General features: G+C 40.6%; 5 protein-coding genes and 9 pseudogenes across 5 annotated transcripts; 9 read left to right on the top strand and 5 right to left on the bottom strand.

Annotated features, from left to right (window-relative positions):
• Nucleotides 1-7,284: 7,284 nt before the first annotated feature.
• On the bottom strand, nucleotides 7,285-8,229 carry LOC110136017 (olfactory receptor 52B4-like). Its single transcript, XM_020891443.2, has one exon. The coding sequence runs from the start codon at nucleotides 8,227-8,229 to the stop codon at nucleotides 7,285-7,287; it is 945 nt and encodes a 314-aa protein (XP_020747102.1).
• Nucleotides 8,230-11,698: 3,469 nt separating this feature from the next.
• On the top strand, nucleotides 11,699-12,280 carry LOC110136018 (RNA polymerase II subunit A C-terminal domain phosphatase SSU72 like protein 5-like; annotated as a pseudogene).
• Nucleotides 12,281-33,542: 21,262 nt separating this feature from the next.
• Nucleotides 33,543-34,600, top strand: LOC110122569 (olfactory receptor 52B4-like; annotated as a pseudogene).
• Nucleotides 34,601-42,036: 7,436 nt separating this feature from the next.
• Nucleotides 42,037-42,621, bottom strand: LOC110122573 (RNA polymerase II subunit A C-terminal domain phosphatase SSU72 like protein 3-like). Its single transcript, XM_070464590.1, has one exon. The coding sequence runs from the start codon at nucleotides 42,619-42,621 to the stop codon at nucleotides 42,037-42,039; it is 585 nt and encodes a 194-aa protein (XP_070320691.1).
• A 4,002-nt stretch (nucleotides 42,622-46,623) lies between these two features.
• On the bottom strand, nucleotides 46,624-47,208 carry LOC110122571 (RNA polymerase II subunit A C-terminal domain phosphatase SSU72 like protein 3-like). Its single transcript, XM_070464588.1, has one exon. The coding sequence runs from the start codon at nucleotides 47,206-47,208 to the stop codon at nucleotides 46,624-46,626; it is 585 nt and encodes a 194-aa protein (XP_070320689.1).
• A 7,052-nt stretch (nucleotides 47,209-54,260) lies between these two features.
• LOC110122570 (uncharacterized protein C4orf19 pseudogene) lies at nucleotides 54,261-55,573 on the bottom strand (annotated as a pseudogene).
• A 10,328-nt stretch (nucleotides 55,574-65,901) lies between these two features.
• On the top strand, nucleotides 65,902-66,846 carry LOC110122567 (olfactory receptor 52B4-like; annotated as a pseudogene).
• Nucleotides 66,847-76,933: 10,087 nt separating this feature from the next.
• Nucleotides 76,934-77,518, top strand: LOC110124641 (RNA polymerase II subunit A C-terminal domain phosphatase SSU72 like protein 3-like). The gene has a single exon (XM_070464591.1). It carries the CDS (start codon nucleotides 76,934-76,936, stop codon nucleotides 77,516-77,518), a length of 585 nt encoding a protein of 194 aa, XP_070320692.1.
• A 6,223-nt stretch (nucleotides 77,519-83,741) lies between these two features.
• LOC139034161 (RNA polymerase II subunit A C-terminal domain phosphatase SSU72 like protein 3-like) lies at nucleotides 83,742-84,321 on the top strand (annotated as a pseudogene).
• A 6,823-nt stretch (nucleotides 84,322-91,144) lies between these two features.
• Nucleotides 91,145-92,089, top strand: LOC110124640 (olfactory receptor 52B4-like). The gene has a single exon (XM_020873257.2). The coding sequence runs from the start codon at nucleotides 91,145-91,147 to the stop codon at nucleotides 92,087-92,089; it is 945 nt and encodes a 314-aa protein (XP_020728916.2).
• An 11,285-nt stretch (nucleotides 92,090-103,374) lies between these two features.
• On the top strand, nucleotides 103,375-104,302 carry LOC110131861 (olfactory receptor 52B4-like; annotated as a pseudogene).
• An 11,458-nt stretch (nucleotides 104,303-115,760) lies between these two features.
• LOC139034162 (olfactory receptor 52B4-like) lies at nucleotides 115,761-116,676 on the top strand (annotated as a pseudogene).
• A 12,861-nt stretch (nucleotides 116,677-129,537) lies between these two features.
• Nucleotides 129,538-130,088, top strand: LOC139034159 (RNA polymerase II subunit A C-terminal domain phosphatase SSU72 like protein 3-like; annotated as a pseudogene).
• Nucleotides 130,089-137,239: 7,151 nt separating this feature from the next.
• Nucleotides 137,240-139,165, bottom strand: LOC139034155 (olfactory receptor 52B4-like; annotated as a pseudogene).
• Between the last annotated feature and the right edge of the window lie 5,014 nt (nucleotides 139,166-144,179).

Genomic DNA, 144,179 nt, shown 5'->3' with positions numbered 1-144,179 from the left:
GCTCTTTGTAATTGGTGATCTTTAGGTTTCAATTTCATAAACTTGAAGCAGTTACAAACCTAGATTTTGATTTGCTTGCCTAGGCTACCACAGCAACTAGCAAGGATTCTGCCATGTGACCCAGCAATCCCACTTCTGGGCATACACACCAAGGAAACCAGATCTGAAAGAGAAACGTGCACCCCAAAGTTCATCGCAGCAATGTTTATAATAGCCAGGACATGGAAGCAACCTAGATGCCCATCAGCAGTAGAATGGATAAGGGAGCTGTGGTACATATACACCATAGAATATTACTCAGCCATTAAAAAGAATTCATTTGAATCAGTTCTAATGAGATGGATGAAACTGGAGCCCATTATACAGAGTAAGCCAGAAAGATAAAGACCATTACGGTATACTAACACATATATATGGAATTTAGAAAGATGGTAATGATAACCCTATATGCAAAACAGAGAATTCCAGGCTTTATCTGTGGGTTCAATGTGCAGAGACAAGAATCTGTGATCTGAAAAGGTTTGTTTTACAAAAACTGGTTTCCACAGTGGGATAGACATAATTAGGCAGATGAGAAAAATAAATAAATAAATATATATATCGTGCCATTTTCTTCTGGTTTGTAGAGTTTCTGTTGGAAATCATATTTACTTTTTGTGCTATAATAAATGAAATGGTTTATAATTTTGCTTTAAACTATTTGCTACTAGTATTTAAAAATATAGTTTGTTTTTTAAACTTTTATTCTATAACCTTGCTAATCTGTCTCAGTGTTGTATGAATTGTTAGCATTTTCTACATACTCAATCATTTCATCTGTTAATAATCTATTAATAAATCATCATTTATTAATAGTGAGCACCAAAGGAGTGTTTCTTTTGAACGGTGGTGTTGGAGAAGACTCTTGAGAGTCCCTTGAACTGCAGGGAGATCCAACCAGTCCATCCTAAAGAAATCAATCCTGAATATTCATTGGAAAGACTGATGCTGAAGCTGAAACTCCAATACTTTGGCCACCTGATGCGAAGAACTGACTCATTTGAAAAGACCCTGATGCTGGGAAAGATTGAAGGCAGGAGGAGAAGGGGATGACAGAGGATGAGATGGTTGAATGGCATCACTGACTCAATGGACATGAGTTTGAGTAAACTCTGGGAGTTGGTGATAGACAGGGAGGCCTGGCGTGTTGCAGTCCATGGGGTCACAAAGCGTTGGACACAACTGAGCGGCTGAACTGAACTGAAATAGTGGTTTAAGTGTCCCTTTCCAACCTGAATATCTTTTATGTCATTTTTAATTGTGTATTTTTCCATTCACTCGGTGAAGGACACCTTGATTGCTTCCAGGTTTTGGCAATTATAACTAAAGCTGCTATAAATGACCATGCACCAGTTTTTGTGTGGATATACATTTTTAGTTCATGTGGGTGAATACCAAGATGTGCAACTGCTGGACTGTTTGGTAAGAGTATGTTTAGTTTTGTAAGAAGCTGCTTGTCTTCCTAAGTGGCTGTACCATTTTGAATTCCCACCAGCAATGAATGAGAACTCCTGTTACTATACATCCATGCCGGCATTTGCTGCTCTCAATGTTTTGGATTTTCTCCATCTCATTAGGTGTGCAATGGCATCTCATTGTTGTTTTAATTTTCAGTTCTACAGTGATTATAATATCATTTTATCCCAAAAGTTACTACCAAATCCAATGTCATCTGGATTTTCTCTTCTGTTGTCCTTTAGGAGTTTTAGAATTTTGCATTTTCTATATAATTTTTATAAGAGGCTCCCCTAAAAAACCTATCAATGAATTTAGTAAAGTTGCAGGATACAAAGTCAACATATAAAAGACAGTTGCATTTTTATACACTAACAATGAACTATTTGAAAAAGAAATAAAACAATCATGCTCACAATAGAAAAATGGTAAAATGCTTAGGAATAGATCTCTCCAAGGATGTGAATATTTCTACACTGAAAACTCCAAAACTGTGGTAAAATAAATTGAAGGAGACAAACAAATGGAAAGCTATCCTTGTTCATGGACCAGAAGGACTGATATAGTTAAAATGTCCATACTGTATAATGCCATCCACAGTTTCTTTTCAATGCATTGAAATATTCCAATCACATTTTCCATGGAAACAGAAAAAAGCTCTAGAATTTGTATAAAACAAACAAACCCAAAAAAAAGACACAACATTGTGAAACAGTTATTAACCAATTAAAAAAATAAGTTTAAAGAAAGATAATACCAGGAAAAAAAGGTTGCTGACTACCCATAGCAACCCTGAGGGGGAAAAAAAGACAAATAATTGTGGTAAGTCAATTCAATGGGGGAAACAATAGTCCTTTATCATGTACTGTGCTGGGAAAACTAGATAGCCACAGACAAAAGAAGAGAAACCTCTACTTTTCACTATATACAAAATTTTGGTCAAAATGGATCAAAAACATAAACATAAGAGTTAAACCTATAAAAATCTTACAAGAAAGCAGTTATAAATCTGTTATCAAATCCTAGCTCACTCTACTTGCTGCACAACAATCCAATAAATCTAAGAAATTTGTTGAGGCAAGGAATAAACTTTATTCAGAAAGCCAGAAGACTGAGAAGATGGCAGACTAATATCTCAAAATAATCATCTTATTTGGGGTCTGGATGCCAGGTTCTTTTATAAAACAGAGCAAGGGAGGAGCTTAGGAAGTAAAGTAAAAAGGCCATTTTCCTTGCAACTGTCTCCTGGAATAGTCAGCCTCCATTAAGGGATGGTGTTCAGGCAGAGGGGCAGGGTTCCTTGAGGCAGGCCATTATGTGTAAACAGTATCCTTTTAGTAAACAAAAGCAATGGGAAGCAAAGTAAAAAAATTAGGTATGATACCAAAGCACAAACAACACAACATAAAATTAGATAAATTCAACTTTATTAAAAGTGAAAACTTTTGTACTTAAAAGGACATTATTGAGAAAGTGAAGAGACAGTCCCTTGAATAGGAGAAAATATTTTCAAATTACATATCTGCTAAAGGTCTAGTATCTAAAATATATTAATAACCATTATAATTCAACAACTAAAGCAAATAGCTCAGTTAAAAACTATATGATTCCATTCGTGGGGCATTTTGGAAAAGGCAAAATGTAAGCATAGAAAACAGATAAAAGGCTCCCAGGGTTAGTGGGAATAGTTGACTAGGAAGGGGAACCTGGGTGTGTTTTGGTAGGATGATGGAACTGAATGTCTTAACTGCTAAGTCGCTTCAGTTGTGTGTGACTCTTTGTGATCCTATGGGCCATAGTTCACCAGGCTCCTCTGTCCATGGGATTCTCCAGGCAAGAATACTGTAGTAGTTTGCTGTGCCCTCCTCCAGGAGATCTTCCCGACCCAGGAATCAAACCTGGTCTCCTGTATTGGCAGGCAGGTTCTTGACCACTAGCACCACCTGGGAAGCCCCTCGCACAGCTGAGGTGCATATCAAAGGAATGATTTCAGTAAGCCCAGACTTTTGCATCTTCCCTTACATAGAAGAGCACTAAATTCCTTACCTCGAGGTACCTTTTTTTTTTTTTTTTAATCAACAGTAATCTTTTGACGTTCCTGACTACCTACCCTTAGTTACAAAACTTCTATATACCCTGGCTCCTCCCTTCGCTTCCTTGGAGGAGTTTCTCAGAACTATCTGGAAACCTGACTCCTGAGTTGCAGTCCTCATTTTGCCTCAAATAAAGCTTAACTCCAAACATTGTACAAATATTTTTCAAAATTTAAAGCCAATAAAAATATAATTTAATTGAAAATGGTATCTTACCTTTGCACATTGCTATTGGATTTTATTCAATTTATGTAAATGATGAATTATCTTACAATTTATAAATTGTATATTTAAAATTTTTTTGTGCATTAAAAAAAAAATTCAACCTGACTGCAATCCAGTTGCTCATATATGCAGTAAAAATTTTCAGAATCTGTTTTTATTTTACAGTGTACATCAGGGACACAAAATATAGCAGATGTTTATTAATGCTTATGTTCATAACAATTTTATATTTATATTTATACTTTATATTATATATATATATAATAAATATATTTATATTTATACTGTCAGTTACACAGATGTAAATATTCACAAAGAATCCACTAGTTTGCTAGAACACAGTATGCCATGTAGCAGTATATTATACAAAGATTTATATAAACCTTAACATTTAAAATTCAAAACATTCAAAAATTTTTTGGGCTCCAAAATCACTGCAGATGGTGACTGCAGCCATGAAATTAAAAGATGCTTACTCTTTGGAAGAAAAGTTATGACCAACCTAGACAGCATATTAAAAAGTAGAGACATTACTTTGCCAACAAAGGTCCATCTAGTCAAAGCTATGGTTTTTCCAGTAGTCATGTATGGATGTGAGAGTTGGACTATAAAGAAAGCTGAGCACCAAAGAATTTGTGCTTTTGAACTATGATGTTGGAGAAGACTCTTGAGAGTCCCTTGGACTGCAAGGAGATCCAGCCAGTCCATCCTAAAGGAGATCAGTCCTGGGTGTTCATTGGAAGGACTGATGCTGAAACTGAAACTCCAATACTTTGGCCACCTCATGTGAAGAGTTGACTCATTGGAAAAGACCCTGATGCTGGGAAAGATTGAGGGCAGGAGGAGAAGGGGACGACAGAGGATGAGATGGTTGGATAGTATCACTGACTCTGTGGACATGTATTTTGGTGGACTCCGGGAGCTGGTGATGGACAAGGAGGCCTGGTGTGCTGTGGTTCATGGGGTCGCAAAGAGTTGGACACGACTGAGCGACTGAACTGAACTTAACTGAAAGTGATCTTTGTTATTTTGTCTTTTAAAATCAGCAGACGTTTTAAAAGCACTGACCATAATTATTCAAATGCTAAATTAAGTAGAAACCAAACATTAAAATAATGTTAGTTTTGTTTGATTTTTAAACACTTTAAGGCACACTAGGAAAACAATGGGAAAAGAAAAATCAAAGGAAAAAAGTCATATTTCAACCACTTAAGGAAGCATGTGTAAACTAAAAATAGTGGATAGGAAAAATGAGGAAATGGATAGGAAAATGTTTTAATAAGCATTACTTTCTCAGACAACTGAAAAATTTGAAATATACTGCAAGTTAATAAAAGTCAAATGGCTAGGTGAATTATGGTTCTTCCATGAACTGATTTATTTTATAACCAGCTAAAATTATGTTAAAACTATATTATAAATAATTATAAGTATATGTATGTAAAATATAAACAGATTTCACATAGATTTTTTGTAGTCTATATGAAATATAGTTTTGGATATGTAAGTCCACTCAGTTGTGTCTGACTCTGCGACCCTGTGGACTGCAGCATGCCAGGCTTCCCTGTCCATCTTATCTTTTTGCTTTTTCATACTGTTCATGGGGTTCTCAAGGCAAGAATACTGAAGTGGTTTGCCATTCCCTTCTCCAGTGTTTTGTCAGAACTCTCCACCATGACCTGTCCATCTTGGGTGGCCATACATGGCATGGCTCATAGTTTCATTGAGTTAGACGCATAAAAATATGTGTAAAAATCAAAGAAAAAAAGGTCAACCACAGTGGCTAATGCAATATGTGTAACTTCTTTATGTATTTCATTATCTACGATCACTTATCTATCTCAGATGATATAATGGACACTTAGGAAGTTATATTTAGAGAATGCTGAGCCTGCTCTTGATTGGGAAATAAAAAATTACATATGAGAAACGCTTTTTGAAAAGAGTATAGCTTTTAAAAATGCTTTTTGACAAGATTACTGGCTAAATTATAGTACATCTTTGTATAAAAACAATGGAAGGATGATCAAAATGCCTGCAGAAGTACATAGTTGGGTTTTTTTTTTACTTTTATTTTTTACAGTTGGTTTTTAAAGAATTTTTTTGAGAGTTTTATTTATTTGGCAGGAACTTTTAGGACTTCAAGCCTGAGGAGGCAGTGTGTCAAATAACCCTGAGAGAACTGCTCTGAGGAGGCAAGGTTGAAGGAAGCCAGGTCCTTGCAACCAAGGACAGGTGGTCTGAATGACAAAAGATTATTGCTAATTAAAGAAAACCAGATATCCCAAGTTAAGGAATTTAGTGCTTTTCTATGTATGGGAAGATGCAAGAGTCTGGGCTCACTGAAATCATTCCTTTGATATGCACCTCAGTTATCTGGGGCCAGTATCCTGTGTTTTCATATCCTGAGTTTTCTCAGGGCTCATCAGCTCACCATCCCTGGTTGCAATTGCTAATGACTAGAGGTGTACAATTTAGCATGGGCATATGTCTACATTACTTTGCTAAGTGAGAAAGGTACATTCTGGAATAGTAGGTGGAATATAGTCCAAATTAAAAAAAATTATTTACCTGCACACAAATACACCATAGAAAACATATAGCAATCTTTTGTAAAATATTAGCAGTTAATATCTCCATTTTATAAGAAATAAGTAATTTTATACAGTTTTTATTTCTAATATATTGTCTGATGTGGGATGAGGGAGAATTTTCAAGAATGAGAGCTGTTTGGCTGTGTGATATATTTCTTATTTATCATGTAGAATGAATATTGACCATTGAATTTGGCAGGGTAGAGATCACTGTAACATGCATGCAATATGAAAGGCAAATGATTGGTATGAGATTAAAAAAATAGAAAAGTATCTAAACCTGAATATATAGAGAGAGCTCTTTCAGGTGTTTTTCTGTGATGGAAACAGAGAAAGAAGAAGGAGAAGGAAAGGGGGAAGAGGAAAAGGAGACAAGAAAGAGGAGGAGGAGCAAGAGGAGGAAAAGAAGGGATACAGAGGAAAAACAATGGGGAAATATATGGATGCCAGAGGTTTTTGCATGCTTCTTCCCCTCCTTCCCTCCCTCTGAAACTTTCCTTTCCTTCCTCTCTTCCTTCTCTGTCCTTTCTCCCTCCCTCCTCCGAACCTCGCTTCCTCCCTCCCTTCCTTCTGATAGAACAAGTAACAGAATGAATGTGGGTAGAGGTGAGCCTGTGAAAATTAAAACCTTGTGAGAGAGCAGACAGAGGGAAGAATATATACAGCCATGCCCCAAAGTAGATAAGAGAAATAAGAACTGCATCATTATGTCAAGGCATGCAACAAACCACGAATGTATAATCTAGCGATTATCCATAATTTATCTTTTTCCAAATACCTATCTAGAGTCAGAATGAAGTAAGAAGGTGAGCTGGTTCATTTTTCAGACTCTGAGTGAGAAATGTTGAGAAAACAGTATTTTGCTTCCATTTCCAAAGTCATATCTTTTTTTGACACAAAACCTGAGATACCTGGTCCCGGATCTGTTTAGTTTTGATCCCATAAATGATGGGATTCAACATAGTAGGAGCCAGAATGCAGACATTGGCCAGTAAGATATGGACATGGGGTAAGATATGATGTGCAAATCGAGGCGTGAAAGCTGAGAAAATCCCAGGTCCATAAAAGAGTATGATGACACAGACATGGGAGCCACATGTATTGAGAGTTTTGTGGCGAGCATCTCGAGAAGGGATGCGGAAGACAGCACGGAGAATAAGCATATATGATACAAATATTAGCACAACATCTAAGGTCACTGTTGACAATAGGACAAAAAATCCATACCAGAAGTTTACTCGTATGTCATCACAGGAAAATTTGGCCACGGCGATGTGCTCACAAACAGTGGTTGGAAAAATATTACTTTTACAAAAAGTTAGCCTTTTCAGAAGAAATATTATTGGGAAAATTGTACCATAACTTCTCAAAAAGATAGTCACACCGATTTTCCCTATCAGTGTATGTGTAAGAATAGTGGTGTATCTCAGTGGGTAGCATATGGCAATGTAGCGGTCAAATGCCATCACCAGCAAGATCCCTGACTCTGAGATGAAGGTGGAATGGATGAAGAAGAGTTGAGTGATGCAGCGATCCAGGGAGATCTCCCTTGCATTGAACCAGAAGATGGCCAAAGCCTGAGGGACTGTGCATGTGGAGAGGACAAGGTCTGCTCCAGACAGCATGCAGAGGAAGAGGTACATGGGCTCATGGAGGCTGCGCTTTGTGAGGATAATGAAGATGAGCAGGCTGTTCCCAAGCAGGGCGATGACATAGGACATGAAGAAGGGGATGGAAATCCACACATGCTGGTCCTCAAGGCCAGGGATGCCCACAAAGTAGAAGACTGTGTGGCTAACAACGGTATGGTTAAAGGAAGTCATACCTGGAGCAGAGTACTGGGACCTCACCCCCTGTTAACAGACACAATCAAGATTTCAGACTGTACTCAGAGTTCATAGCGTCTATCTGATTCTTTTCCACAGTGAGTGAGCCAGGAACAATATAGGATGGGAAGATGAACAAGATATTATCTGTAAATGAGGTAATAATCTCACAGAGAAATGAATGTTTATATAGTTAAAGAAAACTATATGATAAAGAAAGATAACAGTGATACGAAGAAAAAATACTAGGGGAACCAGATGGAATGAATAATTCAGTCTATTTGGCTATGGGATGTCATTGGATGGAGGTCAATTAGGTGGGGAATGACATGAAGTCTTTTGGGAGTTTAAGGATAAGCTTCTGTCGTAGAAATATTTAATGCATTTAAATATTTTTAACTCATTGAATATTTTAAACAGTTTGCCACCCTGTATGGTTGTGTGATCACATCTATATTCAATGGTAAAAAGATAGAAGCAAAAGTATTTCGGCTGTGATTACAAGTTAAGGAGCTTGGATGCTATCCTGGAAGAAGTTTATTATTATGAGTTTCTAAATTGGAGAATATTAGATATCAGTCTGCTTACTTAACACCAAACAAAGGTCTTAATATTTTCAAATGTCTGATTTGGTTCCCCTAAACAGATTAGTCTTGATGCTGTAATTTTCTTACCTTCCCCAAAGTTTATACCATATCAGTAAATAACTTACTTACGTGCTTCAAATGCAGTCTTCATAGAATACAATGTGATGAATCAAGGAGGACTCTGAGAGTTGGACATCAGGGAGCAGAGATTTTTATGCATTTGCCTGAAGACTCCAGGGGAGGCTGTTACTCCAAGGAACCCAGATTTAGAGCTGTATTTCTAACACCCTTTCCATTGTATCCACATGAGTAAAGTTATTATGGTTCTCTGCATCTGTCAAAACCAACCCCTTCTCCACAACTTTTCATCCTTGAATTGTGTGTGAACATATATTATTTTCAATAAATAAGACATTTATGTCATTATGAAGTAGAGCAGGACCATATGGTCCTTGCCCCCCTCCCATGTCCTCTGTCTTCCTTTTGCCTGCAGAAAACTTTAATCAAAGAATAAGTTTAATCAGAGAAGTGAGAAATGCTAAAACAAAGGAAAACAGTCTAAGGAGACTAATAATAATGTAGTCATCAAGCATAGTCAAGGACCTTCAGTTCTTTCTCAAGGGCTGTAGATAATATTCTGAGCCATATCCTGTGAGCTGTCTTATAGATACTAAAACCTGAGGTAGAGAAATTACCTACATATTGAGCAGAATGTACCCAGGACATGAGCTTCCACAATTCTGAGAACTGATCACAAAGAACTTGGAACAAATGGACCCTGTAACTGAAGATTAGCTATACCTAAAACATTCAAGATGATTCTGGTCAGACCATTGTGACTATGCTATTTCTGCATGTAGTGCCACACCCCCACACCCCCATCACCTGTGCCTGCCTGTCTATAAATTCTCTCACCCTCTGCTTGTCAGTGGGGGCAGTTGGTCTTTGGACAGATGTCTGCCACCCCTCTCCCCTGGTTGCAGGCATCTGAAATAAAGCAACTTTCCTTTCCACCAATCTGGCCTGTTTACTGGCTTTTGAGCAATGAGCAGCCAGACCCCACAGCACCAGTCCTTCCAACAAATATTCAGAGTTGATTTCCTTCAGGATTGACTGGTTTGACCTCCTTGCTGTCCAAGGGACTCTCAAGAGTCTTCTCCAGCACCACAGTTTGAAAGCATCAGTCCTTCGGTGATCAGCCTTGTATATGGTCAAAATTATTAAAACACATAAAAGTTACATTAATAAATTATAAATTCCCATAAAACTTTCATTTAGATTCAGCCACTATTAATATTTGGCCACATTTCCCTAACTCCTTGCCTCCTTCCTGTACCCCCGCCCCCTCTGCCCCTGGCCCTGTCTCTCTCTCATTCTTAGTCTGTTTTTTTGTTGTGCTATTTAGCAAAATATGCAGTGTCATGACCCTCAGTCTCCAAATATTTAGCAGTGACTTCTTAAGGATAATCTCATAGCAGTGCAATGACCAAATCACATTATTTCACATTGATACAACACTATAATCCAAAATATAGAACATAGTCAAAATTCACCAATTGTCCACAAATTCTTCTTCAGAGTGATTATTATTTTTCTTATCAGATTTATATATTATATCAAATTGTCACATACTTACTTTCCTTCCCGAGGAAGGAGAGTCCAGTCAAGTGACATCCCAGGGACGGTCAATGTCCAGTCAAGTTTCAGAAACCTCTGCTATGAGTCAGTCTTTGGTGGACATCACACCATCTGAAGGGCTTTGTATGTCACAGATCTCTGGGCTCAACTCCCAGATTTTCTCATTTTGTGGTGTGGAGTCCAAAGTTGCCTTTTTCACATATTCCAGGTTGATGTTAATGCTCTGGGTCTGGGATTCACACTTTGAAAAGGCTGAGTGTGTTTACTGAGATTGCAATGTGACAATCACTATGTTGATGGAGGCACAGGGATATAAAATCTTTGGCTTTCTGAGTGGATGTTTTTCCTGCACCATTTTGAAGGGACGGACTGTCTCTCCTTACTGTTTCGTGTCTTATTTATAACTTTAATGTCTATAATCTTTGCTAGGTCAACGGTGCAAAGTAACAAAAGAAATGGAACAAAAAAATTGCTATATTTCAGCATAGAGTGGTCAGACAGAGCTCTCCTTGAAGACATGGGAAAGACAGTGGAGGCTACTCCAGTTCTTGGAGAATCATCATGAATACAAGAAAATCAAATGGAGGATGTGCAGTGTTGTAACTCCTGCAAACATTATCAGGAGGGATGTTTTCTAGGAATCACTTTTTACACTGGTGAATCATTTTATTACTTACAGGTAAAACTATCTGTATCCTCTCCTGATCGACAGTTAAAATTCTACAGTATCAATTATAGGAAAGAAATAGAAAACAACGCTTGTAATTTTATGCATAATTGAATTAAGTGTAAGCTTGGACATTTCAAACATGTTTCTCACATGCATGTTCTCAGGTCACTGGATGGAGCTGGTAACAAGCTTGGGAGTAGTCCAGGTATTTTGCCTAATATCAATAGTAGCCCCACCCACAATTGAACCCAAGGGCTAAGTGGAGATTTCAAAACACAACCATGGGGTAGCCACACTCTTTTGGAAAATTACATTTTTAGGTGATAATCACCAGAGTGTTCTGATGCCTGGACTGATCCTCTAGTCAGAGCCCACTATTCAAATCCAATTACTCAAGAGTTAACCCAGTTATCAATCAAAATTCTCCTCCTACCTGGGGTAGGTGACAATCTGTTCTTTGACACTAGATTAGTCTGAAGAACTTGACCTAGGCTGACTTCTCCCCGGCTTCTGAGTCCTTTAAGAGACTCTAAGCCCACCCATCAGCCTGTAGTTCCAAGTGGCAAACATAATGTCATCCTCCACACTCAGGGTGGCTGTGGTCTGTATGAGCAACATGAAGAGGAGCATGGAAGCCCACAGCATTCTCAAGAAGAAGGGATTCAACGTCAGGTCTTTTGGAGTGGGATCCTGTCTGACACTGCCAGGACTGGCACCCAACCACCCTGTGGTATATGATTTCTCCACCACATATGAGCAGATGCACAAGGACCTTCTCTGCAAAAACAGAATGCACTACAGGAGCAATGGTGTGTTACAGATCTTGGAAAGAAATGAGAGAATCAAACCTGGCCCTGAAAGATTTCAAGAGTGCAGAGATCCCTTTGATGTCATCTTCACCTGTGCTGAGAGAGTATAGAAAATGGTGGTGAAAGATCCGTGTGCTAGAGAACAGAAGACCTGGCAGCCTGTGCATGTGATCAACGTGGAAATAGAGGACAACCTGGAGGCAGCCACACTTGGAGCTCTGATCATCTGTGACCTCTGCCAGGGTCTCCAGCAGGAGGATGATATGCAAAGCAGTCTGCCTAAGCTGCTTCAGGCAGCGAAGAAGAAAACAGGCAAGAGCTTTCTGCACACTATCTTCTACTGAAGATCTTGGCTGGATTCAGTTCCTTTGTTGGTAAGAACTTGTGCCTGGACTTTTGGGCTAGCTGGTATTTTCTATGAGAAGAGTCTTCTAAGCCCTTTCAACTCAAAACCATCTGCATGATTTTTTTCAGGTATACCCCACCCAGGGAAGGAAGTGGAAGAGAACATCTTTGCATGGCACAGGAAACGTGGAATACCAGCAGACATCTGAATGCTTTCAATTGGATAGATGATGGTGTGGGTACTCAATCTGGAAGCTCACATGGTTCTGCAAGGAATTTAACCTTGAGGGCTCCCTTTCCCAATGGACAAACCAAGGCTGATGACGCAGTGCCAGACAAGTGATGGTTTGGATATTCCAGTAATACAAAACAAACAAAAAACATTTTCTACTCCATTTATTTATAGTGATAAAAATTTCCTTTTGCTCTTCTGGAGTGGTATACAAATGTGAATTCCCTTTTTTTTTTTTTTTTTTTTTTTTTGAGTGAGATAGGATTGCATTGAATGTTTGAACTTAGAAATATGTTGTTTTTAGATTGAATGTTCTTTCACTAATGCTGACTTCCATAGAAACTCAGGATAGATAATTGGTGGCTTTTATTAGTAAAATCCTGGCATGATCTGTTCAATTAAATAACTCATTAAGTGAAATAAAGTGAAATAAGACCTCTAATTTGGTTTTTTGAAAAAATAAACAAAATTGACAAACCGTTAGCAAGACTCACTAAGAAACAAAGAGAGAAGAACCAAATTAACAAAAATTAGAAATGAAAATGGAGAGATCACGACAGACAACACTGAAATACAAAGGATCATAAGAGACTACTACCAGCAGCTCTATGCCAATAAAATGGACAACTTGGAAGAAATGGACAAATTCTTAGAAAAGTATAACTTTCCAAAACTGAACCAGAAAGAAATAGAAGATCTTAACAGACCCATCACAAGCAAGGAAATTGAAACTGTAATCAGAAATCTTCCAGCAAACAAAAGCCCAGGACCAGATGGCTTCACAGCTGAATTCTACAAAAAAATTTAGAGAAGAGCTAACACCTATCTTACTCAACTCTTCCAGAAAATTGCAGAAGAAGATAAACTTCCAAACTCATTCTATGAGGCCAACATCACCCTAATTCCAAAACCAGAAAAAGACACCACAAAAAAAGAAAACTACAGGCCAATATCACTGATGAACATAGATTCAAAAATCCTTAACAAAATTCTAGCAAACAGAATCCAACAATATATTTAAAAAATCATACATCATGACCAAGTGGGCTTTATCCCAGGAATGCAAGGATTCTTTAATATCCACAAATCAATCAATGTAATACACCACATTAACAAATTGAAAGATAAAAACCATATGATTATCTCAATAGATACAGAAAAAGCCTTTGACAGAATTCAACATCCATCCATGATTAAAACTCTCCAGAAAGCAGGAATAGAAGGAACATACCTCAACATAATAAAAGCTATATATATATATGACAAACCCACAGCAAGCATTACCCTCAGTGGTGAAAAATTGAAAGTATTTCCCCTAAAATCTGGAACAAGACAAAGATGCCCACTCTCACCACTTCTATTCAACATAGTTTTGAAAGTTTTGGCCACAGCAATCAGAGCAGAAAAAGAAGTAAAAGGAATCCAGATAGGAAAGAAGAAGTGAAACTCTCACTGTTTGCAGATGACATGATCCTCTACATAGAAAACCCTAAAGACTCTACCAGAAAATTACTAGAGCTAATCAACGAATATAGTAAAGTTGCAGAATATAAAATTAACACACAGAAATCCCTTGCATTCCTATACACTAACAATGAGAAAACAGAAAGAGAAATTAAGGAAACAATACCATTCACCATTGCAACAAAAAGAATAAAATACTTAAGAGTATATCTACCTAAAGAAACAAAAGACCTATACATAGAAAACTATAAAACACTGATGAAAGAAATCAAAAAGGACACAAGCAGATGGAGAAATATACCGTGTTCATGGATTGGAAGAATCAATATTGTCAAAATGGCTATACTACCCAAAGCAATCTATAGATTCAATGCACTCCCTATCAAGCTACCAATGGTATTTTTCACAGAACTAGAACAAATAATTTCACAATTTGTATGGAAATACAAAAAACCTCAAATAGCCAAAGTAATCTTGAGAAAGAAGAATGGAACTGGCAAGAATCAACCTGCCTGACTTCAGTCTCTACTACAAAGCCACAGTCATCAAGACAGTATGGTACTGGCACAAAGACAGAAATATAGATCAATGGAACAGAATAGAAAGCCCAGAGATAAATCCATGAACCTATGGTCACCTTATCTTCGACAAAGGAGGCAAGAATATACAATGGAGAAAAGACAACCTCTTTAACAAGTGGTGTTAGGAAAATCGGTCAACCACTTGTAAAAGAATGAAACTAGAACACTTTCTAACACCATACACAAAAATAAACTCAAAATGGATTAAAGATCTAAATGTAAGACCAGAAACTATAAAACTCCTAAAGGAGAACATAGGCAAAACACTCTCCAACATAAATCACAGCAAGATCCTCTATGACCCACCTCCCAGAATATTGGAAATAAAAGCAAAAATAAACAAATGGAACCTAATTAAACTTAAAACCTTTTGCACAACAAAGGAAACTATAAGCAAGGTGAAAAGACAGCCCTCAGAATGGGAGAAAATAATAGCAAACGAAGCAACAGACAAAGGATTAATCTCAAAAATATACAAGCAACTCTTGCAGCTCAATTCCAGAAAAATAAATGACCCGATAAAAAAATGGGCCAAAGAACTAAACAGACATTTCTCCAAAGAAGACATACAGATGGCTAACAAACACATGCAAAGATGCTCAACATCACTCATTATCAGAGAAATGCAAATCAAAAACACAATGAGGTACCATTACACTCCAGTCAGGATGGCTGCTATCCAAAAGTCTACAAGCAATAAATGCTGGAGAGGGTGTGGAGAAAAGGGAACCCTCTTACACTGTTGGTGGGAATGCAAACTAGTACAGCCGCTATGGAGAACAGTGTGGAGATTTCTTAAAAAGCTGGAAATAGAACTGCCATATGACCCAGCAATCCCACTTCTGGGCATACACATCGAGGAAACCAGATCTGAAAGGGACACATGCACCCCAATGTTCATCACAGCACTGTTTATAATAGCCAGCACATGGAAGCAACCTAGATGCCCATCAGCAGACGAATGGATAAGGAAGCTGTGGTACATATACACCATGGAATATTACTCAGCCATTAAAAAGAATTCATTTGAATCAGTTCTAATGAGATGGATGAAACTGGAGCCCATTATACAGAGCAAAGTAAGCCAGAAAGATAAAGACCAATACAGCATACTAACACATATATATGGAATTTAGAAAGATGGTAACGATAACCCTATATGCAAAACAGAAAAAGAGACACAGATGTACAGAACAGACTTTTGGACTCTGTGGGAGAAGGCAAGGGTGGGATGTTTTGAGAGAACAGCATCAAAACATGTATATTATCAAGGGTGAAACAGATCACCAGCCCAGGTTGGATGCATGAGACAAGTGCTCGGGGCTGGTGCACTGGGAAGGCCCAGAGGGATTGGGTGGGGAGGGAGGTGGGAGGGAGGATCAGGATGGGGAATACATGTAAATCCATGGCTGATTCATTTCAATGTATGGCAAAAACCACTACAATATTGTAAAGTAATTAGCCTCCAACTAATAAAAATAAATGGAAAAAAAATTTTTAAATAAATAAAATAATTAGACCCTCATATTTTTTAAAAAAATAAAGAAAATGTACCTTCTCATTTGTGATAGGGGATGGATCTTACCAACTGAGGCCTTTGGTTTCTTATTGTTTAAGCTGTGTAAATTCCACAGTGTATATTCCACCACATATAATATGAATATTCCACAAGATATAGGTCATCTGAGTTAAATTCACCTATTCCAATCCATTTTAGTTCTTTGGTTCCTAAAATGTTGATCTTCATTCTTGCCATCTCCTGTTTGACAACTTCTAATTTACCTTGATTCATGGACCTAATATTCCAGGTTCCTATGCAACACTGTTCTTTAAAGCATTGGACTTTACTTCCATCACCAGTCACATCCACCACCAGGCGCTGTTTTCACTTTGGCTACGTCTTTTCATTCTTTTGGAGAAGGAAATGGCAACCCACTCCAGTATTCTTGCCTAGAGAATCCCATGGACAGAGGAGCCTGGTGGGCTGCTGTCCATAGGGTTGCACAGAGTTGGACATGACTGAAGCGACTTAGCATGCATGCATGCACTGGAGAAGGAAATGGCAACCCACTCCAGTATTCTTGCCTGGAGAATCCCAGGGACAGAGGAGCCTGGTGGGCTGCCATCTATGGGGTCACACAGAGTCAGACACAACTGAAGTGACTTAGCAGCAGCAGCAGCAGCAGTTTCATTGATTTAGACAAGGCTGTAGTCCATGTGATCAGTTTGATTAGTTTTCTGTGACTGTGGTTTCCATTCTGTCTGCCCTCTGATGAAGAAGGATAAGAGGTTTATGGAAACTTCCTGTTGCTGACTGTGGGGGAAACTGGGTCTTGTTCTGATGGGTAAGGCCATGCTCAGTAAATCTTTAATCCAATTTTCTGTTGATGGGTGGGGCTGTGTTCCCTCCCTGTTGTTTGACCTGAGACCAAACTATGGTGGAGGTAATGAAGATAATGGCAACCTCCTTCAAAAGGTCCTGTGCACACACTGCCACACTCAGTGCTCCTGACTCTGCAGAGGGCCACAACTGATCCATTCCTCACGCAGAGACTCCTGGACACTCACAGGCAAGTCAGGGTGGGTCTCTGTGGGGTCACAGCTCCTTTCTCCTGGGTCCCAGTGCACACAAGGTTTGTTTGTGCCCTCCAAGAGTCTGTTTCCCCAGTCCTGTGTAAGTTCTTGGTGGCTCTATGGTGGGGTTAATGGCAACCTCCTCCAAGAGGGCTTATGCCATACCCAGGTCTGCTGCACCCAGAGCCCCTGCCCCTGTGGCAGGCCACTGCAGGAGACACTCAAACACTCAAAGGCAGGTCTGGCTCAGTTTCTGTGGGTTCTCCTGTTTGCACAAGGTTTTGTTTGAGCCCTCCAAGCATCTCTGGTGGGTATGGGGTTTGATTCTAAATGCGATTTTGCCCCTCCTACTGTCTTGTTGGGGCTTCTCCTTTGCCCTTGGATGTGGGGTATCTTTTTTTGGTGGGATCCAACATTCTCCTGTCAATGGTTGTTCAGCAGCAGTTAATTTTGGAGTTCTCACAGGAGAAGATGAGTGCAAGTGGGCCCAAAAGCTCATAGTCAACGAAAGAGTCTGAAATGCAGTACCTGGATGCATCTCAAAAATGACAGTGTGATCTCTGTTTGTTTCCAAAGCAAACCATTCAATATCACAGTGATCCAAGTCTATGACCCCAACCAGTAATGCTGAAGAAGCTGAAGTTGAACGGCTCTATGAAGACCTACAAGACCTTCTAGAACTAACACCCCAAAAAGATGTCCTTTTCATTATAGGGGACTGGAATGCAAAAGTAGGAAGTCAAGAGATACCTGGAGTAACAGACAAATTTGGCCTTGGAGTACAAAATGAAGCAGGGCAAAGGTTAATAGAGTTTTGCCAAGATAACACACTGAACATAGCAAACACCTTCTTCCAACAACACAAGAGAAGACTCTACACATGGACATCACCAGATGGTCAATACTGAAATCAGATTGATTGTATTCTTCACAGCCGATTTGGGGGAAGCTCTATACAGTCGGCAAAAACAAGACTGGGAGTGGACTGTGGCTCAGATCATGAACTCCTTATTGCAAAATTCAGATTTAAATTGAAGAAAGTAGGGAAAACCACTAGACCATTCAGGTATGACCTAAATCAAATCCCTTATGATTATACAGTGGAAGTGACAAATAGATTCAAGGGATTAGATCTGATAGAGTGCCTGAAGAACTATGGACAGAGGTTTGTGACATTGTACAGGAGGCAGTGATCAAGACCATTCCCAAGAAAAAAGAAATGCAAAAGGGCAAAATGGTTGTCTGAGGAAGCCCTACAAATAACTCAGAAAAGAAGAGAAGTTAAAGGCAAAGGAAAAAAGGAAAGATATACCCATTTGAATGCAGAGTTACAAAGAATAGCAAGGAGAGATAAGAAAGCCTTCCTCAGTGATCAATGCAAAGAAATAGAGGAAAACAATAAAATGGGAAAGACTAGAGATCTCTTCAAGAAAATTAAGATACCAAGGGAACATTTCATGCAAAGATGGGCACAATAAAGGACAGAAATGGCATGAACCTAACAGAAGCAGAAGATATTAAGAAGACGTGGCAAGAATACACAGAAGAACTATGCAAAAAAGAACTTCACAACCCAGATAATGAAAATTAAATAGAAAATGCGAAATTCTAAAACTCCTAAAGGACAACAGAAGAGAAAATCCAGATGACATTGAATTTGGTAGTAACTTTTGGGATAAAATGATATCATAATCACTGTAGAACTGAAAATTAAAACAATGAGATGCCATTGAACACCTAATGAGATGGAGAAAATCCAAAATGTTGACAGCACCAAATGCCGGCATGGATGTATAGTAACAGGAATTCTCATTCATTGCTGGTGGGAATTCAAAATGGTACAGCCACTTAAGAAGACAAGCAGCTTCTTACAAAACTAAACATACTCTTGCCAAACAGTCCAGCAGTTGCACATCTTGGTATTTACCACATGAACTAAAAATGTATATCCACACAAAAACTGGTACACAGTCATTTATAGCAGCTTTAGTTATAATTGCTTGGAAGCAATCAAGGTGTCCTTCACCGAGTGAATGGAAAATACACAATTAAAAATGAAATAAAAGATATTCAGTTTGGAAAAGGACACTTATACCACTATTTCAGTTCAGTTGCTCAGTCACGTCTGACTCTTTGCAACCCCATAGACTACAGCACACCAGACCTCCCTGTCCATCACCAACTCCTGGAGTTTACTCAAACTCATGTCCATTGAGTCAATGATGCCATTCAACCATCTCATCCTCTGTCGTCCCCTTCTCCTCGTGCCTTCAATCTTTCCCAGCATCAGGGTCTTCTTAAGTGAGTCAGTTCTTCACATCAGGTGGCCAAAGTATTGGAGTTCTAGCTTCAGCATCAGTCCTTCCAATGAATACCCAGGACTGATCTCCTTTAGGATGGACTGGTTGGATCTCCTTGCAGTCCAAAGGACCTTCAAGAGTCTTCTCCAACACCACAGTTCAAAAGCATTACTTCTTTGATGCTAACTATTAATAAGCCACTATTTATTAATAGATTATTAACAGATGGAATGATTGAGTATATAGAAAATGCTGACAATCCATACAACACTGAAACAGATTTAGTAAGGTTATAGAATAAAAGTTTAAAAAACAAACTATATTTTTAAATACTAGTAGCAGACAGTTTAAAGCAAAATTATAAACCATTTCATTTATTATAGCACAAAAAGTAAATATTATTTCCAACAAAAACTCTACAAGCCAGAAAACAACAGCATGATATGTTTAAAGTGAAGAAAGGGAAGAACTACAATCAAGAATACTCTACCTGGCAAGACTCACATTCAGGTTTGGTGGAGAAATTAAAATCTTTCCAGACAAGCAAAAGTTAAGAGAATTCAGCAACACCCAACCAGCTTTACAACAAGTACTAAAGGAACTTCTCTAGTCAGGAAACACAAGAGAAGGAGAAGACCTACACCAAATAAACCCAAAGCAATTAAGAAAATGGTAGTGGGATTATGCATATTGGTAATCACCTTAATTGTAAATGGATTAAAGCACTAACCAAAGGACAGATTGGCTGGGCAGATAAAAACAAGTGCATGTATGCATTTCCACACACCACATTACTCTACTTCACCCCCAAAACTGTATGTAATTATTTTATATTGTTAGATTAATCATGTTTCCATTATGGCTTGCAATTGTAATTATCTTTTATTTTTTTTTTCTCTGGCTATTGATTGTGAAAACTGATAAACATCTTTTACTATTGTGATTATGTAACTATTATTCACTTAATACCATTGTATCATGATTGGTCAACAGAAAATAATAGAATTCTATATCACTAAAACTACCATTTAATAGAAAAACTTGTAATCACTTTTTAAAATCACATCAGGATTATCTGGTGTTTTGTAGAAGAGCAGCAGTACCTGGACATTTGTATTTTTCAAAATATTTCAAGGATTATCTTGAAATATTTTGAAAAATACAAATGTCCAGGTACTGCTACTCTTCTACAAAACACCAGATGTGTTTCTAATAAGCAAGCATGTTTAAAACAAATGGACTATATGACGATCTTTTACTTTTATCTAGTTTGTTTCACTTTTTCTATTTCATATTCAGTGCTCCCATTTTATTTAGTTTGTTTTTCAATTTCTCTGTCTCTTTTTGATGTTGTTGTTCTTTCTTAAGCCTTTAACAAGCATAGTAAGGAAGTTTTTATATACATACATATATCCATAGCATGTGTAGCATGTGTAATACATATATTTTAGAAAATTTATGAATTTTTGCCTAACTAAAAAAATTTATGACATTTTGATTCCACTTGTTTGATTTAGTATGACAAGAATGTTAGACTTCTAATTTATATTCATTCAAAGCTTTATACTCCCATGTATTTTGGCATCTAGTATTACTGTTAACTTTCTAGACAATTTATTATCTTAGTGATTTTAAAAAAAACAAACTTGAATGAGGCTTGAAAATTCTAATCCAATTTTGAGAATATAAAGAAATACTTTGCTGTTAAAAAAAAACCCAGGAAATAAACAAGTGATACAGTATTATTAACTGAAGTTCACCAAATTTTGTACATCTTCCCTCATAGCTCAGTCGGTAAAGAGTCTGCCTGCAATGCAGGAGACCTGGGTTTGATTCCTGGGTTGGGAAGATCCTCTGGAGAAGGAAATGGCAATCCACTCCAGTATTCTTGCCTGGAAAATCCCATGGACAGAGGAGCCTGGCAGGCTACAGTCCATGGGGTTGCAAGAGTCGGACATGACTTAGTGACTAAACCACCACCACCACCACAGATTTTGTTCAGTTTTCACAAAATTTTATGATACTCTCCATTATTTATTTTCATACCTTATTCAAGACCCCATATTGTATTTAATTGTACTGAGCAGCTTCGCCTCATGAAACAAATTCTGTCAAATTCTGTTTTCACTTTTATTCTATTACAAATAATTTCTAATTTTCCTTGTTATGGCCCTCTCAGATACATCCATCATTTAAAAGTGGACATTTAATTTCTAAATACAAGGGATTTTATTTAAGGTATCTTTAATATTAATTTCTCATTTTGATTCTAATTTCTCTCTCTTTTTTTTTTACTCTAATTTCTCATTTAAATGCTTTCTTCATTGCAATCAACCTTGGTGCTTTTTTCAGTCTAACTTATTGAGGCTTTTGATGGCTAAATTGAAGATCTCTCTTGGTAAGTGTCACATTACACTTGAAAATATGTGTGTTATTTTCAAATATCTTTTAATGTTTATTTCTAACATAATTTCACAGTGATAAGAAAACAGATTCTGTATGATTTCAATAGTTTTAGACCATGAAATTTTTCACCTTGCTTTATGTCCCTAGATATATTCCAGGGTCTCCAAGTTTACAGTCTATAGGGACTTGAATAGAATTTGTATGCTACTGTAATGTGTGAAAATTGTATAAATTTCAATTATGTTGAATTGGTTCACAGTGCTTTTCAGGTCTACTATATCCTTCTACTTCTCTGTATATTCATTCTATTAATTTTTGAGAGTTTGATATTGAAACTCCAACTAAAAATCTTAATTTATCTACTTAAAAAAATAATTGTAATATATAGTGGAACTATGTAACTTTGTTCTGTATTTTCCAAGTCTCCTGTAAATGTGTTATCATACTTTCATAATTTAAAAAAATAAAAAAAATTTAAAATAAATAAATTGCAGTAAAGTCATTTTAAAAGGTAGACATGATAAATTACCCAAAAACTGATACAACTTAATAGCTGTATGTGGTCAAGAAAAGGGACATGATCCAGTTGGAAGGGGGGGTCAATTGAGCAGAAAGCAGCTTTGAAAGAGCAGAGTCTAATGACCCTGAAGAGCACTGGGAAGTGTTAATAGATGTGGGGTACTTCTGCAGCCTGTCAGTGAGTCTCAGGGATTGCTAACAGAAAGTTTACAAAACCTACTGAGTTCTATGGTTTTTCCGGTAGTCATGTACGGATGGGAGAGTCAGACCATAAAGAAGGCTGAGCACCGAAGAATTGATGCTTTTGAACCGTGGTGCCAGAGGAGACTCTTGAGTGTCCCTTGGACAGCAAGGAAATCAGTCAATCCTAAAAGAAATCAACCCTGAATATTCGTGGAAGGATTGATGCTGAAGCTGAAGCTCCAATACTTTGGCCACTTGATCTGAAGAGCCGACTCATTGGCAAAGACTCTGATGCTGGGAAGGATGGAGGGCAGGAGGAGAAGGGGGCGACAGAGGTTGAGATGGTTGGATGGCATCACTGACACAATGGACAGGGGTTTGAGCAAATCCGGGAAATAGTAAAGGATAGGGAAGACTGTAATGGCGCAGTCCATGGGGCCACAAAGAGCTGGACATGACTTAGCAACTGAACAACACAACAATCTTAAATTCAAGTGTATTTTAATAACTTTGCATTCTTCCCCACACACACACACATTCATTTACTATTTGACAGCATATTTTGCATCTTTTTGTTTTATTTATTCCCTAATAACTTATTTGGATATACAAAATTTTACTCCTTTGGTCTTTTATTTTCTTTGCTTGCACTGGGTCTTTGTTGCTGCTAATGGACTTTCCTTAATTGTGGAGAGCAGGAACTACTCTTCATTTTAGTATTAGGGCTTCTAATTGCCGCAGCTTCTCTTGCTGAAGAGCATGCACTCTAGAGTGTGTGTGGGCTTCAGTAATTAGTGGTTCACAGGCTTAGTTGACCTGCAACATGTGGTATTTTCCCAGACCAAGGATCCACTCTATGTCCCAGCATTGGTGGGCAGATTCACAATCACTGGACCACCAGGAAGTCTTTTCTTTTCCTTTTCTCTTTTTAACCTTCCTGTTAGCTATAAACACCTCTGTATGTGATGTACCATTCAGATTTTTCCCTTTGTAATATTCACATTTTTAATTGCAATATTTTCTTTTCTACTTAAAGAAGTCCTTTTAACTTTTATTATAAAGCTGGTTTGCTGGAGCTGAACCTCTTTAGTTTTTGCTTGTCTCTAAAACTCTCTATGTCATCTTCAAACATGAAAATAGCCTTGCCAGGTACAGTATTTTGGTTTTTTCCATTCATTACTTTGAATATTATTATGCCACACTCTCTTCTGATCTGCAAAGGCTCTGCTGAAGAGTCACCTGATGGTGTCATGGGAGTTCCCTTGTATGTAGCTCTGAATAGTTGTCTTTATCTTGCTGCTTTTAAGACTCTCTCTTTCTCTTTAATTTTTTCCATTTTAATTAAAATGTACCTGGATGTGGATGTCTTTGGGTGCATCTTGTTTGGAACTCTGTGCTTCAGGGACCTGGATGTTTGTTTCCTTCCCCAGGTTAGGAAAGTTTTCAGCTATTATTTCTTCAAATAAGTTTTTCCCCTCATTATCTCTCTTCTGATTTTGAGACTCCTATAATGCAAATGTTAGTGTACTTGAGATTGTCCTAGAGGTCACTTAAAACTTCATTTTATTTAATGCTTTTTTTTCTTCATCTAAAGTGCTTTCCACTACTGTGTCTTCCAGTTCACTGATTACTTCCTTTTTTCCAGTTCAGTTCAGTCACTCAGTCGTGTCCCACTCTTGCAACCCCATGAACCACAGCACTCCAGGCCTCCCTGCTCCATCACCAACTCCCGGAGTTTACTCAAACTCATGTCCATTGAGTCGGTGATGTCATCCAACCATCTCATCCTCTGTCATCCCCTTCTCCTCCTGCCCTCAGTCTTTCCCAGCATCAGGGTCTTTTCAAATGAGTCAGCTCTTTGCATCAGGTGGCCAAAATATTGGAGTTTCAGTTTCAGCATCAGTCCTTCCAATGAACACCCAGGACTGATCTCCTTTAGGATGGACTGGTTGGATCTCCTCACAGTCCAAGGGACTCTCAAGAGTCTTCTCCAACACCACAGTTCAAAAGCATTAATTCTTCGGTGCTCAGCTTTCTTTATAGTCCAACTCTCATATCCATACATGACTACTGGAAAAACCATAGCCTTGACTACATGGACCTTTGTTGGCAAAGTAATGTCTCTGCTTTTTAATATGCTGTCTAAGTTGGTCATAACTTTCCTTCCAAGGAGTAAGCATCTTTTAATTTCATGGCTGCAGTCACCATCTGCAGTGTGATTTTGGAGCCCAAAAAAATAAAGTCAGCCACTGTTTCCACTGTTTCCCCATCTATTTCCCATGAAGTGATGGGACCAGATGCCATGATCTTCGTTTTCTGAATGTTGAGCTTTAAGCCAACTTTTTCACTTCTCCTCTTTCACTTTCATCAAGAGATTCTTTAGTTCTTCTTCACTTTCTGCCATAAGGGTGGTGTCATCTGCATATCTGAGGTGATTGATAATTCTCCCGGCAATCACGATTCCAGTTTGTGCTTCATCCAGATTACTTCCTATGTATCATCTAAGCTACCGTTTATTCTTCTAGTGTATTTTTAATTTGTTATTATATTCTTCAGCTCTCTTTGCTTCTTCTTTATATGTTCTCTTTATTAAACTTATCACTGTGTTCATCCATTCTTCTTCCTTTGAGCATCTTTAGATCATTACTCTAAACTCTTGATTGTGTAAATTCTTATCTCCACTCGGCTTAGTTCTTCTTCTGGAGCTTTTCTTGTTCCCTGTCAGTAACATTCTTCTCTCTTCTCATTTTGCCTAATTCGTTTTGTTTATTTCTATATAGCAGGTAGGTCAGCTGTGTTTCTTGATACTGGAGAAGTAGCGTTATGAAGATGTCCTAATGGACCTAGCAGCACACCACCCTCCAGTCACCAGAGCTATTAATATGTGTTCTGTGGGTGTCCCACATGTGAACTGCTTGGGCCCTTTTATTGTGGCAGGATTAAATATCGTGGATGTGTTCATAGGCAGGTCCGGCCCCCAGCATGATTGACTTCCAGGCCCTGCCTCCTGTGATGGCTTGCAGCCCATTGGTATGTGGAACAAAGTTCTGTTGCTGCTGGCTGCAGGGCCTGAGAGGCCCTGGGGTTGGAGCTGGCTCACTGGTGGGTTGTTGGTCCTTTAATGGACCAGAACCTGGTGGTCCAGAGTCGACGATGAGAAAGTGAAAGAAGGAAAGAGGCTAATATTCCCTGGGTTACACAGCCGGCTTTCGCGTTCCCAGGGAATCAGCCAGAAATAGAGAGATAAAGAGAAAGAGAGGAAGAGAAAAAAGAAAGAAAGACACGGGGACCAAAGCTCTGATGGAGCAAAGGTGTTTTAATCAACATGGCGTGGGCATATATACTGTCTTACAAGGTAGTTATTCTCAGCAAAGATAAAGATTAAAATTCCAGACTTACAAAACACAAGGCGATCCCTATTAAAGAGAGAAGAGGGTACTTATCACCATAATGAGAAACTAACAAAGGAAATGCCTGGATTCCTCAGCCCCAGGAAAGGAGGGAAAGGCATGCCTCTCCTCTTAGTTCCTGAATATTCAGGAATTAATAAGGGTCAGAGGATTCCTGACAGTGGGCAGGGTCATATTTCATAGGGCCATTGGCTGTATGGGCTGGCTGTGGGGAGCTGAAAGGGGTGCCATCCTACTGGTACATGGGCCTGGGTCTCAGGGTTGCTGGTTTGGGGACCAGGGAGGCCCAAAGCTTGTGCCAGCTCACTGGTGGGCAGGTAAGCCCTCGATGATAATAGACGAGAGTGAGGACTCTAAAATGGTATTTGCCAGAAGCAGTGTCCTCATGGTAGAATGAGCTCCCCAAAATGACTGCCATCAGCATCTATGTCCCCAGGAAAATTTCCAGTTGCCTCCCGCTTCTCCAGGAGGTTCTCCAAGATCAGCAAATGGGACTGATTAAGCCTGCTTTCACATTCCTGCCTCTGTGCTTGAGATTTTACACACAACCTTTAAGGCAAAATTTTTGTTTTTTACAGCCCTCTGGCTTTCCTGTATGTGAGCCCTGCTGGCCTTCAGGCCAGACGTTCTAAGGATTTATCTTCCCAGTGAGAAGCCCCAGGCTAGAAAGCCCAATGCAGGATTCAAACAACTTTCTCCTTGAGGAGAATTTCTGCAATTGTTATTATCCTCTCATTTTCAGGGCACCTACCTGGTGGTGTGATCTTGACTATGCATTCTGTCACTCCTATTGGTCTTTTTATATTTAGTTGTGGAAAGATCTTTTCTCCTAGTCCTCAGGTCTTTCCCATCAATATTTCCTCAGTAAATGGTTATAATCTTGATGTGGTCATGGAGGAGGTGGTGAGCTCAGGGTCTTCCTATTCCATCATCGTGGCCACCAACACAGTACAAATTTAATTCAAGTCTGTTTAAATTACAAAGAAATGCCTTTGTGTAATGTGTTTTTAAAATAATTAACATGTAAATCTTTTGATTGTGCTGATTGAAAACAGGATTGATATTTATTAATGCCATAAAAATAGAAACAGGAATATTTGGAGTAGAGCAGCCTAGAGGAGCCACCCCATGCCCAAGGTCAGGGGCTGTGGCCAAGAGGAGCAATCCCACGTCCAAAGAGCAGCAGCTGCACGGGTGCAGGAGGACCGAGAGGAGCTACTCCACATTCAAGGTCAGGAGGGGCGGCCTGAGGAGATACCCCTCGTCCAAGGTAAGGAGCAGTCGCTGCGCTTTGCTGGAGCAGCTGTGAAGAGATACCCCATATACAAGGTAAGAGAAACCCAAGTAAGACGGTAGGTGTTGTGAGAAGGCATCAGAGGGCAGGCACACTGAAACCATAATCACAGAAAACTAGCCAATCTGATCACACGGACCACAGCTTGTCTAACTCAATGAAACTAAACCATGCCGTGTGGGGCCACCCAAGACTGATGGGTCATGGTGGAGAGGTCTGACAGAATGTGGTCCACTGGAGAAGGGAATGGCAAACCACTTCAGTATTCTTGCCTTGAGAACCCCATGAACAGTATGAAAAGGCAAAATGATAGGATACTGAAAGAGGAACTCCCCAGGTCAGTAGGTGCCCAATATGCTACTGGAGATCAGTGGAGAAATAACTCCAGAAAGAATGAAGGGATGGAGCCAAAGCAAAAACAATACCCAGTTGTGGATGTGACTGGTGATAGAAGCAAGGTCTGATGCTGAAAAGAGCGATATTGCATAGGAACCTGGAATGTTAGGTCCATGAATCAAGAAAAATTGGAAGTGGTCAAACAGGAGATGGCAAGAGTGAACATTGACATTCTAGGAATCAGCGAACTAAGATGGACTGGAATGGGTGAATTTAACTCAGATGACCATTATATCTACTACTGTGGGCAGGAATCCCTTAGAAGAAATGGAGTAGCCATCATAGTCAACAAAAGAGTCCAAAATGCAGTACTTGGATGCAATCTCAAAAATGACAGAATGATCTCTGTTCGTTTCCAAGGCAAACCATTCAATATCACAGTAATCCAAGTCTATGCCCCAACCAGTAATGCTGAAGAAGCTGAACAGTTCTATGAAGACCTATAAGACCTTTTAGAACTAACACCCCAAAAAGATGTTCTTTTCATTATAGGGGACTGGAATGCAAAAGTAGGAAGTCAAGAAACACCTGGAGTAACAGGCAAATTTGGCCTAAGAGCACGGAATGAAGAAGGTCAAAGGCTAATAGAATTTTGCCAAGAGAATGCACTGGTCATAGCAAACACCCTCTTCCAACAACACAAGAGAAGACTCTACACATGGACATCACCAGATGGTCAACACCAAAATCAGATTGATTATATTCTTTGCAGCCAAAGATGGAGAAACTCTATACAGTCAGCAAAACAAGACTGGGAGCTGACTGTGGCTCAGATCATGAACTCCTTATTGCCAAATTCAGACTTAAATTGAAGAAAGTAGGGAAAACCACTAGATCATTCAGGTATGACCTAAATCAAATCCCTTATGATTATACAGTGAAAGTGAGAAATAGATTTAAGGGACTAGATCTGATAGACAGAGTGCCTGATGAACTATGGACGGAGGTTCATGACACTGTACAGGAGACAAGGATTAAGACCATCCCCATGGAAAAGAAATGCAAAAAAGCAAAATGGCTGTCTGAGGAGGCCTTACAAATAGCTGTGAAAAGAAGAGAAGCAAAAAGCAAAGGAGAAAAGGAAAGACATTCCCATTTGAATGCAGAGTTCCAAAGAATAGCAAGGAGAGATAAGAAAGCCTTCCTCAGCGATCAATGCAAAGAAATAGAGGAAAACAACAGAATGGGAAAGACTAGAGATCTCTTCAAGAAAATTAGAGATGCCAAGGGAACATTTCATGCAAAGATGGGTTTGATAAAGGACAGAAATCATATGGACCTAACAGAAGCAGAAGATACTAAGAAGAGGTGGCAACAACACACAGAAGAGCTGTACAAAAAAGATCTTCATGACCCAGATAATCACGATGGTGTGCTCCCTCACCTACAGTCAGACATCCTGGAATGCAAAGTCAAGTGGGCCTTAGGAAGCATCACTATGAACAAAGCTAGTGGAGGTGATGGAATTCCAGTTGAGCTATTTCAAATCCTGGAAGATGATGCTGTGAAAGTGCTGCACTCAATATGCCAGCAAATTTGGAAAACTCAGCAGTGGCCACAGGACTGGAAAAGGTCAGTTTTCATTCCAATCCCAAAAAAGGCAATGCCAAAGAATGCTCAAACTGCTGCACAATTGCACTCATCTCACATGCTAGTAAAGTAACGCTCAAAATTCTCCAAGCCAGGCTTCAGCAATACATGAACCATGAACTTCAGATGTTCAAGCTGGTTTCAGAAAAGGCAGAGGAATTGCCAACATCCACTGGATCATCAAAAAAGCAAAAGAGTTCCAGAAAAACATCTATTTCTGCTTTATTGACTATGCCAAAGCCTTTGACTGTGTGGATCACAATAAACTGTGGAAAATTCTGAAAGAGATGGGAATACCAGACCACCTGACCTGCCTCTTGAGAAACCTATATGCAGGTCAGGAAGCAACAGTTAGAACTGGATATGGAACAACAGACTGGTTCCAAATAGGAAAAGGAGTAGGTCAAGGCTGTATATTGTCACCCTGCTTATTTAAATTATATGCAGAGTACATCATGAGAAACGCTGGGCTGGATGAAGCACAAGTTGGAATCAAGATTCCCAGGAGAAATATCAATAACCTCAGATATGCAGATGATATCACTCTTATGGCAGAAAGTGAAGAGGAACTAAAAAGCCTCTTGATGAAAGTGAAAGAGGAGAGTGAAAAAGTTGGCTTAAAGCTCAACATTCAGAAAACTAAGATCATGACATCTGGTCCCATCACTTCATGGGAAATAGATGGGGAAACAGTGGAAACAGTGGCTGACTTTATTTTCTTGGGCTCCAAAATCACTGCAGATGGTGACTGCAGCCATGAAATTAAAAGATGCTTGCTCCTTGGAAGGAAAGTTATGACCAACCTAGATAGCATATTAAAAAGCAGAGACATTACTTTGCCAACAAAGGTCCATGTAGTCAAGGCTATGGTTTTTCCAGTGGTCATGTATGGATGTGAGAGTTGGACTGTGAAGAAAGCTGAACATCAAAGAATTGATACTTTTGAACTGTGGTGTTAGAGAAGACTCCTGAGAGTCCCTTGGACTGCAAGGAAATCCAACCAGTCCACCCTAAAGGAGATCAGTCCTGGGTGTTCATTGGAAGGACTGATGCTGAAACTGAAACTCCAATACTTTGGCCACCTGATGCAAAGAGCTGACTCATTGGAAAAGACTCTGGTGCTGGGAGGGATTGGGGGCAGGAGGAGAAGGGGCCGACAGAGGATGAGATGGCTGGATGGCATCACCGACTCGATGGACATGAGTTTGAGTAATCTCCAGGAGTTGGTGATGGACAGGGAGTCCTGGCATGCTGCAATTCATGGGGTCGCAAAGAGTCGGACACGACTGAGCAACTAAACTGAACTGAACTGAATACTAACAACTGATTTATTAGAAATAAGCATGTGAGCACAGCTGATCAAGGGATGTATAGATAAAAATAGTGGAAAACGAAGGCTTAAAGAGACCTAAAGACATGATCCACATATGTGGGATAAAGCGATGTTGTTGAAAAGGCAACTCGAAATCTGGTCTCCCTAGGGTGATAGCTGCCCCTGAGGCTTTCAGGCAAATACATAAAAGCTCAGTTCCTGGCACCCATCACTCTGAGAACCCTATTGTGACTTAACCCATTCTAACCCATGTGAATTCTATTTGAAGCAGGTGACATTTATTATTGCTGTGGAGTGATATTTCAGGCAATAAGACCATTACAAGACTAGATGTTATGCAGCCTAAAGAAAGTGGTTGAAAATATTGGGACCATTGTCTAGAGTAAAGGAAACAGATTTAGAAAGACAAAAGCAGTTGTGTGCTGGATCCACTTGTACCTGCCCCTTTGCCCATTCCATGCAAACTCCACACTCAGTGATATCACCTTGTACCATGAAATACACCATGGGGGAGTAGATACACAGAATTTGGCAAGCTCTGCAAATCAGGAGTATCTATTCATTTACTTATTTATCTACATACTATGTAGATATACATGCATTTGAGCTGGGTTACCAGCACACCATTGAACCACTGTCATATATATGTGCTGTCCCAGTAGAATGGAAACTGCTGTCTGGGAAAGGAGAGTGTAAAGAACTGGGAATCATCATTAGCTCTCACTGTGCCAAGGATCCCTAAGATCTTCCAGAGAAGGTTCTATGTTGGTCCCAGATCCTCACTGATACAAATATCTGAGGCATTAAAGAGGGTTATTCACGGCTACCCTGAACTGATCATTCAGCACACCTACCTGATATTTTTCATTTGTTTGCTTTGTTAAACATTTTGAGAAGTTACACTTTGCCTTGATATGCTGAGGTCTAGAACTGCCAAAGGAAAAAGACAATTCCCAGACCACAGAAAGTTTAAAATCAATAGGAGAAACACTGTCAGGTAATCAAATTTTCTCCTAATCTTGAGATATGCGTTTTGATGATTAAATCCCTTGTGAAATCAGAGGAAATAAATGACATATGGGGAGAAGACTTTCATAAGCACATTGCTGATATAGTGGGCAGATGGTGAAGAGTATCCTGAACAGGGTTAGCTCTCTCAGGAACACAGCAGGGAGAAGCAAGTAAATTCTCCATGATACTGAAGCTCTCTGGATCCAGCCTTGGGGGACCGGCATGGGGCCGGTTTTGAGACATTGCTTTAGATTTTATTCAGTAAACAAATAGCTATCAAGTACTCACAATGTAGCCATAGACCACACCACAAACATTGAGCTCCTCAGCATCTCTCCTCTGGCTCCTAGAAGAAAAATTCCTCTTTACTCCCAAATATCCAGTGTCTGTCATCATCTCTAAGCTGGTCCTCATTGGGCTCCTCTTTATAATCACCTAACATTTATGTTTCTTGATTTTCCTAACCTTATCTTGCTACAACCTTCTCAGCGTATGGCTCACACATTATCCCCACACCCCACAATGGCATTTTCATGTCTATTTTGATGTCTTCCATCTCCTTCAGGAGGATGGCCTTTCTCAGGGCACAATCTATTCTCAAAATGGCTGTTCGGTCATAGAAGGACCTGGCCTTAGTAGCTGCCCACAACAGGAACATCTTCACACCGTTCTACTGGGTTTCTGTTCCACGATTCTATTTTTAGGACAATTTTAGTCATTACTTAGAAGGTAACAGGAATAAAAATAAGAGAGGAATTTCCCAATCTGGTAAATAAATTCAGAGGTGAGGAGTATCAATTCTGGAAGGGCAGAGAACAATGATTGTGACTTACTTTGTTGCTGGATCTTAAGTTATGCCCTGTTAAAAATGCAGATCTTGAAAGTTGTTGATCAGTATACTTCATTATTTCATGGATTCCTGAATTTGCAACTACCTGAGTTTTGCACCAAGCTCCTCCCTTGAGAACACAGATGGACGTGGGAGTCAACTTGTCATAGTCAGAGAGGGCATAGAAAAGAGTAAGCCCTTGAGTTTGGCTTTCACAGAATAAAATCACTCCTTTTGCAAATAGCAATTTTAGATATTGATTCAGGGGGAAAAGAGACCTCTGTCCACTAAACCACCTGTGTTTCTTCTAGAAACTGAAACAACTGAACCTTTCTTTCTTCTTCTCCATTAGCTCTTAGAATTTGGGCCCACTGCTCCTCCTTCCATGTGACCTCCCAACTCCTCTTTCTTACATAGTACAATAGATAACAGGACTATATTATGAACTTCTCAGCCTTCAGCTGGCCTGGATACACGGTGCACAAGTGTTTTAGGTCTTTACCAGAATTTTATCACTGTTACCTAAGAAGAAATTGACAAGTGACACATTAAATATTGACGAGGTTTCAAAAACAATTTCAAAACTCATGTTATACTATCCTACTCTTTATTCTGTAGTCAAAACAATAGGACATAGCTACCTGCTCAAGGAATACCTTTGTTCTGTTCCTCCCATGCTTTGCAACCCATAGTCACAAAACTATTTTCAAAGGTAAGTTCAAAAATAACTCATTCTTAAAAAAATAAATAAATAAAAGTTTGGCAGAATTCACTAAAAATAAATAAATAAATAACTCATTCTTAAAATCAACACAAATACAGAGTAAATTATTCTTTCCATTCTGTTTGTGTATTAGCTTAATTTTGGACAAGATGTTAATCATTACCATACTCATTTAATTTTCTCTAATGCTCCATGGGTCTATCTTGTTCATGAAATTAAGGCTTCATTCAGAAAACAAGTCATACCTTACTTATCTTTATTTGTATATGTATCCAAAATTCCTGACATCATCAGAATGGAGTGGGATGAAGTAGAAACCAAAATCAAGTGATAATAGAAAGAAATGTTTGCATATAATTTGGATTTTCCTCTGTCTCCATGAATAGGCATGAGATTCCTGAAGAACTTCCCACGTATGAGGACCTTAAACCACACTGGTGTTAGCCACACAGTCTTCTGCCTGCTAGGCATCCCTGGCCTTGAAGACCACTACATGTAGATTTCCATCCCCTTTGTTATTACCTATGCCGCTGCCTTGCTTGGGAACAGCCTGCTCATCTTCATTATCCTCACCAAGCTCAGCCTTCATGAACCCATGTCCTCTTCCTCTGCATGCTGTGCGGAGCAGACCTTGTCCTCTCCATGTGTATAGTACCTCAGGCCTTGGCGATCCTCTGGTTCCATGCTGGAGAGCTCTCCCTGGATCGCTGCATTTCTCAGGTGTTCTTCCTCTCTTCCGCTTTCATTTACTAGTCTGGGATCTTGCAGGTGATGGCGTGTGACCGCTACATTGCCGTATGCTGCCCTCTGAGATACACCACTGTTCTCACACATACACTGATAGGGAAAATTGGTATATCCATCTTCCTAAGAAGTTATCATATAGTTTATCATGTAATGTTTCTTCTGAAAAGACTGACTTTTTATAAAACTAGCATCCTCCCAAACACTGCTTGTAAGCATGTTGTCCTGGCAAAAATTTCCTGCAATGATATCCAGCGAAACGCTGGAGAAGGAAATGGCTACCACTCCAGTATTCTGGCCTGGAGAATTCCATGGACTGCATAGTCCATGAGGTCACGAAGAGTCAGTCACAACTGAGCGATTTTCACACAGAACATCTGGTTTGATTTTTTTGTGCCTAATGTCGACCTTGGTCTTAGATGTTGTGCTAATCTTTGTTTCATATATGCCTATTCTCCGTGCTGTCTTCCACATCCCTTCCCAAGATGCTCCTCACAAAGCTCTCAGCACATGTGGCTCCCATACCTGTGTCATCATCCTCTTTTATGGACCTGGGATCTTCTCAGTTCTCATCAGTGGTTTGGATACCACATTCCACTCCATATTTACATTCTGTCGGCCAATGTCTATATTCTCATTCCACCTACACTAAATCCCACAGTTTATGGGATTAAGACCAAGCAGATTCGGAACCTGGTAGTTCATTTGCTGTTTCCAAAGCAGATATGACTACAATAATGGAAACTACCCTTGTGCTTTCCTCAATAATGCTCATCATGCTTTAGGTTAGCTTTTGTATCAAGATGTGGAGGGGTACAGTGGAAATACTAATCAAATAACTCTGTATCTTGTTGTCATAGAGCAAGTTTATCAGGAATGGGTTTGTAAATGTTTCTTGCAAAGTCTTTCATAAATCATTAGATATCACTGCCTTTGGGGTCTTAGTTCACTTTCTTATACATGGAATTCATAACTAGATTAGTTCACCTCCCTACTCCTAGGCTGGAGGTTAGATTGCAATGACCTGGAAACCGACCTTTCCTGGGTAATTGTTACACTCTTATATACTAGGGTATTCTATGCTTTGAATGGCTGCACCTTTTTTATTCCTCTCATTCAGACATTATCCTGCCATTTGCTCCCTACGTTGTAGCTTTCATCATATTTTTGCTTTTTAGACAATTATAAAATTCATATATATCTTAAAATTCATATGTATTCACCATTAACATAATACCATAAATAATGAGTGTATGTGTAAGTAAATCTTTATCTTTTTGAAACATTAAACAGAGCAAATGTTTACTAATTCTTATATTACCAACTGTTAGGAAGAAAATATTCAGCATGAGAGCAAATACAGCACAAACATGTAAGAGCACACTGAGGAAGCATACATAGAAGCACACTGACATGTGTAGAAGTGTAGCCACGTGGCAGAGTCAGAGGACCCTAAGCTCAGCTGCTTCCATGGGCAATCCAAAATTGCAACCATTGACAGAACAGCTATCAATGAAAATGACCCTAAGACAAGCAGAACAGCATCTCCACAACTAAAGATGGAAAGAAAGAACCACAACAAGTTGGTAGTGATGTCCTGTGTCTCCTGCATTGCGGGCGGATTCTTTACCATTGAGCAACCAGGAAAGCCCAGGAGAAGGAGAGGGTAGGACAAATTGAAAGAGTAGCGTTGACACACGTGCACCACCGTTTGTAAAGTAGATAGCTAGTGGGGTGTGCTGTATGACAGAGGGAGTTCAGCGTGGTGCCCTGTGACAACCTAGAGGAGTGGGACAGGGAGGAGGTGGGAGGGAGGCTTAAGAGGGAAGGGACATGTGTATACTTACGGCTGATTCACCTTCTCATATGGCAGAAACCAACAAAACATTGTAAGCAATTATCCTCCAATTAAAAATATATTTTTTAAAAAAGGTCTCTCTATTTTTCTGTATTTTCTCTCTTCTCCAGTTGGATAACTCTATTGAAAGACCTATGGTCTCTTTGTGCAAGTGGGGGTACCTTGGTCCAGGGGTAAATGCATTTGTAGTTTTGTCCCAGTGGAAAGATTCCCTTTGTACAGGCTATACTATTTTTCACTACTCCCAGCAATATTTGAGAGTAACTTAGTCCTCACAACGATGCCTGCAGAGTATATTGTCAAGCTTTCAGACATTTTCAACTGGATAGTGTTTCCGATAATGCTGACTATCTGCACAAATGCATGCCAATAATCCTTCCCCACCCAACCCCTCCACTGTCCACACATGCCAATTCCTCCTTCTCGAGGTGCAGTCTGCTCCCCACTCCCTTGTGCCTGTGACCACCTCATGACTTGCTTTGGCTAGTGGAATAATGTGGAAGTATTATATCCTCTGCCCTGTGGGTTTAGAGTGAAGTGAAGCAGGAACAACAGTCAGAGGGGGATATAAAATCAAGAAACAACACAGGGGCAGTTTGGTCTTGGGAAATGAGGGGTTTTAAATAAATTAATTATGAATGAAGCTACTGACACACTTCTATTGACAGGCTGTTGGCTCTTGGACTATAAAGTGTTTCTGTCATTTGGGGATTTTTTAAAATTGTTATTGTAAACACACACACAAATACAGAAAACAAAACAAATGCACAGCCTAACAAATTCTTGTAAGGCAAATATCACCCAGATCAAGAAATACAACTTGCTCTGACATACCCATTGCCATGTCCAGGTGCCCCGTCAGAGTCCCAAAGCTATCACTGGCATACTTAACATATCTAATTACATGGACATTCCCGTCTTTCAGCAATTTGCATTCAAATGCTGCCATTTCACCTACAACAACCATCTGAATATTTCATTTGCCTCTGTGTCATAACTGGAATTATGTTTGTCTAGTGAAGAAACCACTGTATGTCCAGTAGCACATCTAAATCTTTATTTTTCCATTTCTCACACTTCAGTTCAGTTCAGTTCAGTCGCTCAGTTGTGTCCGACTCTTTGCGACCCCATGAATCACAGCACGCCAGGCCTCCCTGTCCATCACCAACTCCTGGAGTTTACTCAAACTCATGTCCATTGAGTCGGTGATGCCATCCAGCCATCTCATCCTCTGTCGTCCCCTTCTCCTCCTGCCCCCAATCCCTCCCAGCATCAGGGTCTTTTCCAATGAGTCAGCTCTTCGCATGAGGTGGCCAAAGTATTGGAGTTTCAGTTTCAGCATCAGTGCTTCCAATGAACACCCAGGACTGATCTCCTTTAGGATGGACTGGTTGGATCTCCTTGCATCCAAAACATTTTATTGTTAGTTATCATTAAAAATGACAACTATAATTTCCCCTCCTTTTAGCAAAACCAGCAACACCAGTGGTGTTACTATCACCTGGAAATGATTCTCTCACCGTATTTAACAACACCTGTTCTAGTACCATCCTCCCAATTCCGGGTTTTTTTTTTAATGGAGTGCCAGGAGACCTGCAGAGAATTTAGCAGCACTCTGGTCCAAACTCTGGCTGATTTTGGTGGATCTGAAGCTGAAAAGAACCTGCCACAGTGAGGAGCATCCTAACAGGCTGGTAAAAGGATCATCCAATGATGAAGATCAGGACTCAGCATCCTGGGACTGCAATCACCTAGAAGAAGTCTGGAAAATACCTTTGGAATGCTGCTGGCAGTTCATGAGTGTGTGCATGCTACATCACTTCAGTCATGTCTGACTCTGTGCGACCCTGTGGACTGTAGCCTACCAGGCTCCTCTGTCCATGGGATTCTCCAGGCAGGAACAGTGGAGTGGGTTGCTATGCCCTTATCCAACCAGAAGTTCATAGTCCTGGCTAAATTCTGTAGGTAACATCCACCGCTCCACGTAAATGATCTCTGGGTTCCCATCACCCTCTCTAATCTGACTCCAACTCTCCACACAGGGAAGCCCCAGGTGCTGCGGGTTTTAGGAGGAAACCTGAGCCCAGACAGCCTCCCAGGCAACTTTTACTCACCTTCTGTTCTCATTCACAGAAACTCTAGCAACCAAAAGTTCACCCACTCAATGCCCACAATGTTCAGGGTTTTGACAACTTCCTCATCTGCATTTTTCTACCTCTATAAGAGACACCAGATTCTATAGTTTCACAAGAAATCTACCACTAGATCAAAATGTGAAACACTAAATTCACCAACCTTAAAGTTCTAACTCCTGAAACATTTTTATATTTTTATGACCTTTAAGGCGACTTAGACAAACCAGGTTCCACAATCTACTTTATCCCCCATCCCATTCGTTTTAATTTATTCATAGACACATTGGATGTTTTTAAGTAAATTAAAAAGAAAATTTTGTGGTCTATAGTTGATTTAGAATGTTAGTTTAGTTTCTACTGTACAAGAAAGTGAATCAGTTATACACACACACACATATATATCCCCTGTTTTCAACCTTCTTTATCCATATATATCTATATAGGTCACTACAGAGTGGAGAAGAGTTCCTTGTGTCATAGTAAAGGTCCTTCAGCACGTGCATGCTCCATCGCTCATTATATCAGACTCTTTGCAACCCCATGGACTGTAGCCCACTAGGCTCCTCTGTCCATGGGATTATCCAGGCAAGAATACTGGAGTGGGTTGCCATGCCCTCCTCCAGGGATCTTCCTGACCCAAGGATCAAACCTGATCTCTTATGTCTCCTGCATTGGCAACTGGGTTCTTTACCTCTAGCACCACCTGGGAAGCACAGAAAAGGTCCTTATTAGTTATCTGTCTTATATACACTTTATATTTTGTAATTAATCACTGTGATCTCTCCATTGTAGTACCTGAAAGAAAGTTGCATGGCTCAAGGTAGCCTGGAGTTAAAACCCCCCTCCAGGTCCTCCCCACCATTCTAGGCAAAACAAAGAACTCTCTCACCCGAAGAAAAATAGACATTAGGTTGATTACACCCAGCTCCAAGCCGGCCCAGCCTCTGGCTGATCTCCAGAACTCCTTGCCCCAGCCGTTTAAGAGATAACTACTCCCAGCAACCTTGGAGAAGAACAGGCGCCCTTAAGACAGTAGCTTTCTACATACATGCCTATATATACCTACTCTTTTCTTAGATAAGCCCAGCAGCTCGCTAATCTGACTGCTGCCCCTTCTCCCCTCATTAAAGGTGATCTGTTCCTGTAGAGTGCCAGTCTCGTTCTTTTCCTGAACCTCGCCTACTCTACCTCCAGACCTTACAGTACCTGCAGCATTTTACTCGTCTTGTCATTTTTGCCATCCCTTGCTCAAACAGATAGGAACTCAACTAGCATGAAGAAAGAACTTCTTAGGAAAGAATGCTTTTTCTCCATGGAATTCACATGGATTGAACAATAAGAAACCAGAGGGCTCACTTTGTAAGAACCCTGCACTACCACAAACAAGAGGACACTTTTTCTATAATTGAGAGGGTTTTATTTCATTTTACTTAATGTCATGAGCTCTTTAATTGAAAAAATCATGCGGGGATCTTAGTAAATTCCGCCCATAATCTACACTGTTTGTCTTAAGATTGGCATTAGTAAAAGACATACAATCTAAATATAAATAAATTTCTAAGTAAAAACAATTCACTAGAATGACATCTCAATAAAAATTTATATATTTATATAAAACTACAAAAGAGCAAAAGGATATTGTTTTAAAATGATGCAAAAGACAAGTTTCTATCCTGATTATACTGAACAAAACACGTCCACTGCTCCATTATAAGCCTTCGTTAGCTGATCTGGAAAACAGAGTCCTTCACGGTCACTTCCTTCCAGAGCCATGTGAGCACTGAACATTTCCCTCCAAGTCAAGTCCCCACACCATCATCCCTCACACTGGAAAGTTTTTGATGGCTCCTGGTGATTCAAGTTGCATTATCCATGTAACGCTTTTCTCCTGCATTTCCTTGCTTGGTTGGGGTGCACCTGAAAAAAAATCATAAGGATGGCTTTTAGCAAAAAGGGCTATGAGATCCTTGCACAGCAAATACCGTCCAGCCCAATGTCCAGGCACAAGTTTTTACCAACTAAGAAGCTGAAGCCAGACAAGATCTTCAGTAGAAGCAGACCATGTGCAGAAAGCTCTTGCCTGTTTTCCACTGGGCTGCCAGGAGCACCTCAACCAGAGAGTCCTCCAGGTAGTCCACCTGCTGGAGGCATTTGCAGAGCTCACAGATGATAAAAGACCCAAGGGTGGCATCCTCTGGGTCATTGTCCATATGTCAATGAGAGGGTTCCTATTCTCCTGATAATTCTTTATGTGAAGTCACTAGACACAGGTCCCAGTCTTAGCAAACCCAACCAGCACAAAGATCACCCATTCAATACTGAAGATATTCAGTGCTGCTACTTTTGCCCAACTGCTTTTGTCTACACCCTCCCCTGAGACAGCAACTTCCCAAGTTCCATCCAGATCTCTGCACTACATCTAAATCTGAAGCAGGACACTCATCAACCTTCAACTTTCAACCCTCCAATCTCTTGTTATTTTTTCAGCTCTAAGGACTCTTAGACAAACCATGTCTCGCCATCCATTTCATCCAGTCTCATTCCCTTTAACTTTTCCACGGACATTTTCTCTGTTGAGTTTCATCACTGGAGTCACTCCTTTGGAACACCAGCCCCACTTTTATATGCTTTATCATATTTGCCTCCTCCATATCTCTACAGACAGGAAATCAACCAACAATATTTTCTCATTTCCTTCCAGTGGATGTTCTGACAAAAGTTAAGATCTCCTGGACAGATCATTTCTCTCTCTCTTGTAAAGGGCCCCCAGAATTCCCTATTTCCATTTTGTGTTCCCATCATTGGAGATGATCATTTCAACACAGTATCCAATCCCTTTCCCATTCCTGCCCTGACTGCCTCAACATCAGATGAAAGACTGACCTTGAAGCTCATTGAATCTACCTGAGAAAGAAACCCTCACCTCCCTACCGCCAGCACTGCCCCATGTGGATAGATACACCCCGTCACCAGTGTGGAAAGACAGAAAATTGACATTGCTTCTAAATTTTTCCCTCTCTCTCCTCTTCAGTATGTCCTGTCCTTTCAACTCCACCATCTTCCTATGAACCCACAGATTCTCCCCCTGTCCAAAGCTTCCACCTTACTGCTCAATCTACAGCTCTACTCAGGAACTCCTCTACTAGCTCATACCATGGCCCCAGGTCCACCCTTGCTCCATCCTGCCTTTGCTCTCTAAATAAAGTCCACATGAACCTTCTGACGTAGCAAGATACCTCATTCAACAAGGCCAACTCCCCCTTCCTTTTATTTTCTCTTATAAGTTACACAAACCTAGGTGCCACTTCTGGTCAGACCCAAGAGGATTCACTTCCCTATAGGTAGGATCCACTTTTAGAGGAGTTCAGGACTCAATGAACCTTTTATGCACGAAGAAATCCGCTTGAGGAAAGAGTGCCTTACCCTGTGGAATTCATTCAGCCTGAACAGTAAGAAACCAAGGTGTTCCTTTTGTAAGATCCAACCCCTACCAAAATTTAGGAGATACATTTTCTATAAACTAGAAGCTTTTATTTCATTTCATGAATATTGAATTGAACAGATCATGCTAAAATTTTAGCAATCAATGCCTACTGTTATCGAACCTGAGTTTCTATGAAAGTTGCAGTTACCAACACATACAATCTAAAAACAGATTTCTAAAGTTCAAACATTAAAGATAATCCTATCTCACTAAAAAGAAAAATGCATTTATACTGATGCATAATACCAAAATGAAAAAAGGATATTGTATTAAAATGATGAAGTAAAAAAAAATGATGGAATGGAAATTGGGTGGGGTTTGTTTATTCTTTCCCCCTGAATATCCTTCAACGCATCACTTGTTCATTGTAAACCTCGGTATCTTGATGTGGATAATGGAGTCCTCGAGGTTAACTTCCTCGCAGAGCCCTGTGTTCCTTCCAGGTCAAGAATCCATTCCGTAGTCCTCCACCAAGGAAGGGTTTGGATGCCTCCAGGGCGTTCATGTTACTTTGGCAGAAAATGATTTCCTTCTCCACTTCCTTCTCTGGGTGGAGTGTACATGAAAAAAGACGTGTAGATGGCTTTTAGCAGAAAGGCCTTGGAAGCCGCTTCGGACAGAAAATACCACCTAGCCCAACGTCCAGACACAAGTTCTTACCCAGAGGAGCTGAAACCAGACAAGATCCTCAGTAGAAGCAGACCGTGTGCAGAAAGCTCTTGCCAGTTTTGCGCTCGGCTGCCAGGAGCACCTCGACCAGAGAGTCGTCCAGGTCGTCTGCCTGCTGGAGGCGTTCGCAGAGCTCGCAGATGAGAAACGCCCCCAGGGTGGCGTCCTCCGTGTCGTCGTCCATGTCCACGTTGATCACGTGCACAGGCTGGCAGGTCTCCTGCTCTCGGACCCACAGCTCCTCCACCACCCTGTCGTAGACGCTCTCCTCGCAGGTGAAGATGACATCAAAGCGATCTCTGCACTCTTGAAATCTTTCCGGGCGAGGCTTGATTCTCTCGTTTCTTCCCAAGATATGTAAGATGCCGTTGCTGTTATAGCGTTCTCGGTCTTTGCGCGCAAGGTCCTTGCGCATCTCCTCATAGGTGGTGGAGAAATCGTAAACCATCTGGAGGTTGCGTGCCGTTCCTGGGAGCCTGACTCGAGATCCAGCTCCGAAGGACCTGACTCGGAATCCTTTCCTCCTGAGGATGCGGTGGGCCTCCATGCTCCTGTTCATGTTGCTCATGCAGACCACAGCCACACTGAGCGGATACGAGGGCATGGTGGCGGCCACTGGGACTCCAGCCAGACGCGGGGACTTCAGGGGCTGAGGGGACTCTGAAGGCCAGGGGATGACCGGCTGGGTCCAGCTCTTCCAAGGAGTGAGAGTCAACGAAGAAAGAAGGCGTTTATATGGAGGCACTTGTCCTGAGTGGGAGGAGAAATCTTGATGGATGATTGGCTTAACTCTCGAGTGATTGGATTTGAATGGTGGGCTGGGAGCAGAGAACCCAGTGCTGTTTTCAGGACAATCCCCTGATGCAATCACCCAACCTCAAGGCCACTATGTGCCCACCCAACCCCCACCCCGCTCCTGAGCGGTTTGCCATATCCAGTTAACCCTATCTGTGCCTGTGTGTATGTGGCAGAATTGGTATCAGGAAAAACAAGTAGACTACTCACTGGCTTCTCACCAGCCGTCCAAAGAGCTGAAGACATGCATGTGGAAAAGGTCTTTGAAATTCCTGAGCCTCCTAATCCAAGGAGCAAAGAATCACAGTGGTTGTTCCCCAGATTTTCATGTTAGAGTTGATACTCCAATAGAGCAGTTGTGCTAAATCCTAGGAAGGCATTCATGGCTCTTCCTATAAGTCAGGAAAAATGTGCACCAGTGTCAAAAGCAACCTCTGGAAAATATGACTGCCATTTGATAGCATTTCACAAGTTGCAAGAACACCACATTTTCTCCTTTCACTTTTCCTCAATTCATCAGAATTCTGGAGTGAACTGAGCAGATCCTCCTCCCTTATCTTGTCTCCAAAAGCAGCTCAGTCTGAGCATTCCATACACAACATAGAAGCCTTTTCATTGCTTTTCTCCATTTGCATAGCAGATGAAGCAACGGTACAGATATTAAAGTTGGGATCAGGACATTGACCACTAAGGAGACTTAATGCTGTCACTTCAAAATGGTGAGGGCAAAGATCTCTTCACAGAGCCACAGACTGAATGTTCTGTCCATTGCAGTGATTCTCCGAGTGCAAAAAGTCCTATGTCAGCAAACAGCCCAAGTGTACTCAAAGTGTGACCCCCAGAGCATCAGCATGAACTGAAGGGGAGTGTGTTTAACCTGGGAACTGGACTCCCAGACCACTGAATTGGATCGCAGGGAAGGGCGCTAAAGATTGAGAGCAAGTTGACTAATAGCAGAGATTTCAGAAACTTGACTGGACCTCGGAAGTCCCTGAGAAGCACTGCCTCTAGATGGGAGGTTGAATATTCTGAAGAGAAAAGCCAGATTAGAGAAAAGGTCACGCATACCTGCAAAGGTAGTCAGCTCTTAAATATGATGTGAAAATGTTTTTTAACAGTCACTGCCTGAGACCTAACTCATCCTGCCAGGAACAACAGAGAGAGAGAGAGAGAGAGAGAAGAAGGATCTCAGAGCCCAACTGCAATCATGATACGACAGGAGGAAGTTATCTCATCATGGTCCTTTCTCTTCATAGGATGGCTCTAGAGTCACACAGTGGCGGAAACCCCTACTTCTGGTCTGTTTGTGTGCCCCTGAGTTTATCTGTGAGACTCAGGGTGGGGAGGCGGCTCTTGTTCGGCATGCCAGCACTGTGGCAGCCAAGCTGAGCTCTTAGTGCTAGAGCCGTGTCGCTGTGTCACCCCATAAGCCTCCCTGACGTCTGCAGTGCTGGTAGAGGAGACCTTACAGGGCAGGCTTTCCTTCACTTTCTGCCAATTCTGAGCACCATTTAAGTGGACACCGTCCCTCTTTTTTCACCTTGAGATAACCTTCAATATGTTTTCATTTATATGAAGGTTGACTTCCTTTAGAGTCAGTCCTCTTTAGAATGATGTCAGTATCTTTTTTATGATTACTATCTCTTTTATTTTTAATCAATCCTGTAGACAAAATCTCTTTTCCTCAAAGTTATCTTCTGTCTTTCTGGATTTACCACTCTGAGGAAGCCCATATTCTGTCAGTTCTGGATGTAAAATCAATAGATACAGGTCAAATACTTAACAAACCCTACAAGTGCAGACATCACCCATTCAACACCAACAAAATTTGGTATTGTCACTTCTTCCCCAACTGCCTTTTTCTGCACACTCCCCTGTGACAGCAGCTCCCATACTTCCACCCAGATCTCTGCCACTACATCAAAATCTGAAGCAGGATATTCACCAACCTTCAACCACCCACCTTCCAAACTTTTGTTTATTTTTTTCAGCTCTAATAGCTCTTAGGCAAACTATGCTTCAGCATCCATTTCACCCAGTTCCATTCCCTTTATTTTCCCATGGATACCTGCTATTTTAAGTGGCATTACTATAGTCGCTCCTGTGTAACGTCTACAGCACTTTGAACCAGTTGCACTTTCTCATATTTGCCTCCTGCATATCCCTACAGACAGGAATTCAACCAACAGCCTTTACTGCATGTGGATTTTCTGGCCAAATACATTCACCTGGACAGATCATTTCTCTTTCTTTCAAAGGGCTCCTAAATCTCCCTACTTCAATTTTGTGGTCCCATCTTGGAAAAGATCATCTCAACCGACTCTCCCACTTCGTTTCCATTCCTGACCATGACTGTCCACCATCAGATGAGAGGTTGATCTTGAATACCACTGACTCTACCAGGAAAGAAAACCGTCACCTCCCTACCACTGCCCCCTTCAGATAGAGATGCACCTGCTCACATGTGGGGAAAGACAGAAAGTTGAGAGTGCTTCTATACCATCCCTCTCTCTTCTCTTCATCAAGTCTTGTCTTTTCACCTCCAGCACCTCCCTCTGCTCCCACACTTCTCCCCCTGTGCAGAGCCGCCTCCCTCCTCCTCAGTGCAGTCCTCGCCTCAGCATTTGCTGTACTTGCTGATCGCTCCAGATCCATGGCACTCCATCCCACCTACACGGATAACAAAGTCCACACTTCCTTTCTGATAGTGAGTAAACTAACTTCACCATCCCCACTGTCTCTCCATAATTTTCTCCTGTAAGCCACACAGGACTTGGTGACACAGCTGGTCAGAACCAAGGATGTTTCATTTCCGAACAACGAGGATCCATTTTCGGAGGAGCACAAAAAACAACGAATGTTTGAAGGAGAAGTAAATTCTCAAGAAAAGAGAATGCTTTTCTACATGGGATTTATAGGCTTTGAAAAACAGGAAATCAAGACACCCAGTTGGTAAGATCCATCCCCTACCGCAAATGAGAAGACACCTTTTCTTAAATTAAAGAGTTTTATTTTGATTTATTTCATTTTATTTAAATAAGGTACATAGTTCAACAGATAGGGCTTATATTTTAGGGATAAATGCAACCACAGACTACATTGGTTTATAATTTTACTTCATAAATATGCTATTTGATTAAAGAAATCATGCTTGGGTTTTGCCCAAAAAAGCCTCCAATGATCTATCCAGAACTTATAATCAAGTAGATAATTGTCAAAGACATACAATTTAAAAGCAGAAATATTTCCAATTCAATATAATTTCCATTCAGTGTATTCCCATCCCACTTCAGAAAAAACAACCTGTCTTTTGATACACCACACCGAAAGGACAAAAGGAAATTAGTATCCATATAGATCAATAAAATAGACACTGTTTCATTTTCTCAGAATATCCTTCAGTGCATTGCTTGTCCCGGGCTCCGTGATCAGCCTTGATTGTCCATCCTGCAGAGAGAGTCCTCGAGATTAACCTCCTTGCAGGAGCCTGTGAGCACTGAGTTCTTCCTTCCAGGTCCAGTTCCACACCATCGTTCCCCACGTTGGAAGGGTTGGCATGTCTCCCGGTGTTCCATGTTCCCTGGGCCATTCGATGCTCTCCTCCTCCACCTCCTTCACTGGGTGGGGTGTTCAGTTCAGTTCAGTCGCTCAGTCATGTCCGACTCTTTGCATACCTGACAACAAATCAAACATAGACCGCCTTTAGCAGAAATGACTTTGAAGAAGCCTCTCCCAGAAAATGCCCAGTAGCCCAAGAGTCCAGGCATGAGTTCTTACCGACAAAGCAGCTGAAAGCAGCCAAGATGCTTCCTCAGTAGAAGCAGACCGTGTGCAGAAAGCTCCTTCCTGTTTTCTCCTTCGCTGCCTGGAGCAGCTCGGCCAGACGACTTTGCGTGTCATCTGCCTGCTGGAGACCCTGGCAGAGCTCACAGATGATCGAGGCTCCAAGGCTGGCTGCCTCCAGGGTGTCGTCTATGTCCACGTTGACGACCGGCACAGGCTGCCAGGTCTCCTGATCCCTGGCGCACAGGTCGGCCACCACCCGGTTATAGGCTCTCTGCCCACAGGTGAAGATGACATCAAAGGGATCTGGGCACTCTTGAAACCTTTCTGGGCCAGGCTTGATTCTCTCATTTCTCTTCAGGATGTGTAAGACTCCATTCCTTTTGTAGTGCTTTTGGTCTTTCGAGGAGAGGTCGCTGTGCATCTTCTTATAGGACGTGGAGAAGTCATAGAGCACGGGTGGGTGGCGTGCCCCTCCTGGGAGCCTCACATGGGATCCGGCTCCAAAAGACCTGACATGGAACCCGTTCTTCCTGAGGACGCGGTGGGCTTCCATGCTCCTGTTGACGTTGCTCATGCAGACCACAGCCACCCTGAGCGGGGAGGAGGGCATGGCGGCAGCCTCTTGGGACTCCAGCTGGACAGGAGGACTTCAGGGTCTGAGGGGGACTCTGAAGGCCAGGGAGATGACCGGCTGGGTCCAGTTTTGTAATGAGCATTTGAACCAGAGAAGAGAGAAGGCCTTTATATAGAGGCATGGGCCCAAGGTGGGCGGAGACCTCTTGATTGGTGATTGGCTTAACTCTTGAGTGATTGGATTTAGATAGTGGACCCAATGAGGTGACCAGAACAATCCGGTGATCCAATCACCCAATTTGATGGCCAGGAGGTGCCCATCCGGTTCCCTTGCCACCCCAGAGTCCTTTGCCAGGTACAGTTAACCCTGTATGTGCCTGTGTATATGAGGCTAAGTTTGGTAATTCAGTCACCTGAATGTCTGCTCTCCACCCTCGTCTGGCTCCTGAGTAGGAGTGTTTTGTAGTCTCCGCTTCATCCTCTGGGTCACATTTGCAAGGGGCTACTAAGCATATTAGACTTGTCCAGACTACTTTAATTTTGTCATCATTCTCTCTAGTGACCTGAGAACAAGCATGTGGAAAGTATGTTTGAAGTTTTCAAACTTACAGTTAATTCATTATATATATAATTGTGATAGTTTTTTCATATTTATTTCCCTCAGTTGATAATCTAGGATTGTAATTTTGTTAAATTACAGGAGAAACACATAACTTTGGCCATAAATAATAACAAGATTCACCAGTGTACCAAGCAAATGTTTGGAAAACATCCCTCCTGTTAGTATGGCAGGAGTTTCAAGACCTCACACATCCTGCATTTGATTTTCTTGAGTTCATGATGTTTCTCCAGGGACTGGAGCCGCCTCCATGGCTTTCCCATGTTTTCAAGTACAGCTCTGTCTAAACACTCTATACTGAAATATAGTCATTTTAAATTCTGTTTCTTTTGTCAGTTTGCAGAGGTGACCCTCCAAAGATATAGACTTAAAAATTATGAACCATACACCAAACAGTAAGGAGAAACAGTCTTGTCCCTTCAAAATGGTTCAGGAGAAGCATCCATTTAGAAACTCACAGATTTTATGTCTCTGCCTCTGTCAATTGTAATGATTGTCACATTGAAGGAATTCTACCTCTGTGAACACACTTGATCTTCTCCAAGTATGAGTCCCAAAGCCAGGACATTAACATTAACCCAGAATGTGGGGTAAGGTAATTTGGATCCCAGCCCACCAAATTGGAAAATCTGGGTGTGACGCCCAGAGATCTGGGATGTACAAAGCCCTTCAGATGATCACAATGTATACCAAGGTTTGAAAGCCAACTGACTCAAATCAGGGATTTCTTAGCCTCAATTGGAACTTGGAAGCTGTAATAATTTGTTCAAAGCAGGGCATCAAGAATACAAGGGAAGCAGGACATTCAAAAGAGAAAAATCCTGTCAAAGAAACACCAGGCATAAATGAAGAGGTAGTCAGAAGCTACATACAGCATGAAATTTTATTAGAGTAGCGATCCAAACCTGAAGGGGTCTAATAAACCTTTTATAGCAAGAATTTTGGCTCAAAGTGAAACAGAACAGGACCTTATGGTCTTTCCCCACTATGTCTTCTGCCTGCCTTTGTCTGTGAAAATATTAGCTAAAGGATAAGCTTAATCAGTGAAGCGAGAGAATGCAGAAATAAAGGAAAACAGTCCATCTAACAAGACTAAATAAAAATAGTTTAATCATTAAGCATCAAAATATCTACTGCTTCATTGACTACAGTAAAGCCTTTGACTGTGTGGATCATAACAAACTGTGGAAAATTCTTCAAGAGATGGGAATACCAGACCACCTTACTGCCTCCTGAGAAACCTGTATGCAGGTCAAGAAGCAACAGTTAGAACCAGACACGGAACAAGAGACTGGTTCCAAATTGGGAAAGGAGTATGTCAAGACTGTATAGTGTCACCCTACCTATTTAGTGTCTATGAAGAGTACATCCTGTGAAATGCCAAGCTGGATCAAACACAAGCTGGAATCTAGATTGCCTGGAGAAATATCAATACCCTCAGATATACTGATAACACCACCCTTAGGGCAGAAAGCAAAGAGGAATTAAAGAGCCTCTTGATGAAGGTGAAAGAGGAGAGTGAAAAAGCTGGCTTACGATTCAGCATTCAAAAAACTATGGTCATGGCATCTGGTCCTATCACTCCATGGCAAATAGATGGGGAAACAATGAAAACAGTGAGAGTTTTATTTTCTTGGGCTGCAGAATTACTGCAGATGGTGACTGCAGCCATGAAATTAAAACATGCTTGCTCCTAGGGGAAAAAAAATGGACAAACTTAGACAGCATATCAAAAAGCAGAGACATTACTTTGCCAACAAAGATCTGCCTACTCAAACTATGGTTTTTCCAGTAGTCATGTATGAATGTGAGAGTTGGACCATAAAGAAGGCTGAGTGCCGAAGAATTGATGCTTTTGAACTGTGGTGTTGGAGAAGACTCTTGAGAGTCCCTTAGACAGCAAGGAGATCCAACCAGCCAATTCTGAAGGAAATAAGTCTTGGATATTCATTGGAAGGAGTGATGCTGAAGCTGATACTCCAATTCTTTGGCCTCCTGATGCAAAGAACTGACTCATTTGAAAAGACCCTGATGCTGGGAAAGATTGAAGGTGGGAGGAGAAGGGGACAACAGAGGATGAGATGGTTGGATGGCATCACCAACTCAATGGACATGAGTTTGAGTAAGCTCCAGGAGTTGGTGATGGACAAGGAAGTCCTGCACAAGGCGTGTTGCATACCATGGGGTTGCAAAAAGTTGGATACGACTATGCTAGTGAACTAAACTGAACTGATATAAATTCCCAGGAGAAAAGCATTCTTTCCTCAAGAGAATTTTGTTCATGCTTAAGATTCATTGTTTTGAGTATTATATTCCTCTGAAAGTACATCCTCACTATTGGGAAATGAAATATTCTTGGTTGTGATCAGCAGTAACACCAAGGCCTGTGTATCTTAAAGGAGAAATGAAAGGAGAGGGAGTTCGCATGATTGAATTAGGTTCTTTGCTATGTCACCAAGTGGATGTTGACTTTCTCTACACATTGTAGGCATATTGGAGTGAAGGGTGGACCTGGAGGTGTACCAGCTAGTACAGTAATTCCTGAGGTAAAGAGTGGACCCAGGAGTAGGGTTGTGGCTCTGGACAGGTGGAGTAGATGTGGGATCAAAAGAGATGTCGAAGTGAAATAAGAGGACTTGCTGAAGAGGAGAGAGGGGTAGTAATTTAGAAACACTCAATTTTCTCTCACCACAGGTGATTATGTGTGTAAATCTGCATGTGGCAGTGCTGGTGGTAGGAACGTGAGGGTTTCTTTCCTGGTAGATTCCTTGGGCTTTATGATTTGTCTTTCTGCTGCTGGTGGGTACTCAGGTCAGGCCTGGTGACTGGAGGGGATAATCTGTTGAGTCTATCATTTCATGTGATGGGAACACCAAATTGAAGTAGGTTTTTAGGTAGTGTTGGATGTTCTTCTGAAGATAGAAATGTGTTATCCAGCTGATATTATTTTTGCCAGAATATACATTTTGAGGAAAACATAATATGTTTCTGAGTTCCTCTCTGTTTGGACACAGGCAAGGCAAATATGGCAGAGGATTAAAATGCTGCAGGTGCTTAGATGGAGAGATTATAGTAATGAATTACAAAATATAAAGTACATATAAAATGGACAGCTAATAAGGACTTACTCTAGCACAAGCAACTTACAATAAACTGTGGAAAATTCTGAAAGAGATGGGAATACCAGACCACCTGACCTGCCTCTTGAGAAACTTGTATGCAGGTCAGGAAGCAACAGTTAGAACTGGACATGGAACAACAGACTGGTTCCAAATAGGAAAAGGAGTACGTCAAGGCTGTATATTGTCACCCTGCTTATTTAACTTATATGCAGAGTACATCATGAGAAACGCTGGGCTGGATGAAGCACAAGCTGGAATCAAGATTGCCAGGAGAAATATCAATAACCTCAGATATGCAGATGACACCACCCTTATGGCAGAAAGTGAAGAGGAACTAAAAAGCCTCTTGATGAAAGTGAAAGAGGAGAGTGAAAAAGTTGGCTTAAAGCTTAACATTCAGAAAACTAAGATCATGGCATCTGGTCCCATCACCTCATGGGAAATAGATGGGGAGACAGTGGAAATAGTGTCAGACTATTTTTTTGGACTCCAAAATCACTTCAGATGGTGATTTCAGCCATGAAATTAAAAGACGCTTACTCCTTGGAAGGAAAGTGATGACCAACCTAGATAGCATATTAAAAAGCAGAGACATTATTTTGCCAACAAAGGTCCATCTGGTCAAGGCTATGGTTTTTCCAGTGGTCATGTATGGATGTGAAAGTTGGACTGTAAAGAAAGCTGAGTGCCGAAAAATTGATGCTTTTGAACTATGGTGTTGGAGAAGACTCTTGAGAGTCCCTTGGACTGCAAGGAGATCCAACCAGTCCATCCTAAAGGAGATCAGTCTTGGGTGTTCATTGGAAGGACTGATGCTGAAGCTGAAACTCCAATACTTTGGCCACCTCATGTCGAAGAGTTGACTCATTGGAAAAGACCCTGATGCTGGGAGGGATTGGGGGCAGGAGGAGAAGGGGATGACAGAGGATGAGATGGCTGGATGGCATCACTGACTCGATGGGCATGAGTTTGAGTAAACTCTGGGAGTTGGTGATGGACAGGGAGGCCTGGTGTGCTGTGATTCATGGGGTCACAAAGAGTCGGACACGACTGAGCGACTGAACTGAACTGAACTGAATGACCTAAATGGGAAAAGAATCCTAAAAAAGTGAATATATATATGTGTGTGTGTTTGTGTATAACTGATTTAGTTTGTAGTACAGTAGAAGCTAATACAACATTGTAAATCAACTGCAGTGCAAAAAAAAATTAAAAACAGAATTCATTTATTTAAAAAATATAAAATGTACTTGAATAAATTAAAACGAATGTTACTGAATTAAAAAGGTTTTGGAACATCTTTTAAGAGTCCCCTCTGTTGTTTAGTCGCTGAGTTGTTTATGACTCTTTTGCAGCCCTGTGTACTGTAGCAATGGCACCCCACTCCAGTACTCTTGCCTGGAGAATCCCTTGGACGGAGGAGCCTGGTAGGCTACAGTCCATGGGGTCTCGAAGAGTCGGACAGGACTGAATGACTTCACTTTCACTTTTCACTTTCATGCACTGGAGAAGGAAATGGCAGCCCACACCAGTATTCTTGCCTGGAAAATCCCAAGGACGGGAGCCTGGTGGGCTGCCGTCCATGTGGTCACACAGAGTTGAACATGACTGATGTGACTTAGCAGCAGCAGCGGTACTGTAGTTGGCCCAGTTCCTCTCTCCATGGGATTTCCCCAGCAAGAATACTGGAGTGGGTCGCCATTCCTTCTCCAGGGTATCTTCCCAATCCAGGTGTCAAACCCACATCTCTTGCATTGGCAGGTGGATCTTTTACCACCGAGCCACCAGGGAAGCCCTACAGGTTATAAAAATATAAAAAAGATTGGAAAGTTAGAACTTTAATGGTGGTGATTTATTGTTTATAGTTTGATCTAGTGGTATACTTCTCAATGGAACTGTAGAAGTTGATGTCTATTGTAGAGTTAGAAAAAAGCAATTGAGGGACTTCCCTGGTTGTCCAGTGGTTGGGACTTCACCTTTCAATGTAGGGGGTGCAGGTTTCAGCCCTGCTTAAGGAGCTAAGATCCCATATCCCTCAAAGCCAAAAAGCCAAAAAAACAAAACAAAACAAAACAGAAGCAGTATTGCAACAAATTCAGTAGTCTTAAAATGTTCCACATTAAAAAAATCTTAAAAAAATATACTTGAGGAAGACATCAAACCCTGAACATTGTGGGCGTTGAGAGGGAAATGTTTTGGTTGCTGGAGTTGCTTAGTGTGAGGATAGTACATGAGTAAAAGGTTGCTTGGGAGGCTGCCTGGGCCAACCTTTCATCCGGAACCCTGGGGCACGTAGGGCTTCCTTGCCTGGAAAGTCAGAGGCAGGTTAGAGGAGGCAATCAGAACTCAGAGATCATTTAAATGGAGCTGTGGATGTTACCAATAGAATTTAGTCAGGACTGAGAACTGCTGGTGGCATTCCGAAGGCATTTTCAGGTTTTACTTGTGGTGTGTGGGGTCCCAGGATGCTGAGTTCTGATCGCCATCATTGGACATTCCTTTTACCAGTATCTTAGGATGCTTTTCATTGTGGAAAGGTCTTTCCAGCTTTAGATCCACAAAAACCAGCCAGAGTTTGGACCAGAAGACTGCTAAATTATCTGTGGTCCTCCAGGTGTGCTCTTAAAAGATGTTGAGGCGTGGGGAGGATGGGGCTAGATCAGGTGTTAGTTAAATACTGTGGGAGGATAGTTCCCAAGTGGCATGAACACCACTGCTGTTGGTAGTTTTGATAAAGGGAGGGGAAGTTATTTTTTTTTTTTCATTATTGTTTAATCACAATCAGACATTACATGGCACAAAACACTCCGTCTATCTCTTTGCTGTTCCAAATCTCACGAACTTAAAAACCTGAATTTGACACAAGCAGTTTAAAGAATTCTTCTGACCAAACTCCCCAATCCCAAAGGAGATGAAAAAGTAATAATGTAAAAAAGTTAAGGTCAAGGTGGCCTGATATCACAGCTAATGACTAACCATTTGTCTACAGGCGGTTCCTGCTCCACCCTGAAAGCTGCCAAGCTCCACTCTGTCCAACAAGTGGTTAGTGATCGGTTCCCTGTAAGCCATGCTCTGGGGGGTACATTAGGCACTTTAAGTGGGGGTAGTTACCTTTCCCTGACTGGGTATAATGTTTGGCTCTCAAAAAGCAAGGTAAGGAATTTTACACTCAGACAGAATGTCTTGTGACTCTCTGCCCCTGGGATTAAGCGCTGGGATTCCAGGGCGTTCTCAAGAATACCTGCACCATACGTTCTGCAGGAGCTGTGCGGGCTGGCCAGCAGGGCGTTTAAGGTCTGCCTGTTCTGTGGACACCAGCACAGTGGTCCACTCTGACTTAGTCTCTTATCTTGAGTTTTAGCCCATCTAGATGGTGGTACGCTCCATAGTGAACAAGCAGCGTGGCACTGATGCTCACACCCATCACAACTGGCGCTGGGTGTCAACACCCTGGAAGGCTGCAGCCATATATGCTGCATTTATCAGCTCTGGGTTTTAGGAGCAAACCCAGCCCCGTGTGACCCGATCGTCACTAGCTTATTTGCCTGGAGAATCCCCTCCCCTACTCGGCTTCATCCACCTCTTCCCCAGCAGTAGCTGCTTCTAAGGCCGCCAGGGCTTCGGCCACCTCCGCGTCCTCATCCGCCGTCTCCCAGCTCCCGTCTCCGGCGGAGCCAGGGGCCTCCTCCCACCCGTTTCTCGAATCGACCACAGGCACGTCCTGAGCAGGATCGTCTTTGTCAAAGTAGACACTTGGGAGTTCAGTTGTCACGGCCTCGTTTAATGAATCTCAGCTTCTCTTTAAGGAGAAGGGCATAGTCACACCACACTCCCCTGCTGGGGCGTGACCACCCTCCTGGGGCTCCTTCTCAGAGTGGATCTTTAAAAGACGGCCCTTCTCTTGGTGATCAACGTGATCAGCGTTGTCTTCAGCTGAGCCCCAAAGCTGAGGGTAGTCCGGGGTGGGTGTCTGGAGGACATGGGCTGGGACTTCCCAAGCAGCAAACCCGGCCATGGATGGCGCGCCGGAGCCCCCATTCCCGATGACCTGCTTCTCTCCCGAGGCCAGCTGCATGCAGTCAGCTCCCTGGCACTCCCTCCTTCAAGGAAGGGCTGGGTTGGGTGACCTTTGTTTGCAGCACTGGCCCAGGAGTCCCTGTCCCCCTGAGGGGGCCCCGGCTCACCGGTGAGCGGCAGGACAGCAGCGGGGCCGAGGCCATTGATGGCCCCGCCAGTCTTCTCGGCACACGGTCCCCCCACCGCATCCCCCGAGAGGAGTGGTCCTCGGGGCGGCCCGCAGGGCTCCTGCGGAGCGGCTGTTCCGCTCCCGCTTGCAGTTCTCTTGGAGCCCTCGTTCGGAGGGTCACCCTTGTGCACCAGGATTTCGCTGCCCTGTCTGTCTTTCAATTTAAGAGTGTCCTCTTCATCTAACTTGCAGCTGTTTACTTCGTTAACGTAACCAGGGGAGGGCACGTGAACCGGATCGAAGAGATAGCTTTGTATCATTTTACAGCACCTGCACCCCATCTGGATTATTTTTTGTTATCATCTGTTGTGGAGATTGTCCATTAGGTTTCTCTAGACATTTAACTTCTCTTCCTGCAACTGGGGCGGCGGCGGCGGCGGCGGCGGCGGGGTCCCGGCGCCCATGGCTTCGCCGGCCTCGGGCGGCCGCGCTGGGAAACACCTTCAGCTCAGGGCCGCCGGGACCCGCCGGAAGTTATGTTTGTAGGTTGCAATGGTAACTAACAATATCCTTCTGTCTAATTATGAGGAATGGGAAATAAAGATTTAGATGTGCTACTGAAATTAAAGTGGTTTCTTGAGTAGACAAACAGTACCAGTTAAGACACAGAGGCAAATAGAATATTCAGAGATTGCTGAGATGAAATGGCAGCATTTGGGTGCAAACTGCAGAAAGACATGAATGTACATGTAACTTGAAAGGTTAGGTGTGTCAATGATGGCTTTGGGACTGGGACAGGGCATATGGACATTGCTGCAGGTGTATCTGACCAAGTTTTATTTCTTGACCTGGGTGATGTTTGCCTTATAATTGAGGGAGTAGCATTGACATATATACACACTGTGCTGTGCTTAGTCATTCAGTCATGTTCAACTCTTTGTGACCCCATGGACTGTAGCCCGCCAGGCTCCTCTGTCCATGGAGATTCTCCAGGCAAGAATACTGAAGTGGGTTGCCATGCCCTCCTCCAGGGGATCTTCCCAACCCAGGGATCAAACCCAGGTCTCCCACATTGCAGGTGGATTCTTTACCATTTGAGCCACCAGGGAAGTCCTATAATATACACTATCATGTGTAAAATAGCTAGTGGGAAGCTGCTGTATTGCACAGGGAACTCATGGGTGCTCTGGGATGACCCAGAGGGTACTGTCGGGGGTGGAAGGGAGGCTCAAGAGGGAGGAGATACATGTATACACACAGCTGATTCATGCTGTAGTACAGTAGAGACTAACACAACATTGTAAAGTGATTATCATCCAGTTAAAAAGTTGAAAAAAAAAAAAGAGAATAGAATTTGTTAAGCCATTCATTTGTTTTGTTTTCTATATTTGTGTGTGTTTACAATAACAGTTTAAAAAATGCAAAAATGACAGAAATACTTTATAGTCCAAGAGACAACAGCCTAACAATAGTGTGTCAGTAGCTTCATTTGTAAGTATTTATTTCAAATCCTTCACTTCCCAAGTTCAATCTACCTTGATGCTATTTTTTGATTATATATTTACCTTCTGACTGTTGTTCCCACTTTACTTCACTCTAAATCCTCTAAGCAGAGGATAATGCTTCCACCTCATTCCATTGGCCAAAGCAAGTCATGAAGACATCACAGGTGTAAGTAACAGAGTGGGTGGCTCAGACAGTAAAGAATCTGCCTACAGTGTGGGAGACCCAGGTTTGATCCCTGGGTTGGGAAGATCCCCTGGAGAAGGGACTGGCAACCCACTCCAGTATTCTTGCCTGGAGAATTCCATGAACAGAGGAGCCTGGTGGGCTATAGTCCATGGGGTCGCAAAGAGTCAGACATGACAGAGCGACTTTCACTGACTTTGACTCACTCACTCCACGATAGAAGAATTGGCTTGTGAGGACAGCAGAGGGAAGAACTATTGGCATCCATTTGTGCAGATCGTCAGCCACACCTGACACACTATCAGATTGACAAATGTTCTAAGACTTGACATGATAGTCTACAGGCAAGTTTGTGAGGACAGTTACTTTCATGTGGCTGTTCAATGGCTTTCATGAAAGGTAGTATAATGTGTTCAGTGGGACTCTTTCCATATAGGACAAAACTGCAAATGCACTTATCCCTTGACCTAGGTAACCCTACCTGCAAAACTAGATCATAAGATCTTTTAGTAGAATTATCCAACTTGAGAAGACAGAAAAAATACAGAAAAATAAAAAGGCTTTCAAAGGGTGGTAAAACAATGTCAAAAGGTCTAACATATGTGTTGTTTGATTTCCAACTGAAATGAGAGGAGAGAAAAAGGTTTTGTAAGAAATAATTCCTGAGTATATCCAAATGAGGTAAAGCTAATCCATTTCCATATTCAAAAATCTCAGTGAATTTCAAGGACAATAAAAACTGAAAGCTCTGTGTAGGCCCATGTAGAGGAAGCTTAATATGAAAAAGTGAAGAATCTTGACTGTAAAGTAGATAATTAGGCAAATGAAATAGAGACGTGTCTAAGGCAATCAAGACTCCCATGTCTCCTACTAACTGCTAGGTTAGTACGTATATGGACTCTTAGATACAGAGATAAACATCAGTATTTGTGACTCTGGGCTTTGAAACTCATGTGAATTTCATTAATCCTTTCCATGAAGAATTAAATTTTAAAAACTGTGAGCCCATTTTAATTATGGGTATTTATATTCCTGTTGTACTACAGTAGTCAGTAGGAAGCCTGGTTCACATGGTGTATGATTTTTGTATCATATCATCTAGAGATAAGCAAGAGAGAAAGGGAACCAGAGGAAGTGGGGAAAAATTGAACCAGCACATTTGGAAAGAGGGCAAGGCTGGTGGAGACAGTTCTTTCCCTGGAGCCCTCATGCAAGTGCTTCCCTCAAGAGTCCAAATTCCAGCATGCAGCCAGGTAAATTTCATCTCCAATTGAATGTCTGTTCCTGAAGACTCAGTCTAAGAGCATTGAGTGAATTAGATAGCAGCAGATAGAAGTGGTTTAAGAACCAAGGTAAAGGCTGAGTGAAAAAGCTGGCTTAAAACTCAACTTTCAGAAAACTAAGATCATCGCCTCCAGTCCTGTATAGTCAAAGCTGTGGTTTTTCCAGTAGTCATGTATGGATGTGGGAGTTGGACCATAAGGAAGGCTGAGCACTGAAGAATTGATGCTTTTGAACTGCAGTGTTGGAGAATGACTTTTGAGAGTCCCTTGTACTGCAAGGAGATCAAACCAGTCCATCCTAAAGGAAATCAGTCCTGAATGTTCATTGAAAGGACTGATGTTGAAGCTGAAACTCCAATATTTTGACCACCTGTTGCAAAGAGCCACCTCATTAGAAAAGACCCTGATGCTGGGAAAGATTGAAGGCAGGAGGAGAAGGGTACAACAGAGGATAAGATGACTGGATGGCATCACCCACTCAATGGACATGAGTTTGAGCAAGCTCCAGGAGATGGTGAAGGACAGGGAAGTGTGCTGCAGTCCATGGGGTCTCAAAGAGTCAGACATGACTGAGTGACTGAGCAACAACCAAAGGCCTGGGCAGGTACGTTCCAGATAAGCAAGAGAAGGCAGGACTCTTGGAAGCTGTTAGTATGTGTGGAATGATAGTGAGGCACAGATCTGGTTATTTATTTATTTTTGGCTGCACTAGATCTTTGTTGTTGCACATGTTGCTTTTTCTGGTTGTGGCCAGTGGGGGTTACTCTCCAGTTGTGGTAAGCACTTTCTGATTGTGGTTGTTTCTCTTGTTGTGGAGCAAAGGCTCTTGGCACATGAGCTTCAGGAGTTACAGCAGGCAGGCTCAGTAGGTGCAACTCCTGGATTCTAGAGTTCAGGCTCAGTAGTTGTGGCTCAGGATATAAGTTGCTCCCCGGCATGTGGGATCTTCCCAGACCAGGGATTGAACCTGTGTCCCTGCCTTGGCAGGTGGATTCTTAACCACTGGACCACCAAGGAAGTCCAAATCTAGTTATTTATAGCTGAAGTGGAGGGTAAGATCTGGGAAGGGAGGTGGGAGTATATTGTCTGTCTGATGTTCCTGAAGTTTTGTAAATAAAGAGACACCTTCCAAAAAATGAGAGGTACACTAATAATTCTACCAGGCTGGAGATACTTACTTAGACTGCAGATATGTCATTGTAAATATGAAGAGTCCTGAGAATGACTGGGGTCTTTGCTGGGGTTCCCAGAGCAGGGGATGGAAAGAGGAGACTTTTAGGTTTTCTTAAGCAGATGTCAGAGGAGGCATTTGAAGCAGATTTCTAGGAGGAATCTAGGATGAACATGTATTAGACCAAAGTTGCTCTGTCAGAAGAACAACCTGCCAAATAACCCTGGGTTCCACGGCTTTGGTCTTTCCCTGAAATTAAAAACAGACACTTCCTTTTTTTCCCTTTTATCCAAACACATGACCACCATTAGCACAATCATCTGTTGTGTTTCAAGCCCCTGTCTGTGTAGAAATGTGACTTTTTAGCTTCTTCCTCCTCACTGAGCAGCCTTATGCTCTAGAGAGTTTTGTGTGTCAAGGCCAGTGACTGGGCTCCCTTGACCAGTAAGTCTAAGGGTAGAACAATTTCTTTCATTGCTGGGAGGATGGAAATAGGAGCTGATTTTTCTCAACTCAAAGTAAAAGCAGAGGAAGCAAGATAGGTAACCTGGGATGGAAGATACAGTGTTCATTAGCCTAAGATAAAACAGTACTGAGATAGATATCCTGAGATAGACTTTTCCTCAGAGAGAATCAACATTTGTCTCCAGTTTTCTAAAATCACCAACTTAAAATTTGCTTCTCTGTCAACCTGAAGTCTCTAGGATTCTGGAAGTTTCCCAAAATTTCCTACATCCCTAGATTGTAACGTGGTGCTTAAAAGTAGTTAATGTTCCAAATATACTTCTGACTGTCTGCGTTGGTCAATGAAGGAAAGTATACTAGCCAATACAGAGTGAACTTTCTACTTCTAGAATAACCTTCTAAATATAATGGTTTTGCATGCCAGCGGTAATGCTTTTCTTTTCCAATTTCAGTCATTTCTAAACTTTGTTCCCTAAGATGTGAGCAGGAGTGCCTCACTCCAAACACACAGGCCTCATCGATGACACCAGAAATAAACTCTTATATATATGGTCATCTACAGTCAATGGGGAAAAGATAGACTCCATGATAAATGGTATTAGGAAAACTGGATAATTAGGAGGAAAAAAATGAAACTGTACTCTTATCTCACATTACTAAAAAAAAAAAAAAAAAATCCCCTCAAAATGGATTAAAGATCAAACTCAAACCATAAGACTCCTAAAAGAAAACAGAGAAACAACTCCTTGAGCTGGTCACGGCAATGAGTTTTAATGTATGGCACTAAAATCACAAATAACAAAAGCAAAAATCAAAAGTGAGACTATATCAACCCAAATGCTCTGCACAGCAGAAGAAACACCTAACAAAATGAATAAATATCAAAGTATGGAATGAGAGAAAATTTTTTGCAGAACATATCTTGTAAGAGGTTATTATCCAAAATATGCAGGGAACTCGTCCAACTGAATAGCAAAAAAATCCAAACCACCTGATTTAAAAATGGGTTCATGGGCTGAATAGACATTTTTCCAAAGAAGATATACAAATATCCAAAGGTCCATGTAAAGGTTCTCAACATTACTAATCTTCAATGAATCTAAATAAAAAGGACATTCATTAGTCAATTCACACTTGCTTAAATGGCTATTTAATTAAAAAGAAAGGTCAAACCTTGGTGAGGATGAGGGTAAAAGTGAAACATTGTGCACTATTGTTGGAAACGTAAGTTAGTTCAGTCACTGTGGAAAATAGTATGTGGAAAATAGTATGGATGGTCCTTGAAAAATTAAAAATAAAACTACTAGATGATCTAGCAGACCCACTTCTGGATGTCTAGCCAAAATAATTGAAATCAGGATCTTAAAGAGATATCTGTACTGTCATGTTCATTGCAGCATTATCCACAATAGCCATATATGGAAATAGCATAGGTGTTCATGTATCATGAATGCATAAGGGGGATGTGGTATACACAGACACACACACACACACACACACACACACACACACACACACGCACACGCAGGAATATTATTCATTCATGAGAAAGAAGAAAATTTCTCCATTTGTAAAAACATGAATGGATCTCAAGGACACCATGCTTAGTGGAATAAGCCAGTCATAGGAGGACTAATACTGCATGATTTTGCTTATATGAGGTGTCTAAATAGTCAAACTGATAGAAACATAAAGTAGAATGTTGGTTGTCAGGCACTGGGAAGAGGGGAATGGGGAATTGCTGTTCAATGGGCTATAGTTCCAGCCATATAGAATGAAAAAGTTCTAAGAGATCTCCTGAACAACATTGTGCTTAGAGTTAATGACACTGTACTGTGTATTTAAAATTCAGCTAAGAAGTAGATCTCATTTTTTTTTTTGCCGCAGTGAAGAAAAACCCATCTGTATATTGTCTATAAGAAACCTATCTTAACTGTAAAGAATCAGATGAGTTAAAAATAATATGATAGAGTAAGATATACCTTGCAAACACTAAACAAAAGAAAGCTGAGGCAGCTTTGTTTACTTGAAATAAAGTGCACTTCAGAACAATGAAGATTATCTGGAATAAAGAACTGTATTATATAATGACAGCATGGCTGATTCTTCAAGAAGACATAACAATTGAAATGTATATGTTCTTGACAACAGAAGGTCAAAATATGTGAGCCAAAACCAGATAAAACTGCATGAAGAAAGAGACAAATCCACTATTATGGTTGGAGGCATTATCACCTTTCTTTGATAGACCAGGCAGTCCAAAAATCCATGAAAATTAAGTTGTCAGTACAAAACTATGAACTAACTTGATCTAGTTGACATTTATGGAACAGTCTTTTCAATCATAGCAGAACAAAGATTATTTTCAAGCTCACATAGAATATTTGCCAGACTAGACATCGTTCTGGGCCATAAAGCACATCTTAACATATTTTTAAAATATCAATCTTATAAAGTATATTCTTAGGTCAGAAATCAAAAACAGAAAGTTAGCTTGAAAATATCTTAATACTTAAGAGATTAAACAAAATATTAATACTTCTTAAGAGTATTTTTCATAGAGGAGAGATTCTTGAGAATAGGAAGTATATATTCAGCTTGTTCCTGACCAGGTCATATATGTATGAAAGTTAAGAAAATACACATCATAGATATTAGGATCATTTATGTGTTTTATTACACAGAAAACAATTACATGAAAATTTGTTAAATTAAGACATCAGTATGAATTAAAATTTTGCTCAAGTTTTTGTCTAGCAGAGCTATTTCTATAAAGTTTATTTCAGCAAAATTAATGATTTTTATTTCTCCTATGGCTGGAAGTACATAATTACAGGGCCCAGGGCAATGTCTGGCTGTCAAAAACAATTAAACTTGGGTAAAATGCTGGGTTGAGAAATTGGAGATGAGTGACATTGTCCTTGCCTAATTAGTAAGAGCCGCAGAAATAAACCTGTAGTTCAGCAAAGTCAAGTTTTATTTTATGCATTTCAGTAACGGACACTGAACAATATAGGGGTGTCTGACCAAACAAATAAAAAAGGTACAGTTATGGGATTTAGAATTGGTTTATGAGAAAGCTGTGTGTAGTTATAACAAAACACAAATCTTTTTGAAGTTGATATTAATTTCATCTTCTGTCTTGAGAAACAATAATGTACAAGAGTACTTGGATAATTTATTGAATATAAAGTTGTTTTTAAGTTAAAAAGTTTATGTATGCATTCACGGTGAGCAGGTAAAACTACTTTAAAAGAATACACAAAAAGCATTAGCATTTTTTCCCCTCAACACTCATAAATGTGAATTTTTGGTGAATAAGCAGTAAATGGAATGATAATCTAGGCTGGCAAATGAAATATGTCACAAATGTCAAGAATCACAAGGTTTCTACAAATTGTGCATGGACATCTTCATACCCTTAGGAAAAAATGAAGACTCATGATATATAACTCCAAAATATGGATCTTATGATGACTCTAGGGATAAATATAATTCAAATCATCCTTATATGAAGGACAAAAATTTGAAAATAAACTTTACCTAATAATTGTAGGCATTGATATATCAGATTGAAAATAACTTTAATTTTCATTAATTTATCTCAATATTTAATGGCATTGTAAGTATTAAACAAGATTGTAGCAAAGTTGGTTTTGCTGGGATGGGTTTTTTGCAGGAAAACATCCTAAGTATAAACACTGAGTTGGGGTGGAGAATAGGGCATGTGGAGAGAACAGGAGAAGAAGTAGGAGGGAAAGGCTGAGCTGTGCATGGATGAACTGAGCAGTGGATCTAGGCTGTTGGGGAGGTGACAAGCCTGGCGGAGACAACTTTCCCTGGGGCTCAGATGTAAGTGCTTCCCTCCAGGGCTCTCCTGACAGAGAATAAACAGCCTAAATGTCTGGACCCCAACAAGCTGACTTTCATCATCAATCTTATGTCTGTTCCTGAAGACTCAGAAAAGGCTGGTGACAGGCCTCTTGGAGGCTATTGACATATGTGCAGAAAGCCTGGCAAAGACCAAGGCATCCAACTGGTTGCCCCCAGTCCATGTGGAATGTAAAGTTTAGGAAGGGAGGTGCAGAGTGTATAGGCAGCTGAGGTTAATGGAGGTCTATAAAGAATGCAAAGTGATTTAATATATGACCAGTGTCTAATAATTGGGCCAGACATGAGAAAACAAAACAGATATTGACTTAGACTCAAGACCCTTCTGCAAATATGATAAGAGCCCTGACAATGACAGAGGTCTGTCCTAGACTCCTAAGGCAGGACTTGGGAAGTGGACCAGGACTTCTCAGGCAGGTATGAGAAGAGAACTGTGAGGGAAGAGCCTTGAGTGTGAACATTTAGGCTGAACTTTTGTCAGACCAAGGTCACTCTAACTTGGTCAGGGGAACAATGGAAGAGGCAAATCCTCACACTGAGCTTTTTGGCATCTTTGCCTGGCCCCAGTCTATAAAATTTCCTTTGTTTCATCCTTCCCCCAATAATCGCCTGTCCATTCGTAGCTTCCAACCTACCCTGCTCTCTTCAGTATTCCTATGCACAGCCTCCTGGATCTGAACAAATGGGGTTCACAAACATGCGGTATTTCAATTTGAATATCCAGTTTTTACTATTGCTTTTTCTTCTTTTCATTCTCCTTATAATAAACTAACCAACACAAGGTGAAGTTCAAGTTCAAATTCAAGAAACCTCTTGTTATAGCATTCTCAGATACATATAATGGTTTCCTTTGTACATTCATGGGCTTCCCTGGTGGCTCAGAAGGTAAAGAATCTGCCTGCAATGCAGGAGACCTGGGTTTGATTCCTGGGTCAGGAAGATCCCCTGGAGAAGGAAATGGCAACCCACTCCAGTATTCTTGCCTGGAAAATTCCATGGACAGAGGAGCCTGGCAGGCTATAGTCCATGGGGTCACAAAGAGTTGGACATAACTGAGTGACTAACACTTTCACACTTTGTATACTCATAATCCTTTGTTTGTAAGAGAAATATATACAATGATGTGCTTTATATGATTATCTGAAGATATGCATAGCTTTTTAAAAGTAGATTTTTAAAATATTTTAATTCTTATTTTAAAAAGTTTTAAATTTTATAATGTAGTATAGCTGATTAATGGGCTTCCCTCATAGCTCAGTTGGTAAAGAATCCGCCTGCAATGCAGGAGACCCCGGTTTGATTCCTGGGTCAGGAAGATCCCCTGGAGAAGGGATAGGCTACACACTTCAGTATTCTTGGGCTTCCCTTGTGGCTCAGCTGGTAAAGAATTCGCCTGCAATGCCAGAGACCTGGGTTGGGAAGATCACCTGGAGAAGGGAAAGGCTACCCACTCCAGTATTCTGCCCTGGAGAATTCCATGGACAGTATAGCTTATGGGGTCACAAAGAGTAAGGCATGACAGAGCGACTTTCACTTTCACTTTCCTTTCACAGCTGATTAACAATGTGATAGTCCCCTTTCTCCCTGGCAACCATAAATTCATTCTGTAACCTGTGAATCCATTTCTGTTCTGTAAACAAGTTCATTTTTTTCATTTCTTTTAAGATTATGCATATAAGTGATACCATGTTTTATTTTTCCTTCTCTGTCTGGCTTACTTCACTTAGTATGACAATCTCTAGGTCCATCCATGTTGCTGCAAATGACATTATTTCATTCTTTTTAATGGCTGAGTAATATTCCATTGTATATATGTACCACATCTTCTTTATCCATTCCTCTGTTGATGGACATTTAGGTTGCTTCCATGTCTTGGCTATTGTAAACAGTGCTACAATGAACATTGGGGTGCATATATCCTTTCAGATGGTGTTTTTTCTACAGATATATGCCCAGGAATGGGATTGCAGGGTTATATGGTAGCTTTGTTTTTAGCTTTTGAAGGAATATCCACACTGTTCTCCATAGCGGTTGTACAAACTTACATTCTCACCAGCAGTGTAGAAGAGTCCCCATCTCTCTGTACCCTGGAGATGTGCATAACTTTTAGTTAGACTATCACTCACTGAGGCAGAGAATATACCCTACTGGCTTTTCATATTTCTTTTTTGCATGTTCACAGAAGATGAAGTGTGTGAGATATGCCAAAAGTCTTTGTGACTTTACAAAGTATATTCCAGGAAAATCTGAATTTTCATCTCTGTTGGAGAGTTTGAAGTGATGTCTCTGGTAGTCTCTCTATATATGCTTTCTTTAAACCACACTAGTGTTAGCCACGCAGTCTTTTGCTTGCTGGGCAACCCAGGCCTTGATGACTAGCATATGAGGATCTCCAATCCCTTCTTCATTTCCTATGTCATCGTCCTGCTTGGGAACAGCCTGCTGATCTTCATTATCTTCATGGAATGGTGCCTCCATGAACCCATGTACCTCTTCCTCTGCATGCTCTCTGGAGCAGACATTGTCCTCTCCACATGCACAGTCCCTCAGGTCTTGGCTATCTTCTGGTTCTGTGTTGGGGAGATCTCCCTGGATCACTGCATCACCCAGCTCTTCTTTGTCCATTTCACCTTCATTCTGAGTCAGGGATTTTTCTGGTGAAGCCATTTGACTGCTACATTTCCATATGCTACCTTCTGAGATATACCACTATTCTTACACATACACAGATTGGGAAAATTGGTGTTATCATCTTTCTGAGAAGTTATTGGATGATTTTTTCCCCATGATATTTCTTTTGAAAAGATTGACTTTCTGTCAAAATAATGTCATCCCACACACTTGTTGTGAACACACTGGCTTGGCCAAATATGCTTGTAATGACATTAGAGTGAACATCTGGAATGGACTGTCTGTCATAATGTCAACAGTGGTCTTAGATGTCCTATTAATTTTTTGTTTCCTACATTCTGATTCTGCATGCTGTCTTCCACATCCCTTCCAAAGACGTTCGTCACAAGGCTCTCAACAAGTGTGGCTCCCATGTCTGCGTCATCATTCTCTTTTATGGGCCTGGAATCTTCACAACCCTGACTCAGGTTTGGTCGGCACATTCCGCCTCACATCCATATCTTGTTGACTAATGTCTGCGTTCTGGCTCTACCTATGCTGAACCCCATCATTTATGGGATCAAGACCAAGCAAATCTGGAGCAGGTGGCTCACATATTTTTTTCCAAGGCAAAGATAACTTTGGAGGATGAACAGAATTTTCAGCTTTCGTAGGTATCTATGATGTGAGCTGTAGAACTGGTGGGTGGAAACCCTAGTGGTAAACTGGATACTAGGAAACAGTGAATTCTATTCCAGTGGAAGTTCTCCAAGAAGGTTCTGTGACTTACATCTTGTGCAGTCAAATCAACAGAGAAAGTAATACCATGTTTGACTGAGCATGCTATGTCCTATGCAGAGCCTGTGAATTTCCAAAGCCATGCATCTTTCAAGTCTCTAGCTTGATTTGGTAATAGATGAAATAAATACAGTGTTCTGGTTTAAGTTTATTCAACTATTCCTCACTGAGTTTTTCACCCTTTGAGACATCTTGTGACATCCCTGGACAATCACATACAAAGGGTACATTTGTCAGTTATGCAAGATGAATAACTTCTAGAGATGTAATAGGTAGCACTGTAACTATAGTTAACTATATTATATATTTGAAATTTTAAGAGGTTTGATCTTAAGTTTTCTCATCACATACAGATACAAATTGTAGTTAAGTGTATAGCATATGTTAATTGGCTTGATTTCTTAATCATTTCAAAATAAATATATCAAAATAATACATTATATGCCTTAGAAGTATAAACTTTATATTGGTAAATTATAGCTAAATGAAGAAGGAACAAAAAGAGTTCCCCTAAACACAGCCACTAGATAGGTAAATAATTTGGTATTAAGATGATTAAAAAATGAACATGTCCATAAATATGTGCATAAATACTTAGTTGTGTCTGGCATTTGAACCCTATGGACTGTAGCCTGCCAGGCTCCTCTATCCATGAGATTCTCCAGGCAAGAATACTGGAGTGGGTTGCTATTGCCTTCTCCATGAGATCTTCCTGACCCAGGGGTTCAACCTGTATATTCTGTATTACCCGCACTGGCAGATGGATTCTTTACCACTGAGCAACCTGGGAAGTCTGCTCATAAATATAGGCAGACACTTATGTAGTTGTACATTTAGAAAAAGTGGAATTATATTAGTGAAAGCATTTTTGTGTGTGCCATTATCTAACTTGTCCATGACTTACATCAGTAAGTTGTGAATCATGAGTAAGTCTTAATATCTGAAAAGAAAAGGAGAGATGTCTGTAGAGTACTGGTTTGAACAAGGAAATGTGGTTCCTATTTTTAACCAAGGAGAGTACACTGGCAGCACACTGACCCTTGGGCGGGGGAAATCCATGACAGTCTATTCCGCTGCCTGATTGTAAACAACTCCTGAATGTAGGAACTACAACATGCATTATTCCTGGCTCCTTCTTCAGCAGCGTGTTATATTAGAAGATAGAATAGAGTCTGTGCTAGACACACAGGGAATACGACCAGAACCATTGCATGAACCCAAGGGTAACCATTCCCTTTGAAAGAACTGATATAATTGTGCCCAGGAAAGACATTCCATAGAGATGGAGCTCACACAACTCCCACAAAGTCTCTTTGCACGTAACAGAAAGTCAGGACAAGGACAAAAATGGCCAGGAATTCAGGGTGAAGTGGCAATCCAGGGTAACACCCAAGAAAAGTGCTTTAAGAAGTTGTCTCACATGTGAATTTTCCCTTCACCTACTTTGGGCCTTCGGATCTGTATTTCAGCCTGAATAGTGCCCACAAACCCAAATGTCATCCCACCTCCCTGTCCCTGCTACTTGCTTAGAAACAACCAAGCCATCCCAGCTACCACAGGTATGGAAAGGGTTAACTGTATAAATGGATTCAAGCTTTGGTATAAAAACACTCAGGATCACCACATATTTAGAATATACTTCTCAGTAGTGTAGTCATGGTAGTGTTAGTCTCTCACTCATGTCCAACTCTTTGTGACCTCATGGACTCCTCTGTCCATGGGATCCCCCAGGCAAGAATACTGGAGTGGGTAGTCATTCCTTTCTCCAGTGGATCTTCCCGACCCAGGGATCAAACCAGGGTCTGCTGTATTGCAGACAAATTCTTTACTGTCTGAGCCACCAGTAAAGCCCATATTTCTCAATAATCACACTATAAACAAATAAACTAAAACTTGTAAACAAAAGGAGTGACTCAACAGACATTAATGGACACCCACTTTATAACTTACCAGATCTAAGCTAAAATATGGAGATATAGAAATATATATCATATTCCCCCTCTCTTAGGAAGGCCATACATTATAGAAGACAAAACAGCTAGCAGTTAAAATGCCTTGTGATAAATTATGTAGACAGCACTGTGGAACATTGTGAGACAAAGGACGGTCACTTTGCCTAGCTGGGAGTGAGAGGAGCTGTCCTATAGGAGCTGATTCCCGTGCTGAGTGTTGACCAGTAGCAAGCTTCCCAGGTCAAAGGACTTGGGAATAGCAAGTAGGCAGTCTGAGAAGTAGAATATGAGGGGCAAGAGAGGGTCCTTAAGAGACAGGCAAGGTGATCCAGGAAAGGCCTTGAATATGAAGGAGCTCAGGACTTGCCATTCCCAAATAGGTCAGTTTGGAATAACGATTCTTTGGAGTGAAAGAGAAATTGAAAGTGAAAGTCACTCAGTCATGTCCGACTCTTTGCGACCCCATGGACTATACAGTTCATGGAATTCTCCAGGCCAGAATACTGGAGTGGGTAGCTTTTCCCTTCTCCAGGGGTGCTTGAAAAACAGAAAATGACAGGGAGGCTCTCTGACCACTTTTTCTACTTAAAAACAGGCCATACAATTTCCCAGGAGAAAGGTGACCTCGCTGTAGCAGCAGCAGAAGACTGTCCTTATTTGCAGAAACTGGGAAGCCATGCTGAAATGGGTCTGAAAAAACAAGTTTGATAAAATAATTCTTATCTCCCCATGTTCCTGCCTCCCGCACCATATATTCTCTAGTCACTTCCCCACAACTTACTGTGCCTCTCTCAAAGCCCTGTGTCTTGACTCTTTGTCACAAATTTATTATTATTTCTTTGTCTTAAAAATATAAAAGCTTTTGGGTCTGGTTACTTATTTAGGGCTTCATTATGTTGCGAAGGTCCTCATATACAGGTAAATATTGAATAAATCTTGTACACTTTTCTGTCTGCTTCATCTGTCTCCTGTCAGTTTAATGTTTAGGCTCAGGCAGAGACCTTAAGCAGGTAGAGGAGGGTGGCTCAGTGGTAAAGAATCTACCTGTAATGCAGGAGATACGGGTTTGATCCCTGGGTTGGGAAAATCCCCTGGAGAAGGAAATGGCAACCCACTCCAGTATTCCTGCCTGGGAAATCCCATGGACAGAGGAGCCTGGTGGACTACAGTCCATGGGGTCGAAAAGAGTCAGACATGACTTAGTGACTAAACAACAACAGCACTATTCACACTAGAGATTTAGAGATTAACTGATGTTCATAGTGGCTGTTTGAGAATGTTAATAAGCCATGATCCGACTTTGAATAAAGAAAGTAAATTATGGTGATTTGACCCTTAGGATTTGGTGTGTGTACTTAGATTCAAATTAAGTAGACTCAAATTTTGGACACTGGCAGTGTCAGCAATGTGTCAAATTATTATAGGCATTTGATAAATTCTTGCTGCTACATTTCCCATTACAAAAAGAGATACTAAAGTAAATAGGTTTTAGTACAAAATCTATTTCAAGTTTTTGCTAAGAAGAATATATGTGCTATTTCAGCTAATTAGAATTAGGAAAAACTCACTTTTAATCAGTCAATTCAACAAATATTTATTGGATGACTTTATGAGCTTGACATTATGCTGGGTGCTAGGTAAGATGCGTGCGTGCTCAGTTGTGTTCGACTCTTTTCGATCCCATCGACTGTAGCCCTCCAGGATCCCTGTTCACGGGATTTCCCGGGTGAGAATACCAGAGTGGGTTGCCACTTCCTCCTCCAGGAGATATTCTCAACCCAGGGATCACACCCGGGTCTCCTGCATTGGCAGGTGGATTCTTTACCAATGAGCCACCAGGGAAGGAAGTAGGCCTAAGCACTTACAATCCCTATCTTCCAGATATTTCAATCCATTGAGGAATTAAAATAATAATCAGCTTTCATACAAGTGTAGGCACTTTTGAGTGCTTTGGGATCTCAAAGGAAAAGCTATGTGTGACTGGGAGGGAACATAGGTTTCTTTGATGGAAATGAGTTTAGGCTTGATCTAACAGCTGAATAGATTACTTAGAAGGTGTTTGTAGATGGAGGTCGAGACAGAGAACTTTGAAGGGAGAGAACACAGCTTGTACAAAGATACTGAGGCTAGATAGAGACTGCTACCTTCCAGGAAATGAAAGGACTAAAAGATCCCCAGCATGTCTTTCTAACAGGTAAGATTTGAACAGTTTCCATTTTTCGTTAAACAAGGAAGCCTTTAAAGTATTTAAGCATGAGTTACTCTTGATCAGATGTGTGTTTTGCAGGTAGCATTCCTTTCCTTATCTGTTTAGATTCTCAAGTGGAATGGGGCAGAGCAGCAACAGAGACTTGAGGGCACATCAGGTATGGAAAGTTTGGGAATGGAAGACATTTCCATTAAGATACAGAATTTGAAAGCCCATTAACCCTCAGACCTGAAGTGTCCTGGTATTGACTTGCCTTTGTACAACTTTTAGGGCTTTAGGGTTCAAAGTAGGTTCTCAGTCTAGCTGCTTTGGCATCCTCTGGGAGTTTGTTGGAAGTATATACTCTTGGATCTCACTTTGGATTAATAAATCAGAAATTGCATGTTAGGATGATCCTAAAATAACCTGCTAGGTTATTTGAATACAGGTGATTTAAGTAACATTGCTTAAGGTAAAAGATTCTCAAATTTGGTTGTATGTTAGATCCAACTGGCTAGTTTGAGGAACTATTGCTATCTAGTTCCCACCAGCAGACACCAGGATTTAAATTTTCCCTGAATCTAACGATTGTTAAAACTCCCCAGAAACTTCTAATGTATAGTCGTGTACCTAAGAAGTAAAGATAGGACTTTGTATTGTCAGAAATGCCTGCCTCAGGCAGTTGTCCACAAACACTGGTGGGCACAGAATCACCTGGGGGGATTTTCATAACATAGATTTGGGCTCCACCCCCAGAGTATCTGACTTAGTGGGTCTGGGGTCCATATTTACATTTTCCTTAAGTTTCTACTTGATGCTAAAGCTAGTGGTCTGGGGAATACAGTTGGAGAAGCAGTGCTTTAGAGGGTATAATGATTTAGGAAAATTAGCAATTCACAACCACCTCCCATGAGAAGCATTAAAAGATAGTCTGTTGTTTCATAGATTTTGTCCCTGCACAAGTATAAAGTCATATGTTTATCTTTCTGTCTTGCTTGGTATTTTTATAATTTCTAAGTATATAATATTCACTTAAAACTTAAGACATATGAAAATGAAAATAATTTTAAATGTACTGCATTTCTGAATGCAAATGCTCGGGCTTCCTGGGTAGCCCAGCTGGTTTAATTCCTGGGTCAGGAAGATCCCCTGGAGAAGGGATAGGCTACCTACTCCAGTATTTTGGGCTTCCCTGGTGGCTCAGATGGTAAAGAATCTGCCTGCAATGCAGGAGACCTGGATTTGATCCCTGGGTTGGGAAGATCCCTGGAGGAGGGCATGGCAACCCACTCCATTATTCTTGCCTGGAGAATCCCCATGGACAGAGGAATCTGGTGGGTTACAGATCATGGGGTCACAAAGTGACTAAGCACAGCATAGCAGGTGCAAATGCTCACATAAAGTTGAATTTGAAAGCATGAAAGTAGGCAGATGCTCTCACCAATTCCTGATTTTCTTGCAATCCCACTCCTGAGAACATACCCACACAAAACTGTAATTAACAATATAACAATACATCGATATGTGCATCTATATATTCATAGCTGCACTGTCCACAACAGCCAAAACATGGAAACAAACTAAATGTCCACTGACAGATGAATGAATAAAGATGTGGACATCTATACAACTGAATACTACTCAGCCATTAAAAATAAGGAAAGATGCCATTTACAGCAACATGGATGCAATTAGAGATTTTCATACTAAGAGAAATAAGTAAAAGTGAAAGATTATGGTATCACTTACAGGTGGAATCTAAAATATGACACAAATGAACATATCTACAAAACAGAAACAGACTCCTAGTCATAGAGAACAAACTTGTGTGTGCGTAGGGGGAGTGGGGAGGGAGAGGGATGTTCTGGGAGTTTGGAGTTGGTGATGAAATTGCATTTAGAATGGATAAACAACAAAGTCCTAATGATTAGCACAGGAAACTCTATTGAATATCCTGTGATAAACCATAGTTGAAGAGAATATAAAAATGTATATATGTGTATTACTGAATCACTTTATACAGCAGATTGGCACAACATTGTAAACCAATTGTTGTTTAGTTGCTAAGTCCTGTCCAATTCTTTGCAACCCCATGGACTCCCCAACAGGTTCCTCTGTCCATGGGATTCACCAAGCAAGAATAGAGGGTTGCCATTTCCTTCTCTCAGCTATACTTCAATAAAAAAATTAAAAAAAGAAATTGTCAATATTTGTCCTTAACATATCATGAGATATTTCATGGTCATTACCAATGGTTAGATTGCTTTCACAAGTTCTTTTTAGGGCAAGGATTCAATAAGTATCTTGAGTATCTGGCAGATGTTCTGCATGAGTTCATCATACTTAGTCCAGACTGAGACATGGAGAAGTTCTACTCCTGCAGTGGCCTCTTGGTTCCATTTTGGAGCATTTTCTTACTAATACTAAGAAGATTTTGGTTCTCCTTCCAAATATGAAATACAGAAAATTCTGTGTTGCTGAAACACTAACAAATAATCAGCAGGGATGTAGTCCAGAATGTGACTTTTGTACTGGTGAAAAGTTTCATGAATTATAGGGCCAAATTTGCACAATCTTATGATTTACAGTTTCATTTCAAGAATATCCAACTGTATCTTAGTGCAACAATATTACAGTTACAGGTAAAGTTGCCTTGAATGTCAGTTAAAAGTTTTAAAATAGACTTTTTGGCAAATCATGAACAGTTCACTGCAGTGTTGTAACATTTTATAGTTCACCTAGTTGAGCTGATCCCTGAGATAACTGTAAAATTCTGGTCAGTTTTATCTCTCATTCACTTTGCAAAATCACAGGGCCAGATCTAGGTATTAAAAACCTCCATTGGGTGCCCATTGTACTATAAAGCTACAGTAATCAAAACAGTATGATACTGGCACAAAAATAGAAATATAGATCAATGGAACAGGATAGAAAACCCAGAAATAAGCCCATGCACCTATAGTCAATTAATCTATGACAAAGGAGGCAAGACTACACAATGTTGGAAAGACAGTCTCTTCAACAAATGGTGCTGGGAAAACTGGACAGCTACATGTAAAAAAAAATGAAATTAGATCATTCCTTAACTCCATACACAAAAATAAGCTCAAAATGGATTAAAGACCTAAATGTTAGACCAGACACTATAAAATTTTTCGAGCAAAACATAGGCCAAACACCCTCTGACATAAATCACAGCAACATCTTTTTTAATCCATCTCTCAGAATAATGGAAATAAAAGCAAAAATAAATGGGACCTACTTAAACTCAAAAGCTTTTGCACAGCAAAGGAAACAATAAACAAAACAAAAAGACAACCCACAGACTGGGAGAAAATATTTGCAAATGATGTGACTGATAAGGGATTAGTCTCCAAAATTTACAAACAGCTTATGACACTTAATAGCATCAAAACAAACAACCCACTCAAAAAATGGGCAGAAGACCTGAATAGACATTTCTCTAAAGAGGACATACAGATGGCCAATAGGCACATGAAAAGATGTTCAACATTGCTAGTTATTAGAGAAATGCAAATCAAAACTACAATGAGATATCACCTCACACTGGTCAGAATGGCTATCATCAAAAACAAACAAACAAACAAAAAACCCCCAAAAACTCCACAAACAGATGCTGGAGAGGTATGGAGAGAAGGGAACCCTCCTACACTGTTGGTGGGAATGTAAATTGGTACAGCCACTATGGAGAATAGTATGGAGGTTCCTTTAAAAATTAAAAATAGAACTACCACAGTGTTAGTTGCTCAGTCCTGACTCTTTGTGACCCCATGGACTATAGCCTGCCAGGCTCTTCTGTCCATGGAATTCTCCAGGCAAGAATACTGGAGTGGGTTGCCATTTCCCTTCTCCAGGGGATCTTCCCAACCCAGGGATTGAACCCAGGTCTCCTGCATTGCAGGTGGATTCTTTACCCGCTGAGCCACAAGGGAAGCCCAGAAAAACATGGGCCCAAAAGATACATGCACCCCAATATTCATTGCAGCACTATTTACAATAGCCAAGACATGGAAACAATCTAAAAGCCCATAGACAGTGGAATGGATAAAAAACACATGGTGTGTATGTGTCTATATATATATTTTATATATATAATATATATAATATATATATATTATAATATATGCGCATATACATATGATGAAATATTATCCAGTCATTAAAAATAATGAAATAATTCCATTTGCAGCAATACAGACGGACAGAAATTGTCATACTGAGTGAAGTAAGTCAGACAGAGAAGGAGAAATATCATATGACATCCCTTATATGTGGAATCTAAAAAGAAATGATACAAATGAACTTACTTACAAAACAGAAAGAGACTCACAGACTTAGAAAACAAACTTATGGTTGCCAGGGGGAAGGGATAGTTAAGGACTTTGGGAAGGTCATGTACACACTGCTATATTTAAAATGGATAACCAACAAAAACCTATTGTATAGCACATGGAACTCTGTTCAATGTTATGTGCCAGCCTGGATGGGAGAGGGAGAATGGATACATGTATATGTATGGCTGAGTCCCTTCGCTGTTCACCTGAAACTATCACAACGTTTTAATCTGCTATTCCCCAGTAAAAAGTGTTTTGGGTGTTAAAATATTAAATAAAAAATGTAAAGAATTAAATAATAGTGTATAAGACAGAAAAAACCAACTCTCATTGGGTAGCCACAGTGTTGCTGAGATTTAGTGGTTTATTTGTTCTAATCATTTCTGCTTTTCTCATGATGAGATACATTTACAATCAGATTGAATCAATTAACAATTAGCTATTTCTCTTGCTCCCTTTTGCAGTAAAAGGATTATCTTCCTGGTCAGTGTCTTATTCACAGTTTTTGTCTCTATTATTTGATTAATCAATTATACATATGGTTATAAGAGAAGTGCTTAAATGTTTTATATACTGAGTAGGGAATGTTCAGAACAGTACTTGAGATGTGCTAAAGGACACTGAGTTTGATCAATTCTCTCTAGAGTCATTATGAGTTGAAAAAATGTCAATGGGTAAAAACAAAAGTGTTCTTGTAACTTGTGAAAAACTATCAGCAGAAGTGTTTCCAGAGGTGGACTTGACTCTGGTGAATAATCTTATAAATTTAGGAGCAGAAATAAGGATATCTTCCTACAATTTAACACAGTTACACTCCTGAAGTATCAACAATACGAGAAAAGCTATAGAATAACCATAGTGATGTTTTGTGTCATTAAATTAGGTACAGGATTGAAAATTTCAAGTCTGTGAGTAGCCTACTGGCTTTGTCTAAAAACAAAACTAGCACCATATGCACAAGCAATGAAGGGGTTAACTGGAGATTGCAAAATGCTCTGTGATGGCTGTTGGGGTTAGGCACAAGTTTGAGGTAGAAGTTGGGTGATTTAGTCACTGGATTGTTCTGGTGATTGGATTACGTTCTCTGTTCAGCACCCACTATCCAAACCCAATCACTCAGGCTAAAAGGTGGCCTGAGGGGGCTCTTGAGTTTTTGTGGATATGTTCCCTATGGATATGTGTACATACGTAAGTATAATTCAATAAACTTTACACCGGAAAGACAAAACAAAAATCTAGTCACTCAAGATTTAACCCAATCACCAATAAAGAGATCTCCATTCACCAAGGGCTGGTGCCTCCGTATAAAAACGTTCTGTTTTTTGACACTACTACTCTGGAAGAGCTGGGCCCAGGCCATCCTCTCCCAAGTTTCAGAGTTCCCTCAGCCTCTGAATTCCACTTATCTTCTTGGAGTCTCAAGTGGCCCCGCTATGTCCTTCTCCCCGCTCAAGGTGGCTGTGGTCTGCATGAGCAACATGAACAGGAGCATGGAGGCCCACAGCATTCTCATGAAGAAAGGTTTCAGTGTCAGGTCTTTTGGAGCCGGATCCCGAGTCAGGCTTCCAGGAACCACGCGCAACCTCCCTGTGGTTTACGATTTCTCCACCACGTATGAACAGATGCGCAAGGACCTTGCGCGCAAAGACCGAGAACGCTATACCAGCAATGGCATCTTGCACATCTTGGGAAGAAACGAGAGAATCAAGCCTCGCCCGGAAAGATTTCAAGAGTGCAGAGATCGCTTTGATGTCATCTTCACCTGCGAGGAGAGTGTCTATGACCGAGTGATAGAAGAGCTGTGGGCCCAAGAGCAGGAGACCTGTCAGCCTGTGCATGTGATCAACGTGGACATGGACGACAACCTGGAGGACGCCACCCTTGGGTCTCTGATCATCTGCGAGCTCTGCGAACGCCTCCAGCAGTCAGAGGACATGGAAGGCAGTCTGGCTGAGCTGCTCCTGGCAGCGGAGAGGAAAACAGGAAGGAGCTTTCTGCACACGGTCTGCTTCTACTGAAGAAGAGAGCAAACCATGGCTGCCTCTCGGCCTTCTCTCTTTACCTTGGTCACATTATTTGGCACCAATTTGTGTGCTAGTCTTCAAGGTTGGCTTAAAGTGTTTCCTAAATCCTTTCGAAACATAGTCCTCTCCTCTGATTTTGATTAGAGTTTTGTAACTGAAAGTGGGTTCTGGATGCTCACTGTTCAAAAGCCAATAAAGAGGCAAGTTTAGTGGAAAGGAAAGTTTATTTTGCATCCTGGCAACCAGGTGGAGTGGGGAGGGGAGTGGTGGTTCAGGGAGGGGGACAGACTTCTCTCCAAAGACTGACTCTACCCCTCTGACAATCAGTGTCTATAAAAATCAATTTTTATAGACAGAGGGAGGGGGTTACATGCAGAAGCAGCTATGACAGTTATCTTGACATTGGTCATGAGCTGATTTGATCAGTGTCATCTTGATTTTTTAAGTCCAGTTAATCTTCAGTTCTATGGTTGGTTTGTTCCTCTGACCTCATGAGCATTTTCAAAATTGTGGAAGCTTATATCATGGATGGGGCCAGTCTGGTGGCTCAGTGGTAAAGAATCTGCCTGTAATGCAGGAGACACAGGTTCATCCCTGGGTCAGGAAGATTCCCTGGAGAAGGAAATGGCAACCCACTCCAGTACTCTTGCCTGAAAAATCCCATGGACAGAGAAGGCTGGCAGCTACTGTCCACAAAGTCACAAAAGAGTCTTAGCAACTTAGCGACTAAACAACAAAAACAGCGAATGTCATGCCAAACAAAAGCAGCAAATGTCATGGCAAATGCCTAGTCATTCTGTAGTTAATCCACGGGGCAGGTGTTTCAGTATCTACAAGATAGCTCACAGGATATGTCTCAGAATATTATCTATAGCACTTAAGGGAGAACTACGATGGTGTGATCACTCACCTAGAGCCAGACATCCTGGAATGTGAAGTCAAGTGGGCCTTGATGGTGTGATCACTCACCTAGAGCCAGACATCCTAGAATGTGAAGTCAAGTGGGCTTAGGAAGCATCACTATGAAAAAGCTAGTGGAGGGGATGGAATTCCAGTTGAGCTATTTCAAATCCTGAAAGATGATGCTGTGAAAGTGCTGCACTCAATATGCCAGAAAATTTGGAAAACAGCAGTGGCCACAGGACTAGAAAAGGTGAGTTTTCATTCCAATCCCAAAGAAAGGCAATCCCAAAGAATGCTCAAACTACTGCACAATTGCATTCATCTCACACGCTAGTAAAGTAATGCTCAAAATTCTCCAAGCCAGGCTTCAGCAATATGTGAACCGTGAACTTCCAGATGTTCAAGCTGGTTTTAGAAAAGGCAGAGGAACCAGAGATCAAATTGCCAACATCCACTGGATCATTGAAAAAGCAAGAGAGTTCTAGAAAAACATCTATTTCTGCTTTATTGACTATGCCAAAGCCTTTGACTGTGTGGATCACAATAAACTGTGGAAAATTCTTCAAGAGATGGGAATACCAGACCACCTGACCTGCCTCTTGAGAAACCTGTATGCAGGTCAGGAAGCAACAGTTAGAACTGGACATGGAACAACAGACTGGTTTCAAATAGGAAAAGGAGTATGTCAAGGCTGTATATTGTCACCCTGCTTATTTAACTTATATGCAGAGTACATCATGAGAAATGCTGGGCTGGAAGAAGCACAAGCTGGAATCAAGATTGCTGGGAGAAATATCAATAACCTCAGATATGCAGATGACACCACCCTATGGCAGAAAAGTGAAGAGGAACTAAAAAGCCTCTTGATGAAGTGAAAGAGGAGAGTGAAAAAGTTGACTTAAAGCTCAACATTCAGAAAACTAAGATCATGGCATCTGGTCCCTTTACTTCATGGGAAATAGATGGGGAAGCAGTGGAAACAGCATCAGACTTTATTTTTTGGGGCTCCAAAATCACCACAGATGGTGATTTCAGCCATGAAATTAAAAGACACTTACTCCTTGGAAGGAAAGTTATGACCAACCTAGATAGCATATTTAAAAGCAGAGACATTACTTTGCCAGCAAAGGTCCATCTAGTCAAGGCTATGGTTTTTCCAGTGGTCATGTATGGATGTGAGAGTTGGACTGTGAAGAAAGCTGAGCACCGAAGAATTGATGCTTTTGAACTGTGGTGTTGGAGAAGACTCTTAAGAGTCCCTTGGACTGCAAGGAGATCCAACCAGTCTATCCTAAAGGAGATCAGTCCTGGGTGTTCACTGGATGCTGAAGCTGAAACTCCAGTACTTTGGCCACTTCATGTGAAGAGTTGACTCATTGAAAAAGACCTTAATGCTGGAAGGGATTGGGGGCAGGAGGAGAAGGAGATGACAGAGGATGAGATGGCTGGATGGCATCACCGATTCGATGGATATGAGTTTGAGTAAACTCCAGGAGTTGGTGATGGACAGGGAGGCCTGGAGGGCTGCAATTCATGGGGTCGCAAAGAGTCAGCCATGACTGAGCAACTGGACTGAACTGAGCTGAAAGATACTTAACTATGCTTAGTGACTAAACTATTATTTAGTTTTGTTAGATTGTTTTCCTTTGTTTCTGCCTTTTCTCACTTCTGTGATTAAGCTTATTCTTTTTCTTTATTTTTGGCTGTGCGGGGTCTTCCATGCTCTGTGTGGATTTTCTTCATTGCAGTGTGCAGGTTTCTCTTGGTTTGAAGCACCAGTTCTAGGTGGGCAGTCGTCAGTAAGGCCAGCTTAGTAGTTGTGGCCAATGGGTTATATTGTCCTGTGGCATGTTGAATCTTCCTGGACCAGGGATCAAACCTGTGCCCCCTGGACAGGCAGAGAGACTCTTAACCACTGAACTACCAGGGAAGTTCCTAAGGTTATTTTTTGACTAAAGTTTTTTCACAGACAAAGGCTGACTGAGGACATGGTGGGGAAGGCCCATAAGGCCCTGATCCATTTCCATCTGCTCTATTAAGTTCATGCCCAAGATCTAGTTCTTCATGACTTATAGGATCCCTTCAAGTCTGGGTCACTGACTGTAATAACATTTCACACTATTTAAGTTGTGACTACTTATCCATTTATGCCTGGTGTTTGTAAGACTTTTCTCTTACAATTGTTCTGCTTCCCTTGTATTCTTGAAGCCATTCTTTGTACCAATTCCCAGGGATTTCCAAGTTCCAGTCAAGGCTCAGAAACTTCTGCTTTGAGTCAGTTGCTCTCAAGTCATGCTGTCCATCGCAGTCATCTGAAGGGCTTTGTACATGACAGACCTCTGGGCTCCACTCCCAGAGCTTCTGATTTGGTGATCTGGGGTCCAAAGTTGCCTTTATCACACATTACAGGTTGATGTTAATGCCCTGGCTCTGGGATTCACACTTTGAGAAGACTGAGTATGTTTTCTAAGGTAGGACTGTGAATATGACAATCACTCTAACTGTTGGAGGCACAGGGACATTAAATCTGTGATGTACTAAATGAATGTTTCTCTTGCACCATTTTGAAGGGACAAGACTATCTCTCCTTATTGTTTGGTGTCTTGTTCATGATTTTTAGACCAATATCCTTTGCTCTTTCAATTCTGCAAAGTAACAAAGGAATGGAAATAAAAATTACTGTATTTCAATATAGAATGGTCAGACAGCTCTCTACTTGAAGACATGAGAAAGTTAGTGGTGGCTGCTCCAGTCTCTGGAGAGTCATCGTGAATTCAAGAAAATAAAATAGAGGATAGGCAGTGTTCTTGGAACTCCTGAAATACTGCAGGGATGTTTTCCAGGAGTTTCCTTTTTACACAGGTGAATAATTTTATTACTTCATGGGCAAAACTATGTGTATCTTCCTGTGATTTAACACAATTACAATTCTAGAGCATCAGTTGTAGGAGAAATATGGAAAAATTCTTGTAATTGAATGAAGTGTAAGCTTGGAAATTTCAAACATGTTTTTCATATGCATGTTCTCAGGTCACTGGAAGGGCTGCTGACAAGCTTGGGAGTAGTCTGGGCATTTAGCCTAATATCATAAGTTCAGTTCAGTTGCTCAGTCATGTCCAACTCTTTGCAATCCCATGGACTGTAGCACAAGCCAGGGCCTCCCTGTCCATCACCAACTCCTGGAGTTTACTCAAACTCATGTCCATTGAGTTGGTGATGCCATCCAACCATCTCATCCTCTGTCACCCCTTCTCCTTGCCCTTCAATCTTTCCCAGCATCAGGGTCTTTTCCAATGAGTCAGCTCTTTGCATCAGGTGGCCAAAGTATTGGAGTTTCATTTTTAGCCTTAGCCCTTCCAATGAATATTCAGGACTGATTTCCTTTAGGATGGACTGTTTGGATCTCCTTGCTGTCCAAGGGATTCTCAAGAGTCTTCTCCAATACCACAGTTCAAAAGCATTAATTCTTCGGTGCTCAGCTTTCTTTATAGTCCAAATCTCACATACATACTTGACTACTGGAAAACCATAGCTTTGACTAGATAGACCTTTGTTGGCAAAGTAATGTCTCTGCTTTTTAATATGCTGTCTAGTTTGGTCATAACTTTTCTCCCAAGGAGTAAGCGTCTTTTAATTTCATGGCTGCAGTCACCATCTGCAGTGATTTTGGAGCTCAAAAAAATAAAGTTTTCACTGTTTCCATTGTTTCCCCATCTGTTTGCCATGAAGTGATGGGACCAGATGCTCTGATTTTTTGAATGTTGAGTTTTAAGCCAACTTTTTCACTCTCCTCTTTCACTTTCATCAAGAGGCTCTTTAGTTCTTCACTTTCTGCCATAAGGATGGTGTCATTTGCATATCTGAGGTTATTGATATTTCTCCTGGCAATCTTGATTCCAGCTTGTGCTTCATCCAGCCCAGCATTCTCATGATGTACTCTGCATATAAGTTAAATAAGCAGGGTGACAATATACAGCCTTGATGTACTCCTTTCTTGATTTGGAACCAGTCTGTTGTTCCATGTCCAGTTCTAACTGTTGCTTCTTGACCTGCATACAGATTTCTCAGGAGGCAGATAAGGTGGTCTGGTATTCCCATCTCTTGAAGAATTTTCCACAGTTTGTTATGATCCACACAGTCAAAGGCTTTGGCATAGTCAATAAAGCAGAAGTAGATGATTTTCTGGAACTCTCTCACTTTTTTGATGATCCAGCAGATGTTGGAAATTTGATCACTGGTTCCTCTGACTCCTCTAAATCCAGCTTGAACATCTGGAAGTTCACGGTTCATATATTTTTGAAGCCTGGCTTGGAGAATTTTGAGCACTACTTTGCTAGCATGTGATATGAGTGCAATTGTGTGGTAATTTGAGCATTCTTTGGGATTGTCCTTCTTTGGGACCGGAATGAAAACTGGCCTTTTCCAGTCCCATGGCCACTGCTGAGTTTTCCAGATTTGCTGGCATAGTGAGTGCAGTACTTTCACAGCATCATCTTTCAGGCTTTGAAATAGCTCAACTGGAATTCCATCCCCTCCACTAGCTTTGTTCATAGTGATGCTTCCTAAGGCCTGCATTCCAGAATGCCTGGCTCTAGTTGAGTGATCACACCATTGTGATTATCTGGGTCATGAAGATCTTTTTTTGTATAGTCCTTCTGTGTATTCTTGCCATGTTCTTAATATCTTCTGCTTATGTAGGTCCATACCACTTCTCTCCTTTATTGTTCCCATCTTTGCATGAAATGTCCTTTGGTATCTCTAATTTTCTTGAAGAGATCTGTAGTCTTTCCCATTCTATTGTTTTCCTCTATTTCTTTGCACTGATCACTGAAGAAGACTTTCTTATCTCTCCTTGCTATTCTTTGGAACTCTGCATTCAAATGGGTATATCTTTCCTTTTCTCCTTTGCCTTTCACTTCTCTTCTTTTCATAGCTATTTGTAAGGCCTCCTCAGACAACCATTTTGCCTTTTTGCATTTCTATCATAAGTGGAGATTTCAAAACACAGCCACAGGGTAACCACACCCTTGCCCAATATTAGATGTTAAAGATGATTTAACACCAGATTGTTCAGATGACTGAATTTAGTTCTCCAGTCCAAATCCACTATCCAAACCCATTCAAGAGTTAACCCACTTATCAGTCAAGAGTTCTCTACCCACCTCATTGTGGTGACTGCATATAAACTTGGTCTCTGTTCTTTGACACTATACTAGTTGCATGAACTGGACCCAGGTGCTCATCTCCCTGGTTTCAGAGTTCCCTTGGACCCTGAAGCCCACCCATGCAGCTGGAGTCTCAAGTGGTCACCATCATGCCCTCCTCCCCATTCAGCATGGCCATGGTCTTTATGAGCAACATGAACAGGAGCATGGAAGCCCAAAGCATCCTTAAGAAGAAAGGATTCAATGTCAGGTCTTTTGGAGTGGGATCCTGTGTGACACTCCCAGGACTGGCACCCTCCCCGTGGTCTATGATTTCTCCACCACATATGAATAGATACACAAGACCTTCTCCTCAAAGACCAGGTACGTTATAGCAACAGTGGGGTGTTTCACATGTTGGGGAGAAATGAGATAATTAAGCCTTGTCCAAAATGATTTCAAGAGTGCACAGATCCCTTTGATGTCATCTTCACCTGTGCTGAGAGAGTGTATAAAATAGTAGTGAAAGATCTGTGTGATAGAGAACAGAAGACCTGGTAACATGTGCATGTGATCAACGTGGAAATAGAGGACACTCTGAAGGCAGCCAGCCTTGGTGCTTAGATCATCTGTGAGCTCTGCCAGGGTCTCCAGCAGGCTGATGACATGCAAAGCAGTCTGGCCGAGCTGCTCCAGGCAGCAAAGCAGAAAACAGGAAGGAGCTTTTTGCACACGGTCTGCTTCTACTGAAGATCTTAGGTGGTTTTCAGCTCTCTTGTCAGTAAGAATTTTAGTGTAGAGTTTTGGGCTAGTGTATATTTTCTCTGAGAAGGGTCTTCAAAGTTCTTTTATATTAAAAGCTGTCTGTATGATTTTTTTTTTTCAGGTGCATCCCACTCAGGCAAAAAGTGGAGGATAAAAAGGTTTCATGACAAACAGAACATGAACTGTAAGTAGGCATCAAAGTCTTTTCAATTTGAGTTTGAATAGTGTGGAGACTTGCCTTCAAAGGAATAATTCAGTGTTCACACGTCTCTGCAAAGAAGTCAACCTCCAGGACTCCATTTTAATGATCAACAAACCAAGGCTCATAATGGCTTGCTGGACAAATGAAGTGTTGAAGGATATTTCAGAAAATGAAAAACAATGTCTATTTTATCCATTTACAGTGATAACAATCCTTTTGCTTTTCTGGCATATGTATAAATGTGAATTGTTTTTTTTTAGTGAGCTAGGTTTGTATTGAATGTTTGAACTTAAAAATATTTTTATTTTTAGATCAGAAGTCCTTTTCTAGTGCCAACTTTAATAGAAACTCAGTGCATAATGAATTGTATTTATTACTAAAATTCTGGCACGATTTGTTCAATAAAATAGCTCATTAAATGTAATAAAATGAAATAAACCTTCAGATTTAAAGAGAAGTGTTGTCTATTCATGGTAAGGAATGCATATTACAAAGTGAAAGTGAAAGTTGCTAGGTCGTGTCTGGCTCTTTGCAACTCCATGGAAGTTAGCTTGCCAGGCTCCTCTGTCCATGGAATTCTCCAGGCTAGAATACTGGAGTGGGCTGCCATTTCCTCCTCCAGGGAATCTTACAGACCCAGGGATTGAACATGGATTTCCTGCATTGCAGGCAGATTCTTTACTGTCTGTTCCACCAGGGAAACCTGTTATAAAGTGAGTGCCTTGGTTCTTTTATTGCTGAAGACAAATGACTTCCATGGAGAAAAGCATTTTTTCCTAATGAGAACTTTCTTCATGCTAAAAACATTCATTTGTTGAGGACTGTTCTGTGAAAGTGGTTCCTTACTACTGGGTAGTGAAATATTCTTGGTTCTGATGAACAATGGCACCAAGTCCTGGGTGACTTTGCTGTTGTTGTTCAGTCACTAAGTCATGTCCAACTCTTTGTGACCCCAGGGACTGCAACACACCAGGCTTCCCTGTCCTTCACCATCTCCCAGAGTTTGCCCAAGTTCATGTTCATTGAATTGGTGATGCCATCCAACCATCTCATCCTCTGTCACCCTCTTTCCCTTCTACTGAGGGAAAAATGTCAAAATATCTAACGTGGAGTTGGGGTTTCAAATGAAATAAAGAGAAAGAATGGGACTGAAAATATTTTTTGGAGAAAGAATTGTGGAACATTTCCAAACTCATTAAAAAGTCTTTACAGATCCGAAGATTCAGCCAGCCTCAAGGAGTATAAAAACAAGCTGTGCCTAGGCCCATGAATATTGATCTGAAAAGCAAGATCAAGGCAAAAATCTTGAGTGTAGCCAAAGGAGGCAGGCAAATATGAGTGTGTCAAAATTATTTTGATTTACATGTGATCTGTTAAGCACTAAATACGTATAATTATATACCCTTAGGCAACAACATCATTATTCATGTCTCTGAAATTTGGAACTCATGGAAAAGCTGAGGATGGGTATAACTTTCGTGTAAACTATTTCATGGGCTTCCCTGGTGGCTCAGTTGGTAAATACCAAGTCTGCCTGCAATGCAGGAGTCCTGGGTTCAATTCCTGGGTTGGGAAGATCCCCTGGAGAGGGGAAGGGCTAGCTTTTCCAGCATTCTTGCCTGGAGAATTCCACGGACAGAGGAGCCTGGCGAGGTACAGTTGATGGGGTCGGAAAGAGCTGGGCATGACTGAGCAACTAACACTTTCAATTTCAAGATATTTCACGAAGAAGAAATGTCAAAAATTGTTGGTACATATTAATTGTAACCTTCATATTTTTGCTGAGAATAGATTAACACAATCTCTTCACTGTTACACAATCTCTTCACTGTTCATCTGAAACTATCACAACACTGTTAATCAACTATACCCCAATACAAAATAAAAAGTTTATATTGTTTTTAAAAAATGCACCAAATAAAGATAAGCTTAAGGGTAATTTTCATTAGTAGGCAAACTCAGGGTTATCATTTGTGTTTATGAACACGGTGGAGCCAAGTAGCAATTATTATTTTACTTGAAATTTTCTAAGGAGAAGAGAACGCAGGCAGAATTCATATGTAAATGATGTCCAGTGCAAGATAAAGGACAAAATGACATCCTACTTTTACAGTAATTAGAATGGAGAAAAGTGGTGAGGAGTTACCATAGGGGACAGGGTTGATGAGGCTTGCTAAACTCAAGAGACTCTGAGCTACAGGGTTTAGCACTAGACTCACATTGACAGCCTCATTTTAGTTAATCAAAACAGCATTTGTCACATTAAATTTATATGGCCTTGATTTTTTTTTTAAAAGACTAGCTTAGGTGATAAACCGTTTTTGTTTTTTGTTTTTAAAATTCAGAGCATCTGAAAGAAGTAAGAGAGAGAAAAGGAGCGGGAGGAAGTGAAGAAGATGTGAAGGTGTCTTAGAGACAAAACACATTTAGGAAGAGAGTGAGGCTGGTGGAGACAGTTCTGTCCCTTGAGTCCTGGGATAAGTGCTGTTCTCAGGGGCTCACATCAAGGAGAATAAACAGCCCAAATCCTGCCATGCAACTAGCTGATACTTATATCTCCAGTAGAATGTCTGTTCCTGAGGATTCATTCTAAGGCCAGGGTGTGATTAGACATCTACAGGTAGAGATGGTTCAAGGATCAAGGTAAGGACTGGGCAGGTGCTATGTCCTAAACAGGCTAGAGGGACAGGACCCTTGTAGGATGTTAATATGTGTGGAATGATACTAAATAGAGGTACTTCTAGCAGAAGTGAAGGGTGAGGTCTGGAAAGGGAGGTTGAGAGTATATGAACCAGCTGAAGTTACTGAAAGTTAGCAGATTAGCAGATCAGTTCAGTTCAGTTGCTCAGTCATGTCTGACTCTTTGTGATCCCATGGACTGCAGCATGCCAGTTTTCCCTGTCCATCTCTAACTACTGGAGCTTGCTCAAACTCATGTCCATCGAGTTGGTAATGGCGTCCAACCATCTCCTCCTCTGTCGCCTCCTTCTCTTCTTGCCTTCATTCTTTCCCAGCATCAGGGTCTTTTCCAAATGAGTCAGTTCTTCACATCAGGTGGCCAAAGTACTGGAGCTTCAGCTTCAGCATCAGTCCTTCCAATGAATATTCAGGGTTGATTTCCTTTAGGATTGACTGGTTTGATCTCCTTGCTGTCCAAGGGACTCTCAAGAGTCACAACACCACAGTTCAAAACATCAATTCTTTGGTGCTCAGCTCTTTCTTTATAGTCCAACTCTCACATCCAAACATGACTGCTGGAAAAACCATAGCTTTGATGAGATGGACCTTTGTCAGCAAAGTAATGCATCTGCTTTTTAATATGCTGTCTAGGTTGGTCATAGCTTTTCTTCTAAGGAGCAAGTGTCTTTTAATTTCATGGTTGCAGTCACCATCCACAGTGATTTTGGAGCCCAAGAAAATAAAGTCTGTTACTGTTTCCATTGTTTCCCCATCTATTTGCCATGAAGTGATGGGACCAGATGCCACAATCTTAGCTTTTTGAATGTTGAGTTTTAAGCCAGCTTTTTGACTCTGCTCTTCACTTTCATCAACTTCAGTTCTTCGCTTTCTGCCATGTGTGGTGTCATCTGCCTATCTGAGGTTATTGATATTTCTCCTGACAATCTTGATTCCAGCTTATGCTTCATCTAGCCCAGCATTTCTCATGATGTACTCTGCATATAAGTTAAATAAGCAGGGTGACAATATACAGCCTTTGATGTACTCCTTTTCCTATTTGGAACCAGTCTGTTGTTCCATGTCTGATTCTAACTGTTGCTTCTTGACCTGCATACAGGTTTCTCAGGAGGCAGGTAAGGTGGTCTGGTATTCTCATCTCTTTAAGAATTTTCCACAGTTTGTTGTGATCCACACAGTCAAAGGTTTTGGTGTAGTCAATAAAGCAGAAGTAGATGTTTTTCTACTGGAAAAAGTTTCTAAGGAACTCTCCTGCTTTTTCCTTAGAAAAGGAGATATCATTCATTAAATAACAGGTGCCATAGAATTAGGTTTGACATGAGAAATAGAAAACAAATGATCTTACTATAGATCGCTCTTGGCAAAATATGAGAAAGATGTTGAAAATGACAAGGATCTGTGTGGGATTTCTCCAGGCAGGGTGTGGGAAGGGGCTTTGGGGAGCTACCAGGGAGACTTGCCTGTGTGTGAGAAATAGGAGGAGGCAAAAATTAACTTGTTTCAGACTGAAGTCACTCCACTGGGACACCAGTCCCACAGGGAAATTCCCTAACCCTAGCTTTCTGACCTCTTTCTATGAGTCTGATTTTAAATATTTCCCTCTTAGTCCCTGTCTCCACTTTATGGCTGTGGTGAACTTTTGCAATGCTCTAGGGCTTCCCTGATAACTCAGTTGGTAAAGAATCTGCCTGCAATGCAGGAGACCCTGGTTCAATTCCTGGGTCAGGAAGATCTGCTGGAGAAGGGAAAGGCTACCCACTCCAGTATTCTGGCCTAGAGAATTCCATGGACTATATAGTCCATGGGGTCACAAAGAGTTGGACACAACTGAGCGACTTTCACTTTCTGCTGAAGCCCTACCTTGTTGATTTGTCTTTCCTGGCTTCTTCCTTCTTGCCTTTATCTATTTTCCTTTTATTTATTTATTTTTAAATCAGGCTGTGGGACAAGTATCATCATTTCTATTTGATGCTCTCCCCTGCCTTCTGATGTTCCACTTTCTGCAATGGACAGGCTGCCCTCACTGGAGAGAATTCTCAGAGGGGAGCATGTGCTCAATGGGAAACAGTTTCAGTGTACCTGCTAAGTTGCTTCAGTCATGTCTGACTCTTTGCGACCCCATGGACTCTAGCCTGCCAGGCTTCTTTGTCCCTGGGGATTCTCTAGGCAAGAATACTGAAGTAGCCATGCCCTCCTCCAGGATATCTTCCTGACTCAGGGATCGAACCCCACGTATCTTACATCTCCTGCATTAGCGAGCAGATTCTTTACCACTAGAACCACCTGGGAAGCCCAACAGTTTCAGACCCAAGGCCAACTGATGACTGGTGACTCTAATGACAGAACATTTTCTCCCAGCACCCAGCCATGATTATAGGAGTTGATTTTCCTCCCCAAATAGGAAAATTAGAAGCATTGAAGGTAACTGGAGTAGAAAATATAATGTTTATAGTGAGTATAAGATCAATCTTATGAGACAAATATTTTAAGATACTCATTCAATAGAAGGAATTCACATTTGTCTCCAATTCTTAAAACCTGTCTATTCATAATTTGCCCCTCTTTAAACCATAAGTATATATTGTAAGACTCTAAAAATTCCCATTTCCCCCCTCTATCCCTGGTTAGTGATATGGTGCCTGAAAATAGTTTTTGCTCAATATATGTTACCTGAATAGCTGAGTTAATTAATGAATCAAAGTGTACTAAGAAACAAATGTTCAATTTCTGCATGTAAAAAGACTTTAAATAACATGTGGCCCTCTCTCCTCCTTCTGAGAAGTGATACCTTTCTATTTTCAGTTTCAATCATTTCTACACTTAGTTTTCTAAGATGCAAGCTGGAGGAGTGCCTCACGTCGGGCACACAGGCCTTGTCAATGGCACCTTTTAAGGTCTCTTGACCCTCTTCACAAGTGAGGTTCCTGTATGTGGTAAATGCACAATTTTCAAATCTCATATCTATTAATTATTTCCTTGGGATATTTGGCAAATAATTCACATTTTTTGAGTCTCATATTTCTTAAGAGTGAAATGGAGATAATACCCAGTTCCTTGAATGGATAGTCAACATGTGAGTACAAAAATACACAAAGTACCACACACCAAGTGATGACTGCAGCTTCTGGCATAAAGCAGATGCATAATAGATATTAGTTTAATTCCTCCTTGAGCGTTAGGTTCAGATCCGTTTTACTCCAGGAACACCATTGGCCATTTAGAATCCTGTCTCATCAACTACTGTTCCAGTAAACCTCCATAGATAATTTTATTTTATTTTAACATTGAAAACAATTTTATTTTAAAAACTAGATCAACTGTTCTAAACTGATAACTTCACGACATCTAAGGGCTGCTCCCCATGTAAATGGTTGAGTCTAAGTGTAAAGTTGTGATCAATGTCCTTCACAATCAGGAAAAATCTGCCTGTACAAATCCTCCCATACTTTCTCCAGTATTCTCTATGCCTAAGCCTCTCTAGCCTGAAATTCTCTAGCCTATGCCTAAGCCTCTGCCTGAAAATGTTTCAAGAATACATCTTTTTCTTTCTTTCTTTGCTATATGATAAACTCCTCAATGTCAAGTTCAATTACAATCTTGCTACTGCCTTCCCAGAGATGCACCATGGTCCCTGCTATATATTGATACCCATCTGTTGGTAGGAAAAGATATACAGCAATATCTTTTTATTTGACTAGTTGGAAACCTGTATATCCTTTAATTAGAGTAGCATTCTAGGCTACAGAACATATCCTATTCACCTTTGTATATGTCTTATTTGCATGTTCAAAGAAGGCAGAAGTATGGAATATGCCAAAATCTCCTGCTGCTTTCACCAAGACTAGGAAAATCTGAGTTTTTATCTCTGTATGTGAATAAGAAGTGATGTATTTAGTGGTATTTCTAGACATGATGACTTTAAACCACACTGGTGTTAGCCACACAGTCTTCCGCTTGCTGGGCATCCCTGGCCTTGAGGACCAGCACATATGGATCTCCATCCCCTTCTTCATTTCCTATGCTATTGCCCTCTTTGGAAACAGTCTAGTCATCTGCATTATCCTCACAAAGCGCAACCTTCATGAACCCATGTACCTCTTCCTCTGCATGCTGGCTGGAGCAGACATTGTCCTCTCTACATGCACAGTCCCTCAGGCCTTGGCTATCTTCTGGTTCAATGCTGGGGAGATCTCCCTGGATCGCTGCATCACTCAGTTCTTCATCTCACACAGCACTTTTATGTCTGAGTCAGGGATCTTGCTGGTGATGGCATTTGACCGCTACATTGCCATATGCTTTCCACTGAGATACACCACTATTCTTACACACACACTGATTGGGAAAATAGGAATTACCATCTTTCTGAGAAGTTATTGTACAATTTTTCCCATAGTATTCCTTTTGAAAAGATTGAATTTCTGCAAAAATAATATCATACCCCACACCTTTTGTGAACACATTGGTTTGGCCAAATATGCTTGTAATGACATTCGGGTGAACATCTGGTATGGACTCTTTGTCCTAATGTCAACAGTGGTTTTAGACGCCCTGCTAATTTTTGTTTCCTATGTGCTGATTCTCCATGCTGTCTTCCACATGTCTTCCCAAGACTCTCGCCACAAGGCTCTCAACACGTGTGGCTCTCATGTCTGCATCATCATTCTCTTTTATGGACCTGCCTTCTTCACGATCCTGACTCAGAGGTTTGGTCGTCACATTCCACCTCATATTCACATCTTGTTGGCTAATGTCTGCATTCTGGCTCCACCTATGCTGAACCCTATCATTTACGGGATCAAGACCAAGCAAATCCGGGAGCAGGTGGCTCACATATTTTTTCCAAAGCAGAAATAACTCCAAAGGAGGAACAGACTTTTCATCATCTCTAGCTGTTCATGATATGGACTACAGATGTGGTGAGTGGAAACACTATTGATAAACTGAAACATAAATGTCTTGGTGAATTCTGTTTCCAGGAAAGGTCACAAGATAGGTTTCAGAGTTTACATCTTTTGCTGTCAAAGCAACAGAGAGTAGTACCATGTTTGACTGAGCATGGTGTGTCCTACAGAGAGCCTGTGAACTTCTAAATCATGTATCCTTCATGTCATTAGCTTGATTTGGTAAAAGATGAAATGAGTACTGATTTCTGGTTTTGAATTTCTTCAACCATTCCTGGCTGAGTTTCCCACTCTTTGAGACATCTTGTGACATCCTTGGACAATCACATAAAAAGGGTACAATTTGTCAGTTGGGCAGGATGAATAACTTCTGGACCCTAATGGATAGCATTGTTTCTATATTTAATAATCTTATATTGTCTATTTGAAATTTGTTAACTTGTGAGTTGATATTATGTTTTCTTACCACATGCACTCATGCACATATACATACACAAAAGGGTGATGAATATGTTCATTAACTTGATTGTATTATCTTGCTATATATGTATATGTACTTATATATCAAATCATCTGATTGTATACTTTATAAATATACAATTTACATTTGTCAAATATTTGACAAAATTTTTTTGGAAAGAAAAACATTTTATTCTAATGAATTCACATCAGTAACATCAGAAAAGCATGTTTAAGAGACCACAAACATCTGCGTAGCCCCAAACTCAATACCATCTCAATGAACTTCCATAGAATGAGAAAACCCTCTTCCTCAGTAATCCTGCTGCTGCTGCTGCTGCTGCTAAGTCGCTTCAGTCGTGTCCGACTCCGTGTGACCCCAGAGACGGCAGCCCACCAGGCTCCCGCGTCCCTGGGATTCTCCAGGCAAGAACACTGGAGTGGGTTGCCATTTCCTTCTCCAATGCATGAAAGTGAAAAGTGAAAGTGAAGTCGCTTAGTCGTGTCCGACTCTTAGCGACCCCATGGACTGCAGCCTACCAGGCTCCTCCGTCCATGGGATTTTCCAGGCAAGAGGACTGGAGTGGGGTGCCATTGCCTTCTCTATCAGCAATCCTGAGGAAGCACAAAAATTGTTAATGATTAAGGAGAGGTTTACCTGGTGGTTTCACACTTTAAATCTTCACTATCAATTATATTTGTAATGCTAAACCAATGTGGGCATGAGAGATGATTTTTCACATCTTTGATTGGAACTTCTTGATTAAGCTAATCCGTTCACCAATGTTTCACAAGGTTCTAGTACCTTGTGAAACCCTCACAAAGCTTAAGGTCACCCTGATTCTGAGCACACTCAAAAAACTGTTCCACCTCAAAGGAGCATGAGACTTGCTGCTGCTGCTGTGTATGGCATAAAATATATAACACATGAAAAGATGCTCAACATTGCCAATTACTAGACAAATGCAAATCAAAACTGTGATGAGATATTACCTCACACCAGTAAGAATGGCTATCATAAAAAACTCTACAAATAATAAATGCTAGAGAGGGTGTGGAGAGAAAGGAACCCTTCTACACCGTTGGTGGGAATGTAAATTGGTACAGTCACTATGGAGAATAGTATAGAGGTTCCTTAAAAAACTAAAAATAGAGTACCATATGACCCTGCAATCCCACTCCTGGACATATATCTAGAGAAAAACATCCAAAAGGATACATGCACCCCAATGTTCATTGCAGCACTGTTTACAATAGCCAAGACATGGAAGCAACCTAAATGTCCATCAACAGAGGAATGGATAAAGAAAATGTGATATGTATATATTACTCAACCATTACAAGGAATGGAAGAATGCCATTTGCAGGAACATGGATGGGCCTAGAGATTGTCATAATGAGTGAGGTAATTTCAGAGAAGGAGAAATATCTTCTGACATTCTTTATGTGTGGAATCTAAGAAGAAATGACACAAATGAACTTATATACAAAACAGAAACAGACTCACAGACTTAGAGAACAAATTTATGATTGCTGGGAGGATGGATGGGGAGAAGGGGTAGTTAGGGAGTTTGGGATTGACTTGTAGACCCTTGTAGATAACCAACAAGGACCTACTGTATAGCACATGGAACTCTGTTCAATGTTATGTGGCAGCCTGGATGGGAGGGGAGTTTGGGGGAGAATGGATACATGTATATGTATGACTGAGTCCCTTCACTGTTCATCTGAAACTATCACAACATTGTTAATCAGCTATACCTCAACACAAAATAAAAAGTTAAAGCAAATATATGGCCTCTAAAGTGTTTCCTCATTAACATACGTCTCAGCCTCACGCATTCTGATTAGTTTTCCCCAATATGAATGACTGGGTGAATATAAAGGAGGCTTAGCACCAAAGAACATGATTTGAACCTGGTGTAGCAGCAGTCAGCACCCCAGCATCTCTGAACTAATATTCTAATCAGAAGTGTTTTCTATTGGAAGGTGTTTAGTCAAAAGGGGAAACGGTGGAAACCTCTGCCTTACTGAGGTCTGGGAAAGTTATTCTGGCTTCTGCATAGTTTAGCTTAAATTTTGCTGACCAGAGCATCCTGTTTTGTGGCCTTTCAGACATGCATTGTACAGCTGCTATGGTCATTGAGGAAGTGAACGCATTCGAATTTCAAAATGGAGTAGCTGTGGTTCAGAGGTGGCTCTTATAAACATGATTTTGCAAATGTTCCTGTTTCACTGAAAACTTGAATTTTCTGACTATTATTGCAGACCAGGACAAAAAAACCACAGGTGGGTGTATTATCTCAGATGTGATTACTGCTTGTATTTTGCTTGTCATGATGTCTCCTGTATCGTGACTGTTAGATGCCTTACGTTTCCTCCCCAGTCCGAGTAAACGGAAATTTTTTTGAGGACTGAGCCACAACGCTGGACTCACTGGGAAATGAGTCTAATTTCTGGGTCTCCAGCAAGATGCCATGTCAGCCTCTTCTATTTTCTGTACATCCCCTGCCTGACCAGTGCCTCTTTACCTACACCATACTCACATAATTGACCTTCCTACGCACTTTCCCCAGGCCCCAGATAGTTGCTCTTCTTATCAAAGGGACAGCGAGGGGACATACCTCTTTACTGGTTTCCTGGTAACTAATGAGCCCACCTGATGTCAATTCCCCTCTAACTAGTAATCTCCCCTTCTCCAGGGAGCAAAGTTTGCCACCATGTTCTTCCTGTCATCCCCACTTACCCTGTGGTGTCACGCAAGGAACTTACTTCAGACATTGAAATCCCCCATCTATTATACCATTGACGCCTCTGTTGCTGACTCTTAACTCTTTTTACTCAGTCGTGTCCAACTCTTTGCGACCCCATGGACTATACAGTCCATGGAATTCTCCAGGCCAGAATACTGGAGTGGGTAGCCTTTCCCTTCTCCAGGGGATCTTTCCAACCCAGGGATCGAACCCAGGTCTCCCACATTGCAGGCAGATTCTTTACCAGCTGAGCCACAAGGGAAGTCCAAGAATACTGGAATGGGTAGCAGATCTTCCCAATTCAGGAATCGAACCGGGTCTCCTGCATTGCAGGTGGATTCCTTACCAGCTGAGCTATCTGGGAAGCCCTCTTTTCTTCCATCTTAAAGCTGGGCAAGCACAGGTCTCAAAAGCCTGTGGAGTACTGCCCAATAGGAACACCCTGTTGATTGTGCTGATGCTTATACAAACCTATACATGTGATAAAATTGCCTAGAACCACTCCCTTGAAATAAGAGCATGTAAAATTTTTAACATCTAAATAAAATATGTGGATTTTTATTAATGTCATTTTTTTTGGTTTAGATATTCTACTATAGTTATGCAAGATGTTACTCTTGGGTAAAATTAGGTGAATTGTATGAGGGGCTACTCTTTACATTGTTTTTTTACAACTACCTATAATTCTGTAGTTATTTTAAACACTATTACCAAGCTGTATTGATCAGAACACTACGGGATTGGCATAAAAACAGACAAATCAATGGAGCAGAAGGGAGCTCAGAAATAAACTTTTACATATCTGGTTAACAATGGTCAAGAATGTTCAACAGAGAAAGATAGTCTCTTTAACAAATAGTATTAGGAAAACTGGGTAATCAGGAGAAAAATGAAATTGGACCCACATCATACATCACACACATACACACACACACACAAGCCTCTCAAAGTGGATTAAAGACCTAAACTCAGACCCCAAGCCATTAAACTCCTAAAGGAAAAAATTTCTTAAGTTTGTCTTGGCAATAATTTTTTATGTATGACAAAAAAGCACAGACAACAAAAACAAAAATCAACAAGTGAGACTACATCTAACTCAAATGCTTTGTGCAGCAAAGGAAACAATTTACGAAGCAAATTAGCAAAGTATGGAATGAGAGAATATATTTGCAGAACATATATCTTGTAAGGATTATTATCCAAAATATATATGTAGGGAACTCATACAACTCCATAGCAAAAATATCCAAACTGCCTGATTTAAAAATGGACAGAGATATAAATAAAGCATACTTCAATAAGATAAAATTTTTAAAAAGGGCAGAGAAACTGAATAGATATTTTCCAATAAGACATACAAGTAATCAAAAGGAACATGAAAAATTCTCAACATCACAAATCATCAGGGAATGAAAATCAAGACCAAAATTACTAATCATTTCACACTTGTTTTTTCATTTTATAAGAAAGGAAAGAGAGAGCTATTTTATAGAAATAGCTATTTTATAAAAAAGAGAAGAGAGAGCAAGCTTGTGGAGGATATGGAAAAAAGGGAAACACTGTGCACTGTTTGTTGGTAGAAATGTAAATTGGTTTAGCTACTGTGAAAAGCAGTACTAAATTTTCTCAAAAAATTAAAAATAGAACTGTTACACAATCCAGCAAATCCACTTCTGGATGTCTATTAAAGATAATTAAAATCAGGATCTTGAAGAGATATCTGCACTGTCATGTTCATTGCAACATTATCTACAATATGGAAACAACATAATTATTTATGTACCAATGAATAGATAAAAAGATGTAGTATCACACACACATCTCTCTAGGTGGAATATTTATCCATGAGAAAGAGTAAAATTTTACCATTTGCCGAAACATAAATAGATCTCAAAGACATCATGCCAAGTGGAATAAGCTAGTCATAGGAGGACTAATACCACAGGATTCCACTTACATGAAGTGTCTAAATAGTCAAACTCATAGAAGCAGAAAGTAGAATGGTGGTTGCGAGGCACTGGGGAGAGAGGGAAATAGGGAATTGTTGTTCAGTGGGCTATAGACTCAGTCATACAAGATGAAAAGATTCTGAGAGATCTCTTGAACAACATTGTGCTTAGAGTTAATGATGCTGTACTGTGTATTTAAAATTCTAAGATGGTAGATTTCATGTCTTATGTGTGTGTGTTTTGCCACAATAAAGAAAAACTTAACTGTATGTTGTCTACAAGAAATTTATCTTAACTGTAAAGAATCAGATGGGTTAAAAACAATATGATGGAGTAAGACATACCTTGCAAACACTAAACAAAAGAAAGCTGAAGTAGCGCTATTAACTTGAGATAAAGCATATCTCAGAACACTGAAAATTTTCAGGGGGGAAGAAATGCATTATGAAGGATAGAATTATTGATTTTCCAAGAACACCCAACAATTGAAGTGTGTATGTGCCTGACAGTAGAGATCAAATTATGTGAGCCAAAACCAAATAAAACTGCATGGAGATAGAGACAAATCCACTCACTATGCAGTTGGAAACTTAATCACCCTTCTTTCAATATTGATAGATCTGTCAGGCAGAAAATCCATAAAGATATAGTTCATATAACAAAACTATGAACAAACATGTTCTAATAGACATTTTGTAGAGTACTATCTTCAATCACAGCAGAACAAAGATCATTTTCAAGTTCACCTAGAATATTCACTGGACTAGACTTCATTCTAGAAGTTGGATTTAGAAGAGGTAGAGGAATCAGAGATCAAATTGCCAACATCCACTAGATCATAGAAAAAGCAAGGAAATTCCAAAAAAAACATCTACTTCTGCTTCATTGACTATGCTAAAGCCTTTGTGTGGATCACAATAAACTGTGGAATATTCTTTTTTTTGTGTGTGGAATATTCTTGAAGAGATGAGAATACCATACCACCTTACTTGCCTCCTGAGAAACCAACTGGACATGGAACAACAGACTGATTCAAAATTGGGAAAAGTATAAGTCAAGGCTGTATATTGTCACCCTGCTTATTTAATGTATATGCAGAGTACATCATACGGAATGCTGGGCTGGATGACTCACAAACTGAAATCAAGATTGCTGGGAGAAATACCAACAACCTCAGATATGCAGATGATATCACTTTAATGGCAGAAAGTGAAGAAGAAAGTTCACCCTCGTCAAGAGGCTCTTCTTCACTTTCTGCCATTAAATGTCAGATTTTATTTTCTTGGGCTCCAAAATCACTGCAGACAGTGACTGTAGCCATGAAATTAGAAGATGCTTGCTCCTTGGAAGAAAAGCTATGGCAACCTAGACTGTGTTTTAAAAAGCAGAGATATGTATTCCCCATCCCGACATGTAAATCCATGGCTAATTCATGTCAATGTATGACAAAAATCACTACAATATTGTAAAGTAATTAGCCTCCAACTAATAAAAATAAATGAAAAAAAATATAAAAAATAAAAAGCAGAGATATCACTTTGCCAATAAAGGTCTGTATAATCAAAGCTATGGCTTTTCCAGTAGTCATGTATGAGAGTTGGACTATAAAGAAAGCTGAGCACTGAAGAATTGATGCTTTTGAACTGTGGTGTTGGAGAAGACTCTTGAGAGTCCCTTGGACTGCAAGGAGATCAAGCCAGTCAATCCTAAAGGAATCAACCCTGAATATTCATTGGAAGGACTGATGCTGAAGCTGAAGCTCCAGTACTTTGGCCGCCTGATGTGAAGAACCGACTCATTTGGAAAAGACCTGATGCTGGGAAAGACTAAGGGCAGGAAGAGAAGAGGGCAAAAGAGGAGGAGATGGTTGGATGATATCACTGACTCAATGGACATGAGTTTGAGCAAGCTGCAGGAGATAGAAAAGGACAGGGAAGCCTGATATGCTGCAGTTAATGGGGTCGCAAAGAGTTGAATGTGACATAGCGACTGAACAACAAACAACAAGACCTCATCCTGGGCCATAAAACACACCTTAACATACTTTAAAAATATCAGTCTTATAAAGTATATTTTCAGACCAGAAATCAATGACAGAAAACTTGAAAATATTCAAATAGTTACAGGTTAAACAGCATACTTCTAAAAAACACATGCATTAAAAAAATTTCAAGAGAATATTTTTCATATAGGAGAGATTCTTGAGAATAAAAAGAATTTATACTTAACTTGTTTCTGACCAGGTTGAATATCTAGGAAGTAATAAGAAAATATGACTTATTATTACTAGGATCATTTATGTGTTTTATTACACTGGAAACAATTAAATGAAAATTTGTTAAATCAAGATACCAGTATGATTCAAATTTAACAGAAATGTTTATCTAGCAGAACTTGCTTATCTATAAGCTTAAGATAAGCTTATCTATAAGCACTTGCTTATAGATAAAAGACTATAAAGTCTATTTCATCAAAAATAATGATCCCCACCCCCCTCATGGCTCAAAGTATTGTACAAGACCACAGTGCCCATGGCAATGCTTAGCCATCAAAAACAACTAAGCAAGGGTGGAATTCTGACTGGTCTGGGAGTTTGGAGTTTAGTGACTCTGTGCTTGCCTATCAGTATAAGAGCCTCAGAAATAAGTCTGCAGTTCAGCAAAGTCAGGTTTCCTTTTTTTACCCATCTCGGTGAGGGACACAGCACACTAGAGGAACAGAGAGAGTGTCTGACCAAACAAATAAAAGTAAAAGGTAGAGTTATAGGACTTAGAAGTGGTTTATGAAAAATTGTGTGTATTTATATCAAAACAAACAGTTTTTTTTAAAAAAGGTGAGATTACTGTCTTTCTATGTCTTGGAAAAAGTAATGTAGGAAAGTGGGGGTGGTGGTTTAGTGGCTAAACTGTCTGACTCTTGTGGCCCCATGGACTGTAGCCTGCCAGGCTCTCTGTCCATGGAATTTCCCAGGCAAAAATACTGGAGTGGGTTGCCATTTCCTCCTTCAGGGGATCTTTCTGACCCAGGATCAAACCCTTGTCTCCTGCTTTGCAGGTGGATTCTTTACTGCTAAGCCACCAGGTAAGCCCATTCACTATAGTACTTACATAATTTGTGGAATATAAAGTTATTTCTAAGTTTAAAAATTTCATGTGTGCATTCAGGATGTGTAAGTTGCTCAGTTGTGTCCAACTCTGTGTGACCCCATGGACTGTAGCCCAACAGTCTCCTCTGTGCTTGGAATTCTCCAGTTTTAAAGACTACTGGAGTGGGTTGCCATTCCCTTCTCCAGGAGATCTTCCCGACCCAGGGATCAAACCTGGATCTCCTGTATTGCAGGCAGATTTTTTTTTTTTACCATCTGAGCCACTGGGAAGCCCACAAGAATTCAGGATGAGTAAATAAAATTACTTTAAAAGAATATACAAAAACATTAGCACCTTTTCTCTGACAACAATAAATGTGTATTTTTGGTGACTAAACAGTAAATGGAATGATACTCTAGGTTGGTGAATGAAACAAAGTGTGACACAAATATCAAGAATCATAGGTGATCTACCAACTGTACATGGATATTTTTGTACCCTTAGAAAAAAGTGGAAACATTGATGAATTGAAAAGATGAATGGTACAACTAGTCTAGAGATAAATATAAATCAACTCATCCTCACAAGAAAAACAAAAATATATAAATCATGTTTATATATAAATTGTATCCATTGATACAGAAGATTGAACATCACATTAATATTCATTAATTTAACTCAATATTTAATGGCAGTGTAGGTATTAAAATAGGACTGTGGAAAAGCTGGTTTTACTGGGAGAGACTTTTGTTGTAAAACATTCTAAAAATGAACACTCAGTGTGAAGTGGAGATTTACGCACATGGGGAGAGCAGGAGAGGAAGCAGAAGGGAAAGGCTGAGAGGAGGCATGGTGCATGGATGAGCTTGAGGACTGGGTCTAGGCCGTTTTGGAGGAGGCAAGGCTGGTGAGCCAGCTGTCTCTGGGGCTCTGATGTTAGTGCTTCCCTTACATGGCGAATCAACAGCCAAGTGTCCAGACCCCAACAAACTGACTTTCATCACCAATCATATGTCTGTTCCTGAAGACTCAGGAAAGGCTGATGAGTGAATTAGATGCCCGAGGGTGGGCTGTTTTCAGGACCAAGATAAAGACTGGGTTGGTCTTATGTCCTAGACAGGCCAGAGGGGACAAGCCTCTTGGAGGCTATTGACATATGTGCAGAATGCCTGGCAAAAATCAGAGGCATCACACTAGTTGATTACAGCCCATGTGGAGGGTGAGGCTTGGGAAGGGAAGTGGAGAGTCTATAGGCAGCTGAGGTTAATGAAGGTTTATAAAGAATGTAAAGTGATCCAATACATGACAAGGGTCCTAATAATTCGACCAGACATCAGAAAACAGAAGAGATATTAACTTAAGACTAAAGACCTTTCTTCAAATATGTGAAAAGCCCTGACAGTGACAGAGGTCTGTCCTAGACTCCTAAAAGAGGAGACAGGAAGTGGACCAGGAACCTCTCAGGCAGGTGTGACAAGAGAACTACGGGGCAGAAGCCTGCTGGACCTGTGTCAGACCAAGGTACTCTAACTTGGTCGGATGACCAACGTTACAGGGAAATTCACCACTGAGCTTCTTGACATTGCTGTTTGGCCCCAGTTTATAAAATTTTCTTTGTTCCTCGCTTTCCCCAATTACTTGGAGCTTTCATAATCTGCCCTCCAGACCAGTCCCGCCTTTGTTGATCTGTGTCCTCGTCCTCTTCCTTCCTGCCATTTTTCTGGTTTCCTTTCCTAATCACCTCGGAGTCACACGCTTTCCCTCACGTCCCTCTGCTGTCATCCCACCTGTTTTCCTGCAGCTCTGGCTGCAGAGAATCTTCTCCAGAGCAGCTGTGTGCCCTTGAGGAGAGAGGGCCCTGACTCAGCCAGCTCGCTGGACTCCTAGGATTGCTGAATCTGATGGCAGAACACTTTCTTCCAGCACTTGGAGGATGCAAGTCAGAGTAGACTTTACTCCTCAGGAAGAAACATCAGGAGTAAAGACTTATTTTTGATAATCATAAGATACAACTTAGCTACGGAGCTAGAAAGTTTAAAATACCCCTTTGTTAGGGGGAATTAACGTTTGTCTCCAATTCTTCAATTGACCTGCTTGTAGATTGGTTTTCTCTCAAACAAAAGGACTCAAGTAAATTACTATTTTTCTATATCCCCGGTTTGTAGTGTGGTACCTGAAAATTGTTTCTGCTTCCTGACTGACCAGATTAATGAATGAATGAATCAACACTAAGAACAAGATGACAATATTTCCACCTGCTGAAAAAAATCTTCCAGATGTCATGTCCAACCCTTCCTTATTGCAAATAGTAATAATTACCCTATTTTCCAATTTCAGTCACTTCTTAACTTAGTTCCCTAAAGTATGAGCCAGAGGAGTGCCTCATCTCAGACACACAGGCCCTGTCATGTTACCCCTTAAAATGTCTCTTGAATCCACTCACAAGTGTGTATGAGAGATTTCAAATCTCACATTCATCAATTAGGCCAAATCTCCTTTACTTCCACCTATCCTGCTTTTTTCAGTATCCTCTATGCACAGTCGCCTGGATCTGAACAAGCTGTGTTCATTAATATGATATACTTCTATCTGAATACCCACTTTTCCTCTATTGATTACTCTTTTTTTCATTCTTCTTCTTATGATAAACTAATCACCAAGGTGAAGTTCAAGTTCAAATTCAAGAAACCTCTTCTTACAACATTTCCAGATACATATAATGATTCCCGCTTATGTTCATAATTCTCTGTTTGTAGGAGAAATATATACAATAGTATGTTTTATTTGATTATCTGGAAATATGCATATCTTTTAATGAGACTATCATTCATTGAAACAGAGACATATGCTGTTGACTTTTCATGTTTCTTATTTGCATGTTCACAGAAGATGGAGTGTGCGAGATATGCCAAAAGTCTGTGACTTCACAAAGAATATTCCAGGAAAATCTGGATTTTCATCTCTGTCTGCTCTGTCTGTGAGTATGAGGTGATGTCTCTAAAAGTGGCCCCAGATATGCTTGCCTTAAACCACACTGGTGTCAGTCACACAGTCTTCCGCTTGCTGGGCATCCCTGGCCTTGATGTCCAACACATGTGGCTTTCTATCCCCTTCTTCATTTCCTATGTCCTTGCTTTGTTGGGGAACAGTCTCCTCATCATCATCGTTACAAAGTGCAGCTTCCATGAACCCATGTACCTTTTCCTCTGCATGCTGGAACAGACCTTGTCCTCTCCATGTGCACTGTCCCTCAGGCATTGGCCAGCTTCTGGTTCCATGTTGGGGAGATCTCCCTGGATCGCTGCATCACTCAGTTCTTCATCGTCCATTGCACTTTCACGTTTGAGTCAGGGATTTTGTTGGTGATGGCATTTGTCATACACTGCCATACGCTACCCACTGAGATACAACTCTATTCTTACACATACACTGATTGGGAAAATTGGTGTTATCATCTTTCTGAGAAGTTATTGTATGATTTTCCCTATAGTGTTTCTTTGGAAAAAAGACTGACTTTCTGCCAAAATAATGTCATCCCACACACCTATTGTGAACACATTAGTTTGGCCAAATATGCTTGTAATGACATTCGAGTGAATATCTGGTGTGGACTCTCTGTCCTAATGTAAACAGTGGTTTTAGACACCCTGCTAATTTTTGTTTCCTACATGCTGATTCTCCATGCTGTCTTCCACATGTCTTCCCAAGACTCTCATCACAAGGCTCTCAACACATGTGGCTCCCATGTCTGCATCATCATTCTCTTTTATGGACCTGCCATCTTCACAACCCTGACTCAGAGGTTTGGTTGTCACATTCCACCTCATTCCACCACATCTTGTTGGCTAATGTCTGTGTTCTGGCTCCACCTGTGCTGAACCCCATCACTTATGGGATCAAGACCAAGCAAATCCAATAGCAGGTAGCCCACATATTTTTCCCAAAGCAGAAATAACTTTGGTGGACAAACAGTTTTCAGTTTTTGTAGTGATCTATGACGTGAGGTATAGAATTGGTGGGTGGAAATCCTGTGGTAAACTGGATACTAGAAAATAGCTTAGGGAATTCTATTTCCAGTGGAAGTTCACCAGGAAGTTTTCAGAATTTATATTTTCTGCTGTCAAAGCAACAGAGAATGTGTGTCATGTTTGACTGAGCAAACTTCATCCTACCCAGAACTTGTGGGTTTCCAAACTCATGTATCCTTCATATCACTAGATTGATTAGATGATGGATGAGTACTGTGTTCTGGCTTTTAATTTCTTCAACTATTTTTCTTGAGGTTCTCATCCTTTGAGATATCTTGAGTCATCCCTGAACATTCACATACAAAGGGTACAATTTTCCAGTTATGTAGGATGAATAGCTTCTAGAGATCTAATAGACATCATTTTAACTATAGTTACTAATATTCTTGGGTTGGCCAAGCAGTTTATTTGGATGTTCCTATATGATATTGGGCTTCCCAGGTGGTACTAATGGTAAAGAACCTTCCTAAGAGTGCAGGAGACATAAGAGATGTGGGTTTGATCCCTGGATTGGGAAGATCCCCTCCCTGGAGGAAGACATGGCAACCCACTCCAACATTCTTGCCTGGAGTATCCCATAGGAAGAGGAGATGGAAGGCCACAGGTCATAGGGTCACAAACAGTCAGACATGACTGAAGTGACTTAGCATGATCACCCACCTAGAGCCAGATATATTGGGATGCGAAGTCAAGTGGGCCTCAGGAAGCATCACTATGAACAAAGCTAGTGGAGGTGATGGAATTCCCGTTGAGCTATTTCAAATCCTAAAAGATTATGCTGTGAAAGTGCTGCACTCAGTTCAGTTCAGTTCAGTTCAGCCGCTCAGTTGTGTCCAACTCTTTGCGACCCCATGAATCTCAGCATGCCAGGCCTCCTTGTCCATCACCAACTCCCAGAGTTTACTCAAACTCATGTCCATCGAGTCGGTGATGTCATCCAGCCATCTCATCCTCTGTCATCCCCTTCTCCTCCTGCCCCCAATCCCTCCCAGCATCAGGGTCTTTTCCAATGAGTCAACTCTTCACATGAAGTGGCCAAAGTATTGGAGTTTCAGATTCAGCATCAGTTCTTCCAATAACACCCAGGACTGATCTCCTTTAGGATGGACTGGTTGGATCTCCTTGCAGTCCAAGGGACTCTCAAGAGTCTTCTCCAACACCACAGTTCAAAAGCATCAATTCTTTGGCACTCAGCTTTCTTTATAGTTCAACTCTCACATCCATACATGACCACTGGAAAAACCATAGCCTTGACTAGATGGACCTTTGTTGACAAAGTAATGTCTTTGCTTTTAAATATGCTGTCTAGGTTGGTCATAACTTACCTTCCAAGGAGTAAGCGTCTTTTAATTTCATGGCTGCAGTCACCATCTGCAGTGATTCTGGAGCCCCACAAAATGAAGTCTGACACAGTTTCCACTGTGTCCCCATCTATTTCCCATGAAGTGATGAGACCAGATGCCATGATCTTAGTTTTCTGAATGCTGAGCTTTAATCCAAATTCTTCACTCTCCTCCTTCATTTTCATCAAGAGGCTTTTTAGTTCCTCTTCACTTTCTGCCATAAGGGTGGTGTCATCTGCATATCTGAGGTTATTGATATTTCTCCCAGCAGTTTTAATTACAGCTTGTATTTCTTCTAGCCCAGCATTTCTCGTGATGTACTCTGCATATAAGTTAAATAAGCAGCCTAAATAAGACAATACACAGCCTTGATGTACTCCTTTTCCTATTTGGAACCAGTCTGTTGTTCCATGTCCAGTTCTAACTGTTGCTTCATGACCTGCTTACAGGTTTCTCAAGAGACAGGTTAGATGGTCTGGTATTCCCATCTCTGTCAGAATTTTCCACAGTGTATTGTGATCCACACACTCAAAGGATTTGGCATAGTCAATAAAGCAGAAATAGATGTTTTTCTGGAACTCTCTTGCTTTTTCGATGATCCAGTGGATGTTGGCAATTTGATCTCTGGTTCCTCTGCCTTTTCTAAAATCAGCTTGAACATCTGGAAGTTCATGGTTCATGTATTGCTGAAGCCTGGCTTGGAGAATTTTGAGCATTACTTTACTAGCGTGTGAGATGAGTGCAATTGTGTGGTAGTTTGAGCATTCTTTGGCATTGCCTTTCTTAGGGATTGGAATGAAAACTGATCTTTTCCCATCCTGTGAGCACTGCTGAGTTTTTCAAATTTGCTGGCATATTGAGAGCAGCACTTTCACAGCATCATCTTCCAGGATTTGAAATAGCTCAACTGGCATTCCATCACATCCACTAGCTTTGTTCATAGTGATGCTTTCTTTTTTTTTTTTTCCCCGTTTATTTTTATTAGTTGGAGGCTAATACTTTACAATATTGTAGTGGTTTTTGTCATACATTGACATGAATCAGCCATGGATTTACATGTATTCCCCATCCCGATCCTCTCTCCCACCTCTCTCTCCACCTGATTCCTCTGGGTCTTCCCAGTGCACCAGGCCAGAGCGTAGTGATGCTTCCTAAGGCCCACTTGACTTCACATTCCAGGATGTCTGGCTCTAGGTGAGTGATCACATCACTGTGATTATCTGGGTCATGAAAATCTTTTTTTTGTACAGTTCTTTTGTGTATTGTTGCCACCTCTTCTTAGTATCTTCTGCTTCTGTTAGGTCCATACCATTTCTGTCCTCTATTGAGCCCATCCTTGCATGAAATGTTCCCTTGGTATCTGTAATTTTCTTGAAGAGATCTCTAGTCTTTCCCATTCTGTTGCTTTCCTCTATTTCTTTGCATTGATCACTGAGGAAGGCTTTCTTATCTCTCCTTGCTATTCTTTGGAACTTTGCATTCAAATGGGAATATCTTTCCTTTTCTCCTTTGCTTTTTGCTTCTCTTCTTTTCACAGCTATTTCTAAGGCCTCCTCAGACCACCATTTTGCTTTTTTTGCCTTTCTTTTCCATGGGGATGGTCTTAATTTCTGTCTCCTGTACAATGTCACAAACCTCCGTCCATAGTTCATCAGGCTCTCTGTCTATGAGATCTAGTCCCTTAAATCTATTTTCCACTTCCACTGTATAATCATAAGGGATTTGATTTAGGTCATACCTGAATGGTCTAGTGGTTTTCCCTACTTTCTTCAATTTAAGTCTGAATTTGGCAATAAGGAGTTCATGATCTGAGCCACAGTCAGCTCCCAGTCTTGTTTTTGCTGACTGTATAGAGCTTCTTCATTTTTGGCTACAAAGAATATAATCAATCTGATTTCAGTGTTGACCATCCGGTGATGTCCATGCATAGAGTCTTCTCTTGTGTCATTGGAAGAGGGTGTTTGCTATGACCAGTGTGTCCTCTTGGCAAAATTTTATTAGCCTTTGTCCTGCTTCATTCTGTACTCCAAGGCCAAATTTGCCTGTTACTCCAGGTGTTTCTTGACTTCCTACTTTTGCATTCCAGTCCCCTATAATGAAAAGGACATCTTTTTTGGGTGTTAGTTCTAAAAGGTCTTGTAGGTCTTCATAGAACCATTCAACTTCAGCTTCTTCAGCATTACTGGTTGGGGCATAGACTTGGATTACCATGATATTGAATGGTTTGCCTTGGAAACGAACAGAGATCATTCTGTCATTTTTGAGATTGTATCCAAGTACTGCATTTTGGACTCTTCTGTTGACCATGATGGCTACTCCATTTCTTCTAAGGGATTCCTGCCCACAGTAGTAGATATAATGGTCATCTGAGTTAAATTCACCCATTCCAGTCCATCTTAGTTCGCTGATTCCTAGAATGTCAACGTTCACTCTTGCCATCTCCTGTTTGACCACTTCCAATTTGCCTTGATTCATGGACCTAACATTCCAGGACCTAACATTCAGAAGTGTGGTGGCTGCGATGGACTGTGCAGAAGCATGGCTGAGAGGAGCTACCCCACATCCAACATCAGGGGCGATGGCCAAGAGGAGCTACCCCACGTCCAACATCAGGGGCGATGGCCAAGAGGAGCAACCCCACGTCCAACATCAGGGGCGATGGCCAAGAGGAGCAACCCCACGTCCAACATCAGGGGCGATGGCTAAGAGGAGCAGCCCCACGTCCAACATCAGGGGCGATGGCCAAGAGGAGCTACCCCATGTCCAACATCAGGGGCGATGGCCAAGAGGAGCAACCCCACGTCCAACATCAGGGGCGATGGCCAAGAGGAGCAACCCCACGTCCAACATCAGGGGCGATGGCCAAGAGGAGCTACCCCATGTCCAACATCAGGGGCGATGGCCAAGAGGAGCAACCCCACGGCAAAGGAGTAGTGGCTGCATGGGAGCAGGAGGTCCGAGAGGAGCGACTCCACGCTCGAGGCCAGGACGGACAGCCGTGAGGAGATACCCCTCGTCCAAGGTAAGAGAAAGCCAAGTAAGATGGTAGGTGTTGCGAGAGGGCATCAGAGGGCAGACACACTGAAACCATAATCACAGAAAACTAGCCAATCTGATCACAGGACCACAGCCTTGTCTAACTCAGTGAAACTAAGCCATGCCGTGTGGGGCCACCCAAGACGGACGGGTCATGGTGGAGAGGTCTGACAGAATGTGGTCCACTGGAGAAGGGAATGGCAAACCACTTCAGTATTCTTGCCTTGAGAACCCCATGAACAGTATGAGAAGGCAAAATGATAGGATACTGAAAGAGGAACTCCCCAGGTCGGTAGGTGCCCAACATGCTACTGGAGATCAGTGGAGAAATAACTCCAGAAAGAATGAAGGGATGGAGCCAAAGCAAAAACAGTACCCAGTTGTGGATGTGACTGGTGATAGAAGCAAGGTCTGAGTGAGATTACGTCAATGCAAATTCTCTGCACAGCAAAACGAAAAACTCAAAGCATGGGATGAGAGAAAATTTTTTGCAGGACATACGTCTTGTGAGAGGTTATTATCTAAAATATGTAGGGAAATCATACAACTAAAAAAATATATATACAAACCACCTGATATAAAAAATGAGCATAGGAGTTGAATATACATTTTTCCAAAGAAGATATACAAATGGTCAACAGGTACATGTAAAGGTTCTCCATATCACTAACCATCAGAGAATGGAATTCAAAACCACAATCATTAGTCACTTCACACTTGCTTAAATGGCTATTTAATAAAAAAGAAAGAGCAAGCCATGGTGAAGATGTGGGAAAAAGGGAAACATTGTGTGCTGTTGTTGGAAATGTAAATTGGTTCAGTCACTGTGGAGAACAATCTAGAAGTTCCTTGAAAAATTAAAAATAGAACTACTACATGATCCGGCAAACCTATTCTGGATGTCTATCCAAAGTGATTGAAAATAAGATCTTCGCTCTGTATAATGGGCTCCAGTTTCATCCATCTCATTAGAACTGATTCAAATGAATTCTTTTTAATGGCTGAGTAATATTCCATGGTGTATATGTACCACAGCTTCCTCATCCATTCGTCTGCTGATGGGCATCTAGGTTGCTTCCATGTCCTGGCTATTATAAACAGTGCTGCGATGAACATTGGGAAAGACCATTACAGTATACTAACACATATATATGGAATTTAGAAAGATGGTAATAATAACCCTATATGCAAAACAGAAAAAGAGTCTCAGATGTATAGAACAGACTTGTGGACTCTGGGAGAAGGCGAGGGTGGGATGTTTCAAGAGAACAGCATCGAAACATGTATATTATCTAGGGTGAAACAGATCACCAGCCCAGGTTGGGTGCATGAGACAAGTGCTCGGGCCTGGTGCACTGGGAAGACCCAGAGGGATCGGGTGGAGAGGGAGGTGGGAGGGGGGACTGGGATGGGGAATACATGTAAATCCATGGCTAATTCATTTCAATGTATGACAAAAACCACTGCAATGATGTAAAGTAATTAGCCTCCAACTAATAAAAATAAAAAATAAAAAAAAAAAAGAAAATAAGATCTCGCAGAGATGTCTGTATTGTCATGTTCATTGCAACATTGTCCACAATAGTCATATACTGGAATATTATTCATCCATGAGAAGTAAGAAAATTCCACCATTTACAAATTCATGAATGGACACCATGCCAATCATAGGAGTACTAATGGGACTTCCCTGGTAGTTCAGCTGGTAAAGAATCCACCTGCAATGCAGGAGACCCCAGTTCAGTTCCTGGGTTGGGAAGATCTGCTGGAGAAGGGATAGGCTACCCACTCCAGTATTCTTGGGCTTCCCTGGTGACTCAGACAGTAAAGAATCTGCTCACAATGCAGGAGACCTGGGTTTGATCACTGGGTTGGGAAGATCCCCTGGAAGTGGGCATGGCAACTCACTCCAGTGTTCTTGCCTAAAGAATTCTGTGGACAGAGGAGGCTGATGGGCTACAGTCCATGGGGTTGCAAAGAGTCGGACATGACTGAAAGACTAAGAACACACACACAGGAGTACTAATACTGTATGATTCCACTTGCATGAGGTGTTTAAATAGTCAAACTCATAGAAGCAAAAGTAGAATGGTGGTTGCCAGGCACTGGGGAGAGAGGAAAATGGGGAACTGCTGTTGAGCGGATTATATTTTCAGTTATTCAAGACGAAAAATTCCTAGAGATCTGCTGAAAAACATTGTTCCTATAGTTAATGACACTGTACTATGTATTTAAAAATTTTTTTAAGAAGGTAGATCTCATGCTATGTGTTTTTTTCTTACTATAATAAAGAAAAACCCAATTGTTTGTTGTCTACAAGAAACGTATCACGACAGTACAGAACCAGTGGGTTAAATATAAAATGATGGTATAAGATATACCTTGCAAACACTAAACAAAAGAAAGCTGAAGTAACCCTACTAACTTGAGAAAAACTTACTTCAGAAAACGGGAAATTATCAGGAATAAAGGTGCATTATACAATATAATGATAGAATGGTCAATTCTAAAGAAGATGCAACAATTGAAATGTATTCAATATATGCCCCTGACAACAGAGGGTCAAAATATGTGAGCCAAAACCAAAGAATACTGCATGAAGAAAAAGAAAAATCCATTATTATAGTCGGAGGCATTATTACATTTCTTTCACTAATTGATAGACCAGGCAGGCAGAAAATCCATGAAAAATCAGTTGACAGGATAAAACTATGAACTAAGTTGATCTAGTAGACATTTTTGGAATACTCTTTTCAATCATAGCCAAACAAAGACTATTTTTAAGCTTACATAGAATATTCACCAGGCTATACACCATTCTGGGCTAACATACATTAACATATTTTAAAAATATCACTCTTATATATTCTCAGACCAGAAATAAATAACAGAAAGATAGCTTGAAAATATCTAAATACCTAGAGATTAAGCAACATACTTCCAAATAACATGTGGGTTAAAAATTCTTAGATTATTTTTCATATAGGGGAGACTCCTGAGGATAAAAAAATTTAACTTGTTGCTGACTAAGTAGAATATATATGAAGCATTAAGAAAATACACATCATCAATATTAGTATCATTTATGTATTTTTATTACATTGAATTAAATGAAAATTTGTTAAATGAAGACATCAGTGTGAGTTAAAATTTTACTTAAATTTTTTATCTAGCAGAGCTTTCTTTATAAAGTTTATTTTGACAAAAAATAATGATTTTTTTCTCCTATGGCTCAAAGTACGTGATCACAGTGCCTATGGCAATGCTTAGCCATTAAAAATGATTAATCTTGTGTAAAATAATTCTAACAAGGCTGGGAGGTTGGAGATCAGTGACACTGTTCTTGCCACATCAGTGTAAGAGCCCCAGAAATAAGCCTATTGTCCAACAAAGTCAAGCTTTCAGTTACCTAGCTCAGTGAGGGGAACTGCCCACTAGAGAAACACTGGCGTATGTGAACAAACAAATTAAAAGGTAGAGCTATAAGACTTAGAACTGGTTTCTGAAAAGCCTGTCTATTTATAGCAAAACACATGTTTTGAAGGTGGATTATGCCATCCTTTGTCTTGAAAAAAAATCTACAAATATACTTTTATAGTTTATTGAATATAAACTTATTTCTAACTTAAAAAGTTTATGAATACATTCAGGATGAGTAGACAAAATTGCTTTCAAAAAATATACAAAAAGAATTAGCATTTTTTCCCTCAACAAGCATAAATGTGGATTTTTGGTGATTAAGCAGCAAATGGAATGATACTCTAGGCTGGCAAACAAAATAAAATGTGTCGCAAATGTCAAGTGTTCTAAAAATTGTGCATGAACATTTTCATATGCTCTAGAAAAAATGAAGACTCATTATATATAACTCTAAAACATGACTCTTAAAACTACTGATAAAGTGAAAAAGGGGAAGTGTTAGTCGCTCAGTCATATCTGACTCTTTGCGACCCCATGGACTGTAGGCCTGCCAGGCTCCTCTGTCCATGGAATTCTCCAGGCAAGAATACTGGAGTGGGTTGCCATTCCCTTCTCCAGGGGATCTTCCTGACCCAGGGATTGAACCCAGGTCTCCTGCATTGCAGGCAGATTCTTTACCATCTGAGCCACCAGGGAAGTCACTACTCTATGGATAAATATAACTCAAATCATCCTCATGTGAAGAATAAAAATTGAAAATCATCTTTACATACGAATTGTGTGTATTTGATAGAGCAGATTGAAAATAACTTTGATTTTTGTTAATTTAACTCGGTATTCAATGGTAGTATAAGTATTAAAACAGCACTGTAGCAAAGTTGCTGGTTATGCTGGAAGAACTTTTTGGTAGTAAAACATCCTAACCAGTGTGAGGAGGAGATCGGGGCACGTGGGGAGAGAAGGAGAGGAAGCAGGAAGGAAGGGCTGAGGGGTGCTGCGTGGATGGACTGAAGCCTGGATCTAGGCCGTTTGGGAGGAGGCATGGCTGGTGGAGACAGCTGTCGCCAGGGCCCTAATGTAAGTGTTTCTGGCAAGGGCTGTCCTGACAGACGATAAGTAGCTAAGTGTCCAGACCCCAACAAGCTGACTTTGATCATCAGTCTTATGTCTGTTCCTGAAGACTTAGGAAAGTCTTAGGTGAATTAGATGCCCAAGGGTGGGGTGGTTCCAGGACCAAGGTAAGGACTGGGCTGGTTTTATGTCCCTGACAAACTAGAGGGGACAAGCTATTTACATATGTGCAGAAAGTCTGGCGGAGACCAGAAGCATCAAACTGGTTGGTTAGTGGAAATCAGCTGCTCTCGCTGGAGAGAACCTTAAAAGCAGCCATGTGTCCTTGGGGAGAGAGTGCCCTGACCCAGGCAGCTGACTGGACTCCTAGGATTGCTGACTCTGATGGCAGAACACTTTCTCCCAGCATCTGGAGGATGGGAATTGGAGTCAGTTTTCCTCCCCAGAAAGAAACCAGGGGCACCAAGAGGTTACCAGGAGTAAAGAGTTAATGTTAATAAGCATAAGATACAACTTAGCTACAGAGCTAGAAAGTTTAAATACCCCTTTGTTAGGGGGAATTAACATTTGTTTCCAAGTCTTCAACAAATCTGCCTACAAATTTGGTGTTATCTAGGACCAAGGGCCCATAGGACTCAGATAAATTCCTATTTTTCTATATCCCGTTTGTAGTGTGGTGCCTGAAAATTAGTTCCTGCTTCCTGACTGACTAGGTTAATGAATGAATTAATGAGTATACACTAAGAACCAAATAATATTTCCACCTGCTGAAAAGTTTTCCAAATATCATGCCCAACTCCTCTCAGCAATAATGTCCTATTTTCCAATTTCAGTCATTTCTAAACTTAGTTCCCTAACGTGTGAACCAGAGGAGTGTCACCTCAGGCACACAGGCTGTGTTGTTTTCTCTCTTAAAAGTCTCCTGAAGCCCTTTACAAGTGTGTAAATTGTATGGGATGAAGTCAGAGAGATACAAATCTCATATCCTTCAATTAGGCCAAAGCTGCCTGTACACCACCTACCCTGCTTTCTTCAGTGTTCTCTCTGCACAATTGCCTGGATTGGAACAAAGTGTTCATGAACAGGCCATACTTCGATTTGATTACCCACAAGTTTCCTATTGCTTTCTCTTCTTTTCATTCTTCTTATGATAAACTATCCACCACAAATTCAGGAAACCTCTAGTTACAGCCTGCACAGGTACATGTAGTGATTTCCACTATATGTTCATAATCCTCTGTAGGAGAAATATACACAATGATATGCTTCATTTGATTATCTGGAGATATGTCTGCAACTCCTCCAGCTCAACTCCAGAAAAATAAATGACCCAATCAAAAAATGGGCCAAAGAACTAAACAGACATTTCTCCAAGGAAGACATACGGATGGCTAAAAAACACATGAAAAGATGCTCAACATCACTCATTATCAGAGAAATGCAAATAAAAACCACAATGAGATACCATTACACGCCAGTCAGGATGGCTGCTATCCAAAAGTCTACAAGCAATAAATGCTGGAGAGGGTGTGGAGAAAAGGGAACCCTCTTACACTGTTGGTGGGAATGCAAACTAGTACAGCCGCTATGGAAAACAGTGTGGAGATTTCTTAAAAAACTGGAAATAGAACTGCCATATGACCCAGCAATACCACTTCTAGGCATATACACCAAGGAAACCAGATCTGAAAGAGACACGTGCACCCCAATGTTCATTGCAGCACTGTTTATAATTGCCAGGACATGGAAGCAACCTAGATGCCCATCAGCAGATGAATGGATGAGGAAGCTGTGGTACATATACACCATGGAATATTACTCAGCCATTAAAAAGAATTCATTTGAATCAGTTCTAATGAGATGGGTGAAACTGGAGCCCATTATACAGAGCGAAGTAAGCCAGAAAGATAAACACCATTACAGTATACTAACACATATATATGGAATTTAGAAAGATGGTAACGATAACCCTATATGCAAAAAAAGAAAAAGAGACTCAGATGTATAGAACAGACTTGTGGACTCTATGGGAGAACCTGGGGGTGGGATGTTTCAAAAGAACAACATTGAAACATGTATATTATCTAGGGTGAAACAGATCACCAGCCCAGGTTGGATGCATGAGACAAGTGCTCAGGCCTGGTGCACTGGGAGGACCCAGAGGGATGGGGTGGAGAGGGAGGTGGGAGGGGGGACCGGGATGGGGAATACATGTAAATCCATGGCTAATTCAATGTATGACAAAAACCACTGCAATGCTGTAAAGTAATTAGCCTCCAACTAATAAAAATAAATGGAAAAAAAAAAAAAAAGAATACACTCTGTTGAATTTTCCTATTTCTTATTTGCATGTCCAAAGAAGACGGAGGGTATGAGACATGCCAACCGTCTTTGTGACATTACAAAGAATGTTTCAGGCAAGTCTGGATTTTCATCTGTCTGTGAGCATAAGGCTATGTCTCTGGTGGTCTGCAAAGACATGCTTTCCTAAAACCACACTGGTGTCAGTCACAGTCTTCCACTTGTTGGGCATCTCTGGCCTCGAGGACCAGCATATGTAGATATCCATCCCCTTCTTCATTTCTTATGTCCTTGCTTTGTTGGGTAACAGCCTGCTCATCATCATAGTTATAAAGTGCAGCCTCCATGAACCCACGTACCTCTTCCTTTGCATGCTGGCTGGAGCAGACATTGTCCTCTCCATGTGTACAGTCCCTCAGGCCTTGGCCATCTTCTGGTTTCATGCTGGGGAGATCTCCCTGAATTGTCGCATCACTCAGGTCTTCATCTTTCACTACACTTTTGTCTCTGAGTCAGGGATCTTGCTGGTGATGGCATTTGACCGCTACATTGCCATATGCTAGCCTCTGAGATACACCACTGTTCTTACACATATACTGATTGGGAAAATTGGTGTTACCATCTTTCTAAGAAGTTATTGTATAATTTTCCCTATAGTATTTCTTTTTAAGAGATCTATTATCTGCCAAAGTAATATCATTCCACACACCGGTTGTGCACGCATTGGCTTGGCCAAATATGCTTGCAATGACATTCGGGTGAACATCTGGTATGGACTCTTTGTCCTAATGTCAACAGTGGTTTTAGATACCCTGCTAATTTTTGTTTCCTAAGTGCCAGTTCTCCATGCCATCTTCCACATGTCTTCCCAAGATGCTTGTCACAATGCTCTCAACACGTGTGACTCTCATGTCTGCATTATCATTCTCTTTTATGAACCTGCCATCTTCACGACACTTACTCAGAGGTTTTTTTTTTTTTTTTTTTTTTGCCACATTCTACCTCATATTCACACCTTGTTGGCTAATGTCTGCATTCTGGCTCCACCTATGCTGAACCCCATCATTTATGGGATCAAGACCAAGCAAATCTGAAAGCAGGTGGCTCACATATTTTTTCCAAAGGAGAAATAATTTTGGAGCAGGAACAGAGTTTTCAGCTTTTCTAGCTGCCCATGATGTGGACTATAAAATTGGTTGGTGGAAACCCTAGTGGTAAATTGGATACTAGGAAATAGTGGGGCTTCCTTGTTAGCCCAGATGGTAAAGAATCTACCTGCAATGCAGGAGATTGTGGAGTGAGTTCTGTTTCCATTGGAAGTTTACCAGGAACTTCCTGGTGAACATCTGCTGTCCTAGCACTGGAGAGGGTCATGCCACATTTGACTGTGCACAGTACATCCTACTCAGAGCCTGTGACTTTCCAAAGTCATGTGTCCTTCATGTCATTAGATTGATTTGGAAATGGATGAAGGCTGTGATCTGGTTTTGAATTTCCTCAACTATTTCTCTCTGAGTTTCTTATTCTTGGAGACATCTTCTGACATCTCTGGACAATCATGTAAAAAGGTACAATTTTTCAGTCATGCAGAATGTATAAATTCTAGTGATCTAATGGATAGCATTGTAACTATAGCTAAAAATATTCTCAAGAAATCATATAGTTATAATTTTAAGAGATTTTCATCACACAGACAAAAATTGCAGTTATGAAAAGAATATAGTATATGTTAATTTCATTGATTATGTTAATCATTTCACAGTGTATATATATGTATATATGCATCAAAACATCACATTGTGCACCTTATATTCAATTTATGTTGATCAAATATGAAGTAGATATATGAAGTAGGAACAAAAACAATTCACCTAAAAATCACCACCACTTCATTGTTCGATAATTTATATCTATCCTCCCGTATTTTTCTCTGTGTATTCTTTGTAATCTGTGAAAAAATGATAAAATATGACCATATTCATAAATGTAGGAAGACACATATGTAGTTGTATGTTTAGAAAATGTGTAATGATATTAATGACAGCAGTTTAGTGTGTACCATCCTCTAACTTGTCCATGACTTATGTAGTAAGTTGTGAGAGGACTATATGAGAAGGTATAAATCTCAGAAGAGAAGGGAGATTCCCTGTAGAACACCAGTCATGGACACGGGAGATGAAGTTTCTATTCTTTAAAAAAAATTTTTTTTTCTTTATTTTGGCTGCCTTGGATCTTAGTCGTGGCATGCAGGATCTTTGTTTTGGTGCTCAGGCTCTCTAGTTGTGGCTTGCAGGCTATGAAGCTCGAGGGTTTGTTGTTGGTGGTGCTCAGGCTTAGTTGCCCTGAGGCATGTGGAATCTTAGTTCCCAGGCCAGGGATTGAACCAGAGTCCCCTGCATTGGAATCCAGATTCTTAACCACTGGACCACCAGAGAAGCCGCAAATTTCTTATTCTTTTTCCAGTTTTTTAAGGAATCTCCACACTGTTCTCCATAGCGGCTGTACTAGTTTGCATTCCCACCAACAGTGTAAGAGGGTTCCCTTTTCTCCACACCCTCTCCAGCATTTATTGCTTGTAGACTTTTGGATAGCAGCCATCCTGACTGGCGTGTAATGGTACCTCATTGTGGTTTTGATTTGCATTTCTCTGATAATGAGTGCTGTTGAGTATCTTTGCATGTGTTTGTTAGTCATCTGTATGTCTTCTTTGGAGAAATGTCTGTTTAGTTCTTTGGCCCATTTTTTGATTGGGTCATTTATTTTTCTGGAATTGAGCTTCAGGAGTTGCTTGTATATTTTTGAGATTAATCCTTTGTCTGTTGCTTCATTTGCTATTATTTTCTCCCATTCTGAAGGCTGTCTTTTCACCTTGCTTATAGTTTCCTTTGTTGTGCAAAAGCTTTTAAGTTTCATTGGGTCCCATTTGTTTATTTTTGCTTTCATTTCCAATATTCTGGGAGGTGGGTCATAAAGGATCTTGCTGTGATTTATGTCAGAGAGTGTTTTGCCTATGTTTTCCTCTAGGAGTTTTATAGTTTCTGGTCTTACATTTAGATCTTTAATCCATTTTGAGCTTATTTTTGTGTATGGTGTTAGAAAGTGTTCTAGTTTCATTCTTTTACAAGTGGTTGACCAGTTTTCCCAGCACCATTGTTAAAGAGGTTGTCTTTTTTCCATTGTATATACTAGCCTTCTTTGTCGAAGTTAAGGTGTCCATAGGTATGTGGATTTATCTCTGGGCTTTCTATTTTGTTCCATTGATCTATATTTCTGTCTTTGTGCCAGTACCATACTGTCTTGATGACTGTGGCTTTGTAGTATAGTCTGAAGTCAGGCAGGTTGATTCCTCCAGTTCCATTCTTCTTTCTCAAGATTGCTTTGGCTATTCAAGGTTTTTTGTATTTCCATACAAATTGTGAAATTATTTGTTCTAGTTCTGTGAAGAATACCATTGGTAGCTTGATAGGGATTGCATTGAATCTATAGATTGCTTTGGGTAGTATACTCATTTTCACAATATATTGACTGCCATATGACCCAGCAATCCCACTCCTGGGCATACACACTGAGGAAACTAGATCTGAAAGAGACACATGCACCCCCGTGTTCATCGTGGCCCTGTTTATAATTGCCAGGACATGGAAGCAACCTAGATGCCCATCAGCAGATGAATGGATAAGGAAGCTATGGTACATATACACAATGGAATATTACTCAGCCATTAAAAAGAATTCATTTGAATCAGTTCTAATGAGATGGATGAAACTGGAGCCCATTATACAGAGTGAAGTAAGCCAGAAAGATAAAGACCAATACAGTATACTAATGCATATATATGGAATTTAAAAAGATGGTAATGATAACCCTATATGCAAAACAGAAAAAGAGACACAGATGTATAGAACAGACTTTGGGACTCTGTGGGAGAAGGCGAGGGTGGGATGTTCTGAGAGAATAGCATTGAAACAAGTATACTATCAAGGGTGAAACAGATCACCAGCCCAGGTTGGATGCATGAGACAAGTGCTCAGGGCTGGTGCACTGGGAAGACCCAGAGGGATGGGATGGGGAGGGAGGCGGGAGGGGGGATCGGAATGGGGACCTCATGTAAATCCGTGGCTGATTCATGTCAGTGTATGGCAAAATCCACTACAATATTGTAAAGTAATTAGCCTCCAACTAATATAAGTAAATGAAAAAATGTTTCTTATTCTTGATCAAGGAGAGTTCACTGGTATGACATTGACTCTTGGGCAGGGGAGATCAATAATATTCTAGTGATCAATTATATAGACAACAATGTGTAACACTGCAGAAGAAAGGACAGTCACTTCACCCAGCTGGGAGTAGGAGTTGTCCAACAGGAGCTGATTCCTGTGCTGAATGTTGACTAGTAGCAAGATTTTACCAGGCCAAAGGGATTGGGAATAGCAAGTAGGCAGTTTGAGAAGTGGAAGAGGGTGGCAAGAGATGGTCCTTAAGAGATAAGCAGGAAGACCCAGGAAAGGCCTTGGATATGAAGGACAGGGAAGCCTGGCATGCTGCAGTCCATGGGGTTGCAAAGAGTCGGACATGACTGAGTGACTGAACTGAACTGAATCTCCAGAGACTGGGATGCAATGCTCAAATGGGTCTGAATAAATGAGTATGCTAAAATAACCCTTATCTCTCCTCATTCCTGCCTCCTCCACATGTTCTCTAGTCGCTTCCCCTCAACTTACTGTGCCTTGCCCAAAGCCCCGAGTCTTGCCATTTCTGCACAGATTTATCATTTCTTTGTCTAACCTTTTTTTTTTTTTTTTTTTGCTCTGGTCACTTATTCAATGCTACATTCTCTTATGAAGATCCTCATGTACATATAAAATTTTAATAAATATTGTACACTTTCCAGTCTGCTTACCTCTTTCCTGTTAGTTTAATGCTTATGCTCAGCCAGAGACCCTTATAGGGAGAGGAGAATTTTTCCTCCCCTACACTTTACACACTAGAGATTTAGACATTAACCTAATGTTCATAGGTGGCTGTTTGAGAGTATGAAGAAGTAGGATGTCATAATCTGACTGTCGATTTAGAAAGAAAATTATGCTGACTTTGACCATCAGGATTTTGGTATGTGGACTCAGATGCAAATTATCTACAATCTAATTTTGGACACTGGCAGTATCACCAATGTGTCAAAACATAGACATTTGATCAGTTCTTGCTGTCGCATTTCCTATTACAAAAAGAGATACTCAAGTAAATGGGAGTTAGTACAAAATTGATTCCAAATTTTTGTTAAAAAGAGCACATGTAATATTTCAATTGGTTAAGATTAGGAAAAAAGTTCACTTAATTAATCAATTAAAAATATTTACTGATTGATTATTCTGGGAGGGATGTTATGCTAGGAACTAGGTAACCCTGAAGCAAAAGCACTTATAATCACTGCTTTACAGATATTTCAATCAATTGAAGAAGAAAGATGAACTTCTTCATGTTCTTGAACTTTCAGATGTTCAAGCTGGTTTTAGAAAAGGCAGAGGAACCAGAGATCAAATGGCCAACATCCACTGGATCATCAAAAAAGCAAGAGAGTTCCAGAAAAACATATACTTCTGCTTTATTGACTATGTCAAAGACTTTGACTGTGTGGATCACAATACACTGTGGAAAATTCTAAAAGAGATGGGAAGTACCAGACCACCTGACCTGCTCTTGAGAAACCTGTATGCAGGTCAAGAAGCAACAGTTAGAACTGGACATGGAACAACAGACTGGTTCCAGATCAGGAAAGGAGTATGTTAAGGCTGTATATTGTCACCCTGCTTATTTAACTTATATGCAGAGTACATCATGAGAAATGCTGGGCTGGAAGAAGCACAAGCTGAATCAAGATTGCCGGGAGAAATATCAATAACCTCAGATATGCAGATGACACCACCCTTATGGCAGAAAGTGAAGAGGAACTAAAGAGCCTCTTGATGAAAGTGAAAAAGAAGAGTGAAAAAGTTGGCTTAAAGCTCAACATTCAGAAAACTAAGATCATGGCATCTGGTCCCATCACTTCATGGGAAATAGATGGGGAGACAGTGGAAACAGTGTCAGACTTTATTTTTAGGGGCTCCAGAATTACTGCAGATGGTGACTGCAGCCTTGAAATAAAAAGACGCTTACTCCTTGAAAGAAAAGTTATGACCAACCTAGACAGCATGTTAAAAAGCAGAGACATGCTGTTCTCTTGAAACACCCCACTCTCGCCTTTTCCCACAGAGTCCAAAATTCTGTTCTGTACATCTGTGTCTCTTTTTCTGTTTTGCATATAGGGTTATCGTTACTATCTTTCTGAATTCCATATATATGCGGGATGGGGAATACATGTAGTAAATCCATGGCTGATTCATGTCAATGTATGACAAAAACCACTACAATATTGTAAAGTAATTAGCCTCCAACTAATAAAAATAAATGAAAAAAAAAAATAAAAACAGCAGATTAAAAAAAAAAAACTCAGTAAGTTTGGTTTGAGTGTTCTCGTTTTATAAGTGAATGTGCAAGGAGCTCAAACCCAGTGCTCTGTGACAGCCAAAAGGGGTGGTATGGAGTTGGAGGTGGGAGGGAGATTCAAGAGGGAGGGGACCTATGTATACCCATGGCTAATTTATGTTGATATATGGCAGATATATGGCAGAAACCAAGCATAATATTGTAGAATATTATCCTCCAATTAAAAATAAATAAATTAAAAAAAAAAGCAGAGACATTACTTTGCCAACAAAGGTCTGTCTAGTCAAGGCTATGGTTTTTCCAGTAGTCATGTATGGATGTGAGAGTTGGACTATAAAGAAAGCTGAGTGCTGAAGAATTGATGCTTTTGAACTGTGGTGTTGGAGAAGACTCTTGAGAGTCCCTTGGACTGCAAGGAGATCCAACCAGTCCATCCTAAAGGAAATCAGTCCTAAATACTCATTGGAAGGACTGTTGTTGACTGAAACTCCTATACATTGGCCACCTGATGCAAAGAGCTGACTCATTTGAAAAGACTCTGATGCTGGGAAAGATTGAGGGCAGGAGAGAAGGGGATGACAGAGGATGAGATGGTTGGATGGCATCACTGACTCAATGGACATGAGTTTGAGTAAACTCTGGGAGTTGGTGATGGACAGGGAGGCCTGGCATACTGCAGTCCATGGGGTCGCAAAGAGTCAGACACAACTGAGCAACTGAACTGAACTGAACTGAACTGAAGAAGAAAGATGACAACCAGATTATCATACAAGAGTATGCATTTTCAATAGCTGATTAATAAAATAAAAGCATCTAATTTAAAGCAAAAGTGTCTTCACTGCTGTATTTAAAATGGATAACAGTATGGTACTGGCACAAAGACAGAAATATAGATCAATGGAACAGAATAGAAAGCCCAGAGATAAATCCACGAACCTATGGTCACCTTATCTTCGACAAAGGAGGCAAGGATATACAAATGGAAAAAAGACAATCTCTTTAACATGTGGTGCTGGGAAAACTGGTCAACCACCTGTAAAAGAATGAAACTAGAACACTTTCTAACACCATACACAAAAATAAACTCAAAATGGATTAAAGATCTAAATGTAAAACCAGAAACTATAAAACTCCTAGAAGAGAACATAGGCAAAACACTCTCCGACATAAATCACAGCAGGATCCTCTATGACCCACATCCCAGAATTTTAGAAACAAAAACAAAAATAAACAAATGGGACCTAATGAAACTTAAAAGCTTTTGCACAACAAAGGAAACTATAAGCAAGATGAAAAGACAGCCCTCAGATTGGGAGAAAATAATAGCAAATGAAGCAACAGACAAAGGATTAATCTCAAAAATATACAAGCAACTCCTCCAGCTCAACTCCAGAAAAATAAATGACCCAATCAAAAAATGGGCCAAAGAACTAAACAGACATTTCTCCAAAGAAGACATACAGATGGCTAACAAACACATGCAAAGATGCTCAACATCACTCATTATCAGAGAAATGCAAATCAAAACCACAATGAGGTACCATTATACGCCAGTCAGGATGGCTGTTATCCAAAAGTCTACAAGCAATAAATGCTGGAGAGGGTGTGGAGAAAAGGGAACCCTCTTACACTGTTGGTGGGAATGCAAATTAGTACAGCCACTATGGAAAACAGTGTGGAGATTTCTTAAACAAAACTGGAAATAGAACTGCCATATGACCCAGCAATCCCACTTCTGGGCATACACACCAAGGAAACCAGATCTGAAAGAGACACGTGCACCCCAATGTTCATCGCAGCACTGTTTATAATAGCCAGGACATGGAAGCAACCTAGATGCCCATCAGCAGACGAATAGATGAGGAAGCTGTGGTACATATACACCATGGAATATTACTCAGCCATTAAAAAGAATTCATTTGAATCAGTTCTAATGAGATGGATGAAACTGGAGCCCATTATACAGAGCGAAGTAAGCCAGAAAGATAAAGACCATTACAGTATACTAACACATATATATGGAATTTAGAATGATGGTAACGATAACCCTATATGCAAAACAGAAAAAGAGACTCAGATGTATAGAGCAGACTTGTGGACTCTGGGAGAAGGCGAGGGTGGGATGTTTCGAGAGAACAGCACTGAAACATATATATTATTTAGGGTGAAACAGATCACCAGCCCAGGTTGGGGTGCATGAGAAAAGTGCTCGGGCCTGGTGCACTGGGAAGACCCAGAGGGATCGGGTAGAGAGGGAGGTGGGAGGGGGCACCAGGATGGGGAATACATGTAAATCCATGGCTAATTCATTTCAATGTATGACAAAAACCACTGCAATGATGTAAAGTAATTAGCCTCCAACTAATAAAAATAAATGGAAAAAAAAAGTGGGCCAAAGAACTAAACAGACATTTCTCCAAGGAAGACATACAGATGGCAAAAAAAACACATGCAAAGATGCTCAACATCACTCATTATCAGAGAAATGCAAATCAAAACCACAATGAGGTACCATTACACGCCAGTCAGGATGGCTGCTATTCAAAAGTCTACAAGCAATAAATGCTGGAGAGGGTGTGGAGGAAAGGGAACCCTCTTACACTGTTGGTGGTAATGCAAATTAGTACAGCCACTATGGAAAACAGTGTGGAGATTCCTTAAAAAGCTGGAAATAGAACTGCCATATGACCCAGCAATCCCACTTCTAGGCATACACACTGAGAAACCAGATCTGAAAGAGACACGTGTACCCCAATGTTCATCGCAGCACTGTTTATAATAGCCAGGACATGGAAGCAACCTAGATGCCCATCAGCAGACGAACGGATGAGGAAGCTGTGGTACATATACACCATGGAATATTACTCAGCCATTAAAAAGAATTCATTTGAATCAGTTCTAATGAGATGGATGAAACTGAAGCCCATTATACAGAGCGAAGTAAGCCAGAAAGGTAAAGACCATTACAGTATACTAACACATATATATGGAATTTAGAAAGATGGTAATGATAACCCTATATGCAAAAAAAGAAAAAGAGACTCAGATGTATAGAACAGACTTGTGGAGTCTGTGGGAGAAGGCGAGGGTGGGATGTTTCAAGAGAATAGCATCGAAACATGTATATCTAGGGTGAAACAGATCACCAGCCCAGGTTGAATGCATGAGACACGCGCTCAGGCCTGGTGCACTGGGAAGACCCAGAGGGATGGGGTGGAGAGGGAGGTGGGAGGGGGGACCAGGATGGGGAATACATGTAAATCCAACCAACAAGGACCTACTGTATAGCACAGGGATCTCTGCTCAATGTTATGTGACAGCCTGGATGGGATGGGATCTGTGGGTGAACAGATACCTGTGTGTTTGGTTGAGTCCCTTCACCATTCACCTTAAACTATCACAACGTTGTTAATGGAGTATACCCCATTGCAAAATATAAAGTTAAAAAAAACACAAAGAAAAGATGTCTTCTCTTTGTGATACAAGATGAATACTACAAAGTGAGTCCCTTGGTTTCTTAACATTATGAATGACAGGGTGAAAAGCACTATTTCCTCATAAGAATTTTCTGCATGTTTAAAAAATTCATTGTTTTGAGCAGTGTTCTCCTCAGTAAGTATATTTTCACATTGGAAAGTGAAACTACCGGGTTCTGATTAGCAGTGGAACCAAGCCCTGTGTGACTTAAGGGAGAAAATAGAGGAGAGGGAGTTGACATGGCTGAATTTAATCCGGTAACTTGCTATGCCAGAAATTAGGTGTCAACTTTCTTGAAGTTTCCCTGGTGGCTTCCCTATTTCCCCAGCAGCTTCCCTGGTGGCTAGCTGGTAAAGAATCTGCCTGCAATGCGGGAGACCTGGGTTCAGTCCCTGGGTTGGGAAGATCCCCTGGAGAAGGAAATGGCCTCCCATGCCAGCATTCTGGCCTGGAGAATTCCACAGACTGTATAGTTCATGGGGTTGCAAAGAGTCAGACACGACTAAGTGACTTTCATTTTCACTTTTCTTGCAGCCTACTGCCTGCTCTAGAGTTTTGCATTTTGGCTACAAGTCAATTTTGCTGACTTTTGACCATGTTTGCCAGGCTTCTTCACTTTACCTCCAACCACTTTTGTCATCCACCTCTGCAGACAGGCTGGCCTGACGGGGGCTCCCTGCTACAGCCCTTCCTCGCTCAGCCCACCTGGACCGGCCAGGCTCCACCGCAGAGGAAGAAGGGGATATGGTTCTGACCAGCTCCTCTTGCCTAACAGTTCACTTCCCTCATGCAACAGTCAAGGAGATGAAGCACCAGTTCAGGAATGGCAAAGCAGACCCTGGAGGCAGCCCAGAGCACCTCTCTTCATCGCTGCTGCCTCCTCCTCCCCCTTCATGTCTAGATGTAGACTTTTTCTACAGAGTGTAGGCAGGATGGCATAAGGGTGGACCTGGAGGTGGATGGGCTAGAACCTGAATTCCTGAGGATAAGAGTGGACTGAGGAGCAGGGTGGTAGCTCTGAACAGGAGGAGCGGGTGTGGGATCAGAGAGAGATGTTGGAGTCAGAGTGACAGGACTTGCTGAAGAGAAGAGAGGGAGGAATTAAGGAGAGCTCTCAGCGTTCTGTCTTTTGCAGCCAGTGACCAAGTATACCATCAGCAAGTAGCAGCGCTGGTTGTAGGAAGGTGGGGGTTTTCTTTCCTGGTAGATTCAGTGGGCTTTAAGAGCAGTCTCTCAGCTGATGGTGAGCAAGTCAGGATCAGGAATGGAGAGGGGACAGGAGAGTCTGTTGAGACGATTGCTTCCTATGATAGGAACCCAAAATTGAAGTAAGGAGTGTTAGGAGCCCTTGGAAAGAGAGAGAAATGACTTGTCCAGGTGATCTTATTGTCCCAGAAAAATCATGTGGCAGGAAGTGAGGAAATGTTGTTAGTTGAATTCCTGTCTGTAGAGGTATGGAGGAGGCAAGCATGATAACAGGTGTAAAAGGTGCAAAGTGCTGCTGGTGTTCTGAAGGAGTGACAGCAGTGATGCCACTCTACATAGAGTGTCCAAGGGAAAGTTAAAGGGAATGGAACTGGATGGAATAGATGGTAGGGCATGGTTTGTCTAAGATCCCTTTGGATTGAGAAAAATATGCACAAGTTTGGAAGGTTGGAAACTGAATGTTGGTGAATGTTCTGCTTCAGATTTTGACCTAGTAAGAGAGATCTGGATGGAATATGGAAGTTGCTGTTTCTGGGGAGGGTGGAGACAAAGGCATTTGGGGAAAGTGACAATACTGAATATTCTTGGTGTTGAATGGGTGATTTGGTGCTTGCAGGGTTTGCTAAGATTGAGAACTGTGTCTAGTGACTTCACACCAAGAATTTTCAGAAGAATAGGGACTTTCTCATCGAGGTCATTCCAAAAAGATAGAAGATAATTTTCAGGGCAAGTGATTTTGTCTCTAGGGTTGATTTTGAAATATTGGAAAGAGGTAGTCATAGGAAGAAAGAGAAAGATGTTGAGAACATTCAAAAAGCATGGACTCTAAGGGAAAAAGATTTTCATAACAGGGAAAATACCTTCCAGGTTAGCTCAATGTGAAAAATCAGAGATGGTGTCCAGTTAAACAGTGGGCAGAGCTGTCAGAGAATTAAGGGATCGCAAGCATGTAAGTTCTCCCCTACCAGCACTATAGACATCAGGAACGCTTATGTGCTGTGCTATTTAGGTGCTCATTTGTATCTGACTCTTTGTGACCCCAGGCACTGTAGCCCTCCAGGCTCCTCTGTCCATGGGGATTCTCCAGGCAAGAATACTGGAGTGGGTCACCATACCCACCTCCAGGGTATTTTCCCAACCTAAGAGTTGAACCCAGGTTTCCCTCTTTGCAGGCGGATTCTTTACCATCTGAGCCACCAGAGAAGCCCAGGAAGGCTCATGGAGTGACACAATAGCACTCCTTTAGTACTAAGAGCCAAACTTTTGATTTTGATACTCATAGGACACTAAGCAAACCCCTTCCAAGGCTCAGAGATAAACACAAGAAAACACAATTTAGATCAGTTTCCTTCATAGGATGTGACAGTAGAGATATGAAGACGTATGATTTTTCAATTCTGTTTAAACATGATTCTTCCCTTCAATAATGATTATGATTCAGGCTGTGAGATCATGCTCCCCTGCTTCCTCCTCACCTCTCCCATTGCCCAAGATGTTTTAGGTCACAGGCAATAACTCTTTAAAAAATCCATTTTCACACCAAAATTGAGACCTGACTGTCTTTTCAGTTATGCCTGTCCCTTTCTCTAACCTGGCTTTTCTTTTCAACATTCCACCTTCTTTCTAGAGGTAGCATTTGAACAACTTCCCAGGGGCTACCAATGTCTAGTCAAGTTTCTGAAACCTCTGCATTCAATCAAATGCTCTCAATTTTTGGTGCACATCACAAAATCTAAAGGGCTGTGTACACTACAGATGTCTGGGCTTCACAGCCAGGAATTGTGATTTGATGGTCTGGGGTCCCAATGCCCAATTTAAACAAGTTCCTGGTAGACGCTGATGCTGTGGGTCTGGGGATCACACTTTGTGAACACTTGGGTGGTTATTGATATAGGACTCCCTGCAATGTAAGAATCACTGCAATGAACAGATTCATTGGAACGTTTAATTTATGGCTCTGTGAATAGGTCTCTGTCCTGTGCCATTTTCAAGTAACATCATTCTGTCTCTTGGCGGTCAGTGTCCGGATCCCAAGTTTGAAGTCTGTATCATTTGCTTGATTGACTGTGATCAAATGGAGAAAAGTAAGGAATAGTCAACTATTCTGAGTATGAAGTGCTCAGACAGAGCTGCTCTAGGAGACATGATAAGGGTGGCAGAGTCCTCCCAGAACTATGGGTGTCTTCCTAGGAATGAACACAACTGCGCTACTGGAGTATGAAATATACATGAAAATCTGAGGAACAATTGTTGTGATTCTTTGTATCATTGAAAGAATGGGCTTGGGAAATGCAAAGGCTTTTTCCACATGCATGTCCTCAGGTCACTGGAGGGACCAGTGAGAAGACTTCGAGTAATCTAGTTGTTTTGTCCAACACCAATCCTAGCCTCATTCACACAGCCATGGACAGGGTTAATCAGGGAGGTTAGCAAAATACTGGGAGGTGGGGAGAGGGAGGTTGGATAGTGGTGGTGGTAGATCCATCCTTGCAGTCTGGTTTTGGTGATTTAATCACTGGGTTGCTCTGATGACTGCATTGGCTCTGGTCAGAATCCACTATGGAAATCCAATCACTCAAGAGTAAAGCTAATCACCAGTCAAGAGTTCTCCTCCCACTGAGGGCAGGTGCTTCCATATAAACCCATGCTCAGTTCTTTGACAATAACACTCCTTGGAAGAGCTGGACACAGCTGGTCATTGAAGACCAATCCCCAATCTGGTCTTTAGTGTCCCCTCAGCTCTTGTAGTCCACCCATCTGGCTGGAGTCCCAATATGGCCGCCACCATGCCCTCGTATCCACTAAGTGTGGCTGTGGTCTGCATGAACAACATGAACAGGAGCATGGAGGCCCACTGCAATCTCAGGAGGAAAGGATTCTGAGTCAGGCTTCCAGGAGTCACACGCCGCTGCCCCAAGGTTTACAATTTCTCCACCACGTATAAGCAGATGTGCAAGGACCTTGTGTGCAAAGATGAAGAATGCTATAACTGCAATGGTATCTCACACATCTTGGGAAGAAATGAGAGAATCACCCGGAAAGATTTCAAGAGTGCAGAGATCGCTTTGATATCATCTTCACCTGTGAGGAAAGCATCTACAACAGGGTGGTGGAGGAGCTGTGGGCCAGAGAGCAGGAGACTTGTCAGTCTGTGCACGTGATCAACGTGGACATGGATGACAAATTGGAGGATGCCACCCTTGGGTCTTTTATCATCTGTGAGCTCTGCGAATGCCTTCAGCAGGTGGACTACCTGGAGGATTCTCTGGTCGAGGTGCTCCTGGCAGTGGAGAGGAAAACTGGTGAGAGCTTTCTGCACATGGTCTGTTTCTACTGAAGATCTTGGCTGGTTTCAGCTTCTTTGCGGGTAAGAACTTACTTGGCTTTGGACAGTTGGACTAGGTGGTATTTTCTGTAGGAAGCGACTTCAAAGGCTTTTGTGTTAAAGTCATCTGTATGGTATTTTTCAGGTACACCCACCCAGAGAAGGAATTGTAGGAAGAAATCTTTTCCTGCCAATGGAACATGAACCCCCTGAAGGCATCCAAACTCTTCCTTTTGGGGGACAGTGGTGTGGATGCTGACCTGAAAGGAACACAGAGTGCTCACCTGGCTCTGCAAGGAAGTTAACCTGTAGGACTCCACTGTCCACATCAAGAGACCCAGGCTTATATGGAACAAGTTGAAGGATATTCAGGAAAGAAAAATGAACAGTCCCCAACCACTATCTATTCCATCACCTTCAAGCAATTTTCCGCTACCATTTTTTTGTATTTTGTATCAGTAGAAATGGGTTTTTCTTTCTAGTGAGATAGGATTATTTTGAATGTTTGAACTTTAGAAATTGTTTTTTAGGTTGTATGCTGCTAAGTCACTTCAGTTGTGTCCAACTCTGTGCGACCCCAGAGACGGCAGCCCACCAGGCTCCCCTGTCCCTGGGATTCTCCAGGCAAGAACACTGGAGTGGGTTGCCACTTCCTTCTCCAATGCATGAAAGTGAAAAGTGAAAGTGAAGTCGCTCAGTCGTGTCCGACTCTTAGTGACCCCATGGACTACAGCCTACCAGGCTCCTCTGTCCATGGGATTTTCCAGGCAAGAGTACTGGAGTGGGGTGCATGTATTTTAGTAATTGTAACTTTCATAGAAACTCAATGTTTATAATGGGCAGCATTTATTACTAACATACCATCGTGATCTGTTCAATGGCTTATGAAATGAAATGAAATAAAAGTCTCTAATTTAAAAAAAGGTGTCTTCTCCCTTTTGATAGAGGCTGAGTTTTACAAACAGACCCCTTGGTTTTTTATTGTTCAATCTGAATGAATCACACAAAATAAAGCATTCTTTCCTCATGAGATTTTTTGTCATGCATATAATGTTCATTGTTGATTGAGTATTGGGCACCTCTGAAAGTGAATGCTCATTACTGGGAAGAGAACCATTTTTGGTTTTGATCAGAAGTGGCATCAAAGCCCTGTGACTTACAGGAGAAAATAAAGGAGAGGTAATTTGCATAGTTGAATTAGGTAAACACGTAGATATCAGAGCTAAACATATAAAAATTTTAGATGAAAGTGTTGTAAATCTGTTACCAAATTCAAGCTCACTCTGCTTGCTTTACTATAGGGCAATAAATTGAAGATGGTGTATTGACACAAGAAATAACTTTATTCTGAATATTGGGTGACCATAAAGATGGCAAACTATTGTCTCAAAATAGCCATCTTAACGAGGTCTGGATGCCAGGTTCTTTTATAAAACAAAGAGGGGGAGAAGGTAAGGAGGTAAAGTAAAAAGCCATTTTTCTTGCAAATATCTCTTGGAATGGTCAGTCTCGGGGTGGGGATATGTTCAGACAATGGGACCAGGTTCCCTGAGGTGGGCTATTATTTATAGACAATATCTTCAGTGTAAAGAATCTGCCTGCCAATTCAGGAGAGACAGGAGATGGGAGTAGGATAACTGAGTCCAGAAGATCCCCTGGAGTAGAAAATGGCAAGCCACTCCAGTATTATTGTCTGGATAATTCCATGGATAGAGGAGCTTGGTAGGTTACAGCCCATGAGGTCATAAAGAGTTAGACATGACTGAGTGACCAAGTGCACAGGGATGCATCCTATTAGTAAACAAAAGCAATGGGAAGCAAAGGTTAAAATAAAGCAGATCCAACATGAAGTCAGATTTTGTTCTCTGAAACAGATCTTTATGATTTTGAGTTAAGCAATGGTTTCTTGTAATGACACCAAGACACAAGATATACAACATAGAAATATATAAATTGGACTTTATTAAAATCAAGGACTTTTCTACTTAAAATCACAGTGTCAAGAAACTGAAGAGATAATCCTTTGAAAGGAAGAAAATATTTTCAAATTACATATCTGTTAAGGGTCTAATATCTATAATATATTAAAACCCCTTATGATTCAACAATACAAAAATAAATAACTCAGTTAAAAAGTGTATGATTCCATTTGCAGGACATTTTGGAAAAGGCAAAATGTAAGGATGAAAAGCAGAGAAAGGTCTACCAGGGTTGGTGGGAGTAGTTGACTGGGAAGGGGAACATGGATGTGTTATGGTAGGATAAAGAAACTATTATATAATCTTTATTGTGGCAGTGAATATATGTTTATCAAAATTCACAGAAACAGTGAACTTCACTGTATCTTTGAATTTTCATTGTATCTTTATGAGAAATGGAATATTTCCTGTCATTTTAATAACAAAGGATATCACAGTCAACAGCAATTGCAGCCACCACAGATGGTGAGCTGATGAATCTTGAGGGAACTCAGGAAAGAAAAAATATCTATCATATAGCAGCAATCAGACTTCAGCCACTCCCTATGGTAAGCCCTGAGGAAACTCAGGGTGTGGAAACATAGGATACTGGCCCCAGAGGGCAGAGGTGTATATCAAAGAAATAATTTCAGTGAGCCCAGACTCTTTCATCTTCCCATACATTGTTGTTGTTGTTCAGTGGCTAAGTCTTGTCCAATTCTTTGCAACCCCATGAACTGCAGCATGCCAGGCTTCTCTGTCCTTCACTATCTCCCTGAGTTTGCTCAAACTCATGTCCATTGAGTCAGTGATGCCATCCAACCATCTCATCCTCTGTTGCCCCCTTCTCCTGTTGTCCTCAATTTTCCCAGCATCAAGGTCCTTTCCGATGAGTTAGCTTTTTGTATCAGGTGGTCAAAGTATTGGAGCTTCAGCTTCAGCATCAGTCCTTCCAATGAATATTCAGGACTGATTTCCTTTAGGGTTGACTGGTTTGATCTCCTTGCTGTCCAAGGGACTCTCAAAAGTCTTCTCTAGCACCACAGTTCAAAAGCATCAATTCTTTGGCACTCAGCCTTCTTTATGGTCCAACTCTCACATCCATACATGACTACTGGAAAAACCATAGCTTTGACTATACAGATCTTTGTCAGCAAAGTGATGTCTCTGCTTTTTAATACACTGTCTAGATTTTTCATAGCTATTCTTCCAAGGAGCAAGCATCTTTTAATTTCGTGGCTGCAGTCACCATCCTCATTGATTTTGGAGCTCAAGAAAATGAAATCTGACACTGTTTCCACATACATTGAAAAGTGTAAAATTCCTTATCTTGAGATATTTGGTTTCTTGAATGAGCAGTAATATTTTGATGTTCCTTAGTTGCAAAACTTCTGTATACCCTTGCTTCCTTGGAACAGTTTCTCAGAGCTATCCGAAACATTGTCTCCTGGTTGCAGTCCTCATTTTGCTCCAAATAAAACTTAACTCACAACTCTCACATGGTACACACTTTTTTTTTTCAACATTTAAAACAGACAAATATCATTTAATTGAAAATGGTATCTTACCTTTGCATATTGCTATTGGATTGCATTCAATTTTTGGAAACCATGAATTATCTTAGAATTTATAATAGGTGCATTTAAAAAACCTTTTATGCATAAAAACATATTCAACCTGACCAGGATCCAGTTGCTCTTATATGCAGTAAAAATAATCAGAATCTTTCCTACAGTGTATAACAAGGACATAAAATATAGCAAATGTTTATTAATGCTTATATTCATAACAATTTTATGTATGCTGTCAGTTACTTGGATGTAAGTATTCAAAAATAATCCACTAGTTGACTAAAACAGTACACCATGTAGCAGTATATTATACACTTATAAAACTTAATATTTATATAACATTCTTGATGTCAAAGAAAAATATTTTCTACAAAAGAATTTTTCACAGCTTGTTATGATCCACACAGTCAAAGGCTTTGGCATAGTCAATAAAGCAGAAATAGATGTTTTTCTGGAGCTCTCTTGCTTTTTCAGTGATCCAACAGATGTTGGCAATTTGATCTCTGATTCCTCTACCTTTTCTAAATCTAGTTTGAACATCTGGAAGTTCTCAGTTCACATACTGTTGAAACCTAGCTTGGAGAATTTTGAGGATTACTTTGCTAACATGTGAGATGAGAACAATTGTGCAGTAGTTTTTTTTGGCATTGCCTTTCTTTGGGATTGGAATGAAAACTGACCTTTTCCAGTCCTGTGGCCACTACTGAGTTTTCCAAATTTGCTGACATATTGAGTGCAGCACTTTCACAGAATCATCTTTTAGGATTTGAAAGAGCTCAACTGGAATTCCATCACCTCCACTAGCTTTTTCATAGTGATGCTTCCTAAGGCCCACTTGACTTCACACTCAGGATGTCTGGCTCTAGGTGAGTGATCACACCATCATGGTTATCTGGGTCATTAAGATCTTTTTTGTATAGTTCTTCTGTGTATTCTTGCCACCTCTTCTTAATATTTTTTGCTTCTGTTAGGTCCATACCATTTCTGTCCTTTATTGTGCCCATTTTGCATGAAATGTTCCCTTGGTATCTCTAATTTTCTTGAAGAGATCTCTAATCTTTCCCATTCTATTGTTTTCCTCTATTTCTTCACATTGATCACTGAGGAAGGCTTTATCTCTCCTTGCTATTCTTTGGGACTCCGCATTCAGATGGATATATCTTTCCTTTTCTCCTTTGCTTTTCACTTCTCTTCTTTTCTCAGCTATTTGTAAGGCCTCCTCAGATAGCCATTTTGCCTTTTGGCATTTTTTCTTCTTGGGGAAAATTTTTATCAACACCTCGTGCTAATTAAAGAAAACCAGATATCCTGAGTTAAGGAATTTAGTGTTTTTCTACAAATGGGAAGATGCAAGAATCTGGGATCATTGAAATCATTCCTTTGATAAGCACCTCAGCTATCTGGAGCCAGTACACTGTGGTTTTTGCATCCTGAGTTTCTTCAGGGCTCAACTTAGGGAGTGGCTACTGTCTGGTTGCTGCTAGATGGCAGGTAATTTATCCTTCCTGAATTTTCTCAGAGCTCACCAGCACACATTCAGTTGGGTTCAGTTGCTCATTCATGTCTGACTCTTTGTGACCCATGAATTGCAGCACGCCAGGCCTCCCTGTCCATCACCAACTCCCGGAGTTTACTCAAACTCATGCCCATCGAGTTAGTGATGCCATCCAGCCATCTCATCCTCTGTCGTCCCCTTCTCCTCCTGACCCCAATCCCTCCCAGCATCAGGGTCTTTTCCAATGAGTCAACTCTTCACATGAGGTGGCCAAAATATTGGAGTTTCAGCTTCAGCATCAGTCCTTCCAATGAATACCCAGGACTGATCTCCTTTAGGATGGACTGGTTGGATCTCCTTGCAGTCCAAGGGACTCTCAAGAGTCTTCTCCAGCACCATAGTTCAAAAGCATCAATTCTTCGGTGCTCAGCTTTCTTCATAGTCCAACTCTCACATCCATACATGACCACTGGAAAAACCATAGCCTTGACTAGACGGACCTTTGTTGGCAAAGTGATGTCTCTGCTTTTTAATATGCTAACTAGGTTGGTCAATACTTTCCTTCTAAGTAGGATTTCATGGTTGCAATCACCATCTGCAGTGATTTCGGAGCCCCCAAAAATAAAGTCTGACACTGTTTCCACTGTTTCTCCATCTATTTGCCATGAAGTGATGGGACCAGATGCCATGATCTTAGTTTTCTGAATGTTGAGCTTTAAGCCAATTTTTTCACCCTCCTCTTTCACTTTCATCAAGAGGCTCTTTAGTTCCTCTTCACTTTCTGCCATAAAGGTCGTCTGCATATCTGAGGTTATTGATATTTCTCCCGGAAATCTTGATTCCAGCTTGTGCTTCTTCCAGCCCAGCATTTCTCATGATGTACTCTGCATATAAGTTAAATAAGCAGGGTGACAATATACAGCCTTGACATACTCCTTTTCCTATTTGGAACCAATCTGTTGTTCCATGTCCAGTTCCAACTGTTGCTTCCTGACTTGCATATAGGTTTCTCAAGAGGCAGGTCAGGTGGTCTGGTATCCCCATCTCTTTCAGAATTTTCCATAGTTTATTGTGATCCACACAGTCAAAGGCTTTGGCATAGTCAATAAAGCAGAAATAGATGTTTTTCTGGAACTCTCTCGCTTTTTCATGATGATCCAGTGGATGTTGGCAATTTGATCTCTGGTTCCTCTGCCTTTTCTAAAACAAGCTTGAACATCTGGAAGTTCACGGTTCACATATTGCTGAAGCCTGGCTTGGAGAATTTTGAGCATTACTTTACTAGTGTGTGAGATGAGTGCAATAGAGCTACAATTGCTGATGACTAAAAGTGAATAGTTTTAGTGTGGGAATATGACTACGTTACTTTGCCAAATGAGAAAGGTTCATTTTGGAGCTGTAGGTGGAATATAGTCCAATAAAAATTATTTACCTGCATACACATACACAGTAGAGAATATATAACAGTATTCTGTAAAATATTAGTAGTGAATATCTCTATTTTAAAAGAAATAGCTGATTTTGTACAGTTTTTATTTCTAATATACTGCCTGATGTGGGATGAGGCAGAAGTTTCAAGAATGAGAGAATATTTGAATTGTGTCAAATATTTCCCATGTGTCATGTAAGATGTAGAATGAATATTGACCATTGGATTCAGCAGTGTGGAGGTCACTCTAACATGAATGCAATACAAAGGGAAAATGTCTTGTATGAGATAAAAAATAGGAAACTATTGAGTCCTGAATATATAGACAACTCTTTCAAGGTATTTTTCTGTGATGGAAACAGGGAAAGGGGAAAAGGAAGAGAAGAAGGAGAATAGAAGAAGGAGAAGGAGGAACAGCAGGAGGAAAAGAAGGGAGATAGGTGTAAAGGTTACAGGGAAATATATGGATGCCAAAGGTTTTTGCATACTTTCTTCCCTCCTTTCTTCCCTCTGAAACTTCCCTTTGTTTCCTAGCTCCTTTCCCTTTCCTTTCTCCCTTTCCTCCTCCTATCCTTTCTTCTTCCTTCCTTCCAACAGAACAAATAACAGAACGTATGTAGGTAGAAGTGAGTCTGTGAAAAATAAAACTTTATCATAGAGCAGACAGAGGGAAGAATATGTATCTTTTTTGGAAAGAAGAGACATATTACCTAGTCCTGGATCTGTTTTGTTTTGATCTAATAAATAATGGGATTCATCATAGGAGGAGCCAGAATTCAGATACTGGCCGGTAAGACAAGGACATGAGGTAAGACATTGTGTCTAAATCAATGAGTGAACACTGAAAAGAACCCAGGTCCATAAAAGAGGATGATGACACCGATGTGGGAGCACATATGTATTGAGAGCTTTGTGATGAGCTTCTCAAGAAAGGATGCAGAAGACAGCATGAAGAATAAACATATGATACAAATATTAGCACAACATCTAAGGTCACTGTTGACATTAGGACAAAAAAATCATGCCAGAAGTTTACTCATATGTCATCACAGGAAAATTTGGCCAAACCAATGTGTTCACAAACACTGGTTGAAAGAATGTTATTTCTGTAAAAAGTCAGTCTTTTGAGAAGAAATATTAATGGTAAAATAGAACATAAATTCTCAAAAAGTTAGTTACACCAATTTTCCCCTATCAGTGTATGTGTAAAAATAGTGGTGTATCTCAGGGGGTAGCATATGGCAATGTAGCAGTCAAATGCCATCACTGGCAAGATCCCTGACTCAGAGATAAAGGTGGAATGCATGGCAAAGAGCTGAGTGATTCAGCAATCCAGGGAAATCTCCTTAGCATTGAACCAGAAGATGACCAAGGCCTGAGGTATTATGCGTGTGGAGAGGACAGGTCTGCTCCGGATTGCATGCAGAGGAAGAGGTACTTGGGTTCATGAAGGCTGTGCTTTGTGAGGATAATGAAGATAAGTAGACTGTTCCCAAGCAGGGCAATGACATATGAAATGAATAAGGGGATGAAGATCCACATGTGCTGGTCATCAAGGCCAGGGATGCCCACAAAGTAGAAGACTGTGTTGCCTTTAACCAGTGTGGTTAAAGGCAGCCGTACCTAGAGCAGGTGACTGGGACCTCACCCCTTATTAACATACACAATAAAGTAATTAGCCTCCAATTAAAATAAATTAAAAAAGTCAGAATGTACTCAATATAGGCTGGGAAGAAAAGACATTATCTGTTTTTAAAAAGATGTGTTAACATCTTGCAGCTAAAATGAATATAGCTAGCTGAAATAATATGTTAAGATAGCAGTGGTACCAAAAAAGTAATACTCTGGGAAGTGGATGGAATGGGTAATTCTGCCTATTTGGCTATGGAATGTCATTGGATGGAGGTCAGTTAGGTGGAGAATGGGATTGAGTCATTTGGGAGTTTAAGGATAAACTATTGTCATACAAATATTTAATGTATTTAAAACAGTTTCAGCCCTGTATGGTTGTGTGATCACACGTATGAAAGTGAAAGTGAAAGTCGCTCAGTTGTGTGTGACTCTGAGATCTCATGGACTATATAGTCCATGAAACTCTCCAGTTCAGAATACTGGAGTGGGTAGCCTTTCCCTTCTCCAGGGGATCTTCCCAACCCAGGGATCGAACCCAGGTCTCCCACATTGCAGGCAGATTCTTTACCAGCTGAGCCACAAGGGAAGTCCACACAGAATACTGGAGTGGGTAGCCTATCCCTTCTCCAGCAGATCTTCCCAACCCAGGAATTGAACTGGGGTCTCCTGCATTGCAGGCAGATTCTTTACCAACTGAGCTATGAGGGAAGCCCAATCACAAATATATGCAATGATAAAAAGATAGAAGCAAAAGTATTTTTGGCTCTGATTGGAAGTTAAGGAGCTTGGATTCTATCCTAGGGGGAGTTAGTCAAACACTATGAGCTTTTAAATTGGAGAATGCTAGATACCACTCTGCTTAACACCAGACCTAGGTCTTAATATTCTCAAATGTCTACTTCAGACCCCATTATCTTTTAGTCTAGATGGGGTACTTTTCTTCCCCCCTTAAAAGTTTATACCATATAAATAAATAACTTACCTGCTTCAAATGGAGTCTTCATAGAATAGAATCTGACCCACTTCAGTATTCTTGCTTGGAGAATCCCATGGATAGATGGGATTGGTAGGCTACAGTCCATGAGGTCGCAAAGAGTTGGACATGACAGGGTCTGTGCACATTCTGTTCTAAATAAGAGGCTTCTTGTTTTTTCTTTGTTTTTAGTGTTATTATGGACTCATGCATTCTTTTCCATTCAGTAACTTGTGTAAACCGGGGCTGCAATATTCATTTTGCTACTCAAATTGTTCTAGGTTTGGCTAATGAGAGCCACATCAAACTGGTGATTGCAACATTTGCCACTTCATTATTTTTTTCTCTTTTTGAGAACTTCCTTATATTTTTGCCCAAGATGTTCCAGAATCATGTTGTAATTTTCCACCTCACCCTTGGAATAAATTATTTTCTCAAGATCACTCTCTCTGTTTTTTTGATCTGTGCTGCGAGGCTTGTGGGATACCAGTTTCCTGACCAGGGATTGAACCCATGCCCTCTGCAGTGGAAACACAGAGTCCTAACCAGCTGGACCTTTAGGGAATTCCTCTTTCTTTCTCTGATCTCTTAAATATTTTAATGGTGAATAAGTAGTTAAAAAACAAGTGTGAGCACTAAGTATGTCTGTCACTATTTTGATGTCATTGACTCTTTCTTTTATCAGAGTATAAGAAAACAAAAGCTCTTTTGTTTTCTCTCCCTGAATCATGAGTTCATACTGACAGGTCTAATTACTGTGCAAAATCACAGGGTTGGCATTTGGCAAAATTCAAGTTCCACTCATAATAAAAATTCTCAGCAACTACAAATAGAAGAGAAATTCCTAAACTTAATTAATAGCATGCACATGAAATCAACCAATAACATATTTAAACGTGAAATTGAACAAGTTTTCCTAAAATCAGGAACAAGGTACTATTACCTATTCTCACTAATTTTATCCAACATTATTTCAGAATTACAACCATAGAAAATGGAAGAAAATAAAAAAGTATTCAAGTTGTTTAGGAAGAAATATAACTATTTACTTAGAGATGACACTGTAAAGTATGCAGTTCAGTTCAGTTCAGTTCAGTTACTCAGTCGTGTCCGACTTTTTGCTGACCCCATGAATCACAGCACACCAGGCCTCCCTGTCCATCACCAACTCCCGGAGTTTACTCAAACTCATGTCCATCGGGTTAGTGATGCCATCCAGCCATCTCATCCTCTGTCGTCCCCTTCTCCTCCTGACCCCAATCCCTCCCAGCACCAGGGTCTTTTCCAATGAGTCAACTCTTCGCATGAGGTGGCCAAAGTATTGGAGTTTCAGCTTCAGCATCAGTCCTTCCAATGAACACCCAGGACTGATCTCCATTAGGATGGACTGGTTGGATCTCCTTGCAGTTCAAGGGGCTCTCAAGAGTCTTCTCCAACACCACAGTTCAAAAGCATTAATTCTTTGGTGCTCAGCTTTCTTCATAGTCCAACTCTCACATCCATACGTGACCACTGGAAAAACCATAGCCTTGACTAGACGAACCTTTGTTGGCAAAGTAATGTTTCTGCTTTTTAATATGCTATCTAAGTTGGTCATAACTTTCCTTCCAAGGAGTAAGCATCTTTTAATTTCATGGCTGCAGTCACCATCTGCAGCGATTTTGGAGTCCCCAAAAAAGTATGCAGTAAATCCTAAGAAATTTACATAACAACTACCAGAACTGATAACTGAATTTAGCCATGTTCTAGAATACAGGTGTAAAATAGGTTAATAGGAACTTCCTTGGCAGTCCAGTGGCTAAGACTGTTTGCTTTCATTGCAGGGGACACGAGTTCAATCCTTGGTGAAGGAACTAAGATCCCGTGTGTTATGTGGCCAAAATAAATATAACAAAATAAAATACATAAATAAATTGCATTGTTATATATAAACACCATTAACCAGAAGATAAAATTAAGAATTTTAAAATTTTTACTAGAATCAGTGCTTCCGCTAAATACCTAAAAACAAGTTTTAAAAAAGAAATTCAGGATCTTCATTCAGAAAACTACAAAATATTACTGAGAAAAATTAAGGCCAATCTGAATAAAAAGTGAGATACAGAATGCTCATGGATTGAAAAAATTTCATTAAGATTCCAATTTTACTCAAAATGATCTAGAGATTCAGTGTAACCTCATATTTCTAGCATCATTTCTAGAAAGAAATTTATAAATTAATTCTAAACTTTATATAGAAATGCAAAAAATGTAGAATATCTAAATCAATCTGGAAAAGAAGTACAAAGAACCTACTCCACCTGAAACAAATGCTTACCATTAAGCTCCAGTAGGGTGATACTAGGATAAAAAATAGACAAATACATCAGTGAAATAGAATAGAATAAAGGTCCCAGAAATGGAAGCTTACTTATAGTGACATTTGGTTTTTCAACATAGTTGACAAAACAGTTCAGTGAGTAATGAGGCTCAAATTTAAAAATGTGCTTCTAGGAAAACTGTATATCCGTATTGAAACAAATAAGCTCTACTCTTAACTCATAATTTCCATAAAAATTAATTAAAAAATTGCCACAGGTCACTCTATTTTTAGCTTTTAAGGAGTCTTTATACTGTTCTCCATAGTGGTTGTGCCAATTTACATTCCCACCAACAGTGCAGGAGGTTTCCTTTTCCTCCACATTTCTCCAGCATTTATTATTTGTAGACTTTGATGATGGCCATTCTGACTGGTGCAAGGTGATACCTCATGTTAGTTTTGATTTGTATTTCAATAATAATTAACGATGTTGAGCATCCTTTCATGTACATTTTGGTCACCTGTATGTTTCTTTGGAGAAATGTCTATTTAGATCTTCTCTCCATTTTTTGATTGGGCTGATTGTTTTTTTGATATTGAGCTCCATGAGCTATTTGTTTATTATGGAAACTAAGCCCTTGTCAGTTGCATTGTTTGCAATATTTTCTCCCATTATATAAGTTTTTTTTTTAAAAGGTTTCCTTTGCTATGCAAAAGCTTTTACATTTAATTAGGTCTCATTTGTTTATTTTAATTTTCATTACTTTAAGAGACAGATTCAAAAAAATATTGCTATGATTTATGTCAGAGTACCTTCCTTTTTACTCTAGGAGTTTTACAGTATCTGTAAAACCAGGTCTTACATTTAGGTTTTTAATCCATTTTGAGTTCATTTTTGTATGTGGCATTAGAGAATGTTCTACTTTCCATGTAGCTGTCCAGTTTTCCCAGCACCACTTATTGAAGAGACTGTCTTTTCTCTATTGTATATTCTTGCCTCCTTTGTCACAGATTAATTGACCATAGGTGCATGGGTTTATTTCTGGGCTTTCTATTCTATTCCATTGATCTACATTTCTGTTTTTGTGCCAGTACCATACTGCTTTAATTAACATAGGTTTGTAGTATAGTCTGAAGTCAGGGGGCCTGATTCCTTCAGCTTTATTTTTCTTTCTCACAATTTCTTTGGCTATTTTGGAATCTTTTGTGATTCCAAACAAATTTTAATTTTCTTTTGTTCTAGTTCTGTGAAAAAATATCATTGGTAATCTGATAGGGATTGCATTAATCTGTAGATTGCCTTGGGTAGCATTGTCATTTTGACCATATTGATTCTTCCAAGTGAAGAACACATTATTCTTCTGTTTCCATCTATTTTATCATGTTTGATTTCTTTCATGAACCCTTTATAGTTTTTGGAACATAGATCTTTTGCCTCCTTAGGTAGATTTATTCCCAGGTATTTTATTCTTGTTTGACACAAGAGTAAATGGGATTGTTTCAAGCTAACATATGATCCTGCAATCCCAACCCTGGGCATATACCCAGAGAAAATCGTAGTTCAAAAAGATACATGCAGCCCAGTGTTCACTGCAGCACTATTTATAATAGCCAAGACATGGAAGCAACCTAATATCCACCAAAAGATGAATGCATAAGAAGATGTGATATACTTATACAATAGACTATTACTCTATCATAAAAAATAATGAAATAATGCCATTTGTAGCAACATGGGTGTACCTACAGATTATCATACTAAGTGAAGTAAGTCAGACAGAGAAAGATAAATATATGATATCACTTATATGTGGAATCTTAAAATCAAAGATACAAATGAACTTATATACAAAACAGAAATAGACCCACAGACATAGAAAACAAGCTTAATGTTACCAAAGGAGAAAGGGTGGGGGGGATAAATTAGGAGTTTGGGATTAACATATACACACTGGTAGATACACAAAAGATAACCAGCAGGAACCTACTGTACAGCACAGGAAACTATACTCAATACTTTGTAATAACAGTCTGATTCCAAATAGGAAAAGGAGTACATCAAGGCTGTATATTGTCACCTGCTTATTTAACATATATGCAGAGTACATCATGAGAAACGCTGGGCTGGAGGAAGCATAAGCTGGAATCAAGATTGCTGGGAGAAATGTCAATAAACTCAGATATACAGATGATACAACCCTTATGGCAGAAAGTGAAGAAGAACTAAAGGGCCTCTTGATGAAAGTGAAAGAGAAGAATGAAAAAGTTGGCTTAAAGCTCAACATTCAGAAAACTAAGATCATGGCATCTGGTCCCATCACTTCATGGCAGATAGATGGGTAAACAGTGGAAACAGTGGCTGACTTTATTTTTCTGGGCTCCAAAATCACTGCAGATGGTGACTGCAGCCATGAAATTAAAAGATGCTTACTCCTTGAAAGAAAAGTTATGATCAACTTAGACAGCATATTAAAAAGCTGAGACATCACTTTGCCAACAAAGGTCTGTCTAGTCAAAGCTATGGTTTTTCCAGTGGTCATGTATGGATGTGAGAGTTGAACTATAAAGAAAGCTGAGCACCAAAGAATTGATGCTTTTGAACTGTGGTGTTGGAGAAGACTCTTGAGAGTCCCTTGGACTGCAAGGAGATCCAACCAGTCCATCCTAAAGGAGATCAGTCCTGGGTGTTCATTGGAAGGACTGATGCTGAAGCTGAAACTCCAATACTTTGGCCACCTCATGCAAA

The sequence above is a fragment of the Odocoileus virginianus genome, unplaced genomic scaffold (assembly GCF_023699985.2).
Source record: "Odocoileus virginianus isolate 20LAN1187 ecotype Illinois unplaced genomic scaffold, Ovbor_1.2 Unplaced_Contig_30, whole genome shotgun sequence".
Taxonomy (NCBI): domain Eukaryota; kingdom Metazoa; phylum Chordata; class Mammalia; order Artiodactyla; family Cervidae; genus Odocoileus; species Odocoileus virginianus.
The sequence above is the reverse complement of the archived record's forward strand: the minus strand, read 5'-3'. Positions and strand labels throughout refer to the sequence as shown.

Excerpts from the sequence above, each read along its gene's own strand:
- LOC110136017 (XM_020891443.2), bottom strand. The coding sequence starts at position 8,229 with ATGACTTCCTTTAACCATACCGTTGTTAGCCACACAGTCTTCTACTTT.
- LOC110122571 (XM_070464588.1), bottom strand. The coding sequence starts at position 47,208 with ATGCCCTCCTCCCCGCTCAGGGTGGCTGTGGTCTGCATGAGCAACGTC.
- LOC110122573 (XM_070464590.1), bottom strand. The coding sequence starts at position 42,621 with ATGCCCTCGTATCCGCTCAGTGTGGCTGTGGTCTGCATGAGCAACATG.
- LOC110124640 (XM_020873257.2), top strand. The coding sequence starts at position 91,145 with ATGATGACTTTAAACCACACTGGTGTTAGCCACACAGTCTTCCGCTTG.
- LOC110124641 (XM_070464591.1), top strand. The coding sequence starts at position 76,934 with ATGTCCTTCTCCCCGCTCAAGGTGGCTGTGGTCTGCATGAGCAACATG.